At 58.4% G+C, this 138,576-nt stretch overlaps 5 protein-coding genes across 12 annotated transcripts in view; all 5 read right to left on the reverse strand.

Annotated features, from left to right (window-relative positions):
• Positions 1–1,539: 1,539 nt before the first annotated feature.
• On the reverse strand, positions 1,540–69,031 carry LOC138846779 (paired immunoglobulin-like receptor B). The gene is given in 17 exon segments (XM_089320117.1): positions 1,540–2,048; positions 2,157–2,207; positions 2,411–2,743; positions 2,843–3,151; positions 3,257–3,464; positions 7,826–7,876; positions 8,780–8,820; positions 19,653–19,931; positions 20,782–20,856; positions 22,666–22,732; positions 26,638–26,678; positions 49,027–49,246; positions 49,248–49,726; positions 67,199–67,477; positions 68,317–68,601; positions 68,752–68,787; positions 68,868–69,031. Coding segments are annotated over 17 exon segments (2,925 nt in total). The 5' UTR covers positions 68,902–69,031; the 3' UTR covers positions 1,540–1,911.
• An 8,805-nt stretch (positions 69,032–77,836) lies between these two features.
• Positions 77,837–96,516, reverse strand: LOC127486922 (leukocyte immunoglobulin-like receptor subfamily A member 6). Its single transcript, XM_089320118.1, has 8 exons — positions 96,258–96,516; positions 95,138–95,416; positions 86,924–86,964; positions 86,692–86,732; positions 79,558–79,646; positions 79,216–79,450; positions 78,711–79,009; positions 77,837–78,349 (listed from the first exon to the last, which is right to left on the reverse strand). Exons 1-8 carry the CDS (start codon positions 96,355–96,357, stop codon positions 78,171–78,173), a joined length of 1,263 nt encoding a protein of 420 aa, XP_089176244.1. The 5' UTR covers positions 96,358–96,516; the 3' UTR covers positions 77,837–78,170.
• A 7,492-nt stretch (positions 96,517–104,008) lies between these two features.
• Positions 104,009–106,100, reverse strand: LOC149120717 (leukocyte immunoglobulin-like receptor subfamily A member 5). The gene is made up of 4 exons (XM_089320120.1): positions 106,052–106,100; positions 105,398–105,685; positions 105,010–105,312; positions 104,009–104,639 (listed from the first exon to the last, which is right to left on the reverse strand). Exons 1-4 carry the CDS (start codon positions 106,098–106,100, stop codon positions 104,503–104,505), a joined length of 777 nt encoding a protein of 258 aa, XP_089176246.1. The 3' UTR covers positions 104,009–104,502.
• Positions 106,101–108,963: 2,863 nt separating this feature from the next.
• On the reverse strand, positions 108,964–128,043 carry LOC100345649 (leukocyte immunoglobulin-like receptor subfamily A member 5). Of its 8 annotated transcripts, XM_089319694.1 has the most exons (9): positions 127,723–128,037; positions 127,526–127,561; positions 127,071–127,358; positions 126,665–126,967; positions 125,868–126,167; positions 111,175–111,459; positions 110,730–111,032; positions 110,059–110,109; positions 108,968–109,951 (listed from the first exon to the last, which is right to left on the reverse strand). In XM_089319694.1, the coding sequence occupies exons 1-9, from the start codon at positions 127,769–127,771 to the stop codon at positions 109,815–109,817; spliced, it is 1,752 nt and encodes a 583-aa protein (XP_089175820.1). In that variant the 5' UTR covers positions 127,772–128,037; the 3' UTR covers positions 108,968–109,814. The 8 variants fall into 8 exon arrangements, with proteins under 8 accessions (XP_089175816.1, XP_089175820.1, XP_069918985.1 ...); XM_070062884.2 differs by lacking the exons at positions 108,968–109,951; positions 110,059–110,109; positions 110,730–111,032; positions 111,175–111,459 and adding exons at positions 123,926–124,012; positions 124,274–124,431; positions 124,529–124,579 and having other exon boundaries at positions 127,723–128,020; XM_089319692.1 differs by lacking the exons at positions 108,968–109,951; positions 110,059–110,109; positions 110,730–111,032; positions 111,175–111,459; positions 125,868–126,167 and adding exons at positions 123,926–124,012; positions 124,274–124,431; positions 124,529–124,579 and having other exon boundaries at positions 127,723–128,032.
• A 10,498-nt stretch (positions 128,044–138,541) lies between these two features.
• Positions 138,542–138,576, reverse strand: part of LOC149120718 (leukocyte-associated immunoglobulin-like receptor 2) — a 3,955-nt gene continuing 3,920 nt past the window's right edge. Inside the window, exon 4 of the mRNA XM_089320121.1 lies at positions 138,542–138,576. This exon is cut by the window's right edge and continues 657 nt beyond it. The gene's annotated coding sequence lies outside the window, so the exon portion shown is untranslated.

Below are 138,576 nucleotides of genomic sequence, written 5' to 3' on the forward strand. Positions count from 1 at the left end.
CTGTTCTCAGGAATGGGAGGGGCAGAAATAAATTAAGATGAGAGGCCTATTGTTATTTTATTTTAAAATACTTATAATTTTGTTTGAAAGAGGAAGAGAAAGAGGGAGAGATCTGTTGTTTGCTGGTTCACCACCCAAATGCTGGTGATAGCCAGAGCTGCTCTAGGTTGTCAGGAGCCTGGAGCTGCAGCCAGATCTCCCTCCTGGGGGCAGGAACCAAGCATTGAGCCACTGCCTGTCTCCTAGGTGTACAGTAATGGAAGCCACCTCAGAGGTAGATCTGGACCTAACCCAGGCACTCTGCTGCGGGATTCAGGCATCCCAAGCAGTGACTTAACTGCTGTCCCAACTCCCACCCTATAATTCTGTTGTAAAAATGTGTTAGGCCAGCGCTGCAGCTCACTAGGCTAATCCTCCACCTGCGGCACCAGAACCCCGAGTTCTAGTCCTGTTTGGGGTGCCAGATTCTGTCCTGGTTGCTCCTCTTCCAGTCCAGCTCTGTGCTGAGGTCCAGGAAGGCATTGGAGGATGGCCCAAGTCCTCAGGCCCTGCACCCACATGGGAGACCAGGAGGAAGACCAAGAGAGGAATTGTTGGATTGTAAGGTAGTTCCAAGAAACAAAGTATTCCTTCTTTATTGTGCTGAAATTCAAATAACATAAAACCAGCCCTTTAAAGTGTATAGTTTGCTGACTTTTAGTACATTCACAATATGTACAACTTTAGTTTTTTAAAAAATTTAATTTGTTTGAAAGGGTTACAGAACTAGATAGAGAGCAAGACAGAGAGAGAGAGAGAGAGAGAAAGTCTTCCATCTGCTGGTTCACGCACCAAATGGCCACAAAGGCCTGAGCCAGGGCTATGCCATGAGCCAGGATCGTCTTCCCCATCTCCCGTGTGGGTGCAGGGGACCAGGGACTTGGACCACCTTCTGCTGCTTCCCAGGTGCATTAGCAGGGAGCTAGAGAAGAAATGAAGCAGCTGGGCCTCAAAGCCACGCCCTTATGGGATGTTGGCCCTGCAGGCTGGGGATTTAATGTGGCGTGTACAGTGCTGGCCCCACATGAACTCTTCTAGCTCCATTGTCATCCCTCCAATCACATGCCCCACACTGACTAAGCTGCTCCAGTCCCCCTTTGCCCCTAAGTAACTGCTTGGCTTCCATGGAGTTTGGAGTTCTGCTTCCCTGCATATCGCTATGCAGCAGGAACCCGAGGTGCACAGTGGGGCCCTGAAGGAGGAGCTGCCGGCACCCAGAAGGCAGCTGGGGGCGTCTCTTCCCAGCTCGCATCACACACCTCACGGGGGCTCCTGGAGGGTGGCCGTATGACGGCTAGCGGCACCCCCACAGAAAGCATGCTTGTTTCAGAGCGGCCGCTAAGCAGTGCCCAGACACCCGCCCGTCAGACTCCCGGGCACCGGTTCCCGTGTGACCCTTCTGAGCCCCCACACGCAAGGCGTCCCAAGCCCAGGGAAGGACTTGGGGCCTGAGAGGCCGTGAGCGTCCCGTGTGGGATGGACCTCGCCCACCCTGAAATCCGATTTCGCTCGTTTATTCTGTTACTTGGCGCAAGCTTCGTGTTCTTGGCTGGAAACGCGGATTCTCACGCATGCGCACTGGGAACTGCATTCACCAGAAACAGAGCAAAAGGCTCCATGAGGGCGGGACAAAGCGGAGGCGGGTGCGGGTCTATATGCGGCTTGCAGGTGGCGCTGTCCCACCGGAGAGCCAGGCGGGATAGGGCAAGGCACAGGGCAGAAGTCCACAGCTGCATAAAGAGCCCCTGATGCCCCCAGACAGCTCCCAGCACCCACACCGGGGGGGACGGTTCCCCACTGTGCCCGCAGAATCTCCTCCTCCCTGCCCCTTAGGGCGTGGCTTCTCTGACCCAGCGCTGTCCTCTCTCCAGGTCACCGCCAGCATGCAGCCCGGATCCTCTTGTGGCTGTACCAAGCCTCTGCCAGCAGAAGTCCGAGGCCCAGCAGGACCAAGCCCGCCACGCCCATGTGGATGAGGTTCTCCAGGGTGTGATCCTCGGGCGCTGGGGCTGTGGGTGTGCACGGAGAGGGTCACCTAGGCTCGCCAGACCCAGTAACACAGGACCCCACCTCCCCGCAGCAGCCTGAGCCCTGGGTCCAGCCTGTAGCTCACTCACCAGTGGCGTAGCCTGGCTGGGGGTGCGAGGGGCTGCTGGGCTCCGGTCCCCCTGAGAACAGGGACGGGATGGTGAGGAGGAGGAGACCCCAGTCCTCCCCATGGACTCAGCACTGAGGACCCGGGCCCTCGGCCTGAAGTCCTCTGCTGTTCCAACTCCCTGGTGAACTACCCTAGGTCCCCTCCCCACCCAGCCTTCTCCTGTAGACAGCCCTGCACTTACAGGAGGCTAGGGGACAGGGCTGGGGCCCTTACCTGAGACCTCGAGCTGCAGGGGGTAGCTGGGCTGGGACAACAGGTAGGGGTCGGTGCTGTGGGTGCTGTAGCACCTGTAGGTGCCCCCGTGGGCCCAGGTCACAGGCCCCAGCGTGAAGGTGGCCTGAGCAGCCATGGCCGAGCCCGGGACATGCAGGCGCTGGGGAGGGGCACCTGAGCCCACTTTGTGCAGGAGAAAGGTGTCCATCACCTCCTGGGAGCCACAGCGCAGGGCCACCGTCACTCCCCAGGGCACCGAGGGCCCCGGCTGGGCCTGTAGGGAGGGTTTCCTGTACATTCCTGGGAGAGAGGACGGCATGTGGAGGGAGCATCCTGCAGCCGGCAGGGTGTGCAGGTGTTCACCGCTCCCGCGGGGTCAGCGTTCCTGCAACTCCCGCCCCACCCAGGCTCCATGGACACCGGGCCCCTCACCTGTGACCTGGAGCTCCAGGGGCTCACTGGGCAGTGACCACACATGGGGCTGGCTGCTGTGAGCGCGGTAGCACCTGTAGATGCCTGCATGGGTGCTGCCCAAGGGGCCCAGGAGGAAGGTGGCCTGCCACACCCCAGCCCCATGGGAGAACCAGGCTTCCAGGCTGTGCAGGGTGCCGGCTCCGCCCTCCTTCAGCAGATGGACAGTGCGGGCATCATCATACTCTGAGCAACAGGAGAGGGACACGTTCCCTCCTGATGCAACCATGAGGCTTGGCTGGGCTGACAGGGAGGGTGCCGGGAACATCCCTGCAGGGGAGGGCAGAGGCATGTCAGGGGGGGGTGCCGCCCCGTGCACCCCACTTGGCTTCTTTCTGTGACCTGGAGCCTCTCTGGGCAGGGACACTCCCTTACCTGTCAGCACCAGGGTCAGGGGATCACTGGGCTGGGAGGGGCCGAGCAGGGTCCAATACACACACCAGTACTGCCCTGTGTGGTAGGAGCTCATGGACATGGTGATGGGGAAGTCAGCCTTGTGTCTGGAGTCCTGCTGGGCCTGCACTACCCAGGGCTGAGGGCTGCCCTCTTTATACATACGATAGACCTCAGCCTGCAGAGACCCCTGGCAACAGAGGGTCACAGGGTTCCCCACGGCGACCAGGGGGCCTGGGTCGGCCCAGATGGAGGGCTTGGGGAGGGTCCCTGGAAGGGAATCAGAGCTGCAGACCCCGAGTGATGCCCCTCCCCACCCCATTCCCCAGCTCCACTCCCAGCCCCTCCCAGGCATCACCATCAACACAGCCCCACTGGGCTCCTTAACCCTGAGCTGCCTGGGACCCGGGCTGAGCCAGGTCAGGGGAGGACTCACTTGCCTGTGCCTTATCCCATGGTGCCCAGCACAGCCCTGGAAGAGAGGTCCCCATGAGAGCTGCTCCCCACTCCCCACCCCTGCAGAGACGCCCAGGCCTGCCCTGGTCCTCTGAGCCCTGGGGTCCCAGCTGGGGCAGGGCACTCTCCCCTCCACACCTCTGAGGGGTCCCATTGTCCCCGTGTCCCCGGCTCACCCAGGCAGAGGAGGGCAGTGAGGGCTGGGGTCTGGGCCCCGCCACCCATGGTCCCGTGGAGCAGAGCAGCTGTGAGGGCCACAGGCCCAGAGCCCGGCTGGAGATGAGCGGGGAGACGTCACGGGTTCCTCATCTGCGGCCTCACAGGAAGGGAGCAGCCCCTCCCCGACCTCCCCCGCTGTCCCTGAGGACGGGCTCAGGACACAGCGGGCTCTGGGGACAGCTAGGGCCAGGCCTCCGCCTCCGCTGCCCCCTGTACTGTGCCTGCCCGGCCTCCCTCCCCTGCTCCAAGCCCACCCAGGCGGTGCCCCTCATGGGCCGTGCCCAGGAGCTGCCCGGCTTGGGTTCTGGTTCTCCCTGCACAGGCCGGGTGGCCGAGGCAGGCACTTCCCCTTCCTGACTGCTGAGTGCAGGTGTGGGGGCTGGATCCTGTGAGGTGGGTGACAGCAACAGGAGCAGATGAAGAAGGCAGACGCTGCTGAGGTGTGGCTGAGCTGCAGCCCAGCTGTGCCTGTGGCAGGTGCAGGAGGGCCCACAAAAGGGGACAGGGGCCCTGGGGTTAGGTCCTGCCTTATGCCGCCTGGCCTGGGTCCCAGTGAGGGGCTTGAGGAGGGGAGGGCACCTTGTGGGGCAGAGAACCCGAGCTCCCTCGGAAACTGAGAGCATGGGGGTGCCATAGCCCCAGGCCCGCCGGGGTCCCATGCCTCACACTCTATGCTGGGATATTCTGATGGAAGGGGACTGGGAGCAGGGGACTGGGCCCATGTGCAGACCCACACTCTGTGTGAGGCTCAGGGTCCCCAGCACCTGTGTCCTAAGCCCCCCACCTGATCTGAGCACCTGGGCTCCATGCTCCTGGATGACATGGGGGTGACGCTTCCTGAACGACCTGAAGAGGTGACGTCGTCCCCCAGCGTCTCTGTGGTGGGCGGATGCCGAGACCTTCCCTCTCTGGGTGGCCCTGGCCACAGCACTCCGGTCTCAGGGTCCTGCAGTGTCCCTTCCAGATTCAGACGTGGGGACAGCACCGTTCTGGTAGGGACCCCTCCTCAGAAGTCCTTAGGAGTGCCCGCCGACCCAGAGGTGAATCAGAAGGGGTCCCGGGTCCCAGACAGAACGGAAGACCCCATCCTCAGCCATGTTTGGGGGTGGAGGGCAGAGGGCAGGCTCTCAGCTGCCTGCACTGGGGTGGGGGGCCCATGAGAGAATGCACGGTGGCTCGTCACAGCCTCGGGTGTAAAGGCACGGACAGGCATCTGTCCTCTCCTTAGCCCTGCGTCTGGTTGGAGGAAGTCCCCCTCCCAGAAACAGGAGCTGGCAAAGAGTGCACTCAGTGGCATTCACAGTAAAGCTGCAGAAATGGAACGACCCGCACAGCTTCACCTCAGGAGGTAGCTGGCACCCTGCAGCCTCCAGCCCCGCCAGCCCCAGGGCTCTGTGGGCTCCCAGCCCTGGGTGTTTCTGGGAACGGTGCTATGGGGGGCCCTTTGTGTGTGGCTGCACCTCCTGCCGCACGCATTCTCACTTCACAGCTTCCTGGGGCTCTGCAGTGTTCCCACGGAGCCAGGGACCCACCTCCCTGAGCTCCCATCCCCGGTGCACATCCGGCTCCTGTCCCTGGCTGGCTGTGCTTGGATGGATGCCTGTGTGCACAGTCCCTGGGTGGTTGTCAGGGCTTCCCCCTGGGCCCTCGGCTGTGAGAACGCTCCACGGAGCCTGCACTCAGCACACTGGCGAGCACTGCCCCTGACCCTGACCCTTGCCAGCATGTGGGTCAATGGGAGCGCCTGACTCCGTGCAGGGGGTGGGCTGCTCTGTGCTGTGCCTACGCTGGGTCAGGTGCTTTGAGGAACTATGAGCCTCTTGCCGCAGTGACTGAACCCTGCACATTCCAGCTGCGTCTCAGGGCTACAAATTTCCCCACACCCTGACCACACTCTGCCTGCTTTGTCTTCGAGAAGTGACCAGTGTGGTGGGTGTGGGGGGTGCCTCTCTGTGGCATTATTTTCAGTTCCCTGCCCTTGTGCTGAGTGAGCTGCACCCTTGCTTTTCCTGTTGTGGCTTCCAGATCTTTACACCATGTGTTCGTTGTCTTTCTGTTCCTTGATAGCTGTCCATGGTGCACAGACTTCTGAAGTTTTGGGGACGATCAATTCAGCCACTTTCTTGTTTGTTCCTCGTACTTTTGCCAACAGCTAAGATGCTGTGATGAAGTCTGAGGTCATATTTACCCAGGTATTTCCTTCTAGGAATGTTTAAAAAATTTTTTTCAGAGACTGATTTATTTGAGAGGGAGAGACATAGAGAGGAGAGACAGCGACAGATTTCCCACCTGCTGGCTCACTCTCAGGCTGAAGCCAGTAGCTGGGAGCTTCTTCTGGGTCTCCCACGTGGGTGCAGGGACCCAAGCATTTGGGTCATATTCTACTGCTTTCCCAGGCACATTAGCAGGGAGCTGGATCAGAAGTGGAGCAGCCGAGATTCAAACTGGAGGCCATAGAGATGCCGGTGCTGCAGGTGTTGGCTTTACTCCCTAAGCTATGCTGTGGTGGGGTGGAGTCCCCAGCCCCTTAACTGGAAACTCCGGAGAAACATCCAGACACACCCTTAACCCTGCCTCACTGAACTGTGTGGGAAATGCAGACTTGCAGAGTAACCAGCCATCAGAGGAAGTCGGGCAGGCGCCCACACTCTTCCAGGACACCGGGTGCTGCTGTCCGCCAGAGCCAACCGTGTTGTGGGCTTTATGTTAGGTGAGCACTGAGAAATCCAGATGACCTTGAACTTTCTGTGCCTGAAGAAACCCTGCACACACTTTCAGTCTTTCACTTCTGTGTGGTCCTCTCAGAGGGCGGAGTCCCACGCTCATGTGGGATTTTACCTTAGAGTTTGATGAGCCACAAGCTTTTTAAAATATTTATTTGAAAGTCAGAGTTACAGAGAGAAGGAGCAAGAGAGGTATCCATCTGCTGGTTCAGTCCCAATGGGCCCTCACAGCCGGAGCTCGGCTGATCCCCAGCCAGGAGCCAGGTGCTTCTTCTGAGTCCCCCAGAGGGGTGCAGGGGCCTAAGCACTTGATCCATGTTCGGCTGCTTTCCCAGGCCATGGCAGAGAGCTGGATCAGAAGTGGAGCAGCCAGGACTCGAAATGGTACCCACAGGGGATGCCGGCACCTCAATCGGCAGCTTTTATGCATAACGCCACAGTGCTGGCCCGGATCCATTAACTGTGACCTCCCACATCTGAGCCCACGTGTCATCGCTTCCTCTGGTGAGTGCAATTTTGAATCCATCTTGAGTGACTGTAGTCCCGCCCATGTCCTGGCAGAATTGCTAAAGGTCAAGGGGAGCGAATCCTGGCATCACCGCCCTCTAGGTGGGCTCCTGTGGACACTCAGGGCCACTGAGCTGTGTGTGGTCCCTGGAGAGGAACAGCACAGAACCACACGGGAGCCTGCAGGGCGGTGGGCAGGGCTGGGGGATGCTGGGGCCGCTTCCCAGAATGCTTGTGGGAGCCCGGGGAAGCAGCACCGCCAGCAGCCCACCTGGGTCCCTGCCCCTGAGCAGGAATCCTGCAACCCCAGGTGAGCTCTGCCCGCTTCCCGAGGCTTCTCACCTTGCATGCCCGGCCTCCCCCCTCCCCCGGGGCACAGCCTCACTGACCCAGCGCTGTCCTCTCTCCAGGTCATCGCTGGCCTGCGGCTCGGGTCCTTCTCTGGCTGTACCAAGCCTCCGCCAGCAGAAGCCCGAGGCCCAGCAGGACGCCACGCCCATGTGGATGAGGTTCTCCAGGGTGTGGTCCTGGGTGCTGGGGCTGGGGCGTGCATGGAGGGGTGTCCGAGGCCGGCCAGCCTCAGTCACCCGGGACCCCACCTCCCCGCAGCTGCCTGAGCCCTGGGTCAGGCCTTTAGCTCACTCACCAGCGGGGGAGCCTGGCTGGGGGTGCGAGGGGCTGCTGGTATCCGGTCCTCCTGAGAACAGGGACAGGACGTGAGGATGAAGAGACCCCAGCCCTGCCCCGGACTCTGTACTTCCAGGCCCCCATGTCTCACGACGCAGCTCAGCGTGGCCCTCTGATGAGCCGCCTCCACATCACCCTGTCGGGCTGCCCTGTGCTGCTGGGTCACCAGGGGAGCCCCATAGGGGCCAGGCCACGCAGCACCCACAGCCTGGCGAGCTTCTCCCTACAGCAGCCGGTCCAGGGCCCATACTGCGCCATGGCCTGTGCCGCTGCGTCCCAGCAGTCTCTGACCTGGTCTAGAGACCCACTGAGCCTCAGGGGTGTGAGTGAGGCCCGTCCTGGGTGGGGCCTGTCCAGTGCTGCATCTACTCCGGCCTCTGTGGGAGCCTGGCCCAGGGCTGCCGGGAAGGGTGCTGGGCAGACCCCGAGATCCTGTGTGACCCTTTCAGGCCCTCTGCAGGGACCACCGAGGGCCCTGCTGGGTCAGAAGGGAAGAGGGGCTGGGCTGCACGCTGGTTCCGCCCACACCCTTCTCCCTCTTGCCCTGCAGTCCCACCGCCCTCACTCTGGGTGTCTGGCCCAGGAGCCCAGGCCCCACACCCAATTCCCATCTATGCCTCCTCTCAGCGTCCCCGTGACCTACCCAGCTCCTGCTCAGGTGTGGCTTCCTCACTGTCACCCCAGCTCCAGGGCGGCACTGGGCTCTGAGCAGCCAGCAGCGCTGAGGCAGACACAGAGGTAACGCCCCGCGTACACCTCGGCCATGAGCGGGTGGGGAACTTGGCCTTGTTTCCGGGCTCCAGGGGCATCACTCTGTCCCAGGGCTCTGGGATTCCCTCCCTATACAGATGGCACTCCTGGGCCTCCAGGGTCCCCAACACCACAGGGCCCCAGGCCTGCCCAGGGCGATCACAGAGCCTGGCTCAGCCCAGAGGCTGGGTCTGGGGAGGGTCCCTGGAAGGAAACCAGAGGCTGGGTCCCAGGACCACGTCCCCTCTCAGGCCAGGACCCTCTCAGACGCCCTCCTCACCAGACAGGGCTGCTGTCCCCACCCCAGCTGCCCGGGGTGGCCCTTGTCCCATGGGGTGGGAGGGGACCGGCACAGTGGGGGCACGCTCACCTGCCTGCACTCAGGTCCTTGGGCCCGCACAGCCCTGGAGGAGAGCTCCCCGTGAGAGGTTTCCCCTGCCCCTGTGCCCGTCCTCTCCTCCCCGGGGCTCCTGAGCCTGGGGTCTCCAGGGAGCAGGGCCTGGCTGTGGGCGGGGGCGGGGGCGAGGTCCCTCCCAGAGCAGTGTCTCCCCTCCCCGTCTTTCAGACTCCCCCAGGCAGAGCAGGACCACGAGGGCGGGGTCATGGCGTCCTCTCCGCCGGTGGACGCCGCTCCCACGCCCCTCAGCCACAGCTTCCCCTGACCCGACCACCCCGCTGCGGGGCCCTGAGGCCTCCCAGGACCTGTGCCGCCCCCTCCCTGCCGCCAGCCCTGACTCCCGGGGGAGGCGCCCTCACTGTGTCCCCTCACACACCACTCTGCCCTGAACCTCAGCTTCCCCGTGTGGGCGGACACGGACTCACCTGAGGCGGCCTCGCGCAGACGCACACCGACTCTGGACTGCGCATGCGCACGTCGACAAGGGATTGCGCAGGCGCACACCGCCACTGGCCTTGTGGACACAGCCCAACACGTGACTGTACATGCCCACAAGACAGGACTGCGCATGCATATGATGACACGCTACTGCACAGACACACACCGACCCGTGACTGCGCAGGCGCACGCCGACATGCTGCGCTCACACGTCACTGAGGGGAGTGCGCGCTGCTTTGCCGCTGTCTCCGTAGAGGAAGAGTGCGGGTCCTTGTAGGAAACGTGAACCCTGACTGCTGCTCTGCGCGGCCCTGCAAGTCCTCGCCAGAGCAGGTGGGCGAGAAGAAGCCACAGAAGCGTCCGAATTGGGAAGGAAGAAGCCATGTCGGTTCTCTTGGCTGATGACGCCATCTTACCTAAGATAACCTCTCTTTGCTGATGACGTCATCTTACCTAAAGACAACCCAACGTCTCAACCAGAAACTGCCCTCACTGGTCACCGTCAGGTCACAGGACAGCGGTCCACACACGAACTCCCGTCAGCGCTCCATGGGAGATCCACACAGCTCCACTTAGCAGAGCCCAGACCTCCAGCAGCCTGGAGTAAAACAAAACTCATGATTTACATGGAACCACAAAAGCCCCAAATATTAAAACCACCCTGAGACTAAAGCCCCAAGCCGAGGTGTCTCACAGTCTGATTCAAGACACACGACACAGCTGCGGTGTCCACACAGCATGGCAGCAAATATGAACACACGGGACACTGGGACAGCAGAGTGAACCCAGACGGACGGTCACTGTTACAGTCTACTGATTTCTACAAGGGCATCGAGAACGCACACTGGGGAAGGAGAGGACCTGCCGTGTGCTTTGAAAACTGTTTCCATCTGCAGAAGGCGGAATGAGAGCCCTGTCCATCGTGTGTTCAAAAGTCATGGCATTTTTATTGTTAGCCACCAAGGATGAATACATGATTGAGGACTTAGATACGCTCCCTCTGGTCAGCATACAGACGTGGGTCAAAACATGACAGGACTCCCCATACGTATAAGTAATATTTGTGTCACTTAAATATCTTTAGGTCTTACCACAATCATTTTAAATTATGTGAAAGAGAACTACGTGAAACCTGAGATAATGAAACTCCTTTTAGAAAACAGAGGGGAACCCCGTGACGGCGTCTGGGCAGTGATTGGTTGGCTGTGGCCACAGAAGCACAGACAACAGAAGCAAAATCCCACGGGTGGAGGAGGTCAATGCGGGGCAGCTGCTGGCGATGCTGGCATCCCAGTCAGAGGGCTGGCTTCCGGCCTGGCTGCCTCGCTTCAGACCCAGCGTCCCGCTGATGGGCCTGGGAAGGGAGCAGGAGACAGCATAGACTCGGGCCCTGGCACCCGCGAGGAAGCAGGATGGAGCTCCAGGCCCCTGGCTGAGCATGTGCTGTTGCAGCCTTTTGGGGGGCTGAGTCACAGAAGTAGGATTCCTTCCCCCCTCTCTCTCTGCCTTCATATAAATAAATGATAGATTTAAAAATTGGAATAATTTCAATTAAAACCTGCTTCACAGCAAAGGAACAGTCAGGAGAAGAAGAGGGAGACCCAGAGTGTGGAGAATATATTCACAGGTCATGCAGCTGTTAAGGGGTTCACCTCAAAATACAGAAGGAATTCAGCAACTCATGCCAAGAAACAGGCTGCGCATGGGGGCAGTGGACAAAGGACTTGAACTGACGTTCTGGAGAGAAGATGTGGTGACTGACAGGTGGATGCAGAATCTCTCAGACAAAACAGCTTTGTCTGTGTCTGATGAGCTGTGACTTCTGGTAATGTATTGAACGCCATCGATTCTTTAGTATCAAGCGACCGGTGCCTGCCTTCACCACCAACAACCAACCGGTGTGGTCATGTCCCCTTTATTCCTCTCTTCTTATAGGAACGAGTATTCTTTGTGAGCGTTTTCTTGGGAGTCTAAGTTTATGGGAGCATCCGTCCCAGGATTTTGCCATCTAACAGTTTCTGTCTCTGGTTTTGATAGCACTTTCTCCGTGTCTGATAAAACGTTCCTTTTTCCTGTCCTGGGAACAGGGTATGTAAATTTGGGCGTGTGTGGGCATGCATGTGTATGTGTGTTTCCTACCTGCGTAAATGTGTGGGAGGAATTCCCATGAAGCTTTGCAGCCTGGCGTTTAGACTGAGGGAGAATGTTGGATTCCCGAGTCATGGCGTCGTCAGGTGTCTAAGGCACATTTTGGTCAGCTATAGACCACCTGAATGCTGGTGCCCCCAACATTCTAATGAAGCTGACAGCTGCCAACCTCATCGTACTCTTGCTACACGGCTTCTGCGGGAAGAGTCCTAGATACGTAGGTCTGCACCACTGCAGGAGGACGCCCAGTCCCCGGTGGATATTCTCATAGGAATACAGCAGCCAGCTCTGCCGTTCCCAGCCCAGGAGTGAACGGCGGAGTTCAGAGCCCAGAGTGAAGTAGGTGCCATCATGCAGGTGTGTGCCGGGACTCCTTGATGTCCCATGACCAGACTCACCCGGCACAGGGTTCCTAGAGCCGATCCCCACCAGTACAGGACATGTGGGTGGATTTACTACAACTCTTTGTTCCCATAGTTCGGTTCCTTTTATTTATGTATTAAAGATTTATTTATCTATATTTTTGAAAGGCAGAGTTACCGGGGAAGAAGGGGGGGGGGATGTGGTCTTCCATCCACTGGTTCACTTCCCAGATGGCTGCAGTGGTTATGGTAGCCCAAGCTGAAGTCAGGGGCTTGGAACTCCATCCAGGTTTCCACATGGGTGCAGGTGCCCAAGCACGTGGACTTCTCCTGCTGCTTTCTCAAGTGCAGCAGCCGGGAACTGGATTCTGTGGAGCAGCTGGGACTCGAACCCGTGCTCCCTTGTGGGATGCTGGCGTCTCAGGCAGCACCTTCACTCACTGAGTCACAACGCCAGCCCAGGTTCAATTATTATTTTTCTCCCAAAGAAACCTTTCCTTTAATGAATACAAATTTCATAAGTAAAACTTTAGGAATAGAGAGATTCTTCCCACACTCCCACTCCTCCTCCTCTACCCTCTCCCACTCCCAGTCCCATTCTCCACTAAGATTCATTTTCTATCAAATGTATCATTTTTTTAAAGATTTATGTATTTAGTTGAAAGTCAGAGTTACACAGAGAGAGAAGGAGAAGCAGAGAGAGACAGAGCGAGAGGTCTTCCATCCACTGGTTCACTTCCCAATTGGCCACAAGAGCTGGAGCTGCACCGATCTGAAGCAAGGAGCCAGGAGCTTCCCCTAGGTCTCCCAAATGAGTTCAGGGACACAGGAGTTGGGTCATCTTCCACTGCTTTCCCAGGCCAATGCAGAGAGCTGGATTGGAAATGGAGCAGCCGGTACTCGAACCGGAGCCCATATAGGATGCCGGCGCTTCAGGCCAGGGTGTTAAACCACTGTGCCACAGTGCCATCCTCTTCAATCAATTTTATACTAAGACCAACTCTATACTAAGTAAATATTTCAAGAATTTGCACACACACACGCGCACACACAGTGTGGAGAACTAGTTTTACAGTTAATTCTTATAATACAACTCATGAAGATCAGAGGTCCTGCATGGGGAGTTAGTGCATAGTGATTCCTGTTGTTGATTTAACAATTAACACTCTTATGTATGACGTCAGTGAACATCCGGGGCTGTTGACATGCGCTGCTTGGCTATGAGATCCTTTTGGAGGCCAGAGCTGTGGCATAGTGGGTTAGGCTGCTGCCTGCAGTGCCGGCATTCCATATAGGCGTCAGTTCGAGTCCCGGCTACTCCACTTCTGATCCGGCTCTCTATCAGGGCCTGGGAAAGCAGTAGAAGATGGCCCAAGTCCTTGGGCCCTGCACCTGCATGGGAGACCCAGAAGAAGCTCCTGGCTCTTGATTTCAGATCAGTGCAGCTCCAGCCATTGCGGCCAATTGGGAAGTGAACCAGTGGATGGAAGACCTCTCTCTCTCTGCCTCTCCTTCAATATCCATGTAACTCTGAATTTCAAATAAATAAATAATCTTTCTTTTTTTGATTTAAAGAAAGCCTTTTGAGTCCGCAAAAACGGTCTGTATTTAGACAGGGCCATGAGCAAAGTGGGAGTTCTCTCCTCCCTTCAGAGAAAGGTGCATCCTTCTTTCATGGCCCCTTCTTTCCACCAGGATCTCACCCACAGAGATCCTTCATGTAGGTCATTTTTGGTTTCATTTTCAGTTCTCTGAATCCTGAGGTGTTCGCTCTTCCTGTGACGACCTGCGTCCTTGAGGTCACCCTGTGTCTACACAGGCAGGCTTTCGTCTGCTGCATGCAGAGAACAGACCCTGCTACAGAGGGGAGCGGGACTGGACGGGCATCTCTCACGCAGAATCAAGCGGCCGCAGGGAGGGAGAGGATGCCAGCACCAGGGGAGCCACTGAATCCCACCCCGCAGGAAGGCTGCCACGGGCAAGGCCACAGGTGCCAGCGTAGGTGTGGTGGAGAAGGAAGCCTCGGGCGCTGCTGAGGGGACATGGGATGGCGCAGTTGCTAAGGAAAAGAGTTTGCAGCTTCCTGCAAGAATTTAAGTGGGACCACGCTCGGACTCCCCAATCCCATTCTGGGCGCTGAGATCAAGGGGCTGGTGCTGGATGCAGCAGGTGAAGCCGCCGCCCACAACACCAGCATCCTGTACCAGAGCTCAGGTAGGGGTCCCGGCTGCTCCACTTCAGATCCAACTGACTGGAAACCAGGAGCCAGGAGCTTCTTCCGGGTCTCCTTCGTGGGTGCAGGAGCCCCAGCACTTGGGCCATCCTCTGCTGCTTCCCCCAGCTGCATAGCAGGGAGCTGGACTGCAGGCAGAGAGGCTGAGACTCCTACTGGTGCTGCACTATGGGGTGCTGGAATCACAGCTGGCGGCTTTAACCTGGGCCACGACCCCGTGTCCAGGCCCCACATTCTTTAACCACTCAAGGCTCATAAAGCTACCGCCCAGGAACACTCCCCAGGAGGGTGCAGGCTAACCCCAAACAAGCAAGGCCTAGACAGCACGCCCCACGGTGGCTCCACACTGGCCATTCACTCCCCAGGGGCTGCCTGTGTCTCCGCCCTCATCCCAACATGCAGGTCACAGGTGCAAAGTGACCCGGATCCTGTGAGCAGGAGGAGGGAGTGCCGGTGCCCTTGGCCAGGGCAGCCTGCTCCTCCTCACTCTGTGTAGATGAGAGAGGCTCAGAGCAGATGGCTCTGAGGACACGACCACGAACCTGAGATGCAGCTCTCCTGCTGCGCCCTGAGCTGGGAGAAGCACGCAGCCTCCAGGGAGTGGGTGAGGCCCAGCCCCGCGCGGCCACCAGCCTGAGAGGAGGGCAATACAGGTGCAAATGGGGAGGGAGCCTTGCGGGAGGGCCAATGGGGGTCACTGTGGACCGGGATGCGGGCATAGTTCCTGGCTTCCTGCTTGCCCATCGGGAGGGTCCTGAGCTTGGGGGGCTTCTGGGGTGGTGCTGCCCTCCAGCACCCACATGCGGGCCTGTCCACGGCCTGGAGTGCCCCCAAACCCTGGGCTGGGTTTCCCAGGCGCTTCCTCCCGTGGGCGCGTTGTGACCACCCCAGCCTCTGTCCCCTCTCGGAGGTCGGGGCTGGAAGGTCCACGCGCGAGCAAGGAGGGCCCAGCGTGACGTGGCTCCTCAGGCTTTGCAGACCCCGCCGTCAACCTCTCCCGCATGGGAGACGAGGAGACGGCCTCTCCCCCGCCGGCTCTGGAGCTGTCCCACAACAGGAGAGCAGACACCACCAGTGAGCGAAAGGTTCCTCCCAGCGCCTCAGAAACCACAGGGTGCGGGAGACAGAGTCACTGAGAGCCGAGCGCCCATTGGCTACCTCTCACCATGGCCGCATATACCCACAATACCCCGGGCGGCCTGGGGGGTAGGGTTGTACCTCAGCCCCACCCCCGAACTAGGAAGGCTTTGTCTGAGGCAGGCCAGGTGCTGTCAGCAGGTCTCATAGCAACGGCTGAGCCCACCTCCTGTTAAAGATGGGACGAGCTCATTCGGCCCCTGAGCAGGAAGCCCTGCCCCCTCCTGCGTCCTGCGAGCCAATCACAGAGCTCGGGGGAAGTCCACTTCCTTTGGCCCAACCATGCACAGGCCGGAAGTCAATCCTAACCCGAAGGAAGTTTGTCTTCTAAGTTGAGCGTGGTTGGTGTTGGGCGTTTCTGGGCGTCCATGTTCACTCTGGGGTTTCTGGAAGGATTTTCTGGGTCTTGGAGCAGAACTGCCCTTGTAAGCGCCGGTTTGGAGAGGAGGCTGCCAGCGGCTCTATGCAATGTTCTTTCCCTTCTAATATTTTCTAAGGCGCTTCATTAAATGTAACTTATATCCCATAGAACCTACCCTGCACAGTGCTGACCCACAGAGCAGGTCTGCCACCTGTCAGCATCCCTTGGGCCCCCCGTGGAGACCTGCCCACCCCCACCCCAGTGATTTGGGAGGAGGGGCTGCCCTCGCTCAGCCTTGCGCTGCCAGAGGCACTCAGGTGCCAGTCATGGAGGCTAAGGCTGGGCCGCACGGCTCACAGTTTATCGTCTGGTGTCCAGCCCCACCCACGTGCCTGCAGACACAGCCTGGGGCCACTGCAGAACCACCTGCTGCTGCCGCTCCGTGTGGCAGGGCCAGAACCCGCCGCCTCCAGCTGGGCCTTTGCCCTTCATTCTGGGTGGGATCAGCCTCATGGTCGTGCTCAGAGAGAATGGCCTTGGCCAGAGGGAGGGTCCTCTCAGGGAGGACCCTGTGTGCTCCCTGCTGCCATGGCTCCCTGCACGCAAAGGCCTGGCAGTGGGAACCGGAAGCATCTGACCCTGTGAGAACCAGAGGTTAATTAAAATCCCCCACCAGCGATCATATCCGGGTGACGGGGAGGCACAGGGAGGGAGGACTCAGTGGCTGTCCACAGGGCGGCTCTGGGGCAGACCAGGAAACCAGTGCTCCCCAGATCCTGTGCCCCCGGCTTGTCTTTGCAAGACCGAAAGAAGCCTTTGGAATCTGGAGCAAAACAGCATACGGGCCGGGACGCTTCGGGTCCGTGGGCTCAGCAGGGGTGGTCTTTGCCACCTGTGGGACACCGGGTGGTGCTTGGGGATGCTCGTGGGCTGCTGCTACCCACGCCTCAGTGCACAGAAGGCCCTGGCCAAAACCACACCACACGGAAGGTTCCAGAAACCCTGTTACAGAATGTGACAGTGGTCCTCAACCAGGGACACTTCTGCTCCCTAGGGGGTCACTGTTGGAGACAGGTTTTGTGGCAAAACAGAACAGGAGATTCGCCACACTCAGGGCTTCAAGGTGGACAGTGGGATATTAGGCTTTCACAGCACAGCTCCACCGCCCCCGCCCACTCTGAGAGCTTCTGCATCCAGCACAGGAGCCCCCCTCCCCAAGCGGCCCATCTGCCCCCACCCTCACCCCTGCCTCCTGAGTCTGCCAGTCTCTCTGTCACTAGGGATTCAACCAGTGAGATCGCACCTGGGGCAGTGAGACCCCACCCACATCGGTGAGACCTCTCCCACACAGGTCGGTGACACCCCAACCATATCAGGGAGACCCCACCAAGATAGTGAGACCCCACCCGGGATGGTGAAACCCCACCCACTATGGTGAGACCTTCCCACCCACGTCAGTGAACCCCACCTAGGGTAGGTAGACCCCACCCAGGTCAGTGGGACCCCACGCACTATGGTGAGACACCTCCCACCAGGTCAGTGACACCAAAGCTATAACAGTAGGACCCCAGCCAGGACGGTGAGGCCCCACTCACGTTGGTGGGACCATACCACTGTCGGTGAGACCCAGCCGGGGTGGGAGAAGCTCCGGCACTTGGGCTGTGCCAGGGCTGCAGACTCCAGGGCCACCAGGTAACTCCGTTCCCCACCTCATTGGGCATAAAGGGCCCTGGAGGACGGGTTTGGGGTCCCGAGCTGTGGTCTCAGCATGAGGGCAGGAGGGAGGCCCCGGATTCAGGGAGTCCCAGGGTCCATCCCTCATCCTGGGTGATCATCATTTGACTTCCAGGGTAGCAGCTAAACGAGCCTCTGTCCATCACCCAGCCTGTGGCACTCGGGTACAGCGGCAGGAAAGAGACTGGGGGGGGCACCCCGCAGGCCAAGGGAGGGAGAGATCAGGACATAGCGCATGACGGGAAGCAGCACTGAAGCGACCTCAAATAGTTCACAGAAACCCAAACTGCGTTCTGAGTGTGCGTGAAGTTTCAGCCGCAGCCTTGCTATGGAGGACAGGGCTGTTTGCTTTGTCAGGGGAGACCAGAGTGGGGCAGCGGTGGCTGAGCAGGTGCACACGCCAAGGAGCGGATCTGCCTCAGCAGGCCGTCACCTCCACCCCCGCCCCCCACTCCGTGCAGGTGACCCCCGCTCTGCAGCACAGCCCAGACATCTCAGTCCATGCTGGCCTGGGCACAGCCAGCTCCCTCCCGGGTCCTCCACCTGCAGAGCCAGTCTTCAGCCAGGAGGCACGTCAGAGCCACCAGGACCAGGACAGCCAGGCCGATCCGCAGGAGGTTCTGGGCGGTGTGATCCCAGGCGGCTGGGGCTGGGGCAGAGGGGCCGCTGATGGCATGCAGCACTGCACCCACCCGCTCCTCTCCCCTCACCTCCCAGACCTTCCTCCTGCCCCCACCCCGCGGGAGCCCCGCTACTCACCATCCTGGACTCTGGACACTGTGGTTCCGAGACGGGGTTCCCGAGAGCCTGCTGTGGGAAGGGAGGGTTGGCTTTGGCTTCCGCCCACCCAGCCTCTCCATCCCACACCTCACAGGGGTCTCAGTGTCCTCACCCCACGGGCAGGGCCCCCAGGCCCCAGGCAGAAGCCGGAGCTGCACTATTGCGTGTGCTTCTCCGTGCCTCGCACTCCGACGGGGGCTCTGCGCCCTCCTCACGCGGGCCTTTCTCCACACACGGCGTCAAATCCAAAGCCTGGCGGTCCCCTGGGTGTCCTGAGCCACCCCCTCCAACCAGCCTCCTGTCCAGTCCCTTGTCACCGGGTCCCCTTCCTGGCTTCTGGTACTTCTGGGTCGCCCCCTCTCTTTCTGGAAATCTCTTCATTCTGAGAAACATGCGGCTAATGGGCTCAATCGGCCAGTGTTCACCCAGATGTCTCCTGCGTGTGACCAGCCAGGCGGCCCTGCTTAGCCCTCCAGGGTCCCCCTTCCAGGTCACCAGCGCTCCTTGTGTGCGATGCCAGGGGGCTTCTAAAACTTCACGGGACACGGAGTTAAAAGAGAAGTCTATGGGGCCAGCGCTGTGGTGTAATGGGCTAAAGCCTCCGCCTATAGCACCAGCACCCCTTATGGGCACCGGTTCGAGTCCCCACTGCTCCACTTCTCTCCAGCTCCCTGCTAATGTGCCTGGGAAAGCAGCAGAAGATGGCCCAGTCCTTTTACCCCTGCACTTTCCATGAGCTCTCTGAACTGCCCTCATATAACACATTTCTCTCTCCCGACTTCCACCCACGGATGCTCCATCCACTCTGGCCGGAACGCTCATGCCCCAGATGTTTTTCTGGGTGACGGGCACAGCTGTATGGGTTGCCCGTCCCTTATCCAAAATGCTAGGGACAGTAAGTGCTCCAGATGGGCTTGTCCTGGGATTTGGAATATTCCCATACACAGAGTGAGGTCTCCTGGAGACTGCGCCCATGTCTTAAACACAAGATTCCCTGCGTGTCACAGGCCCAGGGACACAGCCTCTGGGTAACTTCTCATCATGTCCCTAGTGCACCTGCATTCTGCATATGGACCAGCATGAGAGGGAGGGTGCGGGTTTCACTGCCGGTGGCTTGTGGGCACTGAACACCACCACACCTGGGGCACCTGCACTGCACTGTGCAGGCGGGGAAGACCATGGCGCCCACAGGCACGCACAGGAAGGCTCCAGCTCTCCCAAGTGTGAGGGAGCAAGCTAATCAAGAGGAGCAAGGGCGGGGTCTCTGGGTTCCAGGCTGGGGTCTCCCACATCTGGAGACAGAGATGAAGAGGACAGGTTGGGGCTGGGGGCTTCCTCTGCTCCCTCCATTCTCCTTCCCTGGCACCCTGGGGTGGACATCCCTTCGACATGACCCTGGGTTTTCTTTAGGAGCCCAGGGAGGACCTGGGTTGGGGGCTTCCTCACCTGTGACCAGGAGCTTCACGGGCTCACTGGGGAAGGACCACACATGGTCACTATAGGCGCCAAAACACCTGTACGTGCCTGTGTGTGCCGAGGTCACAGGGCCCATGGGGAACACTGCTGGCACCGCCCCGTGGCTGCCCTGTGCGTGGCTGGGCCCGCCTTCCCGGAGCAGGAAGAAGGTGTTGGTCACCATCTCTAGCCGGCAGTAGAAGGTCACATTCTCTCCCGAGGTCACCGTGGGCCCTGGTTGAACCCATAGGGTGGGCGTGTCGTACATTCCTGCATGAGAAGGTGGCCAGTGTCTTCCTGCCTCCCAGGCTCCCCCCCTGCAACCTCAGACCCTCCTCCTCCCCCCACACCTCCCCAGCCACAGACGTGCCCTCCCCAGCTGTGCTCCCAGGTGGAGCCGCTCAGTGCCAGGAGTGAGGGTTGGACTCTCTGGGAGCCGCTGTCCACGGGGGGTTCCCAGAGATTGGCAGCTAGGACCACAACGCCAGCACGGCCTGGGGCAGCCGATGGCCAGGGGCCACCTCAGAGCCACCAGTCAGAGACTCAGGTGGGGCGGCCATTTGCTTAGGTTTTGGGGGAGAAACATACATAATATAGGATTTAGCATCTTAACAGCTTTAAGCGTCGCCCCGTGTCTCAACTTCTTTTGCAAGCTCAGCCCGTTCCCTCGCATGCGGTGCAGCCCACGTTTGCCACGCATTCCCCAGGGGACACTCGGCTGCTTGCAGCTCTCGGCCCTTCTGATCCAGGCTGCAGTGACTCGGGGCCAAAGCTCTCTGTGTTTGTCACGAGCCCTCCTGCAGATCCTACCAAGTGCTTCAGTCTGAGACACAGGTCCCAAGCTGTAGGGAGCGCCGTGGCCCGGACACCTTCCCTCCATGGGAGCGGCCCTCCCACAGGACAAGCCTCTCTCTCTGCCTGGCCTGCTTCTCTCCCCTGTCCCAGGGACCCGGGTGCCGTCCTCGGTAGGAGCCCTGCACCTATGCCCTGCTGGGTTTCCCTCTCCTACAGGCTCCTCCCAGAGGAAGCAGCCCCCATTCTGACACCCGCAGAGCTTGGCTGGGTTGGGCCGCCCCCAACCCCCCGCCCCCCACCACAGCATGGCAGCGGGCAGTCTCACAAGTGACCACCAGATTCAGGGGCTCGCTGGGCTCTGACCAGAGCTCCCCCCTGCAGCAGAAGCAGCGGTAGCGCCCTGTAGTGCGCGAGGTCAGGGACATCCGTAAGGACAGATGGGCACCTCTCCAGACAGAGCCTGAGAGTGCCTGAGAGTACTCAGACTGGCAGGGGGTAGTGACATCACATGGTTGAGTGGAGAGAGTACACCTGGGCGGGCAGGCCGGTGGCTCAGCGGAGAGCCAGAGGGCTGAGCGCACCGTCCAGTTGAGGCCGGGTGTTTTTAAGGAGATGAGTCTTTGTCATCAGACATCTCCTCCTGAAACAAAGGATTTTATGGCTGTAAATATTAAGAAGCTCCTATCTGAGTTTTCCCCTGAAGGTATCAGACAGGAGGAAGCCTAGCTGGCGCCATCCTGGGTTCAGAGGAAGGGTGAGCAGGACCCCCTAGAGAATGGGGATCCGGAGCAGGGTGTTTGAAATGCAGGTACTGGGCTGCATCTGGGAGATTGTGGAAGATTTGTCAGGCAGAAGGGGCGGGGACCTCCACCTGGCAGGTTATCAGGTAGGAGGGGGCAGGCAGGATGCGAAGGCCGGGCTGCCCTGAAACATTATCGGGATGACTTTGAGATGCAGCATATGCTGGACATAGACGTCTTCTCTTTAGGCCTGTCATACACACATAAGCTCCCACGGAACACTTCCTACCTAATACAACCTCAGTGTCTGTCAGCTTCAACACCACGCTGCTCCCTCCCCAGAGCTCCTGTCCATTGCTGGCCTGGGTAGCTCCTGTCATCTCTGGATGCCACAGGGCCGGGTCTGGGTGGGTTCACAGTGCATCTGCAGCTGCTGAACAGGGGGCTCAGACCGAGTGGCGCAGTCACGGGGCAGCCCTGGGAGATCACCGTGCCATCCACATGCAGGGGAGGTGAGGGAGAGAATGGGGGTTCTGTGACCCCTGCTTTAATGCCTTCCAGCCATGGAGAGACGTGGGACTCTGCACAGCACCGCCCCCCGTCTGGAAAAGGGAGCACGGGCTCCATCTCCTTTCTGAGCTACAGAACCTCGAGGACCACAGCCCTCTCCCTGCAGGTGCAGGAGCAAGGGTGGGGACAGGAAGGCGGGTTTTCTGTGCTCCCTAGAAGTGATGGGAAACAAAGCCCAGCCTGTCTGCCCTTTCTTGTGCCTCCGGGGCCTGAGTACTCGCCTTGGGGGAGATGAAAGGGCTGGATTTCAGAGACAGCATGAGTACTGAGGCAGGGCCACTCTGGCTCCAGGGGTCGACCCCTGGGGCTGGGTTTCCTCTCCTGTCCTGTGGCACAGGGACCAGCTCTTCCCCAAGCTGCCCCAACACAAACTCTCTCCAAACACCGACCACAGAACTCAAGTCAACCCCTGGCGCCGTGAGGACGAGGCCAAAATCACCACAGTGTCTCCCGGGGTGGGGTCACCTCTGGCTTTTGCGCAAGTTTCTGATTTTTTATTTTTAAATTCTGAAATTGTGAGAGGCAGAGAGAGAGCGAGCAAGCCAGATCCATCCATTGGGTCACTCCCCGAATGCTCTGATGGCTGGGGTGAACCAGGTCCAATGCCAGGGGCCATGAGCTCTATCCATGACCCCACCCGGGAGGCAGGAACCCAGCTGCCCAGCCGGAGACCATGGCCCCAGGACCTGCCTGAGCAAGGAGCTGGAGCCCAGTCACAGCAACAGACGTGAGCTGAGTTTGTGAGGGGGCAAGAAGCCATTTTCGTTGCATCCTTGCCCGAGTCCAGGTGCCCTCTGCTTCATTCCTACGCTGCTCTGCACACCCCTGCTGTGGACAGGGTTCTGCACAGCCAGCTGAGAGCCTCTGCCAAGGACACAGCGGGGCTGAGAGGCACCTACCTGTGACCATGAGCTCCAGGGCACCACTGGGGGCCGCCACACCTGGGGGCTGCCACGGTGGCTGTTGCTGTGGATTTGTTCTGAGAGGAGGAGCATGGTGGGAGCAAGAGGCACAGAGTCACCACACAGACCCCGGGAGTCGGATGAAAACAGACCAGAGGCGAGCAGCCTGCAGACTCCTTTATTTCAGTTGGTACAGTAGCTTATATAGCCAAGGCAGCCAATCCAGTCAATGGGCAGTTTATGCCCTAACCAATCACATCCTGTTGCCAGGCTTACTCCATTTCCAGGTGGCTTCCAAGGGGGCTTCCGAAGCCATTCCTGAGTAACTGAGGCTCACTTGCGTGTGGCCATCTTGGTATGGCCTTCTCATTCCACTACAGGTGGTGACCGCAGAGATGCGGGGGTTTCCCAGACCAGAGCCAAGGTTCCCTGGAACCCCTTGCATCAGCGCTGTGGCAGGAAGCCATTTCACCCCGGGCTCACTGGATCTTTATCAAGAGGATGCTGGAGGAGGAACAACATGGCAGGGAAATGTTCTGTCCTGACTAACCCCAGACCCTGATCCACAACAGGCAGGGCTTGTCACAGGAGCCTGAAAGAGAAGAGGAGAGGTCGACAAACTTTCTCCTTTTAAAGAAATCATCGCTTTGATATTCAAAAGTTGTATTTCTGTATAATTGTCATGTAAACATCAAACACACAAGCACACAACACAGACACGCACACAAACGTGGAAGAGCTAACCCAAGCTAGATAACGTGTGCATTACCTCACAGACGTATTGTGTGCTGGGAGCATCTGACACAGTTTTAAGCAATTTCAGCTGCCCATGCCGTGAGTGTTATTAACTACAGTCGCCATGACACACACTACACCTCTAGACCTCTTCTCCCACGTGATTCTGTAGCTCTGCACTCTGACCTGCGGATCCCAGCACCCACACCTTCCCCTGGTGACCACCATGCTGCTCCCCGAGTCCCTCACAGCCCACCTCTGAGTGACTTCCCGTGTGGGTTCTCCTCTGTGCCTGGCTTGTTTCACTTCCACAGTGTCCGCAGTGCCTCGGTTTTTTGAAAACACCCGGGTTTCACTCGTTTCATGGCTGAGTCTTATTCCACTGTGGGATGCCTTGCTTCTGGCCCCATTCACCTCGGTTGATGATGACAGTGATGTGGCAAGGCACTGACAGGCATCTGTCCTTTCCTTAGCCCTGCATCTGGTTGAGTGGAAGTCCCCCTCCCAGAAACAGGAGCTGGCAAAGCGTGCATGCAGTGGGGTTCACAGCAGAGCCGAAGAAATGCAACGACCCCCTCTGGCCTCCACAGCCCTGCACAGCCCCAGGGCTCTGTGGGCTTCCAGCCCTGGGTGTTTCTGGGAAGGGTGCTATGCAAGGCCCATTGTGTGTGGCTGTGCCCCTAAGCCCCACACATCCTCACTTCACGGCTTCCTGGGTCTCATCAGAGTTCCTACAGAGACAAAGACCCACCTCCCTGAGCCCCGCATCACCGGTGCACATCTTGCTCCTGTCCCTGGCCGGCCGTGCTTGGACGGATGCCTGTGTACACAGTCCCTGGGTGGTTGTCAGGGCCTCCGCCTGGCCCTCGGTGGTGAGAACACTCCATGGAGCCTGCACTCAGCACACTGGTGAGTGCTGCACCTGACCCTGACCCTTGCCAGGATGTGGGTCAACGGGAGCGCCTGCCTCCGTGCAGGGGGTGGGTTGCTCTGTGCTGTGCCGAGGCTGGGTCTGGTGCTTTGAGGAACTACAAGTCTCTTGCCGCAGTGACTGAACCCTGCACATTCCAGCCGCGTCTCAGGGCTGCGATTTCCCCACACCCTGACCACACTCTGCCTACTGTGTCCTCGAGAAGTGACCAGTGAGGTGGCATGGGAGTGCCTCTCTCTGGCATTATTTGCACTTCCCTTCCCTTGTGCTGAGTGAGTTGCACCCTTGCTTTTCCTACTGTGTTTTCCAGATCTGCATGCAATGTGTTCGTTGTCTTCCTGTTCCCTTCATAGCTGTCCACGGTGCACAGAGTTCTGAAGTTTTGAGGATGATCAATGCAGCCATTTTCCTGTTTGTTCCTCATACTTTCAGAATCACAGCTAAGACGCTGTGATGTAGTCTGAGGTCATATTTACCCAGGTATTTCCTTCTAGGAGTGTTTAAAATTTTTTTGTAAACTCTGATTTATTTATTCGAGAGGTAGGGACAGAGAGGAGAGACAGCAACAGAGATTTGCCACCTTCTGGCTCACTCCCCAGATGGCTGGGCCAGGCTGAAGCCAGGAGCTTCTTTTGGGTCTCCCACGTGGGTGCAGGGCCCCAAGCATTTGGGCCATCCTCTGCTGCTTTCCCAGGGGCATTAGCAGGGAGCTGGATCAGAAGTGGGGCAACCGAGATTGGAACTGGTGGTCATATGGGATGCCGGCGCTGCAGGTGTTGGCTTTACTCCCTCAGTTACGCAGTGGTGGGGTGGGGTCCCAGCCCATAACTGGAAACACTGGTGCAGAATCCACAGTGCTCTCTCAATCCCACCTCCCTGAACTCTGTGGGAAACGCAGACTTGCACCACATGGACAAGCAGAGTAATCAGCCACCAGAGGAAGCCGGGCAGGCATCCGCACTCTTCCAGAACACCGGGTGCTGCCATCCGCCAGAACTGCCGTGTTGTGGGGTTTACGTTAGTTGTGCATTGAGAAATCCAGATGACCTTGAACTTCCCGTGCCTGAAGAAACCCTGCACACACTTTCTTTCACTTCTGTGTGGTCCTCTCAGAGGGTGGATTCCCACGGTCATCTGGGATTTTACCTTGGAGTTTGATAAGCCACACGTTTTTAAAAATATTTATTTAAAAATCAGAGTTACAGAGAGAAGGAGAGAGAGAGGTATCCATCTGCTGGTTTCATCCCAATGGGTCGAACAGCTGGAGCTTGTCTGATCTCCAGCCAGGAGCCAGGAGCCAGGAGCCAGGAGCCAAGAGCCAGGGGCCAGGAGCTTCTTCTGGGTCTCCCAGATGGATGCAGGGGCCCAAACACTTGGGCCATCTTCTACTGATTTCCTAGGCCATAGCAGAGAGCTGGATTGGACGTGGGGCAGCCAGGACTTGAACCGGTGCCCACAGAGGATGCTTCCGGGTCCCCACATCATGCAACATAGCTCAGCCTGGCCCTCGGATGAGCCACCTCCACGTTACTCTGTAGGGCTCCCTGTGCTCTGGGGCCGCCAGGGGAGCTGCGCAGGGGACAGGCCACGTGGCACCCACAGCATGGAGAGCTTCTCCCTGCAGGAACAGATCTGGGGCCCACCCTGGGCCAAGGCCAGGGCAAACTGTGCCCACGCAGTCTCTGTCCTGGTCTAGAGGCCCACAGCATCCGGGGTGTGAGGACAGTCATGCGCAGGGCCTGTCCAGTGCTTCATCTGCTCCGGCCCTGTGGGAGCCTGGCTTGGGGCTGCCGGCCAGGGCGCTGGGCCGACCCCAAGTCCCTGTGTGACTCCATCAGACCCTCTGCAGGGACCACCAAGAGCCCTGCTGGGTCAGGAGGGAAGAGGGGGCGGGGCTGCACACTGGCTCTGCCCACACCCTTCTCCCTCCTGCCCTGCAGTCCCACCGCCCTCACTCTGGGTGTCTGGCTCAGGAGCCCAGGCCCCGCACCCAATTCACATCTACACCTCCTCTCAGAGTCTCCGTGACCTACCCAGCTCCTGCTCAGGTGTGGCTTCCTCACTGTCACCCCAGCTCCAGGGCGGCACTGGGCTCTGAGCAGCCAGCAGCGCTGAGGCAGACACAGTGGTAGCGCCCCGGGTACACCTCAGCCAGGAGAGGGTGGGGAACTTGGCCTTGTTTCCGGGCTCGAGGGGCATCGCTCTGTCCCAGGGCTCTGGGATTCCCTCTCTATGCAGACGGCACTCCTGGGCCTCCAGGGTCCCCAACACCACAGGGCCCCAGGCCTGCCCAGGGTGATCACAGAGCCTGGCTCAGCCCGGAGGCTGGGTCTGGGGAGGGTCCCTGGAAGGAAACCAGAGGCTGGGTCCCAGGACCACATCCCCTCTCAGGCCAGGACCCTCCCAGACGCCCTCCTCACCAGACAGGGCTACTGTCCCCACCCCAGCTGCCCGGGGTGGCCCTTGTCCCATGGGGGGGGACCGGCACAGTGGGGGCACGCTCACCTGCCTGCACTCGGGTCCTGGGGCCCGCACAGCCCTGGAGGAGAGCTCCCCGTGAGAGGTTGCCCCTGCCCCTGTGCAGGTCCTCTCCTCCCCGGGGCTCCTGAGCCTGGGGTCTCCAGGGAGCAGGGCCTGGCTGTGGGCGGGGCGGGGTCCCTCCCAGAGCAGGGTCTCCCCTCCCCGTCTACCCATCTCCCCGGGCTGAGCAGGACCACGAGGGCGGGGTCATGGCGTCCTCTCCGCCAGCCCCGGCACAGCACCCGCGGCAGGGACACACACCGGGTGTGACGCTCGGAGGCCGGGTCCTCCCAGCATCGCAGGGCTGTTCTGCCCGCAGCCCACAGGAAGGGGCACCGCCCCCACCCCAGCCAGGCCCTCAGTCCCCAGGATGGGGGCACAGGCGCCCTGCAGGGATGGGCCCCGCCCTGCCCTGTCAGCCGGCTCCGCCCTCCTCTCCCAGGGCCAGGACCCAGCACCAAGGACACGGGCCTCCCGGAGCCGCCCCTCAGGTGGGCTGATGCGCCCCGGGGTCGTCCCCGCCCTCAGCCCCTCCTGTGGGGTCGCAGCCCGGCCACTTCCGGAGGACGCAGGTGGGCACAGACCCGCTCCCGCCCGGCCCGGAGGTCCCGGGGCCCGACCCAGGGCGGGGGAGGCCCGGACGCCCCCTCCGCCGCGGACGCCGCTCCCACGCCCCTCAGCCACAGCTTCCCCTGACCCGACCACCCGCTGCGGGGCCCTGAGGCCTCCCAGGACCTGCGCCGCCCCCTCCCTGCCGCCTGCCCTGACTCCCGGGGGAGGCGCCCTCACTGCGTCCCCTCACACACCCCTCTGCCCTGAGCCTCAGCTTCCCCGTGTGGGCGGACACGGACTCACCTGAGGCGGCCTCGCGCACACGCACACCGACTCTGGACTGCGCATGCGCACATCGACAGGGAACTGCGCAGGTGCACACTTGCACGTGACTGCGCAGGCGCACACCGACATGGCCAACACCAGGGGCCAGTAGCTCCATCCACGCCCCGACACGGGAGGCAGGAACCCAGCTACCCAACCGAAGACCACGGCTCCAGAACCTGCATGAGCAGGGAGCCGGAGCCCGGACCTGCAACGGGGAATCGAACACGGGCCTCCCTTTGCAGCGTGGGATTTGCTTCCTCAGGAGGCCGGTTGTTCTCGCTAAGGGTTCAGCTGCAGTGGGATCTACTCCCCGTGGAGGGCCCCAGCGTCCTTTCTGTGGTCTCCCCCAGTTCCCCCGGGGCTGGGTGCCCAGCAGGCGGCAGCTCTCTGGTGGACTCTGTGGGTTTGCAGGTTCCCGCCCTACTCAGTCAGTCTCGGCCTCGTGTTCTTGTGAAGGCCGCGGGTGTTGGGTTTTCAGGACTTTGCTTCCAGATCTGCAGGTGCAGGCTCCCCGCGTGTGGCCGGCTGGGGTGGTGACCAGAGCTTTTCCCTGAGGGCCGAGGGTCCTGACCGCTTTCTCTCCACAGCACCCACTCTCTTTAGTTCTGTGGAGACCTTTGGGGCGGGGTCTCTGTTCCCTGGGAGGTGCTAAACCCCATCAGGGCCCACCTCCTGGGAAGTGTCTGCCGAGCACCCCCGCTCCTGCTCCCACTCGAGCCAGAAGGCTCTCAACTAAGCTTTCGTCTCCACCACTGGCTCTTTATTTCTGTGCCCTTGACACCAGATACTTATGGAATTGTTTCTAATGTGTCCTGTTGATGTGTGTGCACGTGTGTGTGCACATTTGTATGTCTGTGTGCACGTGAGTAGGTGCATCTGTGCGTGTGCATGTGTATGTCTCTGCATGTATTTCTGCATGTGTTTGCACATATGTATCTATGTGTGGGTCTGCAGGTGTATGCATGTTTGTGTCTCTGGGCATGCGCATCTGTGCTTATGTGTGCATGTGTGTGTGCATCTGTGTGCACACATGTATTTGTGCGTTTCTCTGTGTGTTCCTGCATGTGTGTGCATGCGCGCATGTTTGTGTACATGTGTTTATGTGTCTGCATTTGTGTGTATGTTTGCATGTGTGTCTGCGTGTGTGTGCATGCGTGTGTGAGTGTGCTGATGGGACAGCATCCTGTGTGCAGCCTGACCTGCACCTCCACTTGCGTACTCAGTGCCCAGCAGAGGTCAGCACATCCTGCCCCAAGGACCAGAGCCAGCCTCCAGCCTCTCTGTGGATGGCCCGTGGGCTACGTGTGTTTTCACCTTTTCATGTGTCTGAGACAAATCTAAAGAAGGCTGCCCCAGGCCATGTGGACACGCTGTGACACACAAACATCAGCTCTAACCTGGCTCACTGGGACTTGACCATGATCCAGAGTGTGTATCTCTCGTGGCTGCTGTGCTGTGCCCACGCCCACCTGGCTCAGCTGACCTCCTGTCCCCAGGGATACTGCCTGGGAGACGGCAGAGGATGTGAGCTGAATGGGAGGGGGAGCCATTCTCGTTGCATCCTTGCCCGAGTCGTGGTGCCCTGTACTGCTTTCCCACACTCCTCTGCACACCCCTGCTATGGACAGGGCCCTGGACAGCCAGCCGTGAGCCTCTGCCAAGGACACAGCGGGAATGAGAGACACCTACCTGTGACCACGAGCTCCAGGGCACCACTGGGGGCTGCCACACCTGAGGGCTGCCATGGTGGTAACCACAGAGATACGGGGGTTCAAGGTTGCCCAGCACCCCTGGCGTCAGCGCTGTGGCAGGGAGCCATTTCCCTCCGGGCTCACTGGAATTTATCCAAGAGGACGCTGGAGAGGAAATCACAGGAAAATGTTCTGTCCTGGCCTCACCCCAGACCCTGTTCCACGGCCAGGCAGGGCTTGTCACAGGAGCCTGAGAGAGAAGGTGTGAGGTCAGCACACTTTCTCCTTTTGAAGAAGTTACTTTGAAGCCAAAGGTTGTATTTGTGTCTATTTGTCACATAAACATGAAGCACGCGCGGACACACACACGTGGAAGAGCTAACCCAAGCTAGATAACGTGTGCATTACCTCACAGACTTATTGTGTGCTGGGAGCATCTGACACAGTTTTAAGCAATTTCAGCTGCCCATGCAGTGAGCGTTATTAACTACAGTCGCCATGACGCACACTACACCTCTAGACCTCTTCTCCCACGTGATTCTGTAGCTCTGCTCTCTGACCTGCGGATCCCACGCCCTTCCCTGGTGACCACCACTCTGCTCCCCAAGTCCCTCACAGCCCACACCTGAGTGACTTCCCGCGTGGGTTCTCCTCTGTGCCTGGCTTGTTTCACTTCCACAGTGTCCGCAGTGCCTCGGTTTGCTGCAAACGTCCGGATTTCACTCGATCCACGGCGGAGTCTTATTCCACTGTGAGACGCCTTGCTTCGGGCCCCATTCGACTCGGTTGATCCATGACAGCGATGCGAGCTGCGCCGCAGGAACGCGGGCGCGCAGGTGTCTAAGGGTCTCCTCTCCGTTAGCTCCTCCCCTGTGCCCGACCTGCGCTAGGAGAAGGGAGCAGTGGGGGTCTGGACCTGGAGGGGTGGTGCAGCCCAGGATCCCCTCTCTGTCCCACACTGTTGTGGACAGGTGAGTCAAGGAGCCGCCCACGCACTCAGGGAGTTGGCACCGTCGAGAAGTAAACCAGGAATCGGGCGTGGTACCAAGGGTTCCAGGGGCCAGGTGGGGCTGAAGGGGAGCTGCCATGTAAAGAGAATGTTCATGGACCGGAAATGCCAGACGCGCTCTTCCGGAAACCCGGGATCCTCGGGCGTGCATATAAAGACCCCAGTCCCCTCTTCCGGATAGCTGCAGTATCAGACGCGCTCTTCCGGAGACCCCCCTACACACTATCTTTAGGAACCACAGAAGTTCTCTTCCGGAAACCCGGGAATCTCGGGTGCTCTCTGGAGACCCCACACACCAACTTCATGAAATTAAGAGACCCTGCACTTCTCTTCCGGAAACCCCAGACGTGCTCCTCTGGAAAGCAGGGGGCCTAGACGCCCCCTCCAGATACAGCAGGTTGGGCCGCCCTGGTGGTAGAGCTAGAGTGAAGGCTGGGCCGGAGCAGGTGCATTGCGCTCCACTTCTCAGGTGTGGGTTGACGTAGACTTCCTTCCACACAGAATGTGCCGGGAGGAAGGGTGACGCTCCCTTGGGAACCAAGTGTCCCAGATCCGCAGCAGCAGCCAGGCTCCTGGATCCTCTGGGTCCCTGCTGGGCTGTGCTAGGGACAGCTCTTTTCTGGCATCTTCTGCGTAGTGACCCATCACCCAGTCCTGTCACACAGCTTCCCAGGGCAGGGCGTCCTTGAGGTCTTGCACATGTTCTTGAAAATTGTCATCAAGGTCAACACCAACAAGGGAATTGAAGGGCCTAAAGAGACAGAGAGAACCAGAGGCAGTGTGAGATCCTGGAGAAGATAAAGGATTAGCTTCCAACACAGGAAATCTAAATAAACCATGGACTAGTTGAGCTAAGGGTGCTGGGAAGAAATGTCCCATATTAACCTACAATGCTAACAGGGAGCTGGGTGAAGGGTCTATAGCAACTCCATGTGGTAACTTCTTATTTGTTCCCTAAAACCATTCTCGAAGTCTATTAAAAATCAGGTAAAATTCCCACATGAGGGCTGAAGACCCTGGCTGTCTCCTTACCCAGCACCACCAACTCTAGGGCAACACTGGGGGCTGCCCAGGTGACGCTCCCTCTGTCGATACTGGTACACCCTGCAGTGTTGTATCCGTGGGAGTCCTCCCTCTGTCGTGCTGGTAACACCCTGCAGTGTGGCATCCTGTGAATCCTACTCTGTCGGCACTGATAACACCATGTAGTGTTGTAATTGTGCGAGTCCTCCCTATGTCACACTGGGAACACCCTGCAGTGTTGTATTCATGGGAATCCTCCATCTGTCCGTACTGGGAACACCCTGCATGGTTGTATCTGTGGGAATCCTTTCTATGTCCCATGGTAACACCCTGCAGTGCTGTATCCGAGGGAGTCCTGATGAATCAGCCTCCTTCTGCAACCCCAGTTCCTTCTCCACCACCTCATGTGTGGCTTCCCAGGATCTCCAGTTGGTACAAGGAAGATACAGGGGTTTCCTGGCACAAGATCTTCACACACCCACTCAAGGGAATTGGTGAACCTAGTATGGCAGTTATGATAGGACTGGCAATATGCCTTAGAAAAAATGCAGCCTAGACTTCGGTGGACTGTCAGAGAGACACCATTTTTCCCTGTTCTTGGGGTGGGGGTGGGGCAGAAATAAATTAAGATGAAAGGCCTATCATTTTCTTTTGAAATACTTATACTTTGATAGGGGAAGAGAGAGGGAGAGATGTTTTGTTTGCTGGTTCACCCCCCAAATGCTGGCAATAGCCAGGGCTGTGCTACGCAGTCAGGAGCCTGGAGCTGCAGCCAATCTCCCTCCTGGGGTAGGAACCAAGCACTGAGCCACTGCCTGTCTCCTAGGTGTGCAGTAATGGAAGCCACCTTAGAGGCAGATCTGGACCTAACCCAGGCACTCTGCTGTGGGATTCAGGCATCCAATCAGGGACTTAACTGCTGTACCAACTCCCACCCTATAATTCTGTTCTCAAAAAGTGTTAATGAAACCCAGTCATTTGTGGAGAAATGGTTGGGACTGGAGAACATTAAGTGAAATACGCCTTCCCAGGAATCCAGTGTAAGTTCTCCCTTCTACGCGGAAGTTGGAAAAGTTGGTCTCATAGTAGCAGAGTAGGATGGTGACCACTATCGCTGAAAAGGGTCTGGGGGGAGAGATGAGGGAGGTTTGGTCCCCGGGTCCCAAGGTGGAGTCAGATAGAGGAACGGCTCTGTCTGCACAGCACAGGAGGCACCCATGGCTCACATAACCTGTTGAGTGTTTCTACAAAGAACTCGAGGAGAGGAGCTGGGGCCCAAACACAAGACATGACGAGATGGGAACGCCCTGGTGTGATCAGCACACCCTCAAATACTACACTGCACCTCCCAAATTATTATGTGTTCATTTAAAGGGAAAAATAGGTGGCAAAAATGTTTTTTGCTAATTGTGTCTTCCTCCTTTGTCGAGCTGAAATTCACAGAGCACAGATTACAGACCTGACCGAAATTTAATTCATGCTGTAGCTACCTCTCACGTTCACTGTGTCGTGTACCCACCAGCACCTGTTCACAAACATCTTCATTAGCGGAGACAGAAACCCCAGACCCACTAGCAGGAGCCTGCACGCTGCCTTCCCACACCTGAGTCCACGTTCTGCCCTCTGAATCTGCACCCCCGGGCACCTCTCAGAGCAGAATCAGAGCATGGTGTCTGTGACACCGGCTGATTTCTGTATTGTCATATCTTCAGGGTTTCTCCACGATTATCCAGACCCTCCTTCTTTTCTAACAGGAGAGTGTCAGCCGTGTCTACAAACACCGCCTGTTGTGGACGCACTCACCTGTTGTGCTTATTCTGGTTGCTGGCATCTTTGCGCTCATGTGAATGAGGCTGCTCTGAACCCGTGGATGCAAACACCTGCTTGGGTTCCTGCTTCAATCCCTGTGGTTATATGTGCAGGAGAGGAATTGTTGGATTGGATGGTAATTTCGAGGATCCAGGTTTCCTTCTTTATTGAGCTCAAATTCACATGACATAAAACCAGCTCTTGAAAGTGTATAGATTGCTGACTTTTAGTACATTACCAATGCTGTACACCATTAACTTTTTAAAAACATATATTTTATTTATTTGAAAGAGTTTCAGAGCTAGATACAGAGAGAGAGAGAGAGAGAGAGAGAGAGAAATCTTCCATATTCTGGGTCACTCCCAAATGCATGGACCCCTCCCACCCTGAAATCCGATTTCGCTCGTTTATTCTGCTACTTGGCACAAGCTCCGTGTTCTTGGGTGGAAACGCGGATTCCCACGCATGCGCACTGGGAACTGCATTCATCAGAAACAGAGAAAAGGCTCCATGAAGAAAGAGCAAAGCGCGAGGCGCACATGGGTGCGGATCCACATTTGGTCTGCAGGGGGGACTCTCCCACCGGAGAGCAAGGCGGACTGGGCACAGCTATAGGGCAGGAGACGTCCACAGCTGAATAGAGGAAGAGCCGCTGCCCAGACAGGGCGCTGTACTCTCCCGGACCTGTAGGGGTCCCATTCTCCCCGTGTCCCCGGCTCACCCAGACAGAGGAGGGGAGTGAGGGCTGGGGTCTGGGCCCCGCCACCCATGGTCCCGTGGAGCAGAACAGCTGTGCTGTGAGGGGCGCAGGCCCAGAGCCGGCTGGAGATGAGTGGGGAGGCGTCACGGGTTCCTCTTTTGTGGCCTCACAGGAAGGGAGCAGCCCCTCCCCGACCTCCCCTGCTGTCCCTGAGGACGGGGCCCAGGACACAGCGGGCACTAGGGACAGCTAGGACCAGGCCTCCGCCTCCTCTGCCCCCTGTACTGTGACTGCCCGGCCCCCCTCCCCCACTCCAGCAAACCCCCCCCCCCCCCGGAGTCCACTTTCTGTCCAGTTAGGGTTTGGTTCTCCCTGCACAGGCCGGGTGGCCGAGACACGCACTTCACTTTCCTGAGCTGTTGAGTACAGTTGTGGGGGCTGGGGCGGGGGGAGGGGAGTGGGGAGGGCTGGATCCTGTGGGGAGGGTGACGGAATCTTCCAGGCCTCTCAGAGCTGATGAGAGCAGATGAAGACGGCAGACACTGCAGAGGTGTGGCTGAGCTGCAGCCCAGCTATGTCTGTGGCAGGTGCAGGAGGGCCCACAACAGGGGACAGGGGCCTGGGTTGGGGTCCTGCTGGGAGCTGGCGGACTTGGGTCCCTGCTAGGGGCTTGAGGAGGGGAGGGTGTCTTGGAGCACAGGCCCCGAGCTCCTCTGGGAACTGAGAGCACGGGATACCCTGGCCCCGGGCCAGCTGGTGACCCATGCCCCACACCCTGTGCTGGGTTTCTCTGATTGAGGGGGGCTTGGAGCAGGGGACTGGGCTCGTGTGGAACCATACTCCACGTGGGGCTGGGGATCCCCAGCACCTCTGTCCTGAGCCCCCCACGGCCTCTCCTCCCCTGATCTGAGCACCTGAGCTCAGCCATCCTGTCTGTTTACCTGCAGGCTGTGTAGAGCAGCCTGATTACACTGGATATTGGTAGAGACTCACAGCAGCCTATAGTAGAGGGAAATCAACCCGAAAAATCACCCAGATGGAATGCCAAAAAACAAAACCAAAAACCAAAAAATATAGAAGATCATATAAATTTGCCAATGGAGCAGGCTAAACCAACCATAACAGAGGCAGAAGAAGAAGAAGTTGAAAACATGCCAGAAAAAGAATTCAGAAAATTAATAATCAGAATACTTAGAAATAATGAGAAACAGTGTCAAGAGCTGAATGAAAAACAAGCCCAAGGATTAGAGATCTTAAAGAGAAGCCAGAATGAGATACTAGAACTGAAAAACTCAATTGACCATATAAAAAACACCGTGGAATCCCTCGGAAATCGAACAGATGAAATAGAAGACTGAATATCAGAATTCGAAGACAAACTTCCAGAAATAATACAGTCAGTTCAATCGCAGGAAGAAGAAATTAAAAAATTAAAAAATACGGTCGGAGACCTACAAGATTCAATCAAACGGTGTAATGTTCGGATAATAAGAGTCCCTGAGGGGGTGGAAAGAGAGAATGGATTAGAAGGTGTCTTCAACGAAATAATATCAGAAAACTTTAAACAAAGGCAGCTGGATAACAACACACAAATACAACAGATAGCCAGGACTCTGAACAGAGTAGACCAGAAGAGAAATTCACCACGACACATTGCGGCAACACTCAGTTCAGTGACACACAAAGAACAAATCCTAAAATGTGCCAGAGAAAAGCGACAAATCACATTCAGGGCTAAGTCAATCAGACTCACCCCAGACTTCTCATCGCAAACACTACAGGCAAGGAGACAATGGCATGATATATTTCAAGTTTTAAAAGACAAACAATGCCAACCTAGAATACTATATCCTGCAAAGCTATCATTTATGAATGAAGGGGAAATAAAGATCTTCCATGACAAACAGAAACTGAAAGAATTTGTATCCACGCGTCCAACCCTACAACACTTGCTCAAAGACGTGCTGCACACAGAAATACAAAAACAAGAACTTCACTGCAAAAAAAAGCGAATGTAGAGTAACCCACAAACAAAGTTCAAAATACATAAACAGCTCATTTCAGGAAACATGAAGGGGAAAAGACAGTACTTAACAGTAATCACATTGAATGTGAATGGTCTTAATTCCATGACAAAGAGACATAGACTAGCTGATTGGATCAAAAAAGAGAATCCAACTACATGCTGCCTTCAGGAGACACACCTCATCAGCAAAGATGCACGCAGACTGAAAGTGAAAGGATGGAAAAAGATACTCCAAGCTAATGGAAATCAAAAAAGAGCTGGTGTGGCCATCCTAATATCAGACAAAATAGACTTTAACATAAAAACTATTAAAAGAGACAGAGAAGGGCACTATATAATGATTAAAGGATCTATCCAACAGGAAGACATTACTATTATAAATGTATACACACATAATTACAGGGTGCCTGGCTACCTGAAAGAATTACTAAAGGATTTAAAGAGAGATATAGACTCAAATACAATAGTAACAGGGGACTTCAACACCCCACTCTCACCAATGGACAGATCAACCAGACAGAAATTCAACAAGGAAACAACTGAGCTAATTGACACCATAGACCAAATAGACCTAATAGATATCTTCAGAACCCTCCACCCCACAGACACAGAGTTCACGTATTTCTCCCCAGTACATGGAACATTCTCTAGGATTGACCATATACTAGGCCATAAAGGGAGCCTCAACAAATTCAAAAAAATTGAAACTATACCATGCAGCTTCTCAGACCATAGAGCAGTGAAACTTGAAATCAACAACCCAAGAATCTCTACACCATATGCAAATATATGGAGAATGGACAACATGATCCTAAATGAACAGTGGGTCATCGAAGAAATTAAAAGAGAAATCAAAAGATTTCTAGAAACAAATGAAAATGATAACACAACCTATCAAAACCTGTGGGACACAGCAAAAGCAGTGCTAAGAGGAAAGTTTATAGCAATTAGTGCCTACATCAAGAAGCTGGAAAGGAACCAAACAAATGAACTCTCCATGCACCTCAAGGATCTAGAAAATCAGCAGCAAATCAAACCCAAATCCAAAAGGAGGAAAGAAATACTAAAGATCAGAGAAGAAATAAACAGAATTGAAACCAAAAAAACAATACAAAAGATCAACAAAACCAGGAGCTGGTTCTTTGAAAAAATAAACAAAATCGACACACCATTGGCCCAACTAACCAAAAAAAGGAGAGAGAAGACCCAAATCTGTAAAATCAAAGATAGTAATGGAAATGTAACAACTGACACAATAGAAATAAAAAGAATCATCAGAAACTACTACAAAGAGATGTATGCTAACAAATTGGGGAACCTGGAAGAAATGGATAGATTCCTGGACACATACAACCTTCCTAAACTGAGCCGTGAAGATATAGAAAATCTAAACAGACCCATAACCATGGAAGAAATTGAATCAGTAATAAACGCACTACCGAAAAAGAAGAGCCCAGGACCGGATGGCTTCACCGCCAAATTTTACCAGGCATTTAGAGAACAACTAACCCCAGTTCTTCTCAAATTATTCCAAACGATTGAAAGAGAGGGAATCCTCCCAAATTCCTTCTACGAAGCCAATATCACCTTAATTCCTAAGCCCGGAAAAGACACAGCAGAGAAAGAAAACTACAGACCTATCTCCCTGATGAACATAGATGCAAAAATACTCAATAAAATTCTGGCAAACTGAATCCAACTACACATCAGAAAGATCATTCACCCGGACCAAGTGGGATTTATCCCTGGTATGCAGGGATGGTTCAATATTCGAAAGTCAATCAACATAATCCATCACATTAACAAATTGAGAAACAAATCATATGGTTATCTCAATAGATGCAGAGAAAGCATTTGACAAAATACAACACCCTTTCATGATGAAAACCCTAAGCAAATTGGGGTTAGAAGGAACATTCCTCAACACAATTAAGGCAGTCTATGATAAACCAAAGGCCAGCATCATATTGAATGGGGAAAAGTTGGAGGCATTTCCATTGAAAACTGGCACCAGACAGGGATGCCCACTCTCACCATTGCTATTCAATATAGTCCTAGAAGTGTTAGCCAGAGCCATCAGGCAAGAAAAAGAAATTAAAGGGATACAAATGGGAAAGGAGGAAGTTAAACTGTCCCTGTTTGCAGATGACATGATACTATATATAGAGGACCCAATAAACTCCTATAAGAGACTACTGGAACTCATAGAAGAGTTTGGTAAAGTAGCAGGATACAAAGTCAACGCTCAGAAATCAACAGCCTTTGTATACACAGACAATGCCAGGGCCAAGGAAGAACTACTAAGATCAATCCCATTCACGATAGCCACAAAAACTATAAAGTACCTTGGAATAAATTTAACCAAGGAGGTCAAAGACCTCTATGATGAAAATTACAAAACACTAAAGAAAGAAATAGAAGACGACACAAAAAAATGGAAAAACCTGCCATGCTCATGGATTGGAAGAATCAATATCATCAAAATGTCCATTCTCCCAAAAGCAATTTACAAGTTCAATGCAATACCAATCAAAATACCAAAGTCATTCTTCAAAGACCTAGAAAAAATGATGCTGAAATTCATATGGAGAAACAGGAGACCCAGAATAGCTAAAGCAATCCTTTACAATAAAAACAAGGCCGGAGGCATCACAATTCCAGACTTCAAGGCATACTACAGGGCAGTTATAATCAAAACAGCCTGGTACTGGTACAAAAACGGATGGATAGACCAATGGAACAGAATAGAAACACCGGAGATCAATCCAAACATCTATAACCAACTCATATTTGACAAAGGACCTAAAACCAACCCCTGGAACAAGGACAGCCTCTTCAACAAATGGTGCTGGGAAAACTGGATGTCCACATGCCACAGTATGAAGCAAGACCCCTACCTTACACCTTATACAAAAATCCACTCAACATGGATCAAAGAACTAGAGATGCGCCATGACACCATGAAACTAATTGAGAGCATAGGGGAAACCCTTCAAGATATCGGAATAGGCGAAGAATTCCTGGAGAAGACCCCACAGGCATGGGTAATCAAAGATAAAATAAACAAATGGGATTACCTAAAATTGAAGAGTTTCTTAACAGCAAAGGAAACAGTCAGGAAAGCGAAGAGGCAACCAACAGAATGGGAGACGTTATTCGCAAACCACACAACAGATAAAGGATTAACAACTAGAATCTACACAATGATCAAAAAACACCACAAAATCAAAACAAACAACCCAATAAAAAAATGGGCCAAGGACCTTAACAGACATTTTTCAAAAGAGGAAATCCAAATGGCCAACAGGCACATGAAAAAATGCTCAGGATCCCTAGCCATCAGGGAAATGCAGATCAAAACCACAATGAGATACCACCTCACTCCGGTTAGATTGGCTTACATACAGAAATCAACCAACAACAGATGCTGACGAGGATGTGGGGATAAAGGAACACTAACCCACTGTTGGTGGGAATGCAAACTGGTAAAGCCACTATGGAAGACAGTCTGGAGAGTCCTCAGAAACCTGAATATAGCACTACCACTGGACCCAGCCATCCCACTCCTTGGATTATACCCAAATGGAATTAAAGGGGTGAAAAAAGCCATTTGCACCTCAATATTTGTTGCAGCTCAATTCACAATAGCTAAGACATGGAATCAACCTAAATGTCCATCAACGGATGACTGGATAAAGAAACTATGGGATATGTACTCTATGGAACACTATACAGCAGTAAAAAAACAATGAAATCCGGGCATTTACAACAAAATGGAGGAAGCTGGAAAACATCATGCTGAGTGAAATAAGCCAGTCCAAAAGGGATAAATATCACATGTTCTCCCTGATCGATGGCAATTAAACGAGCACCTAAAATGATACCCATTGAAGTGAAATGGACACTATGAGAGACAATGACATGAGCAGCCCTTGTCTAGACTGTTGAGGAAAAACTTACTATTTTGTTCCTTTAGTATTTTTGTTGTTGTTGTTGTTGTTGTTGCTCGGTTTGCTCTACACAAGACCACTGGTTGAACTCTGCAATCAATGCACAACCATTCTTAAGCGTTTAAAAATTAACAGGAAATTTATCTCTGTGGAACATGGGAGTGGGAATAAGAGAGGGAGGAGATATATAGGACGGCACATACTCACTCAGACCTACCTCCAATGGTGGAACTGGAAATGTGCCAGGGGATTTCAACTCAATCTTACCAAGGAGGCAGGTACCAATGCCAGCACACTTGGTAAAGTGACAAATATAAATACACAACTGATCAAAAAGACAGGGTAAGTGTCGAAGAGATTACACAAATAAGACCAGTGTAAGCAAATAATGAAAGATAGAATCAAAAGGGTTGAGAATGACCCTGCGGGGGAAGCAGGACACACAGCAGACTCATAGAATGGCAAATGCCCAAAACAGCACTCCTGCCTCAGAATCAACCCTTGGGACATTCGGATCTGACTAAAAGGTCCATGAGAGTCTCGCAGGCATGGAAAGCCATGACACGGTGGCAAAAAACAATCTAAATGAAGGATCCTGGTGAACAACTGTCGCTCCCCCTCTTCATGGAGGAATGACACTAAACCCTGCCTAAGCTTCATATCTGAGTCACGGCACCATTATGTCACTCCCCGTCTTCGCGGAGGAATGACACAAGACCCTGCGCTGTTCTTTTGTCTGCTCGGCCCTCCCCGGGTTTGCTGCTGGCTCTTCCCGGGTTGGCTACCGTCCCTTCCACCTCCGTGGAAGGGCAGTTCCCCCTGCCACTTTCCCCACTTCCGCGGGGGAGCGGCACACCGCTGGCTGGCTCTCTCGGGGGCTGCTCAGGTGTTCCTTCAGATAGATGTTCCTGGTGCATGTTGTCTCTCTCCTCCTTTATAGTCCTCTTCCACCAATCCCAACTCTGCTACCCACACGCCGAGTACGCTGCTCTCCTCCAATCAGGAGCAGGTCCTGCTGTTTATTGGTTGAACTGGAGGCAGCTGTGTAGAAGCTGTTTCCTCCTCTCCCAGCGCCATATTTTGGGAGAGCAGATGCATAGAATAAGTCTTAATTCGAATAGCAGTCTAGTCCCAGTTGCTCCCCACAAACAACACCCCAGCAGAAGGATCAGGCCATCAAGGAGAGAGGCGCCTTTCTCTGAAGGGAGGAAGGAACCTCCACTGTGATATGGCCTTGACTAAACAAATTCAGAGTTGGTGAACTCAAGGGGCTTCCATAGCCTAGACAGCTCATAGCAAGAGTCTTGGGTGATTGCTGACGTCATAAATAAGAGTGCCAATTGTTAAATCAACAACGGGAGTCACTGGGTTCATGCTCCCCACGCAGGATCTCTGTCCTTAATATGTTTATCTATGAAACTCAAAAACAACACTACTAGTCGAACAATACCCTATACCTGGTTCGGTTGTGTGAGTGCAACCTGTTGAAATCCCTGCTTAGTATATACTAAATTGATCTTCGGTATATGAAGGTAATTGAAAATGAAACATGATGAAGAGCGGGATGGGAGAGGAAGTGGGTGAGGGGAGGGCCATGGGAGGGAGGGAGGTCGGGGGGAAGCATTTTATATTCTACTTAAAACTATTGGTTGAGCTTTGTAATTAATACACAATTACTCTTAGGTGTTTAATCAATGCTATAACTAGTACTCAAATAATATTTTACACTTTGTGTTTCTGTGTGGGAGCAAAATGTGGAAATCTTTACTTAACATACGCTAAATTGATCTTCTGTATATATAGATAATTGAAAATTAATCGTGATGTGAATGGGAAGGGGAGAGGGAGTGGGAGAGGGGAGCATTGTGGATGGGAGGGAAGACATGGTGGGGGGGGGGGAGGAGGCTATTGTGGTCCATAAGCTGTACTTTGAAAATTTATGCTCATTAAATAAAAAAAAGAGGAAAACTAAAAAAAAAAAAAGAAAGAAAGAAAGAAGAGTTACTTTGAAGCCAAAGGTTGTATTTCTGTCTATTTGTCACGTAAACATGAAACACGAGTGCACACACACACACACAGAGTGGAAGCGCTAACCCAAGCTAGATAACATGTGCATTGCCTCACAGACCTATTGTGTGCTGGGAGCATCTGACACAGTTTTAAGCAATTTCAGCTGCCCATGCCGTGAGTGTTATTAACTAAGTTGCCATGACGCACACTACACCTCTAGACCTCTTCTCCCACGTGATTCTGTAGCTCTGCACTCTGACCTGCGGATCCCATGCCCTCCCCTGGTGACCACCATGCTGCTCCCCGAGTCCCTCACAGCCCACACCTGCGTGACTTCCCGCGTGGGTTCTCCTCTGTGCCTGGCTTGTCTCACTCCCACAGTGTCCGCAGTGCCTTGGTTTGCTGCAAACGTCCGAATTTCACTCGTTCCATGGCCGAGTCTTATTCCACTGTGCGGACGCCTTGCTTCAGGCCCCATTCGCCTCGGTTCATCGATGACAGCGATGTGAGCTGCGCCGCAGGCACGCAGGTGTGCAGGTGTCTAAGGGTCTCCTCCCCGTTAGCTCCTCCCCTGTGCCCGACCTGCGCTAGGAGAAGGGAGCGGTGGGGGTCTGGGCCCGGAGGGGTGGTGCAGCCCCAGGATCCCCTCTTGTCCCACACTGTTGTGGACAGGTGAGCCAAGGAGCCGCCCACGCGCTCAGGGAGTTGGCACCGTCGAGAAGTAAACCAGGAAGCGGGCATGGTACTAAGGGTGCAAGGGGCAGGTGTGGCTGAAGGAGGAGCTGCCGGGTAGAGAGAAGGTTAATGGTGGACTGACCGGAATTGCCAGACACCCTCTACCGGAAACCGGGGAGCCTCGGGCATGCATCCGGAGACCCCAGTCCCCTCCTCCGGAGACCTGCAGAGTTCAAACGAGCTCTTCTGGAAACCCGGGAATCTCGGGTGCTCTCTGGAGACCCCACACACCAACTTCCGGAAACTGAGAGACCCCGCGCTTCTCTTCCGGAAACCCGGGGAGTTAGAAGCACTCTTCCAGAAACCCCGCACACCCCCCTTCCGGAAACTCAGAGACCCTGCACTCTTCTTCTGGAAACCGCAGACGCGCTCTTCCGGAAAGCAGGGGTCCCAGACACCCCCTCAAGATACGTAGGTTGGGTCGCCCTGGGGGTAGAGCTGCAGTGGAGGCTGGGCCGGAGCTGGTGTGTGGCTCTCCACTTCTCAGGCGTGAGTTGTGTTATGCCCAGATAAGTAGCTCCCCAGGAAGCCATCAGCGACCAGATCACACCGAAATGCAAAGGCAAGGTTTATTTTAAAAGTACATGACATGGCAGGAATTCATCTGACCAGGCGACACAACAGAGGTCAGAGGAAGGCCCTGGCCTTTGTTTAGGAGCACTTTTAAAGGAAAAAAACCACAGGGTTACATCAGCCGGGGCTTACAGCACGGGGCTTTTGGTGATTGGACGGGGCTGTTCTGAGTTTTTCTTATTCGAGGGGGGGGGTCTCCGTTTGGCTTGGATTCAGGGAGTTACCTCATTTGGTAATCTCTACTGAGCTGCCTTTGGTCTGCTGAGCGGTCCTTGGTAAGCTTTGATATCCCCAGAATGCCTGAATGCCTGCTTTTACAAGGACTCGGGTCTGCTATGGGAAACGGAGGCTGCTTTTTATTTAATTTTCTGTAAATGGAGTCACTTTGGCTCTTCAGGTTGCACGTAGACTTCCTTCCACGCGGAAAGTAATGGGGAGGAAGGGTGAGGCTCCCTTGGGAACCAGGTGCCCCAGATCCGCAGCAGCAGCCACGCTCGTAGATCCTCTGGGTCCCTGCTGTGCTGTGCTGGGGACAGCTCTTTTCTCTCATCTTCTATGTAGTGACCCATCACCCAGTCCTGTCACACAGCTTCCCAGGGCGGGGCGTCCTTGAAAGTCTTTGTCCATGTTCCTCAAAACTGTCATCAAGGTCATCACCAACAAGGGAATTACAGGGCCTAAAGAGACAGAGAGAACCAGAGGCAGTGTGAGATCCTGGAGAAGATAAAGGATTAGCTTCCAACACAGGAAATCTAAATAAACCATGGACTAGTTGAGCTAAGGGAGCTGGGAAGAAATGTGCCATATTAACCTACAATGCTAACAGGGAGCTGGGTGAAGGGTCTATAGCAACTCCATGTGGTAACTTCTCATTTGTTCCCTAAAACCATTCTCGAAGTCTATTAAAAATCAGGTAAAATTCCCACATGAGGGCTGAAGACCCTGGATGTCTCCTCACCCAGCACCACCAACTCTAGGGCAATACTGGGGACTTCCCAGGCTGACGCTCCTTCTGTGGGCACCAGTAACAACCTGGGGTGTTGTATCCATGGGAGTCCTCCATATGTCTCACTAGTAACACCCTGCAGTGTTGTATCCGTGGGAGTCCTTGCTATGTCTCACTGCAGTGTTGTATCCTGTGAATCCTCCCTCTGTCGGCACTGGTAACACTCTACAGTGTTACATCCGTGGGAGTCCTCCCTATGTCGGCACTGGTAACACCCTGCAGTGTTGTATCCATGGTAGTCCTGATGAATCAGCCTCCTTTTGCAACCCCAGTTCCTTCTCCACCACCTCGTGTGTGGCTTCCCAAGATCTCCGGTTGGTACAAGGAAGATACAGGGGTTTCCTGGCACGGGATCTTCACACTCCCACTCCAGGCAATCACAGAACCTAGTACAGCAGATATGATAGGAATAGGAAAACCCCTTGGAAGAAAATACAGCCTAGAGTTTGGTGGACTAGCAGAGAGAAACCATTTGTTCCCATTTCAGGGAATGGGAGGGGCAGAAATAAATTGAGAGGCCAATCATTATTCTCTCTTAAAATACTTATAATTTTGTTTGAAAGAAGAAGAGAAAGAGGGAGAGATCTGTTGTTTGCTGGTTCACCACCCAAATGCTGGTAATAGCCAGAGCTGCTCTAGGTTGTCAGGAGCCTGGAGCTGCAGCCAATCTCCCTCCTGGAGGCAGGAACCAAGCATTGAGCCACTTCCTGTCTCCTAGGTGTGCAGTAATGGAAGCCACCTCAGAGGTAGATCTGGACCTAACCCAGGCACTCTGCTGTGGGATTCAGGCATCCCAAGCAGTGACTTAACTGTTGTCCCAACTCCCACCCTATAATTCTATTGGAAAACAGTGTTAGGTCAGGGCCGCTGCTCACTAGGCTAATCCTCCACCTGTGGCACCAGAACCCCGAGTTCTAGTCCTGTTTGGGGCGCCAGATTCTGTCCTGGTTGCTCTTCTTCCAGTCCAGCTCTCTGTTGAGGTCTGGGAAGGCATTGGAGGATGGCCCAAGTCCTCAGGCCCTGCACCCACATGGGAGACCAGGAGGAAGCACCTGGCTTCTGGCTTCAGATCGGCGCAGCCCGCCGGCTGTAGCAACCATTAATGAAGTGAACCAACAGAAGGAAGACCTTTCTTTCTGTCTCTCTCTCTCTCTCTCTATCTAACTCTGCCTGTCAAAAAAATGTGTTAATGAAACCCAGTCATTTGTGGAGAAATGGGTGGGACCGGAGAACATGAAGTGAAATATGCCTTCCCAGGAATCCAGTGTAAGTTCTTTCTTCTATGCGGAAGTTGGAAAAGTTGATCTCGTAGCAGCACAGTAGGATGGTGATCAATAATGCATCAAAGGGTCTTGTGGGAGAGATGGAGGGAGGTTTGGTCCACAGGTCCCAAAGTGTAATCACATAGAAGGAATGGCTCTAGTCTGCACAGCACAAGGAGGCAACTGTCGCTCACATAACCTGTTGTGTGTGTGTGTGTGTTTTGACAGGTAGAGTTATAGACAGTGAGAGAGAGACAGAGAGAAAGGTTTTCCTTCCTTTGGTTCACTCCTCTAATGGCCGCTACAGCCAGTGCTGAGCTGATTCAAAGTGAGGAGCTGGGTACTTCTTACCAGTCTCCCATGTGGGTGCCGGGACCCAAGCACTTGGGTCAAAAACTGTTGCCACCCAGGCCACAGCAGAGAGTGGACTGGAAGAAGAACAACCGGGACTACTACCCGGCGCCCCAATCGGGACTAGAATCCGGGGTGCTGGTGCCACTGGCGGAGGATTAGCCAAGTGAGCCACAGCACCAGCCCTGTTGAGTGTTTTAATAAACAACTCGACAAGAGGAGCTGGGGGCCTCAAACACAAGACATGACGAGATGGGAACACCCTGGTGAGATGAGCACACCTTCGAATTCCACGCTGCGCCTCCTAAATTATTATGTGTGCATTTAAAGGGAAAAATAGGTGGCAAAAATGTTTTTGGTAATTGTGTCTTCCTTCTTAATTGAGCTGAAATTCACAGAGCACAGATTACAGACCTAACAGAAATTTAACTCACGGCTGTAGCTACCTCTCACATTCACTGTGTCATGTACCCACCAGCACCTGTTCACAAACATCTTCATTAGTGGAGACAGAAACCCCAGACCCACTCAGCAGGAGCCTGCACGCTCCCTCATACGCCTGAGTCCACATTCTGCCCTCTGAATCTGCACCCCCGGGCACCTCTCAGAGCAGAATCAGACCATGGTGTCTGTGACACCGGCTGATTTCTGTATTGTCATACCTTCAGGGTTTCTCCACGATTATCCAGACCCTCCTTCTTTTCTAACAGGAGAGTGTCAGCCGTGTCTACAAACACCGCCTGTTGTGGACGCACTCACCTGTTGTGCTTATTCTGGTTGCTGGCATCTTTGGGCTCATGTGAATGAGGCTGCTATGAACCCGTGGATGCAAACACCTGCTTGGGTTCCTGCTTCAATCCCTGTGGTTATATGTGCAGGAGAGGAATTGTTGGATTGTAAGGTAGTTCCAAGAAACAAAGTTTTCCTTCTTTATTGTGCTGAAATTCAAATAACATAAAACCAGCCCTTTAAAGTGTATAGTTTGCTGACTTTTAGTACATTCACAATACGTACAACTTTAACTTTAAAAAAAAAATCATTTATTTGAATGAGTTACAGAGCTAGATAGAGACCAAGACAGAGAGAGAGAGAGAGATAGAGAGAGAGAGAGAGAAAGTCTTCCATGTGCTGGTTCACTCCCCAAATGGCCACAAAGGCCTGAGCCAGGGCTATGCCATGAGCCAGGATCGTCTTCCCCATCTCCCGTGTGGCTGCAGGGGACCAGGGACTTGGACCACCTTCTGCTGCTTTCCCAGGTGCATTAGCAGGGAGCTAGAGCAGAAGTGAAGCAGCTGGGACTCAAAGCCACGCCCTTATGGGGTGTTGGCCCTGCAGGCTGGGGATTTAATGTGGCGTGTACAGTGCTGGCCCCACATGAACTCTTCTAGCTCCATTGTCATCCCTCCAATCACATGCCCCACACTGACTAAGCTGCTCCAGTCCCCCTTTGCCCTAAGTAACTGCTTGGCTCCATGGAGTTTGGAGTTCTGCTTCCCTGGATATCAGTAAGCAGCAGGAACCCGAGGTGCACAGCGGGGTCCTGACGGAGGAGCCCCCGGCACCCGGCAGGCAGCTGGGGGCGTCTCTTCCCAGCCCGCATCACAGACCTCACAGGGGCTCCTGGAGGGTGGCCGTATGACGGCTAGCGGCACCCCCACAGAAAGCATGCTTGTTTCAGAGCGGCCGCTAAGCAGTGCCCAGACACCCGCCCGTCAGACTCCCGGGCACCGGTTCCCGTGTGACCCTTCTGAGCCCCCACACGCAAGGCGTCCCAAGCCCAGGGAAGGACTCGGGGCCTGAGAGGCCGTGAGCGTCCCGTGTGGGATGGACCTCGCCCACCCTGAAATCCGATTTCGCTCGTTTCTTCTGTTACTTGGCGCAAGCTTCGTGTTCTTGGCTGGAAACGGATTCTCACGCATGCGCACTGGGAACTGCATTCACCAGAAACAGAGGAAAAGGCTCCCTGAGGGCAGAGCAAAGCAGGAGGCGGGTGCGGGTCCACATGCGGCCTGAAGGTGGCGCTGTCCCTCGGGATAGCCAGGCGGGACAGGGCAAGGCACAGGGCAGAAGTCCACAGCTGAATAAAGAGCCCCTGATGCCCCCAGACAGCTCCCAGCACCCACACCGTGGGGGACGGTTCCCCACTGTGCCTGCAGAATCCCCCCATCCCTGCCTCTTAGGGCGTGGCTTCTCTGACCCAGCGCTGTCCTCTCTCCAGGTGACCACCGGCCTGCAGCCCGGGTCCTCTTGTGGCTGTAACAAGCCTCCGCCAGCAGAATTCCGAGGCCCAGCAAGACCAAGCCCGCCACGCCCATGCGGATGAGGTCCTCCAGAGAGTGGTCCTCGGACACTGAGGCTGGGGGAGTACACGGAGAGGGTCACCTAGGCTGGCCAGACCCAGTCACACAGGACCCCACCTCCCCGCAGCTGCCTGAGCCCTGGGTCAGGCCTGTAGCTCACTCACCAGTGGGGGAGCCTGGCTGGGGGTGCGAGGGGCTGCTGGGCTCCGGTCCCCCTGAGAACAGGGACGTGATGGTGAGGAGGAGGAGACACCGCCCTCCCCATGCACTCAGCACTGAGTACCGGGCCCTCGGGCTGAAGTCTTCTGCTGTTCCAACTCCCTGGTGAACTACCCTAGGTCCCCTCCCCACCCAGCCCTCTCCTGGGGACAGCCCTGCACTGACAGGAGGCTAGGGGACAGGGCTGGGGCCCTCACCTGACACCTTGACCTGCAGGGGGTCACTGAGCCATGACCACAGGTAGGGGTCGGTGCTGGGGGTGCCATAGCACCTGTAGGTGCCCCCGTGGGCCGAGGTCACAGGACCCAGCGTGAAGGTGGCCTGAGCAGCCATGGCCGAGCCTGGGACACGCAGGTGCTGGGGAGGGGCGTCTGAGCCCACTTTGTGCAGGAGAAAGGTGTCCATTGGCTCCCCAGAGCCACAGCGCAGGGCCACCGTCACTCCCCAGGACACCTTGGTCCCCGGCTGGGCCTGCAGGGAGGGTTTCCTGTACATTCCTGGGAGAGAGGATGGCGTGTGGAGGGAGCATCTCGCAGCCGGCAGGGTGTGCAGGTGTTCACCGCTCCTGCGGGGTCAGCGTTCCTGCAACTCCCGCCCCACCCAGGCTCCATGGACACCGGGCCCCTCACCTGTGACCTGGAGCTCCAGGGGCTCACTGGGCAGTGACCACACATGGGGCTGGCTGGTGTGAGTGTAGTAGCACCTGTAGATGCCCCCCTGGGTGCTGTCCACAGGGCCCAGGAGGAAGGTGGCCTGCCACACCCCAGCCACATGGGAGAACCTGGCTTCCAGGCTGTGTAGGGGGCCAGCTCCACCCTCCTTCAGCAGATGGGCAGTGCGGGCACCATCATACTCTGAGCGACAGGAGAGGGACACGTTCCCTCCTGATGCCACCACGAGGCTTGGCTGGGCTGACAGGGAGGGCGCCGGGAACATCCCTGCAGGGGAGGGCAGAGCCGTGTTGGGGGGCTGCTGCCCCGTGCACCCCACTTGGCTTCCTTCTGTGACCTGGAGCCACTCTAGGCAGGGGACACCCCTTACCTGTCAGCACCATGGTCAGGGGGTCACTGGATTGGTAGGGGCTGAGCAGGGTCCGATACACACACCAGTACTGCCCTGTGTGGTAGGAGCTCATGGACATGGTGATGGGGAAGTCAGCCTTGTGTCTGGAGTCCTGCTGAGCCCGCACTTCCCAGGGCAGAGGCCTGCCCTCTTTATACACACGATACACCTCAGCCTGCGGAGAACCCTGGCACCAGAGGGTCACAGGGCTCACCATGGCGACCAGGGGGCCTGGGTCGGCCCAGATGGAGGGCTTAGGGAGGGTCCCTGGAAGGGAATCAGAGCTGCAGACCCCAGGGTGCCGCCCCTCCCCACCCCATTCCCCAGCTCCACTCCCAGCCCCTCCCAGCCATCACCATCAGCCCAGCCCCACTGGGCTCCTTAACCCTGAGCTGCCTGGGCCCTGGGTGCTGAGCCAGATCAGGGGAGGACTCACCCACCTGTGCCTTATCCCATGGTGCCCAGCACAGCCCTGGAAGAGAGGTCCCCGTGAGAGCTGTTCCCCACTCCCCACCCCTGCAGAGACACCCAGGCCTGCCCTGGTCCTCTGAGCCCTGGGGTCCCAGCTGGGGCAGGGCACTCTCCCCTCCACACCTGTGAGGGGTCCCATTGTCCCCGTGCCCCCAGCTCACCCAGGCAGAGGAGGGCAGTGAGGGCCGGGGTCTGAGCCCTGCCACCCATCGTCTCGTGGAGCAGAGCAGCTGTGAGGGCAACAGGCCGAGAGCCCAGCTGGAGATGAGCGGAGAGACGTCACGGGTTCCTCATCTGTGGCCTCACAGGAAGGGAGCAGCCCCTCCCCGACCTCCCCCGCTGTGCCTGAGGACTGGCCCAGGACACAGCGGGCTCTGGGGACAGCTAGGGCCAGGCCTCCGCCTCCGCTGCCCCCTGTGCTGTGCCTGCCCTGCTTCCCTCCGCTGCTCCAACCCCACCCAGGGTGTGCCCCTCGTGGGCCGTGCCCAGGAGCTGCCCGGTTAGGGTTCTGGTTCTCCCTGCACAGGCCGGGTGGACGAGGCAGGGACTTCCCCTTCCTGACTGCTGAGTGCAGGTGTTGGGGCTGCATCCCGTGAGGTGGGTGACAGCAACAGGAGCAGATGAAGAAGGCAGACGCTGCCGAGGTGTGGCTGAGCTCAGCCCAGCGGTGCCTGTGGCAGGTGCAGGAGGTCCCACAAAAGGGGACGGGGCCTGGGGGTGAGGTCCTGCCTTATGCCGCCTGGCCTGGTCCCAGTGAGGGGCTTGAGGAGGGGAGGGCACCTTGTGGGGCAGAGAACCCGAGCTCCCTCGGGAACTGAGAGCATGGGGGTGCCATAGCCCCAGGCCCGCCGGGGTCCCATGCCTCACACCCTGTGCTGGGATATTCTGATGGAAGGGGACTGGAGCAGGGGACTGGGCCCGTGTGCAGATCCACACTCTGTGTGAGGCTCAGGGTCCCCAGCATCTGTGTCCTGAGCCCCTCACCTGATCTGAGCACCTGGGCTCCCTGCTCCTGGATGACATGGGGGTGACGCTTCCTGTGCGACCTGAACAGGTGACGTCACCCCAGCGTCTCTGTGGTGGAAAGATGCCCGAGACCTCCCCTCTCTGGGTGACCGTGGCCACAGCACTCCGGTCTCAGGGTCCTGCAGTGTCCCTTCCAGATTCAGACGTGGGGACAGCACCGTTCTGGTAGGGACCGCTCCTCAGAAGTCTTTAGGAGCATCCGCTGACCCCACAGGTGAATCAGAAGCGGTTCCTGGTCCCAGACAGAATGGAAGACCCCATCCTCAGCCGTGTTTGGGGGTGGAGCTCTCAGCTGCCTGCTCTGGGGTGGGGGCCCCACGAGAGAATGCACGGTGGCTCGTCATAGCCTCGGGTGTAAAGGCACTGACAGGCATCTGTCCTTTCCTGAGCCCTGCGTCTGGTTGAGAGGAAGTCCCCCTCCCAGAAACAGGAGCTGGCAAAGCGTGCACTCAGTGGCATTTACAATAAAGCTGCAGAAATAGAATGACCCGCACAGCTTCGGCTCAGGAGGAAGCTGGCACCATGCAGCCTCCAGCCCCGCCAGCCCCAGGGCTCTGTGGGCTCCCAGCCCTGGGTGTTTCTGGGAACGGTGCTATGCTGGGCACTTTGTGTGTGGCTGCACCTCCTGCTGCATGCATCCTCACTTCACAGCTTCCTGGGGCTCTGCAGAGTTCCCACGGAGCCAGGGACACACCTCCCTGAGCCCCGCATCCCCGGTGCACATCTGGCTCATGTTCCTTCTTGGCCGTGCTTGGACAGATGCCTGTGAGCACCATCCCTGGATGGGTTTTCAGAGCTTCCCCCTGGGCCCTTGGCGGTGAGAATGCTCCACGGAGCCTGCACTCAGCACACTGGTGAGCACTACCCCTAACCCAGACCTTGCCAGGATGTGGGGTCCATGGCAGCGCCTGACTCCATGCAGGGGGTGGGCTGTTCTGTACTGTGTCTACGCTGGGTCAGGTGCTTTGAGGAACTACGATCCTCTTGCCCCAGTGCTGAACCCTGCACATCCAGCTGCATCTCAGGGCTGCGATTTCCCCACACCCTCACCACACTGCCTACTGTGTCTTCGAGAAGTGACCTGTGTGGTGGGTGTGGGGGGTGCTTCTCTGTGGCATTATTTTCACTTCCCTGCCCTTGTGCTGAGTGAGCTGCACCCTTGCTTTTTTTGTTGTGTTTTCCAGATCTTTACACCATGTGTTCGTTGTCTTTCTGTTCCCTTGATAGCTGTCCATGGTGCACAGAGTTCTGAAGTTTTGGGGACGATCAATTCAGCTACTTTCTTGTTTGTTCCTCGTACTTTTGCCAACAGCTAAGACACTGTGATGAAATCTGAGGTCATATTTACCCAGGTATTTCCTTCTAGGAATGTTTAAAAAATTTTTTTCAGAGACTGATTTATTTGAGAGGGAGAGACATAGAGAGGAGAGACAGCGACAGATTTCCCACCTGCTGGCTCACTCTCAGGCTGAAGCTAGAAGCCGGGAGCTTCTTCTGGGTCTCCCACGTGGGTGCAGGGTCCAAGCATTGGGTCATATTCTACTGCTTTCCCAGGCACATTAGCAGGGAGCTGGATCAGAAGTGGGGCAGCCGAGATTCAAACTGGAGGCCTTAAAGATGCCAGTGCTGCAGGTGTTGGCTTTACTCCCTAAGCTACGCGGTGGTGGGGTGGAGACCCCAGCCCTTTAACTGGAAACTCCGGAGAAACATCCAGACACACCCTTAACCCCGCCTCACTGAACTGTGTGGGAAATGCAGACTTGCAGAGTAATCAGCCATCAGAGGAAGCTGGGAAGGCATCTGCACTCTTCCAGTAACCAGGTGCCGCCTGTGTTGTGGGGTTTATGTTAGTTGTGCACTGAGAAATCCAGATGACCTTGAACTTTCTGTGCCTGAAGAAACCCTGCACACACTTTCAGTCTTTCACTTCTGTGTGGTCCTCTCAGAGGGCGGAGTCCCACGTTCATCTCGGATTTTACCTTAGAGTTTGATGAGCCACAAGTTTTTTAAAATATTTATTTGAAAGTCAATGTTACAGAGAGAAGGAGCGAGAAAGGAGTCCATCTGCTGGTTCAGTCCCAATGGGCCCTCACAGCTGAGCTCGGCTGATCCCCAGCCAGGAGCCAGGTGCTTCTTCTGAGTCCCGCAGATGGATGCAGGGGCCTAAGCACTTGGGCCATCTTCTGCTGCTTTCCCAGGCCATAGCAGAGAGCTTGATTGGAAGTGGAGCAGCCAGGACTTGAACTGGTACCCACAGGGGATGCCGGCACCTCAGGCGGCCGCTTTATGCATAACGCCACAGTGCTGGTCCGGATCCATTAACTGTGACCTCCCACATCTGAGCCCATGTGTCATCACCTCCTCTGGTGAGTGCAATTTTGAATCCATCTTGAGTGACTGTAGTCCCGCCCATGTCCTGGCACAATTGCTAAAGGTCAAGGGGAGTGAATCCTGGAGTCACCGCCCTCTAGGTGGGCTCCTGTGGACACTCAAGGCCACTGAGCTGTGTGTGGTCCCTGGAGAGGAACAGCACAGAACCGCACGGGAGCCTGCAGGGTGGTGGGCAGGGCTGCGGGAGGCCGGGACCCCTTCCCAGAATGCGCGTGGGAGCCCGGGGAAGCAGCACCGCCAGCCGCCCACCCAGGTACTTGCCCCTGAGCAGGATTTCTGCAACCCCAGGTGAGCTCCGCCCGCTTCTGGCGGCTTCTCAAAGCGCATGCCCAGCCTCCCCCATCCCCCTGCCCCCAGGGAGCAGCCTCTCTGACCTGTGTTGTTCTGCGGCTCAGGTCCTTCTCTGGCTGTACCAAGCCTCCGCCAGCAGAAGCCCGAGGCCCAGCAGGACCAAGCCCGCCACGCCCATGCGGGTGAGGTTCTCCAGGATGTGGTCCTGGGTGCTGGGGCTGGGGGCGTGCACAGAGGGGTCACCTAGGCCACGCCAGCCCAAGTCACCCAGGACCCCACCTCCCCGCAGCTGCCTGAGCCCTGGGTCAGGCCTGTAGCTGACTCACTAGCTGGGGAGCCTAGCTGGGTGTGCGAGAGGCTGCTGGTTTCCAGTCCTCCTGAGAACATGGAGGGGACGGTGAGAAAGAGGAGACCCCGGCCCTGCCCCGGACTCCGTACTTCCAGGCCCCCATATCTCACGACGCAACTCAGCGTGGCCCTCTGATGACCCGCCTCCACGTCACCCTGTCGGGCTGCCCTGTGCTGCTGGGTCACCAGGGGAGCCAGACATGGGCCGGGCCACCCAGCACCCACAGCCTGGCGAGCTTCTCCCTACAGCAGCAGGTCCGGGGCCCATACTGCACCATGGCCTGTGCCGCTGCGCCCGAGCAGTCTCTGTCCTGGTCTAGAGGTCCACGGAACCCCTGCGGTGTGGGTGAGGTCCATCCTGGGTGGGGCCTGTCCAGTGCTGCATCTACTCTGGCTCCTGTGAGAGCCTGGCCCGGGCTGTAGGCCAGGGTGCTGGGCCGACCCCGAGTCCCTGTGTGACCCCGTCAGACCCTCTGCAGAGACCACCGAGGGCCCTGCTGGGTCAGGAGGGAAGAGGAGCTGGGCTGTACGCTGGCTCCGTCCACACCCTTCTCCCTCCTGCCCTGCAGTCCCACCGCCCTCACTCTGGGTGTCTGGCCCAGGAGCCCAGGCCCCACACCCAATTCCCATCTACACCTCCTCTCAGCGTTCCCTGACCTACCCAGCTCCTGCTCAGGTGTGGCTTCCTCACTGTCACCCCAGCTCCAGGGCGGCACTGGGCTCTGAGCAGCCAGCAGCACTGAGGCAGACACAGCGGTAGCGCCCCGCGTACACCTCGGCCATGAGAGGGTGGGGAACTTGGCCTTGTTTCTGGGCTCCAGTGGTATCTGTCTGTCCCAGGGCTCTGGGATTCCCTCTCTATACAGATGGCACTCCTGGGCCTCCAGGGTCCCCAACACCACAGGGCCCCAGGCCTTCCCAGGGCGATCACAGAGCCTGGCTCAGCCCGGAGGCTGGGTCTGGGGAGGGTCCCAGGAAAGAAACCAGAGGCTGGGTCCCAGGACCCTCCCAGACGCCCTCCTCACCAGACAGGGCTGCTGTCCCCACTCCAACTGCCCGGGGTGGCCCTTGTCCCATGGTTGGGGGGACCCGGCACAGTGGGGGCACGCTCACCTGCCTGCACTCGGGTCCTGGGGCCCGCACAGCCCTGGAGGAGAGCTCCCCGTGAGAGGGTTGCCCCTGCCCCTGCGCCCGTCCTCTCCTCCCCGGGGTTCCTGAGCCTGGGGTCTCCAGGGAGCAGGGCCTGGCTGTGGGCGGGGCGGGGTCCCTCCCAGAGCAGGGTCTCCCCTCCCAGTCTTCCAGTCTCCCCAGGCAGAGCAGGACCACGAGGGCGGGGTCATGGCGTCCTCTCCGCCGGCCCCGGCACAGCGACCGCAGCACGGACACACACCGGGTGTGGACGCTCAGAGGCCGGGTCCTCCCAGCATCGCAGGGCTGTTCCGACCACAGCCCACAGGAAGGGGCACCGCCCCCACCCCAGCCAGGCCCTCAGTCCCCAGGATGGGGAGGGCACAGGCGCCCTGCAGGGATGGGGCCCCGCCCCGCCCTGTCAGCCGGCTCCGCCCTCCTCTCCCAGGGCCAGGACCCAGCACCAAGGACACGGGCCTCCCGGAGCCGCCCCTCAGGTGGGCTGATGCGCCCCGGGGTGGGGTCGTCCCCGCCCTCAGCCCCTCCTGTGGGGTCGCAGCCCGGCCACTTCCGGAGGACGCAGGTGGGCACAGCCCCGCTCCCGCCCGGCCCGGAGGTCCCGGGCCCGACCCAGGGCGGGGGAGGCCCGGACGCCCCCTCCGCCGCGGACGCCGCTCCCACGCCCCTCAGCCACAGCTTCCCCTGACCCGACCACCCCGCTGCGGGGCCCTGAGGCCTCCCAGGACCTGCGCCGCCCCCTCCCTGCCGCCTGCCCTGACTCCCGGGGGAGGCGCCCTCACTGCGTCCCCTCACACACCCCTCTGCCCTGAGCCTCAGCTTCCCCGTGTGGGCGGACACGGACTCACCTGAGGCGGCCTCGCGCACACGCACACCGACTCTGGACTGCGCATGCGCACGTCGACAGGGGATTGCGCAGGCGCACACCGCCACTGGCCTCAGGGACAGCCTGACACGTGACTGTACATGTGCACAAGACAGGACTGCGCATGCGTATGATGACACGCTACCGCGAAGACCTACGCCAACATGCTGCGCTCGCACGTCACTGAGGGGAGTGCGCGCTGCTTTCCGCTGTCTCCGTAATCAGGAGTGCGGGTCCTTGTAGGAAACGTGAACCCTGACTGCTGCTCTGCGCGGCCCTGCAAGTCCTCGCCAGAGCAGGTGGGCGAGAAGAAGCCACAGAAGCGTCCGAATTGGGAAGGAAGAAGCCATGTCAGTTCTCTTGGCTGATGACGCCATCTTACCTAAGACTACCTCTTTTTGTTGATGACGTCATTTTACCTAAAGACGACCCAACGTCTCAACCAGAAACTGCCCTCACTGTCACCGGCAGGTCGCAGGATCGCGGTCCACACACGAACTCCCGTCAGCGCTCCGAGGGAAATCCACACAGCTCCACTTAGCAGAGCCCAGACCTCCAGCAGCCTGGAGTAAAACAAAACTCATGATTTACATGGAAACACAAAAGCCGCAAGTATTAAAACCACCCTGAGACTAAAGCCCCAAGCCGAGGTATCTCACAGTCTGATTCAAGACACACGACACAGCTGCGGTGTCCACACAGCATGGCAGCAAATACGAACACACGGGGACACTGGGACAGCAGAGAGAACCCAGACGGACGGTCACGTGTTACAGTCTACTGATTTCTACAAGGGCATCGAGAACGCACACTGGGGAAGGAGTGGACCTGCGGTGTGCTTTGAAAACTGTTTCCATCTGCAGAAGACAGAATGACAGCCCTGTCTCATCGTGTGTGCAAAAGTCATGGCATTTTTATTGTTAGCCACCAAGGATGAATACATGTTTGAGGACTTAGATACGCTCCCTCTGGTCCGCATACAGACGTGGGTCAAAACATGACACGTATAAGTAATATTGGGTCACTTAAATATCTTTAGGTCTTACCACAATCATTTTAAATTATGTGAAAGGGAACTACGTGAAACCTGAGATAATGAAACTCCTTTTAGAAAACAGAGGGGAACCCCGTGGCGACGTCTTGGCAGTGATTGGTTGGCTGTAGCTACAGAAGCACAGACAACAGAAGCAAAATCCCACGGGTGGAGGAGGTCAATGCGGGGCAGCTGCTGGTGATGCTGGCATCCCAGTCAGAGTGCTGGCTTCCGGCCTGGCTGCCTCGCTTCAGACCCAGCGTCCCGCTGATGGGCCTGGGAAGGGAGCAGGAGACAGCATAGACTCGGGCCCTGGCACCTGCGAGGGAAGCAGGATGGAGCTCCAGGCCCCTGGCTGAGCATGCGCTGTTGCAGCCATTTGGGGGACTAAGTCACAGAAGGAGGATTCCTTCCCCTTTCTCTCTGCCTTCATATAAATAAATGATAGATTTAAAAATTGGAATAATTTCAATTAAAACCTGCTTCACAGCAAAGGAACAGTCAGGAGAAGCAGAGGGAGACCCAGAGTGTGGAGAAAATATTCGCAGGTCACACACTGTTAAGGGGTCACCTCAAAATACAGAAGGAATTCAGCAACTCATGCCAAGAAACAGGCTGCGCATGGGGGCAGTGGACAAAGGACTTGCATTGACGTTCCGTAGAGAAGATGTGATGACTGACAGGTGGATGCAGAATCTCTCAGACAAAAACAGCTTTGTCTGTGTCTGATGAGCTGTTTCTTCTGATAATGTATTGAACGCCATCGATTCTTTAGTGTCAAGCGACCGGTGCCTGCCTTCACCACCAACAACCAACCAGTGTGGTCATGTCCCCTTCATTCCTCTCTTCTTATAGGAACGAGTATTCTTTGTGAGCGTTTTCGTGGGAGTCTAAGTTTATGGCAGCATCCGTCCTAGGATTTCCCCATATGATGTTTCTATCTCCGGTTTTGATAGCACTTTCTCCTTGCCTGATAAAACGTTCCTTTTTGCTATCCTTGGGAATAGTGTATGTAAATTTTGGAGTGTGTGGGCATGCATGTGTATGTGTGTTTCCTACCTGCGTAAATGTGTGGGAGGAATTCCCATGAAGCTTTGCAGCCTGGTGTTTAGACTGAGGGAGAATGTTGGATTCCCGAGTCATGGCGTCGTCAGGTGTCAGGGCACATTTTGTTCAGCCACAGTCGCCTGTACGCCGGCGCCCCCAACATTCTAATGAAGCTGACAGCTGCCGACCTCATCGTACTGTTGCTGCACAGCTTCTGCGGGCAGAGTCCTAGATATGCAGGTCTGCACCACTGCAGGAGGACGCCCGGCCCCTGGTGGACATTCTCATAGGAATACAGCAGCGAGCTCTGCCGTTCCCAGCCCAGGAGTGAATGGCAGAGTTCAGAGCCCAGAGTGAAGTAGCTGCCATCATGCAGGTGTGTGCCGTGATTCCTTGATGTTTCCATGACCAGACTCACCTGGCACAGGGTTCGTAGAGCCTATCCCCACCATTACAGGACACATGGATGGATTTAATGCACACAAGATGACTGCCACACACTGTAAGGCTTCAGAGTTCTCAACATATGGGCCTGAAATCACTGTGCTGTTTTGTGCTGTGTTATTTGTTCTGAAAGCGTGTGCAGGATCTGTAGTGCTGCCTCCTGCTTCCCTCACCATGGAAGTGGGTTCAACTGGGTTTCTTTGCTGGTCCTGGTGGTGGGGGCTAGCGATTGCCGTTTGTGCTGCCCAGAGTTAACCTCCTCTGTCGTGTTCTGCTTATCCTCACAGGTAGCTGCCACTATCATATTTCCTTCTGTGTACTCTCATGGGGAATAACTTAGTATTCTTTCTAAGAATTCTTGTTCTGACCCTATGTTCATTGAATTTTTTGGTCTTTTTTCTTTTCTAATGTATCCATTGGTAATTCTTGAATACCCAGCTTCACAGTTTCACATGTAATGCTAACATCCTCACTCACCTGAAAACATGGTCTGGGGCTGGTGCTGCGGCGTAGCAGGGAAGCCACTGCCTGAAGTGCCGGCATCCCATATGGGCACCAGTTTGAGTCCTGGCTGGTCCACTTCCAATCCAGTTCTCTGCTGTGGCCTGGAAAAGCAGTAGAGGGTGGCCCAAGTCCTTGGGTTCCTGCATGGGAGACCTGAAAGAAGCTCCTGGCTCCTGTCTTTAGATCAGATCAGCACTGGCCATTGCAGCCTATTGTGGAGTGAACCAATAGGTGGAAGACCATTCCCTCTCTCTCTCTCTCTCTCTCTCTCTCCTTTTCTCTCTGTGTAACACTGATTTTCAAATAAATAATCTCATAGTACTCTTGCTGCACGGCTTCTGCGTGCAGAGTCCTAGATACGCAGGTCTGCACCACTGCAGGAGGACGCCCGGCCCCCGGTGGATATTCTCATAGGAATACAGCAGCGAGCTCTGCCGTTCCCAGCCCAGGAGTGAACGGCGGAGTTCAGAGCCCAGAGTGAAGTAGTCGCCATTATGCAGGTGTGTGCCGGGACTCCTTGATGTCCCATGACCAGACTCACCTGGCACAGGGTTCCTAGAGCCGATCCCCACCAGTACAGGACATGTGGATGGATTTGCTACAACTCTTTGTTCCCATAGTTCGGTTCCTTTTATTTATTTATTAAAGATTTATTTATCTACATTTTAGAAAGGCAGAGTTACCGGGTAAGGGGGGGGGATGTGGTCTTCCATCCACTGGTCCACTCCCCACGTGGCTGCAGTGGTTATGGTAGACCAAGCTGAAGTCAGGGGCTTGGAACTCCATCCAGGTTTCCACATGGGTGCAGGTGCCCAAGCACGTGGACTTCTCCTGCTGCTTTCTCAAGTGCATCAGCCGGGACTGGATTCTGTGGAGCAGCTGGGACTCGAACCCGTGCTCCCATGTGGGATGCTGGCGTCTCAGGCAGCACCTTCACTCACTGAGTCACAACACCAGCCCAGGTTCAATTATTATTTTTCTCCCAAAGAAACCTTTCCTTTAATGAATACAAATTTCATAAGTACAACTTTAGGAATAGAGAGATTCTTCCCACACTCTCACTCCTCGTCCTCCACCCTCTCCTACTGCCAGTCCCATTCTCCACTAAGATTCATTTTCTATCAAATGTAATTTTTTAAAGATTTATGTATTTAGTTGAAAGTCAGAGTTACACAGAGAGAAGGAGAAGCAGAGAGAGAGAGAGAGGTCTTCCATCCACTGGTTCACTCCCCAATTGGCCACAAGAGCTGGAGCTGCACCGATCTGAAGCAAGGAGCCAGGAGCTTCCCCTAGGTCTCCCAAATGAGTTCAGGAGGCCCAGGACGTGGGTCATCTTCTACTGCTTTCCCAGGCCAATGCAGAGAGCTGGATCAAAAGTGGAGCAGCCAGGACTTGAACCAGAGCCCATAAGAGATGCCGGCGCTTCTGGCCAGGGCGTTAAACTGCTGTGCCACAGCGCCAGTCTCTTCAATCAATTTTATACTAAGACCAACTCTATACTAAGTAAATATTTCAACAATTTGCACACACACACACGCGCACACACAGTGTGGAGAACTAGTTTTACAGTTAATTCTTATAATACAACTCATGAAGATCAGAGGTCCTGCATGGGGAGTTAGTGCACAGTGATTCCTGTTGTTGATTTAACAATTAACACTCTTATGTATGATGTCAGTGATCATCCGGGGCTGTTCACATGAGCTGCCTTGGCTATGAGAGCCTTTTGGAGGCCAGCGCTGTGGCATAGTGGGTTAGGCCACTGCCTGCAGTGCCGGCATTCCATATAGGTATCAGTTCGAATTCTGGCTACTCCACTTCCGATCCAGCTCTCTGCCATGGCCTGGGAAAGCAGTAGAAGATGGCCCAAGTCCTTGGGCCCTGCACCTGCATGGGAGACCCAGAAGAAGCTCCTGGCTCTTGATTTCAGATCAGTGCAGCTCCAGCCATTGCAGCCAGTTGGGAACCAGTGGATGGAAGACCTCTCTCTCTCTGCCTCTCCTTCAATATCCATGTAACTCTGACTTTCAAATAAATAAATAATCTTTCTTTTTTTATTTAAAGAAAGCCTTTTGAGTCCACAAAAACTGTCTGAATTTAAACAGGGCCATCAGCAAAATGGGAGTTCTCTCCTCCCTTCAGAGAAAGGCGCATCCTTCTTAGATGGCCCCTTCTTTCCACCAGGATCTCACCCACAAAGTTCCTTCATGTAGGTAGTTTTTTGTTTCATTTTCAGTTCTCTGAATCCTGAGGTGTTCACTCTTCCTGTGACGACCCCCGTCCCTGAGGTCACGTGTGTCTGCACAGGCAGGGTTTCGTCTGCTGCACGCAGAGAACAGACCATGCTACAGAGGGGAGAGGGACTGGACGGGCATCTCTCACACAGAATCAAGCGCCCACAAGGAGGGAGAGAATGCCAGTGCCAGGGGAGCCACTGAATCCCACCCCGCAGGAGGGCTGCCACGGGCGAGGCCACGGGTGCCAGCATGGGTACAGAGGAGAGGGAAGCCTCGGGCGCTGCTGAGGGGACCTGGGATGGCGCAGCTGCTTTGGGAAAGAGCTTGCAGCTTCCTGCAAGAATTTAAGTGGGACCACGCTCGGACTCCCCAGTCCCATTCTGGGCGCTGAGATCAAGGGGCTGGTGCTGGATGCAGCTGGTGAAGCCGCCGCCTACAACACCAGCATCCTGTACCAGAGCTCGGGGAGGGGTCCCGAATGCTCCTCTTCTGATCTAACTGACCTGAAGCCAGGAGCCAGGAGCTTCTTCCGGGTCTCCTGTGTGGGTGCAGGAGCCCCAGCACTTGGGCCATCCTCTGCTGCTTCCCCCAGCTGCATAGCAGGGAGCTGGACTGCAGGCAGAGAGGCTGAGACTCCTACTGGTGCTGCACTATGGGGCGCTGGAATCGCAGGTGGCAGCTTTAACCTGGGCCACGACCCCGTCTCCAGGCCCCACATTCTTTAACCACTCAAGGCTCATAAAGCTACCACCCAGGAACACTCCCCAGGAGGGTGCAGGCTAACCCCAAACAAGCAAGGCCCAGATGGCATGCCCCACAGTGGCTCCACGCTGGCCATTCACTCCCCAGGGGCTGCCTCTGTGTCTCTGCCCTCCTCCCAACATGCAGGTCACAGGTGCAAAGTGACCGGATCCTGTGAGCAGGAGGAGGGAGTGCCGGTGGCCTTGGCCAGGGCAGCCTGCTCCTTCTCACTCTGTGTAGATGAGAGAGGCTCAGAGCAGACGGTTCTGAGGACACGGCCACGAACCTGAGATGCAGCTCTCCTGTTGCGCCCTGAGCTCGGAGAAGCACGCAGCCTCCAGGGAGTGGGTGAGGCCCAGCCCTGCGTGGCCACCAGCCTGAGAGGAGGGCGATACAGGTGCAAATCGGCGGTGAGCTCGGCGGGCAGGCCAATGGGGGTCACTGTGGACCGGGATGCGGGCCTAGTTCCTGGCTTCCTGCTTGCCCATCGGGAGGGTCCTGAGCTTGGGGGGCTTCTGGGGCGGTGCTGCCCTCCAGCACCCACGTGCGCGCCTGTCCACGGCCTGGAGTGCCCCCGAGCCCTGGGCTGGGTTTCCCAGGCGCTTCCTGCGGTGGGCGCGTTGTGACCACCCCAGCCTCTGTCCCCTCTCGGAGGTCGGGGCTGGAGGTCCACGCGCGAGCAAGGAGGGCCCAGCGTGCCGTGGCTCCTCAGGCTTTGCAGACCCCGCCGTCAACCTCTCCCGCGTGGGAGACGAGGAGACGGCCTCTCCCCCGCCGGCTCTGGAGCTGTCCCAGACCCGAGAGCAGACGCCACCCGGTGAACGGATTCCTCCCAGCGCCTCAGAAACCACAGGGTGCGGGAGACAGAGTCACTGAGAGCCGAGCGCCCATTGGCTACCTCTCACCATGGCCGCATATACCCACAATACCCCGGGCGGCCTGGGGGTGGGGTTGTACCTCAGCCCCACCCCCACTAGGAAGGCAGTGTCTGAGGGCAGGGCCAGGTGCTGTCAGCAGGTCTCATAGCAACGGCTGAGCCCACCTCCTGTTAAAGATGGGACCAGCTCATTTGGCCCCTGAGCAGGAAGTCCTGCCCCCTGCTGCATCCTGGAAGCCAATCACAGAGCTCGGGGGAAGTCCACTTCCTTTGGCCCAACCATGCACAGGCCGGAAGTCAATCCTAACCCGAAGGAAGTTTGTCTTCTAAGTTGAGCGTGGTTGGTGTTGGGTGTTTCTGGGCGTCCATGTTCGCTCGGGGGCTTCTAAGAGGGTTTTCTGGATCTTGGAACAGAACTGCCTTTGTAAGCGCCGGTTTGGAGAGGAGGCTGCCAGCGACTCTATGCAATGTTCTTTCCCTTCTAATATTTTCTAAGGAACTTCATTAAATATAACTTATATCCCATAGAACCTACCCTGCACAGTGCTGACCCACAGAGCATGTCCGCCACCTGTCAGCATCCCTTGGGCCCCCCGTGGAGACCTGCCCCACCCCACCCCAGTGATTTGGGAGGAGGGGCTGCCCTCGCTCAGCCTCGCGCTTCCGGAGGCACTCAGGTGCCTGTCATGGAGGCTAAGGCTGAGCCACACGGCTCACAGTTTCTCGTCTGGTGTCCAGCACCACCCATGTACCTGCAGATACAGCCTGGGGCCACTGCAGAGCCACCTGCTGCTGCCGCTCCGTGTGGCAGGGCCAGAAGCCGCCGCCTCCAGCTGGGCCTTTGCCCTTCACTCTGGGTGGGATCAGCCCCGTGGTCGTGCTCAGAGAGAATGGCCTTGGCCAGAGGGAGGGTCCTCTCAGGGAGGACCCTGTGTGCTCCCTGCTGCCATGGCTCCCTGCACGCAAAGGCCTGGCAGTGGGAACCGGAAGCATCTGACCCTGTGAGCACCGGAGGTTAATTAAAATCCCCCACCAGCGATCATATCCGGGTGACGGGGAGGCACAGGGAGGGAGGACTCAGTGGCTGTCCACGGGGCGGCTCTGGGGGAGACCAGGAAACCAGTGCTCCCCAGATCCTGTGCCCATGGCTTGTCTTTGCAAGACCGAAAGAAGCCTTTGGAATCTGGAGCAAAACAGCATATGGGCCGGGACGCTTCGGGTCCGTGGGCTCAGCAGGGGTGGTCTTTGCCACCTGTGGGACACCGGGTGGTGCTTGGGGATGCTCGTGGGCTGCTGCTACCCACGCCTCAGTGCACAGAAGGCCCTGGCCAAAACCACACCACACGGACGGTTCCAGAAACCTTGTTACAGAATGTGACAGTGGTCCTCAACCAGGGACACTTCTGCTCCCTAGGGGGTCACTGTTGGAGACAGGTTTTGTGGCAAAACAGAACAGGAGATTCGCCACACTCAGGGCTTCAAGGTGAACAGTGGGACATTAGGCGTTCACAGCACAGCTCCACTGCCCCCGCCCACTCTGAGAGCATCTGCATCCAGCACAGGAGCCCCCTCCCCAAGTGGCCCATCTGCCCCCACCCTCACCCCCGCCCCCTGAGTCTGCCAGTCTCTCTGTCACCAGGGATTCAACCAGTGAGATCACACCTGGGGCACTGAGACCCCACCCACATCAGTGAGACCTCTCCCACACAGGTTGGTGACACCCCAACCACATCGGGGAGACCCCACCAAGATAGTGAGACCCCACCCGGGATGGTGAAACCAAACCCACTATGGTGAGACCCTTCCCACCCACATCAGTGACACCCCACCTGGGGTAGTTAGACCCCACCCAGGTCAGTTGGACCCCACCCACTATGGTGAGACCCCTCCCACCAGGTCAGTGACATCAAACCTACAACAGTAGGACCCCAGCCAGGACGCTGAGACCACACTCACGTTGGTGGGACCATACCATTGTCGGTGAGACCCAGCCGGGGTGGGAGAAGCTCTGGCACTTGGGCTGTGCCAGGGCTGCAGACTCCAGGGCCACCAGGTAACTCTGTTCCCCACCTCATTGGGCACAAAGGGTCCCTGGAGGATGGGTTTGGGGTCCCGAGCTGTGGTCTCAGCACCAGGGGAGGAGGGAGGCCCCAGTCTCAGGGAGTCCCAGGGTCCATCCCTCGCCCTGGGTGATCATCACTGGACTTCCAGGGTAGCAGCTAAACGAGCCTCTGTCTGTCACCCAGCCTGTGGCACTCGGGTACAGCGGCGGGAAAGAGACTGGGTGGGGGCACCCCGCAGGCCAAGGGAGGGAGAGATCAGGACAAAGCCCATGATGGGAAGCAGCCCTGAAGTGACCTCAAATAATTCACGGAAACCCAAGCTGCGCTGCGAGTGTGTGTGAAGTTTAAGCCGCAGCCTTGCTATGGAGGACAGGGCTGTTTGCTTTGTCAGGGGAGACCAGAGTGGGGCAGCGGTGGCCGAGCAGGTGCACACGCCAAGGAGCGGATCTGCCTCAGCAGACTGTCACCTCCACCCCACCCTCCACTCCGCGCAGGTGACCCCCGCTCTGCAGCACAGCCCAGACATCGCAATCCATGTTGGCCTGGGCACGGCCGGCTCCCTCCCGGGTCCTCCACCTGCAGAGCCAGTCTTCAGCCAGGAGGCACGTCAGAGCCACCAGGACCAGGACAGCCAGGCCGATCCGCAGGAGGTTCTGGGCGGTGTGATCCCAGGCGGCTGGGGCTGGGGCAGAGGGACCGCTGATGGGGTGCAGCACTGCACCCACCCGCTCCTCTCCCCTCACCTCCCAGACCTTCCTCCTGCCCCCACCCCGCGGGAGCCCATCTACTCACCGTCCTGGACTCTGGACACTGTGGTTCCAAGACGGGGTTCCCGAGAGCCTGCTGTGGGAAGGGAGGGTTGGCTTTGGCTTCTGCCCACCCAGCCTCTCCACCCCACACCTCACAGGGGTCCCAGCATCCTCACCCCGCGGGCAGGAGCCCCAGGCCCCAGGCAGAAGCTGGCGTTGCACTATTGCGCATGCGTCTCCATGCCTTGCACCCCGACGGGGGCTCTGCTCCCCCCTCATGCGGGTCTTTCTCCACACAGGACTCAAATCCAAAGCCTGGCGCTCCCCTGGGTGTCCTGAGCCAGCCCCCTCCCACCAGCCTCCTGCCCAGTCCCTTGTCACCTCCCCTTCCTGACTTCCGGCACTGCTGGGTCGCCCCCTGTCTTTCTGGAAATCTCTTCGTTCTGAGAACCAATCGACTAACGGGCTCCGTCGGCCAGTGTTCACCCAGATGTCTCCTGCGTGTGCCCAGCCAGGCGGCCCTGCTTAGCCCTCCAAGGTCCCCCTTCCAGGTCACTACTGCTCCTTGTGTGCGATGCCAGGGGGCTTCTAAAACTTCACAGGACACGGAGTTAAAAGAGAAGTGTATGGGGCCAGCACTGTGGTGTAATGGGTTAACGCCTCCGCCTATAGCACCAGCACCCCATATGGGCACTGGTTCAAGTCCCCGCTGCTCCACTTCTCTCCAGCTCCCTGCTAATGTGCCTGGGAAAGCAGCAGAAGATGGCCCAGATCTTTTACCCCTGCACTTTCCATGAGCTCTCTGAACTGCCCTCATATAACACATTTCTCTCTCCCGACTTCCACCCACGGATGCTCCATCCACTCTGGCTGGAACGCTCATGCCCCAGATGTTTTTCTGGTTGACGGGCACAGCTGTACGGGTTGCCCATCCCTTATCCAAAATGTTAGGGACAGTAAGTACTCCAGATGGGCTTGTCAGCGGATTTAGAATATTCCCATACACACAGTGAGGTCTCCTGGAGACTGCGCCCATGTCTTAAACACAAGATTCTCTGCGTGTCACAGGCCCCGGGACATAAGCTCTGGGTAACTTATCATGTCCCTAGTGCACCTGGGTTCTGCATATGGACCAGCATGAGAGGGAGGGTGTGGGTTTCACTGCTGGCGGCTTGTGGGCACTGAACACCACCACACCTGGGGCACCTGCACTGCACTGTGCAGGCGGGGAAGCCCACGGCACCCTCGGGCACGCACAGGAAGGCTCCAGCTGTCCCGAGTGTGGAGGAGGAATCTACTCACCAGGAGCAGGGGCGGGGTCTGTGGGTTCCAGGCTGGGGTCTCCCACATCTGCAGACGGAGATGAAGAGGACAGGTCAGGGCTGGGGGTTTCCTCTGCTCCCTCCATTCTCCTTCCTTGGCACCCTGTGGTGGACGTCCCTTCGACATGACCCTGGGGTTTCTTTAGGAGCCCAGGGAGGACCTGGGAACTGGGGGCTTCCTCACCTGTGACCAGGAGCTTCACGGGCTCACTGGGGAAGGACCACACATGGCCGCTATAGGCGCCAAAACACCTGTATGTGCCCGTGTGTGCCGAGGTCACAGGGCCCATGGGGAACTCCGCTGGCACCGCCCCGTGGCTGCCCTGTGGGTGGCTGGGCCCGCCTTCCCAGAGCAGGAAGAAGGTGTTGGTCACAGTCTCTAGGCGGCAGTAGAAGGTCACATTCTCTCCCGAGGTAACCCTGGGCCCTGGTTGAACCCATAGGGTGGGCGTGTCGTACATTCCTGCACGAGAAGGTGGCCAGTGTCTTCCTGCCTCCCAGGATCCCCCCTGCAACCTCAGACCCTCCTCCTCCCCCCACACTTATCCCAGTCACAGACGCGCCCTCCCCAGCCGTGCTCCCAGGTGGAGGCGCTCAGTGCCAGGAGTGAGGATCAGACTCTCTGGGAGCCGCTGTCCACCGGGGGTTCCCAGAGATTGGCCGCTAGGACCACAACGCCAGCACGGCCTGGGGCAGCCGATGGCCGGGGCCACCTCAGAGTCACCAGTCAGAGACTCGGGTGGGGCTGCCGTTTGCTTATGTCTTTGGGGGAAACATACATAATATAGAATTCAGCATCTTAACAGCTTTAATCTTCGCCCCGTGTCCCAACTTCTTTTGCAAGTTCAGCCCGTTCCCTCGCATGCGGTGTAGCCCACGTTGGCCACGCCTTCCCCAGGGGACACTCGGCTGCTTGCAGCTCTCGGCCCTTCTGATCCAGGCTGCGGTGACTCGGGGCCAAAGCTCTCTGTGTTTGTCACGAGCCCTCCTGCAGATCCTACCAAGTGCTTCAGTCTGAGACACAGGTCCCCGGCTGTAGGGAGCGCCGTGGCCCGGACACCTTCCCTCCGTGGGAGCGGCCCTCCCACAGGACAAGCCTCTCTCTCTGCCCGGCCTGCTTCTCTCGCCTGTCCCAGGGACCCGGGTGCTGTCCTCGGTAGGAGTCCTGCACCTATGCCCTGCTGGGCTTCCCCCTCTGCAGGCTCCTCCCAGAGGAAGCAGCCCCCGTTCTGACACCTGCAGAGCATGGCCGGGTGGGGCTGCCCCCTGCCGCCACCACAGCATGGCAGCGGGCAGACTCACTGGTGACCACCAGATCCAGGGGCTCGCTGGGCTCCGACCAGAGCTCCCCGCTGCGGCAGAAGCAGCGGTAGCGCCCTGCAGTGCGCAAGGTCATGGCTGCGATGGGGAACCGGACTGCGCCCCTCGCTCTGGATCGCTGGGGTCTCCCCCAGGCAGAGAGGCCCCCCTCAGAAAGCAGCTGGTACTCCTCGGCCCTGGGGGGCCCCTGGCACCAGATGGCTGCTGGCTTCCCCTCTGGAATCCTGGAGTCGGGCTCAGCCCAGATGCTGGGCCTGGTCAGTGCCTCTGGAAGGGAATCAGAACCTGAGTTTCCAGAAGGAACCCTCCCCAGCCCCCTCCCACCAGCAACAGCCCCGCCCACTCCCAGTTTTCCCAGTGGTGGTGACTTCCTGGGGACCTCGAGGGTGACCCTGGGGCAGTGAAGGGAGGACTCACGCTTCTGGGTGCTGATTCTCCAGCTCAGACACAGCCCTGGGAGGCAGGAACCATGGGTCGTGTTGCCCCCCCACCCGTACCCCCGGCCTCCATTGCCCTCCCGTACCAGGACTCACCGAGGCAGAGCAGGGCTATGAGTGGGGAGGGCATGGCACAGATTCAGGCGGGAGGTGTGTGTGGCCGGCCGGCGAGGGGCACAGGATGTGGTGGGTGAGGCCCCACGCCGCTCACCCTGGGGATTTCACACTGACTTTCTTACAGGCGGGGTCACAGCCCTCCCTCTGCCACCTGATCACAGCCCCACAGACATCCAACCACACCTGCGCCCTCAGTGTTCCTGTCAGCTTCAACACCACACCACTCCCTCCCCAGAGCTCCTGTCCATTGCTGGCCTGGGTGGCTCCTGTCGTCTCTGGGTGCCCCAGGGCCGGGTCTGGGTGGGTTCACAGCGCATCTGCAGCTCTGGCACAGAGGGGAAGGCAGATGGAGGAGCCCAGTCCTGGGGCGGCCCTGGGAGGTCACCGTGCTGTCCACATGCAGGGGAGACGATGGAGGGCACAGGGTTTCGTGTCCCCCACTTAAACTCCTCAGGGCCGTGGAGACACGTGGGACTCCCCCCGTCTGGAAAAGGGAGCGTGGGCTCTGTCTCCTTTCTGAGCAACAGAACCGGGAGGACCGTGGTCATCTCCCTGCAGGTGCAGGAGCGAGGGTGGGGATGAGAAGGCGGGTTTTCTGTGCTCCCAGGAAGTGACAGTGAACAAGGCCCCGCCTGTGTGACCTGGCTGGTGCCCCCAGGGCCCTGATCACATCCGTGCCTGTGAGTACTCGCCTTGGGGGAGATGGCAGTGGCTGGATTTCAGGGACAGCATCGGGACCGAGGCAGGGCCGCTCTGGCTCCAGGGGTCGACACCTGGGGTGGGTTTCTTCTCCTGTCCTGGGTTACTGGGACCGGCTCACCCCGAGCTCCTCCAACACAGCTTTCTCCAAACACCGACCACGGAACTCGAGTCAACCCTGGTGTCGTGAGGATGAAGCCAAAGTCCCCACGGGGTCTCCCGGGCTGGGGGTCCAACTCTGGCTTTCACCTGAGTTTCTGATCTTCTATTTTTAAATTCAGAAAGTTTGGGAGGGAGGGAGGCAGAGAGAGAAGAGAGAGAGAGAGAGAGCGAGGGAGTGCTCCATCTGCTGGGTCACTCCCCAAATGCCTGTGATGGCTGGGGTGAACAGGGCCAATGCCAGGGGCTAGGAGCTCCATCCACATCCCCACACGGGAGGCAGGAGCCCAGCTACCCAACCCGGGACCACGGCTCCAGGACCTGCATGAGCAGGCAGCTGGACCCAGACCTGCAGCCGGGAATCGAACCCGGGCCTCCCGTTGCATCATGGGAGGGGTGTGTGTGTGTGTAAGTGTCATGTTTACATGACAAATAGACACAAATACAGCCTTTGGCTTCAAAGTAACTATTCTTTCAAAGGAGAAAGTGTGCTGCCCTCACCCCTTCTCTCAGGCTCCTGTGACAAGCCCTGCCTGACCGTGGAACAGGGTCTGGGGTGAGGCCAGGACAGAACATTTCCTTGCCATGTTGTAACTACTCCAGCGTCCTCTTGGATAAAGTTCCAGTGAGCCCCCGCCCCGAGGGGGGAGGGCTCTTTGTTTCCTCCTGAGGCTGGTTGTTCTCTCTGAGGGTTTAGCTGCAGTGGGTTCTACTCCCGTGGAGGGCCCCAGCTCCCTTTCTGTGGTCTCCCCCAGTTCCCCCGGGGGCTGGGTGCCCAGAAGGCGGCAGCTCTCTGGTGGACGCTGTGGGTGTGCAGGTTCCCACCCAACTCAGTCAGACTCAGCCTTGTGTTCTTGTGAAGGCCGCGGGTGTTGGGTTTCACAACTTTGCTTCCAGATCTGCAGGTGCAGGCTCCCTGCATGTGGCCAGCTGGGGTGGTGACCGGAGCTTTTCCCTGAGGGCCGAGTGTCCTGACTGCTTTCTGTCCACAGCACCCGCTCTCTGGAGCTCTGTGGAGACCTTGGTTCAAAGCCCCCTCCTCAGGGACTTGGGGCGGGGTCTCTGTTCCCTGGGAGGTGCTAAAGCCCATCAGGGCCCACCTCCTGGGTAGTGTCTGCCGAGTACCCGCACTTCCGCTCCCACTCGAGCCAGAAGGCTCTCAACTAAGCCTTCGTCTCCACCACTGGCTCTTTATTTCTGTGCCCTTGAAGCCAGATACCTATGGGATTGTTTCTAATGTGTCCTGTTGATGTGTGTACATATGTGTATGCATGTGTCTCTGTGTGGAGGTGTGTGCACCCATGTATGTGTGCATGTGTGTATGTGTGTCTTCGGGTGTAGGCATCTGTGCATGTCTGTGTGCATCTGTGTGTCTGCGTGTGAGTGTCTGCGTGTGTGTGCCTGTGTGTGTGAGTGTGCTGATGGGTGCAGTTCTGTGCACGGCCTGACCAGCACTTCCTCTCGTGCAGCTGTGTGCCCAGCAGAGCTCAGCACATCCTGCCCCAAGGACCAGAGCCAGCCCATGGCCTCTCTGTGGATGGCCCGTGGGCTTAGCGTGTTTTCACATTTTCGCATGTCTGAGAGGAATCGAAAGAAGGCTGCTCCGGGTCGAGTGGACATGCTGTGACACGCAAACATCAGCTCTCACCTGGCTCACTGGGACTCGACCATGCTCCAGCGTGTGCACCGCTCTTGGCTGCTCGGCTGTCCCCATGCCCACCTGGCTCAGCTGACCTCCTGTCCCCAGGGATACTGCCTGGGGGGCGGCAGAGGATGTGAACTGAATGTGGGGGGTGGCGAGAAGCCACTCATGTCTCATCCTTGCCAAAGTCGTGGTGCCCTCTGCTGTGTTCCCATGCTCCTCTGCACACCCGTGCTGTGGACAGGGCCCTGGACAGCCAGCCAGGAGCCTCTGCTGAGGACACACTGGGGCTGAGAGACACCTACCTGTGACCATGAGCTCCAGGGCACCACTGGGGGCTGCCACACCTGGGGGCTGCCACGGTGGCAACCACAGAGACGCGGGGATTCCCAGGACCAGAGCCAAGGTTCCCTGGCCACCCTGGTGTTAGCACTGTGGTAGGGAGTCATTCCCCCCACCCTGGGAGCTCACTGGAACTTATCCAAGAGGATGCTGGAGGAGTTACAACATGGCAAGGAAATGTTCTGTGCTGGCCTCACCCCAGATCCTGATCCACCACCAGGCAGGGCTTGTCACAGGAGCCTGAGAGAAGGGGTGAGGGCAGCACACTTTCTCCTTTTGAAGAATAGTTACTTTGAAGCCAAAGGCTGTATTTGTGTCTATTTGTCATGTAAACATGAAACACGCACACACACACACACACACACACAGAGTGGAAGAGCTAACCCAAGCTAGATAACGTGTGCATTACCTCACAGACTTATTGTGTGCTGGGAGCATCTGACACAGTTTTAAGCAATTTCAGCTGCCCATGCCGTGAGCGTTATTAACTACAGTCGCCATGACGCACACTACACCTCTTGACTTCTCCCACGTGATTCTGTAGCTCTGCTCTCTGACCTGCGGATCCCACGCCCTCCCCTGGTGACCACCATGCTGCTCCCCGAGTCCCTCACAGCCCACACCTGAGTGACTTCCCGCTTGGGTTCTCCTCTGTGCCTGGCTTGTCTCACTTCCACAGTGTCCGCAGTGCCTCGGTTTGCTGCAAACGTCCGGATTTCACTCGTTCCATGGCCGAGTCTTATTCCACTGTGGGACGCCTTGATTCGGGCCCCCTTCGCCTCGGTTGATCGATGACAGCGATGTGAGCTGCACCGCAGGAACGAGGGCGCGCAGGTGTCTAAGGGTCTCCTCCCCGTTAGCTCCTCCCCTGTGCCCGACCTGCGCTAGGAGAAGGGAGCGGTGGGGGTCTGGGCCCGGAGGGGTGGTGCAGCCCAGGATCCCTTCTTGTCCCACACTGTTGCGGACAGGTGAGCCAAGGAGCCGCCCACGCACTCAGGGAGTTGCCACCCTCGAGATGTAAACCAGGAAGCGGGCGTGGTACCAGGGTTCGAGGGGCAGGTGTGGCTGAAGGGGAGCTTCCGGGTAGAGAGAAGGTTAATGGTGGACTGACCGGAATTGCCAGACGCCCTCTACCGGAAACCGGGGAGCCTCGGGAATGGGCCCGGAGACCCCAGTCCCCTCCTCCGGAGACCTGCAGAGTTCAAACGCGCTCTTCCGGAGACCTGGGAATCTCGGGCGCTCTCTGGAGACCCCACACACCAACTTCCGGAAACTGAGAGACCCCGCACTTCTCTTCTGGAAACCCGGGGAGTTGGAAGCACTCTTCCAGAAACCCCGCACACCCCCCTTCCGGAAACTCAGAGACCCTGCACTTTTCTTCTGGAAACCGCAGACGCACTCTTCCGGAAAGCAGGGGTCCCAGACACCCCCTCAAGATACGTAGGCGGGGCCACCCTGGGGGTAGAGCTGCAGTGGAGCCTGGGCCTCCCTGGGGTAGAGCTGCAGAGGAGGCTGGGCCGGAGCAGGTGTGTGGCGCTCCACTTCTCAGGCGTGAGTTGTGTTATGCCCAGATAAGTAGCTCCCCAGGAAGCCATCAGCGACCAGATCACACCGAAATGCAAAGGCAAGGTTTATTTTAAAAGTACAAGACATGGCAGGAATTCATCTGACCAGGCGACACAACAGAGGTCAGAGGAAGGCCCTGGCCTTTGTTTAGGAGCACTTTTAAAGGAAAAAACCACAGGGTTACATCAGCCGGGGCTTACAGCACGGGGCTTTTGGTGATTGGACGGGGCTGTTCTGAGTTTTTCTTATTCGAGGGGGGGGGTCTCCGTTTGGCTTGGATTCAGGGAGTTACCTCATTTGGTAATCTCTACTGAGCTGCCTTTGGTCTGCTGAGCTGTCCTTGGTAAGCTTTGATATCCCCAGAATGCCTGAATGCCTGCTTTTACAAGGACTCGGGTCTGCTATGGGAAACGGAGGCTGCTTTTTAATTTTCTGTAAATGGAGTCACTTTGGCTCTTCAGGTTGCACGTAGACTTCCTTCCATGTGGAAAGTGCTGGGGAGGAAGGGTGAGGCTCCCTTGGGAACCAGGTGCCCCAGATCCGCAGCAGCAGCCACGCTTGTAGATCCTCTGGGTCCCTGCTGTGCTGTGCTGGGGACAGCTCTTTTCTCCCATCTTCTATGTAGTGACCCATCACCCAGTCCTGTCACACAACTTCCCAGGGCGGGGCGTCCTTGAATGTCTTTGTCCATGTTCCTCAAAACTGTCATCAAGGTCATCACCAATAGGGAATCACAGGGCCTAAAGAGACAGAGAGAACCAGAGGCAGTGTGAGATCCTGGAGAAGATAAAGGATTAGCTTCCAACACAGGAAATCTAAATAAACCATGGACTAGTTGAGCTAAGGGAGCTGGGAAGAAATGTCCCATATTAACCTACAATGCTAATGGGGAGCTGGGTGAAGGGTCTATAGCAACCCCATGTGGTAACTTCACATTTGTTCCCTAAAACCATTCTAGAAGTCTATTAAAAATCAGGTAAAATTCCCACATGAGGGCTGAAGACCCTGGCTGTCTCCTCACCCAGCACCACCAACTCTAGGGCAATACTGGGGACTGCCCAGGCTGACGCTCCTTCTGTGGGCACCAGTAACAACCTGGGGTGTTGTATCCATGGGAGTCCTCCATATGTCTCACTGGTAGCACCCTGCAGTGTTGTATCCTGTGAATCCTCCCTATGTCTTACTGGTAACACTCTACAGTGTTACATCCGTGGGAGTCCTCCCTATGTCGACACTGGTAACACCCTGCAGTGTTGTATTCATGGGAGTCCTCACCCTGTCGGCACTGGTAACACCCTGCAGTGTTGTATCCATGGTAGTCCTGATGAATCAGCCTCCTTTTGCAACCCCAGTTCCTTCTCCACCACCTCGTGTGTGGCTTCCCAAGATCTCCAGTTTGTACAAGGAAGATACAGGGGTTTCCTCCCACGGGATCTTCCCACTGCCACTCCATGCAATCACAGAACCTAGTACGGCAGATATGATAGGAATAGGAAAACCCCTTGGAAGAAAATACAGCCTAGTTTGGTGGACTAGCAGAGAGAAACCATTTGTTCCCATTTTGGGGAATGGGAGGGGCAGAAATAAATTGAGAGGCCAATCGTTATTCTCTCTTAAAATACTTATAATTTTATTTGAAAGAGGAAGAGAAAGAGGGAGAGATCTGTTGTTTGCTGGTTCACCACCCAAATGCTGGTAATAGCCAGAGCTGCTCTAGGTTGTCAGGAGCCTGGAGCTGCAGCCAATCTCCCTCCTGGAGGCAGGAACCAAGCATTGAGCCACTGCCTGTCTCCTAGGTGTGCAGTAATGGAAGCCACCTCAGAGGTAGATCTGGACCTAACCCAGGCACTCTGCTGTGGGATTCAGGCATCCCAAGCAGTGACTTAACTGCTGTCCCAACTCCCACCCTATAATTCTGTTGGAAAACAGTGTTAGGCCAGGGCCACAGCTCACTAGGCTAATCCTCCACCTGCGGCACCAGAACCCCGAGTTCTAGTCCTGTTTGGGGCGCCAGATTCTGTCCTGGTTGCTCCTCTTCCAGTCCAGCTCTCTGTTGAGGTCTGGGAAGGCATTGGAGGATGGCCCAAGTCCTCAGGCCCTGCACCCACATGGGAGACCAGGAGGAAGCACCTGGCTTCTGGCTTCAGATCGGCGCAGCCCGCCGGCTGTAGCAACCATTAATGAAGTGAACCAACGGAAGGAAGACCTTTCTTTCTGTCTCTCTCTCTCTCTCACTATCTAACTCTGCCTGTCAAAAAAATGTGTTAAAGAAACCCAGTCATTTGTGGAGAAATGGGTGGGACCAGAGAACATGAAGTGAAAGACGCCTTCCCAGGAATCCAATGTAAGTTCTCTCTTCTATGCGGAAGTTGGAAAAGTTGATCTTGTAGCAGCACAGTAGGATGGTGATCAATAATGCATCAAAGGGTCTTGTGGGAGAGATGGAGGGAGGTTTGGTCCACAGGTCCCAAAGTGTAATCATATAGAAGGAATGGCTCTAGTCTGCACAGCACAAGGAGGCAACTGTCATTCACATAACCTGTTGTGTTTGTGTTTTTGTGTGTGTGTGTGTGTTTGACAGGCAGAGTTATAGACAGTGAGAGAGAGACAGAGAGAAAGGTTTTCCTTCCTTTGGTTCACTCCTCTAATGGCCGCTACAGCCAGTGCTGAGATGATTCAAAGTGAGGAGCTGGGTACTTCTTACCGGTCTCCCATGTGGGTGCCGGGACCCAAGCACTTGGGTCAAAAACTGCTGCCACCCAGGCCACAGCAGAGAGTGGACTGGAAGAGGAACAACCGGGACTACTACCTGGCACCCCAACCGGGACTAGAATCCGGGGTGCCGGTGCCACTGGGGGAGGATTAGCCAAGTGAGCCACAGCGCCAGCCCTGTTGAGTGTTTTAATAAACAACTCGACAAGAGGAGCTGGGGGCCTCAAACACAAGACATGACGAGATGGGAACACCCTGGTGAGATCAGCACACTTTGGAATTCCACGCTGCGCCTCCTAAATTATTATGTGTTCATTTAATGGGAAAAATAGGTGGCAAAAATGTTTTTGGTAATTGTGTCTTCCTTCTTAATCGAGCTGAAATTCACAGAGCACAGATTACAGACCTGACAGAAATTTAACTCACGGCTGTAGCTACCTCTCACATTCACTGTGTCGTGTACCCACCAGCACCTGTTCACAAACATCTTCATTAGCAGAGACAGAAACCCCAGACCCACTCAGCAGGAGCCTGCACGCTCCCTCCCCACGCCCGAGTCCACGTTCTGCCCTCTGAATCTGCCCCCCCCCCGGCACCTCTCAGAGCAGAATCAGACCATGGTGTCTGTGACACCGGCTGATTTCTGTATTGTCATATCTTCAGGGTTTCTCCACGATTATCCAGACCCTCCTTCTTTTCTAACAGGAGAGTATCAGCCATGTCTACAAATACCGCCTGTTGTGAACGCACTCATCTGTTGGGCTTATTCTGGTTGCTGGCATCTTTGGGCTCATGTGAATGAGGCTGCTATGAACCCGTGGATGCAAACACCTGCTTGGGTTCCTGCTTCAGTCCCTGTGGTTATATGTGCAGGAGAGGAATTGTTGGATTGTTATGCAATTCTGAGTAACAAAGTTTTCCTTCTTTATTGTGCTGAAATTCAAATAACATAAAATCAGCCCTTTAAAATGTATAGTTTGCTGACTTTTAGTACATTCACAATACGTACAACTTTAACTTTTTAAAAAAAAATCATTTATTTGAGTTACAGAGCTAGATAGAGACCAAGAGAGAGAGAGAGAGAGAGAGAGAGAGAAAGTCTTCCATCTGCTGGTTCACGCCCCAAATGGCCACAAAGGCCTGAGCCAGGGCTATGCCATGAGCAGGATCGTCTTCCCCATCTCCCGTGTGGCTGCAGGGGACCAGGGACTTGGACCACCTTCTGCTGCTTTCCCAGGTGCATTAGCAGGGAGCTAGAGCAGAAGTGAAGCAGCTGGGACTCAAAGCCACGCCCTTATGGGGTGTTGGCCCTGCAGGCTGGGGATTTAATGTGGTGTGTACAGTGCCGGCCCCACATGAACTCTTCTAGCTCCATTGTCATCCCTCCAATCACATGCCCCACACTGACTAAGCTGCTCCAGTCCCCCTTTGCCCTAAGTAACTGCTTGGCTTCCATGGAGTTTGGAGTTCTGCTTCCCTGCATATCACTACGCAGCAGGAACCCGAGGTGCACAGCGGGGCCCTGACGGAGGAGCCCCCGGCACCTGGAAGGCAGCTGGGGGTGTCTATTCCCAGCTCGCATCACAGACCTCACAGGGGCTCCTGGAGGGTGGCCGTATGACGGCTAGCGGCACCCCCACAGAAAGCATGCTTGTTTCAGAGCGGCCGCTAAGCAGTGCCCAGACACCCGCCCGTCAGTCTCCCGGGCACCGGTTCCCGTGTGACCCTTCTGAGCCCCCACACGCAAGGTGTCCCAAGCCCAGGGAAGGACTCGGGGCCTGAGAGGCCGTGAGCGTCCCGTGTGGGATGGACCTCGCCCACCCTGAAATCCGATTTCGCTCGTTTATTGTTTCTTGGCGCAAGCTCCGTGTTCTTGGCTGGAACGCGGATTCTCACGCATGCGCACTGGGAACTGCATTCATCAGAAACAGAGCAAAAGGCTCCCTGAGGGCGGGGCAAGGCGGGAGGCGGGTGCGGGTCCACATGCGGCCTGAAGGTGGCGCTGTCCCACCGGAGAGCCAGGCAGGACAGGGCACAGCCACAGGGCAGAAGTCCACAGCTGAATGGAGGAAGAGCCCCTGATGCCCCCAGACAGCTCCCAGCACCCACACCTTGGGGGACGGTTCCCCACTGTGCCCGCAGAATCCCCCCGTCCCTGCCCCTTAGGGCGTGGCTTCTCTGACCCAGCGCTGTCCTCTCTCCAGGGCACCGCCGGCCTGAGCCCGGGTCCTCTTGTGGCTGTACCAGGCCTCCACCAGCAGAACCCCGAGGCCCAGCAGGACCAAGCCCACCACGCCCATGCGGATGAGGTTCTCCATGGTGTGGTCCTCGGGCGCTGGGGCTGGGGGTGTGCACGTAGAGGGTCACCTAGGCTGGCCAGACCCAGTAACACAGGACCCCACCTCCCCGCAGCTGCCTGAACCCTGGGTCCGGCCTGTAGCTCACTCACCAGCGGGGGAGCCTTGCTGGGGGTGGGAGGGGCTGCTGGGCTCCGGTCCCCTGAGAACAGGGATGGGATGGTGAGGAGGAGGAGACCCCAGTCCTCCCCATGCACTCAGCACTGAGGACCCGGACGCTCAAGCTGAAGTCCTCTGCTATTCCAACTCCCTGGTGAAGTACCCAAGGTCCCCTCCCCACCCAGCCTTCTCCTGTAGACAGCGCTGCACTGACAGGAGGCTAGGGGACAGGGCTGGGGCCCTTACCTGACACCTCGAGCTGCAGGGGGCCCCTGGGCCATGACCACAGGTAGGGGTCGGTGCTGTGGGCGCTGTAGCACCTGTAGGTGCCCCAGTGGGCCGAGGTCACAGAACCCAGCATGAAGGTGGCCTGAGCAGCCATGGCCGAGCCCGGGACATGCAGGCGCTGGGGAGGGGCGCCTGAGCCCACTTTGTGCAGGAGAAAGGTGTCCATCGCCTCCTCAGAGCCACAGCGCAGGGCCACCATTGCTCCCAAGGCCACCGAGGGCCCCGCTGGGCCTGCAGGGAGGGTTTCCTGTACATTCCTGGGAGAGAGGACGGCGTGTGGAGGGAGCATCCCGCAGCCGGCAGGGTGTGCAGGTGTTCACCGCTCCCGCGGGGTCAGCGTTCCTGCAACTCCCGCCCCACCCAGGCTCCATGGGCTCTGGGCCCCTCACCTGTGACCTGGAGCTCCAGGGGCTCACTGGGCAGTGACCACACATGAGGATATCTGCTGTGAGCGCAGTAGCACCTGTAGATGCCCCCCTGGGTGCCGTCCACAGGGCCCAGGAGGAAGGTGGCCTGCCACACCCCAGCCACATGGGAGAACCTGGCTTCCAGGCTGTGCAGGGGGCCGGCTCCACCCTCCTTCAGCAGATGGGCAGGGCGGGCATCGTCATACTCTGAGCGACAGGAGAGGGACACGTTCCCTCCTGATGCCACCACGAGGCTTGGCTGGGCTGACAGGAAGGGTGCTGGGAACATTTCTGCAGGGGAGGGCAGAGGCATGTCGGGGGGGGGGGTGCCGCCTCGTGCACCCCACTTGGCTTCTTTCTGTGAGCTGGAGCCTCTCTGGGCAGGGACACCCCCTTACCTGTCACCACCAGGGTCAGGGGCTCACTGGGCTGGGAGAAGCCGAGCGGGGTCCCATACACACACCAGTACTGCCCTGTGTGGTAGGAGCTAAGACATGGTGATGGGGAAGTCAGCCTTGTGTCTTGAGTCCTGCTGGGCCCGCACTTCCCAGGGCAGATGTCTGCCCTCTTTATACACACGATACACCTCAGCCTGCAGAGACCCCTGGCACCAGAGGGTCACAGGGCTCCCCACGGCGACCAGGGGGCCTGGGTCGGCCCAGATGGAGGGCTTGGGGAGGGTCCCTGGAAGGGAATCAGAGCTGCAGACCCCAGGTGCCGCCCCTCCCCCACCCCATTCCCCAGCTCCACTCCCAGCCCCTCCCAGCCATCACCATCAGCCCAGCCCACTGGGCTCCTTAACCCCTAGCTGCCTGAGCCCCGGGGGCTGAGCCAGGTCAGGGGTGTACTCACCCGCCTGTGCCCCATCCCCTGGCGCCCAGCACAGCCCTGGAAGAGAGGTCCCCGTGAGAGCTGCTCCCCACTCCCCACCCCTGCAGAGACGCCCAGGCCTGCCCTGGTCCTCTGAGCCCTGGTGTCCCAGCTAGGCCAGGGTGCTGTCCCTTCCCATACCTGTGAGGGTTCCCATTGTTCCCGTGTCCCCGGCTCACCCAGGCAGAGGAGGGCAGTGAGGGCTGGAGTCAGGGCCCCGCCACCCATGGTCCCTGTGGAGCAGAGCAGCTGTGAGGGCCACAGGCCCAGAGTCCGGCTGGAGATGAGCGGGGAGACGTCACGGGTTCCTCATCTGCGGCCTCACAGGAAGGGAGCAGCCCCTCCCCGACCTCCTCCGCTGTCCCTCAGGACGGGGCCCAGGACACAGCGGGCTCTGGGGACAGCTAGGGCCAGGCCCCCGCCTCCGCTGCCCCCTGTGCTGTGCCTGCCCTGCCTCCCTCCCCCGCTCCAGCCCCACCCAGGGGGTGCCCCTCGTGGGCCGTGCCCAGGAGCTGCCTGGTTAGGGTTCTGGTTCTCCCTGCACAGGCCGGGTGGCCGAGGCAGGCACTTCCCCTTCCTGACTGCTGAGTGCAGGTGTGGGGGCTGCATCCCGTGAGGTGGGTGACAGCAACAGGAGCAGATGAAGAAGGCAGACGCTGCCGAGGTGTGGCTGAGCTGCAGCCCAGCTGTGCCTGTGGCAGGTGCAGGAGTGCCCACAAAAGGGGACCTAGGCCAGGGGTGGGGTCCTGCCTTATGCCGCCTGGCCTGGGTCCCAGTGAGGGGCTTGAGGAGGGGAGGGCACCTTGTGGGGCAGAGAACCCGAGCTCCCTCGGAAACTGAGAGCATGGGGGTGCCATAGCCCCAGGCCCTCCGGGGTCCCATGCCTCACACCCTGTGCTGGGATATTCTGATGGAAGGGGACTGGGAGCAGGGGACTGCGCCCGTGTGCAGATCCACACTCTGTGTGAGGCTCAGGGTCCCCAGCACCTGTGTCCTGAGCCCCCCACCTGATCTGAGCACCTGGGCTCCCTGCTCCTGGATGACATGGGGGTGACGCTTCCTGAGCGACCTGAACAGGTGATGTCACCCCCAGCGTCTCTGTGGTGGAGGGATGCCCGAGACCTCCGGTCTCTGGGTGGCTGTGGCTGCAGCTCTCCGGTCTCAGGGTCCTGCAGTGTCCCTTCCAGATTCACACGTGGGGACAGCACCGTTCTGGTAGGGACCCCTCCTCAGAAGTCCCTAGGAGCGCCCGCTGTCCCCAGAGGTGAATCAGAAGCGGTCCTGGTCCCAGACAGAATGGAAGACCCCATCTTCAGCCGTGTTTGGGGGTGGAGGGCAGAGGGCAGGCTCTCAGCTGCCTGCACTGGGTGGGGGCCCCACGAGAGAATGCACGGTGGCTCGTCACAGCCTCGGGTGCAAAGGCACTGACAGGCATCTGTCCTTTCCTTAGCCCTGCGTCTGGTTGGAGGAAGTCCCCCTCCCAGAAACAGGAGCTGGCAAAGCGTGCACTCAGTGGCGTTCACGGTAAAGCTGCAGAAATGGAACGACCCACACAGCTTCGCCTCAGGAGGAAGCTGGCACCATGCAGCCTCCAGCCCCGCCAGCCCCAGGGCTCTGTGGGCTCCCAGCCCTGGGTGTTTCTGGGAACGATGCTATGCGGGGCCCTTTGTGAGTGGCTGCACCTCCTGCCGCACGCATCCTCACTTCACAGCTTCCTGGGGCTCTGCAGAGTTCCCACAGAACCAGGGACCCACCTCCCTGAGCCCCCATCCCCGGTGCACATCTGGCTCCTGTCCCTGGCTGGCCGTGCTTGGACGGATGCCTGTGTGCACAGTCCCTGGGTGGTTGTCAGAGCCTCCCCCTGGCCCTCGGCGGTAAGAACACTCCACGGAGCCTGCACTCAGCACACTGGCGAGCACTGCCCCTGACCCTGAACCTTGCCAGCATGTGGGTTGATGGGAGCACCTGACTCCATGCAGGAGGTGGGCTGCTCCGTGCTGTGCCTACGCTGGGTCAGGTGCTTTGAGGAACTAGGAGCCTCTTGCCGCAGCGACTGAACCCTGCACATTCCAGCCGCGTCTCAGGGCTGCGATTTCCCCACACCCTGACCACACTCTGCCTGCTTTGTCTTCCAGAAGTGCCCAGAGTGTTGGGTGTGGGGGGCGCCTCTCTTTGGCATTATTTTCACTTCCCTGCCCTTGTGCTGAGTGAGCTGCACCCTTGCTTTTCCTGTTGTGGCTTCCAGATCTTTACACCATGTGTTCGTTGTCTTTCTGCTCCCTTGATAGCTGTCCATGGTGCACAGAGTTCTGAAGTTTTGGGGACGATCAATTCAGCCACTTTCTTGTTTGTTCCTCATACTTTTGCCAACAGCTAAGATGCTGTGATGAAGTCTGAGGTCATATTTACCCAGGTATTTCCTTCTAGGAATGTTTAAAAAAACTTTTCAGAGACTGATTTATTTGAGAGGCAGAGACATAGAGAGGAGAGACAGCGACAGATTTCCCACCTGCTGGCTCACTCTCAGGCTGAAGCCAGAAGCCGGGAGCTTCTTCTGGGTCTCCCACGTGGGTGCAGGGCCCAAGCATTTGGGTCATATTCTACTGCTTTCCCAGGCACATTAGCAGGGAGCTGGATCAGAAGTGGAGCAGCCGAGATTCAAACTGGAGGCCATAATGATGCCAGTGCTGCAGGTGTTGGCTTTGTCGCTCCCCCTCTTCGTGGAGGAACGACACAGGACCCTGCGCTGTTCTTTCGTCTGCTCGGCCTTCCCCGAGTTTGCTGCTGGTTCTTCCCGGGTTGGCTACTATCCCTTCCACCTCCGTGGAAGGGCAGTTCCCCCTAGCCACATTCCCCACTTCCGCAGGGGAGCGGCACACCGCCGGCCGGCTTTCTCGGGGGCTGCACGGGTTCCCTTAGATGTTCCCCATAGATGTTCCTGGTGCATGCCGTCTCTCTCCTCCTTTATAGTCCTCCTCCGCCAATCCCAACTCGGCTGCCCACACGCCGAGTACGCTGCTCTCCAATCAGGAGCAAGTCCTACAGTTTATTAGTTGAACTGGAGGCAGCTGTGCGGAAGCTGTTTACTTCTCTCCCAGCGCCATATTGTGGGAGAGCAGATGCATAGAATAAGTCTTAATTCCAGTAACTCAGTCTAGTCCGGGTTGCTCCCCACAGATCCCCCTTTCTTTTTATTTTTGGCGTTGATACGCGCCTGTCTTCGGTGTCCCGCGGCACACACTCTGCTCTACTTGCTAGAGTTGCCACAGGTTCTTACAAGTCCTATCAGGCAAACCGAATCCGAGCCTTCTCATTGCCGTATTGTGGGGGAGGCCTTACTGATGTTAATTCGTGCCTGTCTTCGGTGACCTGCGGCGCATAAGCTGCTAGCTGCCCGCAGGTGCTCATCGCCTCACTTAATCAGGCAGACCGAATCCAAGCTCTCTCATTGCCATGTTGAGGGGAGGCCTTTCTATTTCTCTATTTCTCTATCTCCGGGCATTCCTATTTCTCCCATTTTCCTTCTATCTTCCAGCATTCCTATTTCTCTCACTTTACTTCTAAACTTCTGTTTCTCTTATCCCTGCGGCCTCCCGGTGCCTCGCCCTGCCGGCAGGCTCCGCCCCGAGGCTATTTCTCAGCGGCTTTCCGGCTGAGCCGCTTCAGCCCGCGTCTCTCTCATCTGCGCAGCTTCCCGGCTTTGCGCGGCTTGGCTTCGCGCGCTCCGCGGTCTCCACGCCCTTCACGTCTGCACCACGGCCTCGCGCCAGCCCCGTTCCCTATCTATTCACGCCCCGTGCTCTCTCTGCACGCGGCGGCTTCCGCGAGTAACAAAGCGTAGCTTACGTGTCCGCCACTAGCATTCAATCTAAGTTCCCCGGGCTAGCCTGGCGAATTCAACCCAGCATACGTCTCCGCCCCACGGTTTGGCTTCCCGTCCTTTGCTCCCCGGGCTAATCAGACGGATCCCAATCTGGCTTACGTTTCAGCTTCTGGTTTCAACTTTTCGCCCCCCATTCCCGGGCTAACTTGAGAATCCCAAAGTGGCTTTCGTTTCAGCCTCGGCCTGCCCCCCGCGGCTTCAATTTCCCTAACACTTTTCTCTACCCGGTATGTTTCCCTAAGTTTTCTTCCAACAATATTCCTCCCTCATTTCTCCTGGCCTCTCCCCACAGTCCACATCCGAGTCTGTTTGTTCTAGCTTTCACTTTCGCTTTCGACCTTAGAGATTTCTCCCAGCTTCCCCCCGTAGTCCGTATCCGAGTCTATGCCTAGGCTTTCAATAGCTTCTTCCGGCTCCTTTTTCGTCCGGCTTTTCCCTAGGCTGTTTGCTAGTCTCTCCGATATTTTCCCTAGGCTGTTTGCTAGTTTCTCTCTCCGATATTTTCCCTAGTTCTTCCCGTTTCTTCCCTCCTAAGTTTCATATCCGTCCTAAGTTTCCTATCCAAGCTAGGTTTCCTATCCGAGTCACGGCACCATTATGTCGCTCCCCCTCTTCGTGGAGGAACGACACAGGACCCTGCGCTGTTCTTTCGTCTGCTCGGCCTTCCCCGGGTTTGCTGCTGGTTCTTCCCGGGTTGGCTACTATCCCTTCCACCTCCGTGGAAGGGCAGTTCCCCCTAGCCACATTCCCCACTTCCGCAGGGGAGCGGCACACCGCCGGCCGGCTTTCTCGGGGGCTGCACGGGTTCCCTTAGATGTTCCCCATAGATGTTCCTGGTGCATGCCGTCTCTCTCCTCCTTTATAGTCCTCCTCCGCCAATCCCAACTCGGCTGCCCACACGCCGAGTACGCTGCTCTCCAATCAGGAGCAAGTCCTACAGTTTATTAGTTGAACTGGAGGCAGCTGTGCGGAAGCTGTTTACTTCTCTCCCAGTGCCATATTGTGGGAGAGCAGATGCATAGAATAAGTCTTAATTCCAGTAACTCAGTCTAGTCCGGGTTGCTCCCCACAGGCTTTACTCCCTAAGCTATGCTGTGGTGGGGTGGAGTCCCTAGCCCCTTAACTGGAAACTTGGGAGAAGCATCCAGACACACCCTTAACCCCGCCTCACTGAACTGTGTGTGAAATGCAGACTTGCACCGCACAGACAAGCAGAGTAATCAGCCATCAGAGGAAGCCGGGCAGGTGTCCACACTCTTCCAGAACACCGGGTGCTGCCGTCCGCCAGAGCCAACCGTGTTGTGGGGTTGATGTTAGGCGAGCACTGAGAAATCCAGATGACCTTGAACTTTCTGTGCCTGAAGAAACCCTGCACACACTTTCAGTCTTTCACTTCTGTGTGGTCCTCTCAGAGGGCGGAGTCCCACGCTCATGTGGGATTTTACCTTAGAGTTTGATGAGCCACAAGTTTTTTAAAATATTTATTTGAAAGTCACAGTTACAGAGAGAAGGAGAGAGAGAGGAATCCATCTGCTGGTTCAGTCCCAATGGGCCCTCACAGCCGGAGCTCGGCTGATCCCCAGCCAGGAGCCAGGTGCTTCTTCTGAGTCCCCCAGATGGATGCAGGGACCTAAGCACTTGGGCCATCTTCTGCTGCTTTCCCAGACCATAGCACAGAGCTGGATCAGAAGTGGAGCAGCCAGGACTCGAACTAGTACCCACAGGGGATGCCGGCAATCAGGTGGCAGCTTTATGCATAACGCCGCAGCGCCAGCCCGGATCCATTAACTGTGACCTCCCACATCTGAGCCCACGTGTCATCGCCTCCTCTGGTGAGTGCAATTTTGAATCCATCTTGAGTGACTGTAGTCCCGCCCATGTCCTGGCACAATTGGTAAAGGTCAAGGGGAGTGAATCCTGGAGTCACCGCCCTCTAGGTGGGCTCCTGTGGACACTCAAGGCCACTGAGCTGTGTGTGGTCCCTGGAGAGGAACAGCACAGAACCGCACGGGAGCCTGCAGGGCGGTGGGCAGGGCTGCGGGAGGCCGGAGCCCCTTCCCAGAATGTGCGTGGGAGCCTGGAGAAGAGCACAGCCAGCGGCCCACCAGGGTCCCTGCCCCTGAGCAGGATTCCTGCAACCCCAGGTGAGCTCCGCCCACTTCCTGCCATACTTCCAGGTCCCCATGTCTCGCGATGCAACTCAGCGTGGCCCTCTGATGAGCCGCCTCCACGTCACCCTGTCGGGCTGCCCTGTGCTGCTGGGTCACCAGGGGAGCCCCACAGGGGCCGGGCCACGCAGCACCCACAGACTGGCGAGCTTCTCCCTACAGCAGCAGGTCCGTGGCCCACACTGCGCCATGGCCTGTGCCGCTGCACCCGAGCAGTCTCTGATCTGGTCTAGAGGTCCACTGAGCCTCAGGGGTGTGGGTGAGGCCCGTCCTGGGCAGGTCCTGTCCAGTGCTGCCTCTGCTCCGGCCCCTGTGGGAGCCCGGCCTGGGGCAGCCGGCCAGGACAGTGGGTAGACCCCGGGTCCTGTGTGACCCCGTCAGGCCCTCTGCAGGGACCACCGAGGGCCCTGCTGGGTCAGGAGGGAAGAGGGGCGGGGCTGCACGCTGGCTCCACCCACACCCTTCTCCCTCCTGCCCTGCAGTCCCACGGCCCTCACTCTGGGTGTCTGGCCCAGGAGCCCAGGCCCCGCACCCGATTCCCATCTACGCCTCCTCTCAGCGTCCCCGTGACCTACCCAGCTCCTGCTCAGGTGTGGCTTCCTCACTCTCACCCCAGCTCCAGGGTGGCTCTGGGCTTGAGCAGCCAGCAGCGCTGAGGCAGACACAGCGGTAGCGCCCGAGTACACCTCAGCCATGAGAGGGTGGAGAACTTGACCTTGTTTCCGGGCTCCAGGGGAATTGCTCTGTCCCAGGGCTCTGGGATTCCCTCTCTATGCAGACAGCACTCCTGGGCCTCCAGGGTCCCCAACACCACAGGGCCCCAGGCCTGCCCAGGGCGATCACAGAGCCTGGCTCAGCCCGGACGCTGGGTCTGGGGAGGGTCCCTGGAAGGAAACCAGAGGCTGGGTCCCAGGACCACGTCCCCTTGCAGGCCAGGACCCTCCCAGATGCCCTCCTCACCAGACAGGGCTGCTGTCCCCACCCCAGCTGCCCGGGGTGGCATGTCCCATGGCGGGGGAGGGGGGGACCGGCACAGTGGGGGCACTCTCACCTGCCTGCACTCGGGTCCTGGGCCCGCACAGCCCTGGAGGAGAGCTCCCCGTGAGAGGTTTGCCCTGCCCCTGCGCAGGTCCTCTCCTCCCCGGGGCTCCTGAGCCTGGGGTCTCCAGGGAGCAGGGCCTGGCTGTGGGTGGGGGCGGGGTCCCTGTCAGAGCAGGGGCTCCACTCCCAGTCTTCCCATCTCCCCCAGGCAGAGCAGGACCACGAGGGCAGGATCATGGTGTCCTCTGCACCTGCTCCGGCAGAGCGCCCGCGGCATGGACACACACCGGGTGTGGACGCTCTGAGGCCAGGTCCTCCCAGTATCGCAGGGCTGTTTAGCCCGCAGCCCCACAGGAAGGGGCACCGCCCCCACCCCAGCCAGGCCCTCAGTCCCCAGGATGGGGGCACAGGCTCCCTGCAGGGATGGGGCCCCGCCCCGCCCTGTCAGCCGGCTCCGCCCTCCTCTCCCAGGGCCAGGACCCAGCACCAAGGACAGGGGCCTCCCGGAGCCGCCCCTCAGGTGGGCTGATGCGCCCCGGGGTGGTCCCCGCCCTCAGCCCCTCCTGTGGGGTCGCAGCCCGGCCACTTCCGGAGGACGCAGGTGGGCACAGCCCCGCTCCCGCCCGGCCCGGAGGTCCCGGGGCCCGACCCAGTGAGGGGGAGGCCCGGACGCCCCCTCCGCCGCGGACGCCGCTCCCACGCCCCTCAGCCACAGCTTCCCCTGACCCGACCACCCCGCTGCGGGGCCCTGAGGCCTCCCAGGACCTGCGCCGCCCCCTCCCTGCCGCCTGCCCTGACTCCCGGGGGAGGCGCCCTCACTGCGTCCCCTCACACACCCCTCTGCCCTGAGCCTCAGCTTCCCCGTGTGGGCGGACACGGACTCACCTGAGGCGGCCTCGCGCACACGCACACCGACTCTGGACTGCGCAGGCGCATGTCAATAAGGGATTACGCAGCCGCACACCTCCACTGGCCTCGGGGACACAGCCCAACACGTGACTGCGCAGGCGCACGCCGACATGCTGCGCTCACACGTCACTGAGGGGAGTGCGCGCTGCTTTGCCGCTGTCTCCATAGAGGAAGAGTGCGGGTCCTTGTAGGAAACGTGAACCCTGACTGCTGCTCTGCGCGGCCCTGCAAGTCCTCGCCAGAGCAGGTGGGCGAGAAGAAGCCACAGAAGCGTCCGAATTGGGAAGGAAGAAGCCAGGTCGGCTCTCTTTTCCGATGACGTCATCTTACCTAAGACTACCTCTCTTTGCTGATGACGTCATCTTACCCAAAGACAACCCAACATCTCAACCAGAAGCTGCCCTCACTGGTCACCGTCAGGTCGCAGGATCGCGGTCCACACACGAACTCCCGTCAGCGCTCCAAGGGAAATCCACACAGCTCCACTTAGCAGAGCCCAGACCTCCAGCAGCCTGGAGTGAAACAAAACTCGTGATTTCCATGGAAACACAAAAGCCCCATTTGGGCAGTGGGCAAAGGACTTGAATTGACGTTCCGGAGAGGAGAGAAGATGTGATGACTGACAGGAGGATGCAAAATCTCTCAGACAAAACAGCTTTGTCTGTGTCTGATGAGCTGTGACTTCTGGTAATGTACTGAACGCCATCGATTCTTTAGTATCAAGCGGCCGGTGCCTGCCTTCACCACCAACAGCCAACCGGTGTGGTCATGACGCCTGCATTCTCTCTTCTTATAGGAACGAGTACACTTTGTGACCGTTTTGTTGGGAGTCTAAGTTTACGGGAGCATCCGTCCCAGGATTTCCCCATCTCACGGTTGCCGTCTCCGGTTTTGATTGCACTCTCTCCTTGCCTGATAGAACATTCCTTTTTCCTGTCCTCAGGAACAGTGTATGTAAATTTGGGAGTGTGTGGGCATGCATGCGTATGTGTGTTTGCTACCTGCGTAAATACGTGTGAGGAATTCCCATGAAGCTTTGCACCTGGTGTTTAGACTGAGGGAGAATGTTGGATTCCCGAGTCACGGCGTCGTCAGGTGTCAGGGCACATTTTGGTCAGCCACAGTCGCCTGTACGCCGGCGCCCCCAACATTCTAATGAAGCTGACAGCTGCCGACCTCATCGTACTCGTGCTGCACGGCTTCTGGGGGCAGAGTCCTAGATACGCAGGTCTGCACCACTGCAGGAGGACGCCCGGCCCCCGGTGGATATTCTCATAGGAATACAGCAACGAGCTCTGCTGTTCCCAGCCCAGGAATGAATGGCGGAGTTCAGAGCCCAGAGTGAAGTAGCTGCCATCATGCAGGTGTGTGCTGGGACTCCTTGATGTCCCATGACCAGACTCTCCCGGCACAGGGTTCCTAGAGCCGATCCTCACCATTACAGGACACGTGGATGGATTTACTACAACTCCCTGTTCCCATAGTTCGGTTCCTTTTATTTATTTGTTAAAGATTTATTTATCTACATTTTTGAAAGGCAGAGTTACCGGGGAAGCAGGGGGATGTGGTCTTCCGTCCACTGGTCCACTCCCCAGATGGCTGCAGTGGTTATGGTAGACCAAGCTGTAGTCAGGGGCTTGGAACTCCATCCAGGTTTCCACATGGGTGCAGGTGCCCAAGCACGTGGACTTCTCCTGCTGCTTTCTCAAGTGCATCAGCCGGGAACTGGATTCTGTGGAGCAGCTGGGACTCGAACCCGTGCTCCCGTGTGGGATGCTGGCGTCTCAGGCAGCACCTTCACTCGCTGAGTCGCAACGCCAGCCCAGGTTCAATTATTATTTTTCTCCCAAAGAAACCTTTCATTTAATGAATACAAATTTCATAAGTACAACTTTAGGAATAGAGAGATTCTTCCCACACTCTCACTCCTCCTCCTCCACCGTCTCCCACTCCCAGTCCCATTCTCCACTAAGATTCATTTTCTTTCAAATGTATTTTTTTAAAGATTTATGTATTTAGTTGAAAGAGTTACACAGAGAGAAGGAGAAGCAGAGAGAGAGAGAGAGAGAGAGAGAGGTCTTCCATCCACTGGTTCACTCCCCAATTGGCCACAAGAGCTGGAGCTGCACTGATCTGAAGCAAGAAGCCAGGAGCTTCCCCTAGGTCTCCCAAAGGAGTTCAGGAGGCCCAGGACATGGGTCATCTTCTACTGCTTTCCCAGGCCAATGCAGAGAGCTGGATCAGAAGTGGAGCAGCCAGGACTTGAACCAGAGCCCATATAGGATGCCGGCGCTTCTGGCCAGGGCGTTAAACTGCTGTGCCACAGCGCCAGTCTCTCCAATCAATTTTATACTAAGACCAACTCTATACTAAATAAATATTTCAACAATTTGCACACACACACACACACGCACACACAGTGTTGAGAACTAGTTTTACAGTTAATTCTTATAATACAACTCATGAAGATCAGAGGTCCTGCATGGGGAGTCAGTGCACAGAGATTCCTGTTGTTGATTTAACAATTAACACTCTTATGTATGATGTCAGTGATCATACGGGGCTGTTGACATGAGCTGCCTTGGCTATGAGAGCCTTTTGGAGGCCAGCGCTGTGGCATAGTGGGTTAGGCCACTGCCTGCAGTGCCGGCATTCCATATAGGCGTCAGTTCGAGTCCCGGCTACTCCACTTCTGATCTGGCTCTCTGCCATTTCCTTGGAAAGCAGTAGAAGATGGCCTTCCTTTGGCCCTGCACCTGCATGGGAGACCCGGAAGAAGCTCCTGGCTCTTGATTTCAGATCAGTGCAGCTCCAGCCGTTGCAGCCAGTTGGGAACCAGTGGATGGAAGACCCCTCTCTCTCTGCCTCTCCTTCAATATCCATGTAACTCTGACTTTCAAATAAATAAATAATCTTTCTTTTTTATTTAAATAAAGCCTTTTGAGTCTGCAAAAATGGTCTGAATTTAGACAGGGCCATCAGCAAAATGGGAGATCTCTCCTCCCTTCAGAGAAAGGCGCATCCTTCTTAGATGGCCCCTTCTTTCCACCAGGATCTCACCCACAAAGATCCTTCATGTAGGTAATTTTCTGTTTCATTTTCAGTTCTCTGAATCCTGAGGTGTTCGCTCTTCCTGTGACGACCCGCATCCCTGAGGTCACCCTGTGTCTGCAAAGGCAGGGTTTCGTCTGCTGCATGCAGAGAACAGAGCCTGCTACAGAGGGGAGCGGGACTGTACGGGCATCTCTCACACAGAATCAAGCGGCCACAAGGAGGGAGAGGATGCCAGTGCCAGGGGAGCCACTGAATCCCACCCCGCAGGAGGGCTGCCACAGGCGAGGCCATGGGTGCTGGCGAGGGTGCGGAGGAGAGGGAAGCCTCGGGCGCTGCTGAGGGGACCTGGGATGGCTCAGCTGCTTCGGGAAAGAGCTTGCAGCTTCCTGCAAGTATTTAAGTGGGACCACGCTCGGACTCCCCAGTCCCATTCTGGGCGCTGAGATCAGGGGCTGGCGCTGGATGCAGCAGGTGAAGCTGCCGCCCACAACACCAGCATCCTGTACCAGAGCTCGGGGAGGGGTCCCGAATGCTCCTCTTCTGATCTAACTGACCTGAAGGCAGGAGCCAGGAGCTTCTTCCAGGTCTCCTATGTGGGTGCAGGAGCCCCAGCACTTGGGCCATCCTCTGCTGCTTCCCCCAGCTGCATAGCAGGGAGCTGGACTGCAGGCAGAGAGGCTGAGACTCCTACTGGTGCTGCACTGTGGGGCACTGGTATCGCAGCTGGCGGCTTTAACCTGGGCCATGACCCCGTCTCCAGGCCCCACATTCTTTAACCTGGTCTGGAGCAGACCAGGAAACCAGTGCTCCCCAGATCCTGTGCCCACGGCTTGTCTTTGCAAGACTGAAAGAAGCCTTTGGAATCTGGAGCAAAACAGCATACGGGCCGGGATGCTTCGGGTCCGTGGGCTCAGCAGGGGTGGTCTTTGCCACCTGTGGGACACCGGGTGGTGCTTGGGGATGCTAGTGGGCTGCTGCTACCCACGCCTCAGTGCACAGAAGGCCCTGGCCAAAACCACACCACACGGAAGGTTCCAGAAACCCTGTTACAGAATGTGACAGTGGTCCTCAACCAGGGACACTTCTGCTCCCTAGGGGGTCACTGTTGGAGACAGGTTTTGTGGCAAAACAGAACAGGAGATTCGCCACACTCAGGGCTTCAAGGAGAACAGTGAGACATTAGGCGTTCACAGCACAGCTCCACCGCCCCCGCCCACTCTGAGAGCGTCTGCATCCAGCACAGGAGCCCCCCTCCCCAAGCGGCCCATCTGCCCCCACCCTCACCCCCACCCCCTGAGTCTGCCAGTCTCTCTGTCACTAGGGATTCAACCAGTGAGATCGCACCTGGGGCAGTGAGACCCCACCCACATCGGTGAGACCTCTCCCACACAGGTTGGTGACACCCCAACCATATCGGGGAGACCCCAACAAGATAGTGAGACCCCACCCGGGACAGTGAAACCAAACCCACTATGGTGAGACCTTCCCACCCACATCAGTGACACCCCACCTGGGGTAGTTAGACCCCACCCAAGTCAGTGGGACCTCACCCACTATGGTGAGACCCCTCCCACCAGGTCAGTGACACCAAACCTACAACAGTAGGACCCCAGCCAGGACGCTGAGACCCCACTCACGTTGGTGGGACCATACCACTGTCGGTGAGACCCCACCAGGGTGGGAGAAGCTCTGGCACTTGGCCTGTGCCAGGGCTACAGACTCCAGGGCCACCAGGCAACTCCGTTCCCCACCTCATTGGGCACAAAGGGTCCCTGGAGGACAGTTCTGGGGTCCCGAGCTCAGTCTCAGCACGAGGGGAGGAGGGAAGCCCCGGTCTCAGGGAGTTCCAGGGTCCATCCATCGCCCTGGGTGATCATCACTGGACTTCCAGGGTAGCAGCTAAACGAGCCTCTGTCTGTCACCCAGCCTGTGGCACTCGGGTACAGCGGCAGGAAAGAGACTGTGGGGGGCACCCCGCAGGCCAAGGGAGGGAGAGATCAGGACAAAGCCCACGACGGGAAGCAGCCCTGAAGTGACCTCAAATACTTCACGGAAACCCAAGCTGCGCTGCGAGTGTGCATGAAGTTTCAGCCGCAACCTTGCTATGGAGGACAGGGCTGTTTGCTTTATCAGGGGAGACCAGGGTGGGGCAGCGGTGGCTGAGCAGGTGCACACGCCAAAGAGCGGATCTGCCTCAGCAGGCTGTCACTCCACCCCCACCCCCCAATCCGTGCAGGTGATCCCGCTCTGCGGCACAGCACAGACGTCGCAGTCCATGCCAGCCTGGGCACGGCCGGCTCCCTCCCGGGTCCTCCACCTGCAGAGCCAGTCTTCAGCCAGGAGCCACGTCAGAGCCACCAGGACCAGGACAGCCAGGCCGATCAGCAGGAGGTTCTGGGCGGTGTGATCCCAGGCGGCTGGGGCTGGAGCAGAGAGGCCGCTGATGGGATGCAGCACTGCACCCACCCGCTCCTCTCCCCTCACCTCCCAGACCTTCCTCCTGCCCCCACCCCGCATGAGCCCCGCTACTCACCGTCCTGGACTCTGGACACTATGGGTCCGAGACGGGGTTCCCGAGAGCCTGCTGTGGGAAGGGAGGGTCGGCTTTGGCTTCCGCCTGCCCAGCCTCTCCTTCCTCAGTCCAGCCCCGCCACACCCCGCGGCTGTCCAAGTCTCCACCCCATGCCTCACAGGGGTCCCAGCGGCCTCACCCCGCGGGCAGGAGCCCCAGGCCCCAGGCAGAAGCTGGCGATGCACTATTGCGCATGCGTCTCCGTGCCTCCCACCCCGACGGGGGCTCTGCGCCCCCTCACGCGGGTCTTTCTCCACACGGCGTCAAATCCAAAGCCTGGCACTCCCCTGGGTGTCCTGAGCCAGCCCCCGCCCACCAGCCTCGTGGCCAGTCCCTCGTCACCGAGTCCCCTTCCTGACTTCCGGCACTGCTGGGTCGCCCCCTCTCTTTCTGGAAATCTCTTCGTTCTGAGAACCATGGGGCTAACAGGCTCAGTCGGCCAGTGTTCACCCAGATGTCTCCTGCATGTGCCCAGCCAGGCGGCCCTGCTTACCCTCCAGGGTCCCCCTTCCAGGTCACCAGCCCTCCTTGTGTGCGATACCAGGGGGCTTCTAAAACTTCATGGGACACAGAGTTAAAAGAGAAGTTTATGGGGCCAGCGCTGTGGTGTAATGGGCTAAAGCCTCCGCCTATAGCACCAGCACCCCATATGGGCACCGGTTCGAGTCCCCGCTGCTCCACTTCTCTCCAGCTCCCTGCTAATGTGCCTGGGAAAGCGGCAGAAGATGGCCCAGTCCTTTTACCCCTGCACTTTCCATGAGCTCTCTGAACTGCCCTCATATAACACATTTCTCTCTCCCAACACCCACCCATGGATGCTCCATCCACTCCAGCCAGGACGCTTGTGCCCCAGAGACCAGGAGGTTTTTCTGGTTGATGCACACTGCTGTATGGGTTGCCCGTCCCTTATCCAAAATGCTAGGGACCGGAAGTGCTCCAGATGGGCTTGTACTGGGATTTGGAATATTCCCATACACACAGTGAGGTCTCCTGGAGACTGCGCCCATGTCTTAAACACAAGATTCCCTGCGTGTCACAGACCCCAAGGACACAAGCTCTGGGTAACTTCTCATCATGTCCCTAGTGCACCTGCGTTCTGCATATGGACCAGCATGAGAGGGAGGGTGTGGGTTTCACTGCCAGCGGACTGTTGGCACTGAACACCACCACACTTGGGGCACCTGCACTGTACTGTGCAGGCGGGGAAGCCCACGGCTCCCACAGGCACGCACAGGAAGGCTCCAGCTCTCCCGAACGTGGAGGAGCAAGCTACTCACCGGGATCAGGGGCGGGGTCTGTGGGTTCCAGGCTGGGGTCTCCCACATCTGGAGACAGAGATGAAGAGGACAGGTCGGGGCTGGGGGCTTCCTCTGCTCCCTACATTCTCCTTCCCTGGCCCTCTGGGGTGGACTTCCCTTCAACAGGACCCTAGGGTTTCTTTAGGAGCCCAGGGAGGACCTGGGAACTGGGGGCTTCCTCACCTGTGACCAGGAGCTTCACGGGCTCACTGGGGAAGGACCACACATGGCCGCTATAGGCGCCAAAACACCTGTACGTGCCCGTGTGTGCCGAGGTCACAGGGCCCACGGGGAACTCCGCTGGCACCGCCCCGTGGCTGCCCTGTGCGTGGCTGGGCCCGCCTTCCCGGAGCAGGAAGAAGGTATTGGTCACCGTCTCTAGCCGGCAGTAGAAGGTCACATTCTCTCCCGAGGTCACCAAAGACCCTGGCAGAACCCATAGGGTGGGCTTGTCATGCATTCCTGCAGGAGAAGCTGGCCAGTGTCTTCCTGCCTCCCAGGCTCCACCCCTGCAACCTCAGACCCTCCTCCTGCCCCCACACCTGCCCCAGCACAGACGCGCCCTCCCCTGCCGTGCTCCCAGGTGGAGCCCTCAGTGCCAGGAGTGAGGATCGGACTCTCTGGGAGCCGCTGTCCACGGGGGGTTCCCAGAGATTGGCTGCTATGTCCACAACGCCAGCACGGCCTGGGGCAGCCGATGGCCAGGGGCCACCTCAGGGCCACCAGTCAGAGACTCGGGTGGGGCGGCCGTTTGCTTATGTTTTTTGGGGGAAACATACATAACATAGAATTCAGCATCTTAACAGCTTTAAGCGTCGCCCCGTGTCTCAACTTCTTTTGCAAGTTCAGCCCGTTCCCTCGCATGCGGTGCAGCCCACGTTTGCCACGCCTTCCCCAGGGGACACTCTGCTGCTTGCAGCTCTCGGCCCTTCTGATCCAGGCTGCGGTGACTCGGGGCCAAAGCTCTCTGTGTTTGTCACGAGCCCTCCTGCAGATCCTACCAAGTGCTTCAGTCTGAGACACAGGTCCCCGGCTGTAGGGAGCGCCCTGGCCCAGACACCTTCCCTCCGTGGGAGCCGCCCTCCCACAGGACAAGCCTCTCTGTCTGCCCGGCCTGCTTCTCTCGCCTGTCCCAGGGACCTGGGTGCCGTCCTCGGTAGGAGCCCTGCACCGATGCCCTGCTGGGCTTCCCTCTCCTGCAGGCTCTTCCCAGAGGAAGCAGCCCCCTTTCTTACACCTGCAGAGCATGGCTGGGTGGGGCCGCCACCTGCCCCCACCATTGCATGGCAGCGGGCAGACTCACCGGTGACCACCAGATCCAGGGGCTCGCTGGGCTCCGACCAGAGCTCCCCGTTGCGGCAGAAGCAGCGGTAGCGCCCTGCAGTGTGCGAGGTCATGGCCATGATGGGGAACCAGAGTCCGCCCCTCACTCAGGTCTCCCCCAGGCAGAGAGGCCCCCCTCCAGCGCAGCTGGTACTCCTCGGCCCCGGGGGGCCCCTGGCACCAGATGGCTGCTGGCTTCCCCTCTGGAATCCTGGAGTCGGGCTCGGCCCAGATGCTGGGTGTGGTCAGTGCCTCTGGAAGGGAATTGGAACCTGAGCTTCCGGAAGGACCCTGCCCCAGCACCCCCCTCCCACCAGCCACAGCCAAGCCCACTCCCAGTTTTCCCAGTGGTGTTGACTTCCTGGGGACCTGGAGGGCAACCCTGGGGTGGTGAAGGGAGGACTCACGCATCTGGGTGCTGATTCTCCAGCTCAGACACAGACCTGGGAGGCAGGATCCATGGGTCCTGTTGCCCCCCACCTGTACCCCCGGCCTCCATCGCCCTCCTGTGCCGGGACTCACCGAGGCAGAGCAGGTCCGTGTGCGGAGAGGGCCTGGTATAGATTTGGGCGGGAGGTGCGGCGTGGCCAGCTGGCGAGGAGCACAGGATGTGGCGGGCAAGGCCTTATGCCAGTCACCCCGGGGATTTCACACTGATGTTTTTACAGGCAGGGCCACAGCCCTCCCTCCGCCACCTGACCACGACCGCACGGCAAATCCAACCACACCTGTCTCTGTTACTGGAGAAAAGCAGGGTTCTTGTCTTGACACGAGAAAGGATTCAGGCGTGAGACAGAGAGTAGTGGGAAGTAAAATAGCAAGGTTTATTAGGGCAGGGAAATCCGTAAGGACAGATGGGCACCTCTCCAGACAGAGCCTGAGAGTGCCCAGTCACTCGGACTGGCGGGGGATAGTGAGGTTACATGGTTGAGTGGAGAGAGTACACCTGGGCAGGCAGTCAGGCGGCTCAGCGGAGATGCAGAGGGCTGAGCACACTGTCCAGTTGAGGCCGGGGGTTTTCAAGGAGATGGGTCTTCACACAGCTCCTCCTGAAACAAAGGATTTTATGGCTGTAAATATTAAGAAGCTCCTATCTGAGTTTTCCCCTGAAGGTATCAGACAGGAGGAAGCCTAGCTGGCGCCATCCTGGTTCAGAGGAAGGGTGAGCAGGACCCCCTAGAGAATGGGGATCCGGAGCAGGGGGTTTGAAATGCAGGTACTGGGCTGCATCTGGGAGATTGTGGAAGATTTGTCAGGCAGAAGGGGCGGGACCTCCACCTGGCAGGTTATCAGGTAGGAGGGGGCAGGCAGGATGCGAAGGCCGGGCTGCCCTGAAACATTATCGGGATGACTTTGAGATGCAGCATATGCTGGACATAGACGTCTTCTCTTTAGGCCTGTCATACACACATAAGCTCCTACCCAACTTCCTACCCAACACAACCACAGTGTCTGTCAGCTTCAACACCACGCTGCTCCCTCCCCAGAGCTCCCGTCCATTGCTGGCCTGGGTAGCCCCTGTTGTCTCTGTATGCCACAGGGCCGGGTCTGGTGGGTTCATAGTGCATCTGCAGCTGCGGAACAGGGGGATCAGACTGAGGGGCACAGTCATGGGGCAGCCCTGGGAGGTCACCGTGCCATCCACATGCAGGGGAGGCGAGGGAGAGAATGGGGGTTCTGTGACCCCTGCTTTAACGCCTCGCACCCGTGGAGAGATGTGGGACTCTGCACAGCACCGCCCCCCATCTGGAAATGGGAGCACGGGCTCCATCTCCTTTCTGAGCTACAGAACCTCGAGGACCACAGCCCTCTCCCTGCAGGTGCAGGAGGGAGGGTGGGGACAGGAGGGCGGGTTTTCTGTGCTCCCTGGAAGTGATGGGAAACAAAGCCCAGCCTGTCTGCCCTTACTCGTGCCTCCAGCGCCTGAGCACTCGCCTTGGGGGAGATGAAAGGGCTGGATTTCAGAGACAGCCTTGGGGACTGAGGCAGGGCCGCTCTGGCTCCAGGGGTCGACACCTGGGGTGGGTTTCTTCTCCTGTCCTGTGGCACAGGGACCGGCTCACCCCGAGCTCCCCCAACACAAACTCTCTCCAAACACCGACCACAGAACTCGAGTCAACCCCTGGCGCTGTGAGGATGAGGCCAAAGTCCCCACGGGGTCTCCCGGGGTGGGGTCCCCTCTGGCTTTTGCGCAAGTTTCTGATTTTTTATTTTTACTTATTTATTTGTTTGTTTGTTTGTTTGTTTGTTTTTGACAGGCAGAGTGGACAGTGAGAGAGAGACAGAGAGAAAGGTCTTCCTTTGCCGTTGGTTCACCCTCCAATGGCCGCCACAGCTAGTGCGCTGTGGCCAGCGAACCGCGCTGATCCGAATCTAGGAGCCAGGTACTCCTCCTGGTCTCCCATTAGGTGCAGGGCCCAAGCACTTGGGCCATCCTCCACTGCACTCCTGGGCCACAGCAGAGAGCTGGCCTGGAAGAGGGGCAACCGGGACAGGATCCAGCACCCCGACCAGGACTAGAAACCAGCATGCCAGCCCCGCAAGGTGGAGGATTAGCCTAGTTAGCCGCGGCGGGGTCCCTGATTTTTTATTTTTAAATTCTGAAAATGTGAGAGGCAGAGAGAGAATGAGTGAGCCAGCTCCATCCATTATGTCACTCCCAGAATGCTCTGATGGCTGGGGTGAACCAGGGCCAATGCCAGGGGCCATGAGCTTTATCCACACCCCCCCACATGGGAGGCAGGAACCCAGCTGCCCAGCCGGAGACCATGGCCCCAGGACCTGCATGAGCAAGGAGCTGGAGCCCAGACGTGCAGCTGAGAATTGAACCCGGGCCTTGCATCGTGGGGCCTTTGCTTCCTCCTGAGGCCGGTTGTTCTCACTGAGGGTTCAGCTGCAGTGGGTTCTGCTCCCCGTGGAGGGGCCCTGTGCCTTTCTGTGGTCTCTCCCAGTCCCCCAGGGGTTGGGTGCCCAGCAGGGGGCAGCTCTCTGGCAGACACTGTGGGTGTGCATGTTCCCACCCCACTAGGTCAGACTCAGCCTCGTGCTCTTGTGAAGGCCGTGGGTGTTGGGTTTTCAGTACTTTGCTTCCAGATCTGCAGGTGCAGGCTCCCTGCATGTGGCCGGCTGGGGTGGTGACCGGAGCTTTTCTCTGAGGGCCGAGGGTCCTGACTGCTTTCTCTCTACAGCACCCACTCTCTTTAGTTCTGTGGAGACCTTGGTTCAAAGCCCCCTCCTCAGGGACTTGGGGCGGGGTCTCTGTTTTCTGGGAGGTGGTAAACCCCATCAGGGCCCACCTCCTGGGCAGAGTCTGCTGAGTACCCGCGCTTCCACTCCCACTCGAGCCAGAAGGCTCTCAACTAAGCTTTCGTCTCCACCACTGGCTGCTTTATTTCTGTGCCCTTGAGACCAGATACTTATGGAATTGTTTCTAATGTGTCTTGTTGATGTGTGTGCACATGTGTGTGCACATTTGTATGTCTGTGTGCATTTATGTATATGTGTTTCCCAGTGTGCAGGTGTGTGTATGTGTCTGCATCTGTGTGCAAGTGTGTATTTCTCTGTATATTTGTGTATGTATCTGCATTTGTGTGTATACACATGTGCATGTGTGCATGTATGTCTGCATTTGTTTGCATGCATGTCTGTTTGCATGTGTGTATGAGTGGGTCTGGGTGTGCATGTGTGTATGCGTCTCTGTGTTCTGTGTGCGCAATCTGTGCTTGTGTGTGCATGTGTGTGCACGCAGGTATTTCTGTGTCCGTGTCTCTGTGCATGGATGTGTGTGTCTGCACATGTGTGCATGCTTGTGTACATGTGTTTATGTGTCTGCATGTGTGTATGTGTGCGTGTGTAAATGCATGTATGTGCATGTGTGTCTGTGTCTGCATGTGTGTGCATGCGTGTGTGAGTGTGTTGATGGGCACAGCAGTCCTGTGCACGGCCTGAGCCAGCACTTCCTCTCACGCAGCTCTGTGCCCAGCAGAGGTCAGCACATCATGGCCCAAGGACCACAGGCAGTCTACGGCCTCTCTGTGGATGGCCCATGGTCTGAGCGTGTTTTCATATTTCTGTGTGTCTGAGACGAAATGAAAGAAGGCTATCCCGGGCCGTGTGGACATGCTGTGACACACAAACATCAGCTCTCACCTTGCTTACTGGGAATCGACCCTGTTCCAGTGTGTGCACAGCTTGTGGTTGCTCTGCTGTTCCCAAGCCCAACTGGCTCAGCTGACCTCCTGGGGGATGGCAGAGGACATGTGCTGGAATGAGAAGGCCATGCCAAGATGGCCGCTGGTGAAAGAAACTGTCTGGCAACAGGCTGTGATTGGATGGCTTTGGAAACTGCCTGGCAACAGGCTGTGATTGGATGGCTTCAGAAACTGCCTGGCAACAGGCTGTGATTGGTTAGGGCATAGACCGCCCCTTGACTGGATTGGCTGCCTTGGCTATATAAGCTACTGTAGCCACTGAAATAAATGAGTCTGCAGGCTGCTTGCCTCTGGCCTGCTTTCACCCGACTCCCGGCGTCTGTGTGGTGACTCCGCGCCTCTTGCCCCCACCATGCTCCTCCTCCCAGAATCAAATCCACAGCAACAGACGTGAGCTGAGTTTGTGAGGGGGCAAGAAGCCATTCTTGCTGCATCCTTGCCCCAGACCAGGTGCACTCTGCTGCATTCCTACGCTGCTCTGCACACCCCTGCTGTGGACAGGGCCCTGCACAGCCAGCTGCGAGCCTCTGCCGAGGACACAGAGGGGCTGAGAGGCACCTACCTGTGACCATGAGCTCCAGGGCACCACTGGGGGCTGCCATGGTGGCTGTTGCTGTGGATTTGTTCTGAGAGGAGGAGCGTGGTGGGGGCAAGAGGCACAGAGTCACCACACAGACCCCGGGAGTCAGGTGAAAGCAGGCCAGAGGCGAGCAGCCCACAGACTCGTTTATTTCAGTTGGTACAGCAGCTTATATAGCTGAGGCAGCCAATCCAGTCAACGGGCAGTTTATGCCCTAACCAATCACATCCTGTTGCCAGGCTTACTCCATTTCCAGGTGGCTTCCAAGGGGGCTTCCGAAGCCATTCCTGAGTAACTGATGCCCAGTTGCATGTGGCCATCTTGGTATGGCCTTCTCATTCCACCACAGGTGGCGACCGCACAGATGCGGGGGTTCCCAGGACCAGAGCCAAGGTTCCTTGGGACCCCTTGCATCAGTGCTGTGGCAGGGAGCCATTTCCCCCCGGACGCACTGGAACTTTATCAAGAGGATGCTGGAGGAGGAACAACATGGCAGGGAAATGTTCTGTCCTGACTAACCCCAGACCCTGATCCACAACAGGCAGGGCTTGTCACAGGAGCCTGAAAGAGGAGAGGTCAACAAACTTTCTCCTTTTAAAGAAATTGTTGCTTTGATATTCAAAAGTTGTATTTCTGTATAATTGTCATCAAACACACAAACACACAACACACACGCACACAAACACACAACACACACGCACACAAACGTGGAAGAGCTAACCCAAGCTAGATAATGTGTGCATTACCTCACAGACTCATTGTGTGCTGGGAGCATCTGACACAGTTTTAAGCCATTTCAGCTGCCCGTGCCATGAGCGTTATTAACTACAGTCGCCATGACACACACTACACCTCTAGACCTTCTTCTCCCACGTGATTCTGTAGCTCTGCTCTCTGACCTGCGGATCCCACGCCCTCCCCTGGTGACCACCACTCTGCTCCCCAAGTCCCTCACAGCCCACACCTGAATGACTTCCCGCATGGGTTTTCCCTGTGCCTGGCTTGTTTCACTTCCACAGTGTCCGCAGTGCCTCGGTTTCCTGAAAACATCCGGGTTTCACTCTCCCATGGCCGAGTCTTATTGTACTGTGGGACACCTTGCTTCGGGCCCCATTCACCTCGGTTGATGATGACAGTGATGTGAGCTGTACCACAGGAACGCGGGCGCGCAGGTGTCTAAGGGTCTCCTCTCCCGTAGCTCCTCCCCTGTGCCCGACCTGGGCTAGGAGAAAGGAGCGGTGGGGGTCTGGGCCCCAGGATCCCCTCTCTGTCCCACACTGTTGCGGACAGGTGAGCCAAGGAGCCGCCCATGCGCTCAGAGAGTTGGCACCGTCGGGAACTAAAACCAGGAGGCGGCATGATACCAAGGGTTCGAGGGGCCAGGTGGGGCTGAAAGAGGAGCTGCCGGGTAGAAAGAAGGTTAATGGTGGACGAACCGGAAATACCAGACGGGCTCTTCCGGACACCTGGGAACCTCGGGCGGGGGTCCGGAGACCCCAGCCCCCTCTTAAGGAGTCCTACAGTGTTCAAATGTGCTCTTCCAGGAACCCGGGAATCTCGGGCTCGTGTCCGGAGACCCCAGGCCGCTCTTCCGTAGACCCAGGAATCCAGAGCGCTCTTCTGGAAGCCCTGCACACCCTCTTCCGGAAACTCAGAGACCCTGCACTTCTTTTCCAGAAACCACAGACGCGCTCCTCCAGAAAGCAGGGGTCCCAGATGCCCCCTTCGGATATGCAGGCAAGGCTGACCTTGGTTTAGAGCTACAGTGGAGGCACGGCCAGAGCAGGTGCGTTGCGCTCCACTTCTCAGGTGTCCGTTGCATGTAGACTTCCTTCCACGCAGAAAGTGCCAGGGAGGAAGGGGATGCTCCCTTGGGAACCAGGTGCCCCAGATCCGCAGCAGCCACGCTCATTTAGTGAAATACACCTTCCCAGGAATCCAGTGTAAGTTCTCTCTTCTACGCAGAAGTTGGAAAAGTTGGTCTTATAGTAGCAGAGTAGGATGGTGACCACTATCGCTGAAAAGGGTCTGGGGGAGAGATGAGGGAGGTTTGGTCCCCGGGTCCCAAGCTGGAGTCAGATAGAGGAACGGCTCTGTCTGCACAGCACAGGAGGCACCCATGGCTCACATAACCTGTTGAGTGTTTCTACAAAGAACTCGAGGAGAGGAGCTGGGGCCCAAACACAAGACATGACGAGATGGGAAGGCCCTGGTGTGATCAGCACACCCTCCAATACCATGCTGCACCTCCCAAATTATTATGTGTTCATTTAAAGGAAAAAATAGGTGGTAAAAATGATGTCTGTGTCTTTCTCTTTTGTCGAGCTGAAATTCACAGAGCACAGATTACAGAGCTGACAGAAATTTAATTCATGCTGTAGCTACCTCTCACGTTCACTGTGTCGTGTACCCACCAGCACCTGTTCAGAAACATCTTCATTAATGGAGACAGAAACCCTAGACCCACTCAGCAGGCACCTGCACTCTCCCTCCCACACCCAAGTCCACGTTCTGCCCTCTGAATCTGCACCCCCGGGCACCTCTCAGAGCAGAAGCAGAGCATGGTGTCTTTGTGACACTGGCTGATTTCTCCATGATTATCCAGACCCTCCTTCTTTTCTAACAGGAGAGTATCAGCCGTGTCTACAAACACCGCCTGTTGTGGACGCACTCATCTGTTCTGCTTATTCTGGTTGCTGGCATCTTTGGGCTCATGTGAATGAGGCTGCTATGAACCCATGGATGCAAACACCTTCTTGGGTTCCTGCATCAATCCCTGTGGTTATATGTGCAGGAGAGGAACTGTTGGATTGGATGGTAATTCCAAGGAACCATGTTTCCTTCTTTATTGTGCTGATATTCAAATAACATAAAACCAGCCCCTTTAAAGTGTATTATTTGCTGACTTGTAGTACATTACCAATGTTGTACACCATTAACTTTTTAAAAACATATATTTTATTTATTTGAAAGAGTTACAGAGCTAGATACAGACCGAGAGAGAGAGAGAGAGAGAGAGAGAAAGTCTTCCATCTGCTGGTTCACTCCCCAGATGGATTGACCCTGCCCACCCTGAAATCCGATTTCGCTCGTTTATTCTGTTACTTGGAGTAAGCTCCGTGTTGTTGGCTGAAACTCGGATTCCCACGCATGCGCACTGGGAACTGAATTCACCAGAAACAGAGCAAAAGGCTCCGTGAAGAAAGAGCAAAGCGCGAGGCGCACATGAGTGCGGATCCACATTTGGTCTGCAGGGGGCGCTCTCGCACCTCAGGGCAGGAGAAGTCCATAACTGAATAGAGGAAGAGCCCCTGCTGCCCCCAGACAGTTCCCCCAATGGAATGCCTGAAGACGGTTCCCCACTGTGCTCACGCTCCCCCCTGCCCCGCCCCCAGGGCTCGGCCTCTCTGACCCAGCGCTGTCCTCTCTCCAGGTCACCACCGGCCTGCAGCCCGGTTCCTTCTGTGGCTGTACCAAGCCTCTGCCAGCAGAAGCCCGAGGCCCAGCAGGACCAAGCCCGCCATGCCCATGCGGATGAGGTTCTCCAGGGTGTGGTCCTGGGGCGCTGGGGCTGGTGGTGTGCACGGAGGGGTCACCTAGGCTGGCCAGACCCTGTAACACAGGACCCCACCTCCCCGCAGCAGCCTGAGCCCAGACTGCACATCTTTGTGTCTAGGGAGTCCCCTCGCCCAGCGTGGGCTTTGTGAGAGGCCTGTGCACCCAGCCCAGTTCCCTTCCCAACTCCAGCACCCCTGTTCCATCCACTCCACTTCCCACACAAACCCTGTGCCACACAGGGTGACCCGGGCCCCAGGGCTGAGACCTCTGCTGTTTCTCACTCCCTGTGACCTCCCCCAGGTCCCCTCCCCCAGCCCAGTCCTCCTGTGGGGACAGCCCTGCACTGACCATGAGGACTGATGAGACAGGGCTGGGGCCCTCACCTGACACCTCCAGCTGCAGGGGGTCACTGGGCAGTGACCACACATGGGTCTTGTTGGTGTCAGCACGGTAGCACCTGTAGATGCCCCTTTGGGTGCTGTCCACGGGGCCCAGGAGGAAGGTGGCCTGCCACAGCCCAGCCCCATGGGAGTATCTGGCTTCCAGGCTGTGCAGGGAGCCGGCTCCACCCTCCTTCAGCAGATGGGCAGTGCCCGCCTCATCTGAGCCACAGGAGAGGGACACGTTCTCTCCTGACGCCACCACGGGGCTTGGCTGGGCCGACAGGGAGGGCGCCGGGAACATCCCTGCAGGGGAAGCAAACCAATGTCTGGGGGCTGCTGCTCCGTGAAGTCCATGTTTCTTCTTCTGTGGGCAGGGGAAAAACCTTACCCGTCACCACCAGGGTCAGGGGGTCACTGGGCTGGGAGTGGCCGAGCGAGGTCCAATACACACAACAGTACTGCCCTGTGTCATGGGAGCTCATGGATGTGATCACGGAGAAGCTGGCCTTGTGTCTGGAGTCCTGCTGGGGCCTCGTTTCCCAGGGATGATGGCCGCTCTCTGTATACATATGATAGACCTCAGCCTGCAGAGACCCCTGGCACCAGAGGGTCACAGGTCTCCCTACGGCGACCAGGGGGCCGGGGTCGGCCCAGATGAAGGGCTTGGGGAGGGTCCCTGGAAAGGAATCAAAGTTGCAGACCCCGGGTGCAGCCTCTCTCCCACCCCATTCCCCAGCTCCACTCCCAGCCCCTCCCAGCCATCACCATCAGCCCAGCCCCCCTGGGCTCCTTAACATGAGCTGTCTGGAGCCCCCGGATCTGAGCCAGGTCAGGGGAGGACTCACCCGCCTGTGCCCCATCCCCTGGCACCCGGCACAGCCCTGGAAGAGAGGTCCCCATGAGAGCTGTTCCCCACTCCCCACCCCTGCAGAGACGCCCAGGCCTGCCCTGGTCCTCTGAGCCCTGGGGTCCCAGCTGGGGCAGGGCGCTGTCCCCTCCCGCACCTGTAGGGGATCCCATTGTCCCCGTGTCCCCAGCTCACCCAGGCAGAGGAGGGCAGTGAGGGCTGAGGTCTGGGACCTGCCACCCATGGTCCCTGTGGAGCAGAGCAGCTGTGAGGGGCGCAGGCCCAGAGCCCGGCTGGAGATGAGCGGGGAGACGTCACGGGTTCCTCATCTGTGGCCTCACAGGAACAGGGGCAGCCCCTCCCCAACCTCCCCCGCTGTCCCTGAGGATGGGGCCCAGGAAGCAGCGGGCACTAGGGACAGCTAGGACCAGGCCTCCGCCTCCGCTGCCCCCTGTACTGTGCCTGCCCTGCCTCCCTCCCCCACTCCAGCCCCCCCCCCCCAGGAGTCCACTTTCTGTCCAGTTAGGGTTCTGGTTCTGCCTGCACAGGCCGGGTGGCCGAGACACGCACTTCCCTTTCCTGAGCTGCTGAGTGCAGTTGTGGGGGCTGGGGCAGGGGAGGGGAGGGGAGGGGAGTGGGGAGGGCTGGATCCTGTGGGGAGGGTGACAATCTTCAGGCCTCTCAGAGCTGATGAGAGCAGATGAAGATGGCAGACGCTGCAGAGGTGTGGCTGAGCTGCAGCCCATCTGTGTCTGTGGCAGGTGCAGGAGGGCCCACAACAGGGGACACAGGCCTGGGCTGGGGTCCTGCTGGGGGCTGGCTTGGGTCCCTGCTAGGGGCTTGAGGAGGGAGGGTGTCTTGGAGCACAGGCCCCGAGCTCCTCTGGGAACTGAGAGCATGGGATACCCTGGCCCCGGGCCAGCTGGTGACCCATGCCCCACACCCTGTGCTGGGTTTCTCTGATTGAGGGGGACTTGGAGCAGGGGACTAGGCTCGTGTGGAACCACACTCCACGTGGGGCTGGGGATCCCCGGCACCTGTGTCCTGAGCCCCCCACGGCCTCTCCTCCCCTGATCTGAGCACCTGGGCTCCGTGCTCCTGGATGACATGGGGGTGCCGCTTCCTGAGACCTGAACAGGTGATGTCGTCCCCCAGTGTCTCTGTGGTGGGGGGATGCCCGAGACCTCCCCTCCTTGGGTGGCCGTGGCTGCAGCACTCCGGTCTCAGGGTCCTGCAGTGTCCCTTCCAGATTCAGACGTGGGGACAGCACCGTTCTGGTAGGCACCGCTCCTCAGACGTCCCTAGGAGCGCCTGCTGACCCCAGAGGTGAATCAGAAGACAGAATGGAAGACCCCATCCTCAGCCGTGTTTGGGGGTGGAGCTCTCAGCTGCCTGCTCTGGGGTGGGGGCCCCATGAGAGAATGCACGGTGGCTCGTCACATCCTCGGGTGGCTCGGCACTGACAGGCATCTGTCCTCTCCTTAGCCCTGCATCTGGTTGAGAGGAAGTCCCCCTCCCAGAAACAGGAGCTGGCAAAGCGTGCATGCAGTGGGGTTCACAGCAGAGCCACAGAAATGCAGCGACCCCCTCTGGCCTCCACAGCCCTGCACAGCCCCAGGGCTCTGTGGGCTTCCAGCCCTGGGTGTTTCTGGGAAGGGTGCTATGCGAGGCCCATTGTGTGTGGCTGTGCCCCCAAGCCCCACGCATCCTCACTCTATGGCTTCCTGGGGCTCAGCAGAGTTCCCACGGAGCCAGGGACCCACCTCCCTGAGCCCCGCATCCCTGGTGCACATCCGGCTCCTGTCCCTGGCCGGCTGTGCTTGGATGGATGCCTGTGTGCACAGTCCCTGGGTGGTTGTCAGGGCCTCCCCCAGGCCCTCGGTGGTGAGAACGCTCCACGGAGCCTGCACTCAGCACACTGGTGAGCGCTGTGCCTGACCCTGACCCTTGCCAGGATGTGGGTCAACGGGAGTGCCTGACTCCGTGCAGGGGGTGGGTTGCTCTGTGCAGTGCTGAGGCTGGGTCTGGTGCTTTGAGGAACTATGAGCCTCTTGCCGCAGTGGCCAAACCCTGCACATTCCAGCCGCGTCTCAGGGCTGCGATTTCCCCACACCCTGACCACACACTGCCTACTGTGTCTTTGAGAAGTGACCAGTGAAGTGGCATGGGGGGTGCCTCTCTCTGGCATTATTTGCACTTCCCTTCCCTTGCGCTGAGTGAGTTGCACCCTTGCTTTTCCTACTGTGGCTTCCAGATCTTCATACAATGTGTGCGTTGTCTTTCTGCTCCCTTCATAGCTGTCCACGGTGCACAAGAGTTCTGAAGTTTTGAGGATGATCAATGCAGCCATTTTCCTGTTTGTTCCTCATACTTTCAGAATCACAGCTAAGACGCTGTGATGAGGTCATATTTACCCAGGTATTTCCTTCTAGGCGTGTTTAAAATTTTTTATAAACTCTGATTTATTTATTCGAGAGGTAGGGACATAGAGAGGAGAGACAGCAACAGAGATTTGCCACCTTCTGGCTCACTCCCCAGACGGCTGGGCCAGGCTGAAGCCAGGAGCTTCTTTTGGGTCTCCCACGTGGGTGCAGGGCCCCAAGCATTTGGGCCATCCTCTGCTGCTTTCCCAGGGGCATTAGCAGGGAGCTGGATCAGAAGTGGGGCAACTGAGATTCAAACTGGAGGTCATATGGGATGCGGGCGCTGCAGGTGTTGGCTTTACTCCCTAAGCTACGCTGTGGGGGGGTGGGGTCCCAGCCCATAACTGGAAACACTGGTGCAGAATCCACAGCACTCTCTCAAACCCCCTCCCTGAACTCTGTGGGAAACGCAGACTTGCACCACACGGACAAGCAGAGTAACCAGCCACCAGAGGAAGCCGGGCAGGCATCCGCACTCTTCCAGAACACCGGATGCTGCCGTCCGCCAGAACTGCCGTGTTGTGGGGTTTATGTTAGTTGTGCATTGAGAAATCCAGATGACCTTGAACTTCCCGTGCCTGAAGAAACCCTGCACACACTTTCTTTCACTTCTGTGTGGTCCTCTCAGAGGGTGGATTCCCACGGTCATCTGGGATTTTACCTTAGAGTTTGATAAGCCACACGTTTTTAAAAATATTTATTTAAAAATCAGAGTTACAGAGAGAAGGAGAGAGAGAGGTATCCATCTGCTGGTTTAATCCCAATGGGTCCTCAAAGCTGGAGCTTGTCTGATCTCCAGCCAGGAGCCAGGAGCCAGGAGCCAGGAGCCAGGAGCCAGGAGCCAGGAGCCAAGAGCCAGGGGCCAGGAGCTTCTTCTGGGTCTCCCAGATGGATACAGGGGCCCAAACACTTGGGCCATCTTCTACTGCTTTCCCAGGCCACAGCAGAGAGCTGGATTGGACGTGGGGCAGCCAGGACTTGAACCGGTGCCCACAGGGGATGCCGGAACCGCAGGCAGCAGCTTTTATCCATTAAGCCACAGCACCAGCCCAGATCTATTGATTCTGACCTCCCACATCTGGCCCCACCTGTCATGGCCTCCTTTTGGTGAGCAGAATTTTAAATCCATCCTGAGTGACAGGTGTCCCACCACATCCTGGCCCACTTGCTGAAGGTCAAGGGGAGCAAATCCTGGTGTTACCCTCTCCGTGGGCGGCAGAGCTCGGGCTCCTGTGGACACTCAGGGCCACTGAGCTGTGTGCGGTCCCTGGAGAGGAACAGCACAGAACCACACGGGAGCCTGCAGGGTGGTGGGCAGGGCTGCGGGAGGCCAGAGCCCCTTCCCAGAATGTGCGTGGGAGCCCGGGGAAGCAGCACCGCCAGCAGCCCACCAGGGTCCCTGCCCCTGAGGAGGATTCCCCCAACCCCAGGTTAGCTCCGCTCACTTCCCACAGCTTCTCAACATGCATGCCCGGATCCCCCCTCCCCCGCACCAGGGCTTGGCCTCTCTGACCCAGCTCTGTCCTCTCTCCAGGTCACCGCTGGCCTGCAGCCCGGGTCCTTCTCTGGCTGTACCAAGCCTCTGCCAGCAGAAGCCCGAGGCCCAGCAGGACCAAGCCCGCCACGCCCATGCGGATGAGGTTCTCCAGGGAGTGGTCCTGGGGCGCTGGGGCTGGGGGTGTGCACGGAGGGGTCATCAGGCCGGCCAGCCCCAGTGTCCCAGGACCCCCTACTCTCCGCAGTAGCCTGAGCCCTGGGTCAGGCCTGTGGCTCACTCACCAGCGGGGGAGCCTGGCTGGGGGTGCGAGGGGCTGCTGGGCTCTGGTCCTCCTGAGAACAGGTACAGAACAGTGAGGAGGAGGAGACCCCGGCCTACTCCGCACTCTCTGCTTCCCAGCCTCTCGTCTCGCGACGCAGTTCAGCGTGGTCCTCGTGTAAGTCGCCCACACATCACTCTGTCTGTGTTCTGGAGCCGCCAGGGAACTCCGCAGGGGAGAGACATGTGGCAGCCAAGCCTGGCGAGCTTCTCCCTACAGGAGCAGGTCCCGGGCCCACCCTGGGCCATGACCAGGCCCCACTGGGCTCGATAGTCTCTGTCCTACTCTAATAGACACCCCGGGGTGTGAGGCCCGTCCTGGGTGGGTCCTGTCCAGTTCTGCAATGCTCGCCCGCTGTGGGAGCCCGGCCTGGGGCTGCCGGCCAGGGCGCTGGGCAGAACCCATCAGGCCCTCTGCAGGGACCACTGAGGGTCCTGCTGGGTCAGGAGGGAAGAGGGGCGGGGCTGCACACTGGCTCCGCCCACACCCTATCCCTCCTGCCCTGCAGTCCCACCGCCCTCACTCTGGGTGTCTGGCCCAGGAGCCCCAGGCCCCTTGCCCAGTTCCCATCTACGCCTCCTCTCAGTGTCTCCATGACCTACCCAGCTCCTGCTCAGGCTGTGGCTTCCTCACCTGTCACCCCCAGCTCCAGGGCGTCACTGGGCTCTGACCACACAGAAGGATTCTCCCTGTAGGAGCCATAGCATTGGAACGCCCACCTGCGGCCAGGAGTCACAGGGCCCACAGGGAACAGGGCCTGGGACTGCGCACTAGGGTGTGGCTCTGAGCTCCGGGTCCTGGCAGCCCAGGGCGCCCCCTCTTCTGTCAGAATGAACCTGTGGAATCCCAGCTGGGAGCGGCACTGGAGGGTCACATTGGCCCCTGAGGTCACCACGGGGCTGGGCAGGGCCGAGAGGCTGGGCTTGCTGTAGGCTCCTGGGAGAGGAGGAGCAGTCATGTGAAGCAGGGCTCACCCCCCACGGTACCCCCAGGGCTGCGCGATGAGAGGGGGGCCCCTGGGAGCAGACCCCTCCCTGAGGGCACAGCCTGTGGGGCAGGGACCCTGCGTGACCCTCACCTGACACCCGCAGCTCCAGGGCATCACTGGGCTCTGACCAGCCAGCAGTGCTGAGGCAGACACAGCTGTAGCGCCCCGTGTACACCTCAGCCATGAGAGGGATGGAGAACTTGACCTTGTTTCTGCGCTCCAGGGGCATCACTCTGTCCCAGGGCTCTGGGATTCCCTCTTTATAGAGACGGCACTCCTGGGCCTCCAGGGTCCCCTGACACCACAGGGTCCCAGGCCTGCCCAGGGCGATCACAGAGCCTGGCTCAGCCCAGAGGATGGGTCTGGGGAGGGTCCCTGGAAGGAAACCAGAGGCTGGGTCCCAGGACCACGTCCCCTCGTAGGCCAGGACCCTCCCAGACGCCCTCCACACCAGACAGGGCTGCTGTCCCCACCCAGGCTGCCTGGGGTGGCCCTTGTCCCATGGGGGGGGAGGGGACCGGCACATTGGGGGCACGCTCACCTGCCTGCACTCGGGTCCTGGGCCCGCAGAGCCCTGGAGGAGAGCTCCCCGTGAGAGGTTTGCCCCTGCCCCTGCCCCCATCCTCTCCTCCCCGGGGCTCCTGAGCTTGGGGTCTCCAGGGAGCAGGGTCTGGCAGTGGGCAGGGGCGGGGTCCCTCCCAGAGCAGGGTCTCCTCACCCTGTCTTCCAGTCTCACCCAGGCAGAGCAGGACCATGAAGGACGGGTTCATGGCGTCTCCTGACCAGCCCCGGCACAGCGCCCACGGCACGGGCACACACCGGGTGTGGAAGCTCGGAGGCCGGGTCTTCCCAGCATCGCAGGGCTGTTCCACCCGCAGCCCACAGGAAGGGGAACCGCACCTCACCCCCAGCCATGCCCTCAGTCCCCAGGATGGGGAGGGCACAGGCTCCCTGCAGGGATGGGGGCCCCGCCCCCGCCCTGTCAGCCAGCTCCGCCCTCCTCTCCCAGGGCCAGGACCCAGCACCAGGGACACGGGGCCTCCCTAGTGGGCTGACTCCTGCCCCGGGGTGTCTTGTCTCCGCCTTCAGTTGCTGTGCACACAGCATGCAGGATCCCAGCCCCAGGCACATTTCCCGCCAGATGTTTCGCAAGGGCCAACTTCCTTCCTGTCCAGGCACGACATCCCCAGTGGGCACAGGGCGCCTCCATGTGTAGCCGTGTGCCAGGTGTGACATTTCATGGCTGAAACTGACAGGATCCTTCCTGGAATTCCCGGGCCCAAGACTCCTGCAGGGAGCTGTGACAAATACTCGGGTGGTGGGGGCTGGCGCTGTGGCGTAGTGCGCTGGCATCCCATATGGGCACAGCTTCCTGGTCCAGAGCTGCTCTTCCGACCCCGCCCCCTGCCATGGCCGGGGAAGCAGTGGAAGGTGACCCCAGTGCTTGGGCCCTGCCCCAAAAGCGGCTCCAGGCTCCTGGCTTTGGATTGGCCCAGCTCCGGCCGTTGCAGCCATTTAGGGGGTGAACCAGCGGATGGAAGACCTCCCTCTCTGCCTCTCTCTAACTCTGCCTTCCAAACTCATCTGTAACAAAAAAGATTCAGATGGTGGAGAACCCTCCTACGGTTTTGTAGGTTGCTGTGTCGGAGAAAGAGGGGCCTGGATCCACAAGAACAGGTGAGTGTGGGGGAGGGGCTTCCTGGGGGGGGGGGGCGGCCACAGGAGCCCGGCCGCATCCAGGGATGAGCTGCTCGGAGCCCCAGTGTCCCCGCCTGGCAGGCATCTCAGGCTCTCAGGGGCGCTGAGACAGGAGCAGGCAGTGGGCAGTGGGCAGCCTGGGACACAGTCAGCTTGAGGTGGGAGGAGGGTGGGCGGCTGGGGGAAGCAGCAGGGTCCCAGATCCCCAACCCAACTGCTGCTGGTCAGCTCCAAGCCATTGGCTGCCGCCTGGCCACTTCAGCTAAGCCTGCACAAACAGCTCCAGAGCCACCAGGCCCTGCCTTCCCATGAGGAAACCACAAATTCCACAACGTTGTACATGCATACCTGCGCCAGCTGGAAACACCCAAGAGGGCCGCCTAAAGACACTCCCGGGACGACCATGGGGTCATCCCACGAAATTTCCGTGAGGGGTCCTCCCACTCCCATCATGCACCTCCACTCCCTGACACTTCCCCTTTTTCCAAAACAGAGCCTGGAAATGAGTGGTGCTCAAGCCCCACCCAAACTCCACCCACTTTGAATATTCAATCAGGCCACACCCCAGAATGAGCACTTTGCCTCTGGCTGGCAGATGAGGCGTGGGGAGGAGGATGGGGCTGGGGACGTTGTTTCTCCCAAGGGCCGTTTGGATGTTGGCAGCATCATTCCGGGCCCGTCCTGATCATCAGCTTAAAGAATTCCCTGAGTTTGAGTCGCCTGTGGCTGCCGTGGCAGGGCCTGACCACGGGACTTCCTGGTCTCCCGTGGCCTGTAGGTTGCGTGCTCCCCTCCCCTGGATGACCTGGATGGCTGAGGCCCCCATGGAGGGTTTTCTCTATGGCGTGTGTGTTGTGCCCCTGTACTCACCTCTTTCTCTCGCTCCAGCTGGCCTGATCCTGGGGTGCACTCACGAACCCTGCGTTCCTGCACCCCTCGAGGCCTCCACGTGCATCCTTCTGTGCATAATGGAGGAAGAAGCCGTGAGTCCAGTCTGGTGACCCCGCTGCCCGCCCCGCACGGAGCCGCCCACGAGGGGGCCGCCAACACCCCCAGTGTTCACATGGGCCCTGGACGTGGCTGTGGTTGGGTTTGCTATGGGGGCAGGGACACGTGTGTGGGGGCTGCATCACCAGCAACGAGGGGCAGAGACACTGGTGTTTGGTTGGAGGAAGGTGCAGACCAGCGGTGAGATTCAGATCCGGGAAGGGGGGGGTGGATACGACGGGGGTGGGGTGTGATGAAATAAAGTATTCACAGGGAGTGAGCAGGTGCACGGGGACTGGGGTGGAGCTGTCTGGCGGGGTTCACGGGGTTCACAGGTGGTGAGTGAGGGGCCCCTGCCTGCCCTGCTTCCACGCAGGCATCACGGGACCCCGAGGAGGGGACCCTGGGCAGGGCTTCTGTGACAGCCACTGACTCAGAGGGAGTTCCCACAGTCTGGGCGTGTGGTTTTGTTTCTCCCAGCCTCCTCCCTCTGACCTCCTCAGCACCTCCTCCTCCCTCCATCGCCACCTCCCGGTCATTTCTGCCCCTCAGTGCTCAGTCCCCTCCCTGTCTCAGACCCTGCTCAGCGGGCTCTGGATGAACTGGCCTCTGGGTCACTGTCAGCCACCCTGTGCCCCGGGAACTCAGACCCGGGTCTGCCTCAGGACCAGAGTTGAGCTGGGACCCCGGGTCTCAGGCTGAGAGAGAAGATGGCCCAGGCCAGTGAGGGCGGAGCCGTGGGCACTGCCTGCTCAGCCTGGGACACAGCTCAGCCCCTGCCCTGCCGAGTCAGCCCTGACCAGGACTCAGCGCTGGGCTCCGGGCCCACGGCTGGGGGAAGGGTTGGCGTCGGGGCTCCCGAGTATCAGGAGCTAGAGGGGACACGTCGGGGCTGCCACCCTCCCTGCACCTCAGCCAGTGCACCTGCTGCTCCGCCTCCCTTTGTCTCTGGCTGGCGCACAGCTGTGTTAGAAACACAGGCAGCACACACAGGTGAGTCGCGCTCACGGTGCCCCTCAGCCGGCTGCTGCCCGTGATGCACAAAACTGTGTGTGTGGGGCCGGCGCTGTGGCGTAGCCGATTACGCTGCCGCCTGCAGCCCGGCATCCCATATGGGTGCCAGTTCATGTCCCGATTGCTCCACTTCCGTTCTAGCTCCCTACTGTTGCACCTGGGAAAGCAGTGAGGATGACCCAAGTGCTTGGGCCCTGCACCCATGTGGGAGACCTGGAAGAAGCTCCTGGCTCCAAACACGCCCAGACCTGGTCGTTGTGGCCATTTGGGAGGTGAAACAGCAAATGGAGGACCTCTCTCTGTGTCTCTCCTCTCTATCTGAAAGATTTATTTATCAGAGGCAGAGTGCGTGCACGCGCACACACGCACACACACACACACACCAGCCATCAGAGGGAGACCACATTAGAAACTCGGCACCAGGTTCGATCCTGACAGCCAGACCCACGCCCTCCTGGGAGCGGAGCTCTGACTTAGACACACAGGGACAGAGGACCAGGCCGGTCAGGTGTCGGGGCCATGACGATGCTGTGATGGGGGTGCACGACACACGTCACACACGCAAACACCAACACGCCCCCAGCTCGTGACAGCCTGGATCCCAAGCACACGGGACAGAAGACAGCACCAGGCTTCCTCTGTAGTCACGCATAAACTACACCCGCCCCAGATACGGGAGAGGATTTCCCACGCTGACGCACCCAGTGCCCCCGGTGACCTCTGCCCGTGAAACGACTGCTGGGAAAGTCAGGAGCAGGGCCCCCCACGCACAGGGGTGCAAGGAACACGCGGGCTGGAGAGAGTGGACCCACACCTGCAGGCAGAGGCCCGGCGACCCAGGCAAGCAGGTGCACGGCCCCTGCTGGGCTTCACATGTGCCCCCAGCATGGAGGCCGCCAGGGGAGCTCCGCAGGGGCGGGGCCACAGGGACCCACAGCCCGGCGAACTTCTCCCTACAGCAGCAGGTCTGGGACCCTCCCTGGGCAGGGCCAGGGTCCACTGAGCCCGAGCAGAATCTGTCCTGCTCTAGAAGCCCACCGAGCCCCCGGGGTGTGAGTGAGACCCGTCCTGGGTGGGGTCCTGTCTAGTGCTGCATCTGCTCCCCCGCTGTGGGAGCCCGGCCTGGAGCAGCTGGCCAGGGCGCTGGGCAGACCCCGAGTCCCTGTGTGACCCTGTCAGGGCCTCTGCAGGGATCAACCAGGGCACTGCTGGGTCAGGAGGGAAGAGGGGCGGGGCTGCACCCTGGCTCCGCCCACACCCTTCTCCCTCCTGCCCTGCAGTCCCACCACCCTCACTCTGGGTGTCTGGCCCAGGAGCCCAGGCCCCGCACCCAATTCCCATCTACCCTCCTCTCAGCGTCCCCGTGACCTACCCAGCTCCTGCTCAGGTGTGGCTTCCTCACTGTCACCCCAGCTCCAGGGCGGCACTGGGCTCTGAGCAGCCAGCAGCGCTGAGGCAGACACAGCGGTAGCGCCCCGCGTACACCTCGGCCATGAGAGGGTGGGGAACGTGGCCTTGTTTCCGGGCTCCAGTGGCATCTGTGTGTCCCAGGGCTCTGGGATTCCCTCTCTATACAGACGGCACTCCTGGGCCTCCAGGGTCCCCAACACCACAGGGCCCCAGGCCTGCCCAGGGCGATCACAGAGCCTGGCTCAGCCCGGACGCTGGGTCTGGGGAGGGTCCCTGGAAGGAAACCAGAGGCTGGGTCCCAGGACCACGTCCCCTCGCAGGCCAGGACCCGCCCAGACGCCCTCCTCACCAGACAGGGCTGCTGCCCCACTCCAGCTGCCCGGGGTGGCCCTTGTCCTATGGGGGGGTACCCTGCACAGTGGGGGCACGCTCACCTGCCTGCACTCGGGTCCTGGGCCCGCACAGCCCTGGAGGAGAGCTCCCCGTGAGAGGGTTTCCCCTGCCCCTGCGCAGGTCCTCTCCTCCCCGGGGCGCCTGAGCCTGGGGTCTCCAGGGAGCAGGGCCTGGCTGTGGGCGGGGGAGGGGTCCCTCCCAGAGCAGGGTCTCCCCTCCCCGTCTTCCCGTCTCCCCCAGGCAGAGCAGGACCATGAGTGCGGGGTCATGGCGTCCTCTCCGCCGGCCCCAGCACAGCGCCCGCGGCATGGACACACACCGGGTGTGGACGCTCTGAGGCCGGGTCCTCCCAGCATCGCAGGGCTGTTCCGCCCGCAGCCCACAGGAAGGGGCACCGCCCCCACCCCAGCCAGGCCCTCAGTCCCCAGGATGGGGGCACAGGCTCCCTGCAGGGATGGGGCCCCGCCCCGCCCTGTCAGCCGGCTCCGCCCTCCTCTCCCAGGGCCAGGACCCAGCACCAAGGACACGGGCCTCCCGGAGCAGCCCCTCAGGTGGGCTGATGCGCCCCGGGGTGGGGTCGTCCCCGCCCTCAGCCCCTCCTGTGGGGTCGCAGCCCGGCCACTTCCGGAGGACGCAGGTGGGCGCAGCCCCGCTCACGCCCGGCCCGGAGGTCCCGGGGCCCGACCCAGGGCGGGGGAGGCCCGGACGCCCCCTCCGCCGCGGACGCCGCTCCCACGCCCCTCAGCCACAGCTTCCCCTGACCCGACCACCCCGCTGCGGGGCCCTGAGGCCTCCCAGGACCTGCGCCGCCCCCTCCCTGCCGCCTGCCCTGACTCCCGGGGGAGGCGCCCTCACTGCGTCCCCTCACACACCCCTCTGCCCTGAGCCTCAGCTTCCCCGTGTGGGCGGACACGGACTCACCTGAGGCGGCCTCGCGCACACGCACACCGACTCTGGACTGCGCAGGTGCACGTCAACAAGGGATTGCGCAGGCGCACACCGCCACTGGCCTTGTGGACACAGCCCAACACGTGACTGTACATATGCACAGGACAGGACTGCGCATGCGCATGATGACACGCTACTGCGCATACGACGACAAGTGACTGCGCAGGCGCACGCCGACATGCTGCGCTCACACGTCACTGAGGGGAGTGCGCGGTGCTTTGCCACTGTCTCCTTAATCAAGAGTGCGGGAAACGTGAACCCTGACTGCTGCTCTGCGCGGCCCTGCAAGTCCTCGCCAGAGCAGGTGGGCGAGAAGAAGCCGCAGAAGCGTCCGAATTGGGAAGGAAGAAGCCATGTCGTTTCTCTTGGCTGATGACGCCATCTTACCTAAGACTACCTCTCTTTGCTGATGACGTCATCCTACCTAAAGACAACCCAACGTCTCAACCAGAAACTGCCCTCACTGGTCACCGTCAGGTCGCAGGATCGCGGTCCACACACGAACTCCCGTCAGCGCTCCAAGGGAGATCCACACAGCTCCACTTAGCAGAGCCCAGACCTCCAGCAGCCTGGAGTGAATTCCTCTGCTGCAGGAGGTGAATGCAGGGACCCCGTGTGGGTTCACAGCGCATCTGCGGCTCGGGAACAGGGGGATCAGTCCGAGGGGCGCACTCGGGGGGCGGCCCTGGGAGGTCACCGTGCTGTCCACATGCAGGGGATTAGAGGAAGGGAACTCAACCATGCTCCAGCGTGTGCACCGCTCGTGGCTGCTGTGCTGTGCCCAAGCCCACCTGGCTCAGCTGACCTCCTGTCCCCAGGGATACTGACTGGGGGAGGGCAGAGGATGTGAGCTGAATGTGGTGGGGGGGGGGGCGAGAAGCCATTCTCGTCGCATCCTTGCCCGAGTTGTGGTGCCCTGTACTGCTTTCCCACACTCCTCTTCACACCCCTGCTGTGGACAGGGCCCTGGACAGCCAGCCGCGAGCCTCTGCCAAGGACACAGCGGGTCTGAGAGACACCTACCTGTGACCACGCGCTCCAGGGCACCACTGGGGGCCGCCACACCTGGGGGCTGCCACGGTGGCAACTACAGAGATACGGGGGTTCTAGGACCAGAGCCAAGGTTCCCCGGCACCCTGGTGTCAGCGCTGTGGCAGGGAGCCATTTCCCTCTGGGCTCACTGGAACTTATCCAAGAGGACGCTGGAGAGGAAATCACAGGAAAATGTTCTGTCCTGGCCTCACCCCAGACCCTGTTCCACGGCCAGGCAGGGCTTGTCACAGGAGCCTGAGAGAAGGGGTGAGGGCAGCACACTTTCTCCTTTTGAAGAATAGTTACTTTGAAGCCAAAGGTTGTATTTGTGTCTATTTGTCAGGTAAACATAAAACACGCGCACACACACACACAGAGTGGAAGAGCTAACCCAAGCTAGATAACGTGTGCATTACCTCACAGACTTATTGTGTGGTGGGAGCATCTGACACAGTTTTAAGCAATTTCAGCTGCCCATGCAGTGAGTGTTATTAACTACAGTCGCCATGACGCACACTACACCTCTAGACCTCTTCTCCCACGTGATTCTGTAGCTCTGCTCTCTGACCTGCGGATCCCACGCCCTCCCCTGGTGACCACCATGGTGCTCCCCGAGTCCCTCACAGCCCACACCTGAGTGACTTCCCGCGTGGGTTTTCCTCTGTGCCTGGCTTGTCTCACTCCCACAGTGTCCGCAGTGCCTCGGTTTGCTGCAAACGTCCGGATTTCACTCGTTCCATGGCCGAGTCTAATTCCACTGCGTGGACGCCTTGCTTCGGGCCCCATTCGCCTCGGTTGATCGATGACAGCGATGTGAGCTGCGCCGCAGGAACGCGGGCGTGCAGGTGTCTAAGTGTCTCCTCCCCGTTAGCTCCTCCCCTGTGCCCGACCTGCGCTAGGAGAAGGGAGCGGTGGGGGTCTGGGCCCCAGGATCCCCTCTCTGTCCCACACTGTTGTGGACAGGTGAGCCAAGGAGCCGCCCACGCGCTCAGGGAGTTGGCACCGTCGAGAAGTAAACCAGGAAGCGGGCGTGGTACTAAGGGCTCCAGGGGCCAGGTGGGGCTGAAGGGGGAGGTGCTGTGTAGAGAGAATGTTCATGGACCGGAAATGCCAGACGCACACTTCCGGAAACCCGGGATCCTCGGGCGTGCATATAAAGACCCCAGTCCCCTCTGCCGGATAGCTGCAGTATCAGACACGCTCTTCCGGAGACCCCCCTGCACACTATCTTTAGGAACCACAAAAGTTCTCTTCCGGAAACCCGGGAATCTCGGGTGCTCTCTGGAGACCCCCACACACCAACTTCATGAAATTAAGAGACCCTGCACTTCTCTTCCGGAAACCACAGACGTGCTCCTCCGGAAAGCAGGGGCCTAGACGCCCCCTCCAGATACAGCAGGTTGGGCCGCCCTGGGGGTAGAGCTAGAGTGAAGGCTGGGCCGGAGCAGGTGCGTTGCGCTCCACTTCTCAGGCGTGGGTTGACGTAGACTTCCTTCCACACAGAATGTGCAGGGAGGAACGGTGACGCTCCCTTGGGAACCAAGTGCCCCAGATCCGCAGCAGCAGCCAGGCTCCTGGATCCTCTGGATCCCTGCTGGGCTGTGCTGGGGACAGCTCTTTTCTCCCATCTTCTGCGTAGTGACCCATCACCCAGTCCTGTCACACAGCTTCCCAGGGCAGGGCTTCCTTGAAGGTCTTGCACATGTTCTTGAAAATTGTCATCAAGGTCAACGCCAACAAGGGAATTGAATGGCCTAAAGAGACAGAGAGAACCAGAGGCAGTGTGAGATCCTGCAGAAGATAAAGGATTAGGTTCCAACACAGGAAATCTAAATAAACCATGGACTAGTTGAGCTAAGGGTGCTGGGAAGAAATGTGCCATATTAACCTACAATGCTAACAGGGAGCTGGGTGAAGGGTCTATAGCAACTCCATGTGGTAACTTCTCATTTGTTCCCTAAAACCATTCTCGAAGTCTATTAAAAATCAGGTAAAATTCCCACATGAGGGCTGAAGACCCTGGATGTCTCCTCACCCAGCACCACCAACTCTAGGGCAACACTGGGGGCTGCCCAGGTGACCCTCCCTCTGTCGATACTGGTAACACCCTGGGGTGTTGTATCCGTGGGAGTCCTCCCTCTGTCGCACTGGTAACACCCTGCAGTGCTGTATCCATGGTAGTCCTGATGAATCAGCCTCCTTCTGCAACCCCAGTTCCTTCTCCACCACCTCGTGTGTGGCTTCCCAGGATCTCCAGTTGGGACAAGGAAGATACAGGGGTTTCCTGGCATGGGATCTTCACAAACACACTCGAGGGAATCACAGAACCTAGTGTGGCAGATATGATAGGACTGGCAATATCCCTTGGAAAAAATGCAGACTAGATTTCGATGGACTGTCAGAGAGAAACCATTTTTTCCCTGTTCGTGGGGAGGTGGGGTAGGGCAGAAATAAATTAAGATGAAAGGCTTATCATTATTTTCTCTTAAAATACTTAAAATTTTGTTTGAAAGGGGAAGAGAGAGAGGGAGAGATCTCTTGTTTGCTGGTTCACCCCCCAAATGCTGGCAATAGCCAGGGCTGTGCTACGCAGTCAGGAGCCTGGAGCTGCAGCCAATCTCCCTCCTGGGGCAGGAACGAGCACTGAGCCACTGCCTGTCTCCTAGGTGTGCAGTAATGGAAGCCACCTCAGAGGCAGATCTGGACCTAACCCAGGCACTCAGCTGTGGGATTCAGGCATCCAATCAGGGACTTAACTGCTGTACCAACTCCCACCCTATAATTCTGTTCCCAAAAAGTGTTAATGAAACCCAGTCATTTGTGGAGAAATGGTTGGGACTGGAGAACATTAAGTGAAATACGCCTTCCCAGGAATCCAGTGTAAGTTCTCCCTTCTACGCGGAAGTTGGAAAAGTTGGTCTCATAGTAGCAGAGTAGGATGGTGACCACTATCGCTGAAAAGGGTCTGGGGGGAGAGATGAGGGAGGTTTGGTCCCCGGGTCCCAAGGTGGAGTCAGATAGAGGAACGGCTCTGTCTGCACAGCACAGGAGGCACCCATGGCTCACATAACCTGTTGAGTGTTTCTACAAAGAACTCGAGGAGAGGAGCTGGGGCCCAAACACAGGACATGACGAGATGGGAATGCCCTGGTGTGATCAGCACACCTTCAAATCCCACGCTGCACCTCCCAAATTATTATGTGTTCATTTAAAGGGAAAAATAGCTGGCAAATATGTTGTTGGTGTTTGTGTCTTCCTCCTTTGTCGAGCTGAAATTCACAGAGCACAGATTACAGACCTAACAGAAATTTAATTCATGCTGTAGCTACCTCTCACATTCACTGTGTCGTGTACCCACCAGCAACTGTCACAAACATCTTCATTAGCAGAGACAGAAACCCCAGACCCACTCAGCAGGCATCTGCATGCTCCCTCCCCACACCCGAGTCCACGTTCTGCCCTCTGAATCTGCACCCCCGGGCACCTCTCAGAGCAGAATCAGACCAGGTGTCTTTGTGACACCGGCTGATTTATGTATTGTCATATCTTCAGGGTTTCTCCACGATTATCCAGACCCTCCTTCTTTTCTAACAGGAGAGTGTCAGCCGTGTCTACAAACACCGCCTGTTGTGGACGCACTCACCTGTTGTGCTTCTTCTGGTTGCTGGCATCTTTGGGCTCATGTGAATGAGGCTGCTATGAACCCGTGGATGCAACACCTGCTTGGGTTCCTGCTTCAATCCCTGTGGTTATATGTGCAGGAGAGGAACTGTTGGACTGTCAGGCACTTATGAGAAACAATGTTTTCCTTCTTTAGTGTGCCGAAATTCAAATAACATTAAACCAGCCCTTTAAAGTATATACTGTGCTGACTAACTACATTAACAATGTTGTACACCATTAACTCTTTAAAAATATATTTTATTTATTGGAAAGAGTTACGGAGCTAGATAGAGAAAAGAGAGAGAGAGAGAGAGAGAGAGAGAGAGAGGTCTTCCATCTGCTGGTTCACTCCCCAAGTGGCCACAAAGTGCAGAGCCAGGGCTATCTGGGGCCAGGAACCAGGATCTTCTCCCCATCCCCCCTGCGGGTGCAGGGACCAGGGACTTGGACCACCTTCTGCTGCTTTCCCAGGTGCATTAGCAGGGAGCGGGAGCGGATGTGGAGCAGCTGGGACTCCAACCCTGGCCCCTATGGGATGGCAGCACTGCAGGCTGGGATTGAACCTGCACTGCCACAGTGCCGGCCCCACATGAACTCTTCTAGCTCCATTGTCACCCCCCCAAATGCCCCACACTCACTAAGCTGCTCCCAGTCCCTCCTCGTCCCTAAGGCACTGCTTGGCCTCCATGGAGTTTGGAGTTCTGCTTTCCCGGGAATCCCTCCCCATGCCCGACTCTGCTCTGCACTCTCAGAGGGCGGGGCTGGCGCTTGGAGAACCCACGCCACTCGCTCAGTACCACAGCTGAGACCACGCAAGCCCGGGCTGGAAGCTGGGGACATCTCAGTCCAGACTCTGAGCTTTCTACTCCGCAAGGGGGGCGCGCCCAGTCCTGGCACAGTCAGAACCACTAACACAGGGCCTGCACAAGTGTGATTCACGCTTTGGGACAGGACAGAGGGTGGGGCGTGGGGACGGCACAGTTCCAGGAGCAGGATTCAGCCCGGGCTGCGGGAGGCCAGGAGGCAAGCAAGCAGCCTGGATTGAGTCATTCAAGCCGCCAGCCCTGAACAGGGACTCCGCGTCTTGAAGCCCTCTGTTCTCAGCTGGACCCCGACCCAGGGGAGGCGCCCACCTCACGCTGCCTCCCCTTATCCACGTGCTTCTCTGTTAGCCCCTTAGCACCGAGCCCGACTGAGCTCTGTGCAGAGACCGAGGGCAGTGTGCCACGTGCCCCAGGACGGTTGGGAGGCAGACACACCTGGTGCAGGTGGGCCGACGGAGCCGACTTTATCCATCCAAGCAGGGGAGGACTCCTTGTACTTGGTGCCGTCACCCTGACTAGGAAGTAGCACTGCCTTCACGCGGCAGGAACCCGAGGTGCACAGCGGGACCCTGACGGAGGAGCCCCGGCACCCGGCAGGCAGCTGGGGGCGTCTCTTCCCAGCCCGCATCACAGACCTCACGGGGCTCCTGGAGGGTGGCCGTATGACGGCTAGCGGCACCCCACAGAAAGCATGCTTGTTTCAGAGCGGCCGCTAAGCAGTGCCCAGACACCCGCCCGTCAGTCTCCCGGGCACCGGTTCCCGTGTGACCCTTCTGAGCCCCCACACGCAAGGCGTCCCAAGCCCAGGGAAGGACTCGGGGCCTGAGAGGCCGTGAGCGTCCCGTGTGGGATGGACCTCGCCCACCCTGAAATCCGATTTCGCTCGTTTATTCTGTTACTTGGCGCAAGCTCCGTGTTCTTGGCTGGAAACGCGGATTCTCACGCATGCGCACTGGGAACTGCATTCACCAGAAACAGAGAAAAGGCTCCGTGAGAGTAGAGCAAGGCGGGAGGCGGGTGCGGGTCTACATGCGGCCTGCAGGTGGCGCTGTCCCACCGGAGAGCCAGGCGGGATAGGACACAGCCACAGGGCAGAAGTCCACAGCTGAATAGAGAGCCCCTGAGGCCCCCAGACAGCTCCCAGCACCCACACTAGGGGGGACAGTTCCCCACTGTGCACCCGACTCCCCCCTCCCCGCCCCCAGGGAGCGGCCTCTGACCCAGGCTGTCCTCTCTCCAGGTCACTGCTGGCCTGCAGCCCGGGTCCTCTTGTGGCTGTACCAAGCATCTGCCAGCAGAAGCCCAATGCCCAGCAGGACCAAGCCTGCTATACCCATGCGGATGAGGTTCTCCAGGGTGTGGTCCTCGGGCGCTGAGGCTGGGGGCGTACATGGAGGGGTCACCTAGGCTGGCTCACCGGAGTCCACCTCCCCACAAGCAGCCTGAGCTCTGGGTCCGGCCTGTAGCTCACTCACCAGTGGGGGAGTCTGGCTGCGGGCGCGAGGGGCTGCTGGGCTCCGGTCCTCCTGAGAACAGGGACGGGACGGTGAGGAGGAGGAGACCCCGCCCTCCCCATGCACTCAGCTCTGAGGACCCGGGCCCACGGCTGGCGGGGGCCATCAGGGGCTCCTGAGTGTCAGAGACACAGAGGGGCAACGTCCAGGGCAGCCTCCCCTCCCCCCCACCTCAGCCTGTGCACCTGCTGCTCTGTCCTCTTTATCTGTGGTCAACTAAGTCTTCATTATCTTGACACAGCCACCATGGGACACACACACACACACACACACACACACACACACGTGTTTCCTAAGCGGTGGTGCTCCACTGTGTTCCACAATCAGTATTCCTGAGTGAGAAGACCTGGAACAACCAGGTCACAGTGTAGACCTCGGTGACTATCGGTAGTTACAAGCTCAGGGACACAACTCATAGCGAACATGGACACAGACAGCACACATCGCAGTGGGCACTGTGCAGGGACGCAGCTACAGACGTGCGCATACTGAAACAGGCCAGGCTGCCCAGGGATCGGGAAGCCAGGAAGTGAGATTTCCCTTCCCTCTGGGCTGATGGGAACTTTGTCAGGAAATCAGAGCCCAACCAGGGTCGGGGGAAGGAGTCCCCACAGGAACAAACGCTCCACTGCTGCTCCTCCACTGAGCTGCTCTTCAGGAGAATAAAGGGGCCCAGACCTCCCTGAGGGTTGTCACAGGGGGCGGGGCTTGGGAGCCATTGCACCTGCAGGTCCCCACCCCTCCCCGGATGAGGGCGCAGTATGGGCAGGACTGGGCCTGGCTCTGCCAGTTCTGACCTGAGGCGCAGGGCAGGGAGGGCGCCCCCTGCGTCCAGGTGCCCTTGTGAGTGGGAAACAGCACCGTGCACTGAGCACTGCTGTGCCCCAGGCACACGCTGGGTCTCTGCATTCACCCCCTGAGCCGCCACCACCTCACAGCGCACACGGCCACCCCTCCCCTCTCCCCAGGGACCTGGACCCGGAGGAGTCCCCACCCGGGGCCGGGTGACCCAGGGCTGCACACCTTTGTGTCTAGGGAGTCCCCTCGCCCTTGTGGGCTCCATGAGAGGCCTGTGCACCCAGCCCAGTTCCCATCTCAACTCGAGGGCCCCTGATCCATCCACTCCACTGCCCACCCAAACCCCATACCACAGAGGGTGACCTGGGCCCCGGAGCTGGAGACCTCTGCTGCTCCCTGCTCCCTGGTGACCTCCCCTGGGGCTCCTCCCCAGCCCAGCCCTCTCCTGGGGACAGCCCTGCACTGACCAGGACCACCGTGGGGACAGGGCTGGGGCCCTCACCTGACACCTCGAGCTGCAGGGGGTCACTGGGCCATGACCACAGGTAGGGGTCAGTGCTGTGGGCGCTGTAGCACCTGTAGGTGCCCCCGTGGGCCGAGGTCACAGGCCCCAGCGTGAAGGTCGCCTGAGCAGCTGTGGCCGAGCCCAGGACACGCAGGCGCTGGGGAGGGGCGCCTGAGTCCACCTTGTGCAGGAGAAAGGTGTCCATCGCCTCCTCAGAGCCACAGCGCAGGGCCACCATTGCTCCCCTGCGCACCGAGGGCCCCGGCTGGGCCTGCAGGGAGGGTTTCCTGTACATCCCTGGGAGAGAGGACGGAGTGTGGAGGGAGCAGCCCCTCCCTCCCCTCAGGGCAGCTTGGGTCTCCTGGGGTCCCTGTCCCTGCTGGCTCCACTCCCCTCCCAGAGACACAGCCCCACTGGACCTCTGGCCCAGAAATCTCTGCACTCCACAGCCCCAGGGCACAACCCGGGCCTCGCCTGGGGCAGACAGGACAGGACGGGCAGGGGCTTCCCACATGCAAGAGCATGTCCAGGGGGGCCCTGGAGTCCACCGTAGCACCTGTACCCGCCCCCAAGGGAGCCGCTCACGGGGCCCAGGAGGAAGTCGGGGCTGGGGCCTGGTCAGCGCAGCAGGGCTGAGAGGGAGGGCTCCCTGTGCAGCCCTGAGAGGGGGATGGACCCACGCTCAGCCACACATCCCACAGCCAGCAGGGTCTGAGCTGATCACCACCCACACGGGGTCAGACTTCCCGAATCGCCCACCCCCACCCAGGCTCCCTGGGCACTGGGCCCCTCACCTGTGACCTGAAGCTCCAGGGGCTCACTGGGCAGGGACCACACATAGGGCTGGCTGCTGTAAGCGCGGTAGCACCTGTAGATGCCCCCGTAGGTGCTGTCCACGGAGCCCAGGAGGAAGGTGGCCTGCCACACCCCAGCCCCACGGGAGAACCTGGCTTCCGGGCTGTGCAGGGGGCCGGCTCCACCCTCCTTCAGCAGATGTGCAGTGCCCGCCTCATCTGAGCCACACGAGAGGGACACGTTCTCTCCTGACGCCACCACGAGGCTTGGCTGGGCTGACAGGGAGGGTGCCGGGAACATCCCTGCAGGGGAGGGCAGAGCCGTGTTGGGGGGCTGCTGCCTCGTGCACCCCACTTGGCTTCCTTCTGTGACCTGGAGCCACTCTAGGCAGGGGACACCCCTTACCTGTCACCACCAGGGTCAGGGGGTCACTGGGCTGGGAGGGGCCGAGCGGGGTCTGATACACACACCGGTACTGCCCTGTGTGGTAGGAGCTCATGGACATGGTGATGGGGAAGTCAGCCTTGTGTCTGGAGTCCTGCTGAGCCTGCACTACCCAGGACTGAGGGCGGCCCTCTTTATACACACAGTAGATCTCAGCCTGCAGAGACCCCTGGCACCAGAGGGTCACAGGACTCCCCACGGCGACCAGGGGGCCTGGGTCGGCCCAGATGGAGGGCTTGGGGAGGGCCCCTGGAAGGGAATCAGAGCTGCAGACCCCGGGTGCCGCCCCTCCCCCGCCCCCTTCCCCAGCTCCACTCCCAGCCCCTCCCAGCCATCACCATCAGCCCAGCCCACTGGGCTCCTCAACCCTGAGCTGCCTGGGCCCCTGGGGCTGAGCCAGGTCAGGGGAGACTCACCCGCCTGTGCCCCATCCCCTGGCACCCGGCACAGCCCTGGAAGAGAGGTCCCCGTGAGAGCTACTCCCCACTCCCCACCCCTGCAGAGACGACCAGGTCTGCCCTGGTCCTCTGAGCCCTGGGGTCCCAGCTGGCGCAGGGCGCTGTCCCCTCCCGCACCTGTAGGGGATCCCATTGTCCCCATGTCCCCAGCTCACCCAGGCAGAGGAGGGCAGTGAGGGCTGGGGTCTGGGCCCCGCCGCCCATGGTCCCTGTGGAGCAGAGCAACTGTGAGGTGCAGAGGCCCAGAGCCCGGCTGGAGATGAGCGGGGAGACGTCACGGGTTCCTCATCTGCGGCCTCACAGGGAGGGAGCAGCCCCTCCCTTGCTGTCCCTGAGGACGGGCCCAGGACAGAAAAGGCTTTGGGGACCATGGGACCAGGCCTCCGCCACCGCTACCCCTGTGCTGTGCCTGCCTGGTCTCCGCCCCCCCTGCCCACTCCAGCCCCACCAGGGGGTGCCCCTCATGGGCGGGGCCTAGGAGCTGCCCGGTTAGGGTTCTGGTTCTCCCTGCACAGGCACTTCCCCTTCCTGAGCTGTTGAGTGCAGGTGTGGGGGCTGGGGTGGGGGAGGGGAGGGGAGGGGGAGGGCTGGATCCCGTGGGGAGGGTGACGGAATCTTCCAGGCCTTTGGCGCTGACAGGGGGGATGAAGAAGGCAAAGACGCTGCAGAGGTGTGGCTGAGCTGCAGCCCAGCTGTGGCTGTGGCAGGTGCAGGAGGGCCCACAAAGAGGACCCGGCCTTGGGGTGGGGTCCTGCTGAGGGCTGGTGGGCCCAGGGCCTGGTGAGCAGCTGTGAGGAGGGGAGTGTGTCTGGGGGCAGAGGCCCCGAGCTACCCTAGGAACTGAGAATATGGTGGTGCCCTGACCAGCCCAGCCGGGGTCCAGTGCCGCACACCCTGTGCTGCCTGCCCTGTACCAGGTTTCTCATTAGGTAGAGGGGACTGGGAGCAGGGCACTGGGCCCGTGTGCAGATACACACTCACGTGGGGCTGGGGGTCCCCGGCACCTGCTTCCTGAGCCCCCCACAGCCTCTCCTCTCCTGATCTGAGCACCTGGGCCCCGTGCTCCTGGATGACATGGGGGTGACGCTTCCTGAGCGACCTGAACAGGTGACGTCGTCCCCCAGCGTCTCTGTGGTGGGGGGATGCCCGAGACCTCCCCTCTGGGTGGCCGTGGCTGCAGCACTCAGGTCTCAGGGTCCTGCAGTGTCCCTTCCAGATTCAGACGTGGGGACAGCACCGTTCTGGTAGGCACCCCACCTCAGAAGTCCCTAGGAGCGCCCGCTGACCCCAGAGGTGAATCAGAAGCGGTCCCGGGTACCAGCCAGAATGGAAGACCCCATCCTCAGCCGTGTTTGGGGTGGAGGTCAGAGGGCAGGCTCTCAGCTGCCTGCTCTGGGGTGGGGACCCAGGAGAGAACTATGGCGGCTCATCACAGCCTCGGGTTACAAAGGCACCCGCAGGCATCTGTCCTTTCCTTAGTCCTGCATCAGGTAGAGAGGAAGTCCCCCTCCCAGAAACAGGAGCTGGCAAAGTGTGCACTCAGTGGCGTTCACGGTAAAGTCCCAGAAATGCTAGGACCACCTCCGGCCTCACCCCAGAAGGAAGCTCCATACCATGCAGAGGCCAGCCCCACCAGCCCCGCCCAACCCCAGGGCTCTGTGGGCTCCCAGCCCTGGGTGTTTCTGGGAACAGTGCTATGTGGGGCCTTTGTGTGTGGCTGCACCCCTTGACGCCCACATCCTCACTCTATGGCTTCCTGGGGCTCAGCAGAGTTCCCACGGAGCCAGGGACCCACCACCCCGAGCCCCGCATCCCCGCTGCACATCCGGCTCCTGTCCCTGTCCGGCCGTGCTTGGATGGATGCCTGTGTGCACAGTCTCTGGGTGGTTGTCAGAGCCTCCCCCTGGCCCTCGGTGGTGAGAACACTCCACAGAGCCTGCACTCGGCACACTGGTGAGCACTGCGCCTGACCCTGACCCTTGCCAGGATGTGGGTCAACGGGAGCGCCTGACTCCGTGCAGGGGGTGGGCTGCTCTGTGCTGTGCTGACACTGGGTCAGGTGCTTTGAGGAACTACGAGCCTCTTGCCGCAGTGACTGAACCCTGCACATTCCAGCCGTGTCTCAGGGCTGAGATTGCCCCACACCCTGACCACACTCTGCCTGCTTTGTCTTTGAGAAGTGACCAGTGTGGTGGGCGTGGGGGTGCCTCTCTGTGGCATTATTTTCACTTCCCTTCTCTTGGGCTGAGTTGCACCCTTGCTTTTCCTGTTGTGGCTTCCAGATCTTTACACAATGTGTTCGTTGTCTTTCTGTTCCCTTGATAGCTGTCCATGGTGCACAGACTTCTGAAGTTTTGGGGATGATCAAATCAGCCATTTTCCCATTTGTTCCTTGTACTTTCGGCATCACAGCTTAGACGCTGTGATGAAGTCTGAGGTCATATTTAGCCAGGTATTTCCTTCTAGGAGTGCTTAAAATTTTTTTTAAAGACTGATTTATTTATTTCAGAGGGAGAGATGGAGAGAGGAGAATCAGAGGCAGAGGTTTCCCATCCAATGGCTCGCTCCCCATATGGCTGGGCGAGGCTGAAGCCAGGACCAGGCAGGAGCTTCTGGGTCTCCCACGTGGGTGCAGGGACCCAAGCACTTGGGTCGTTCTCTACTGCTTTCCCAGGCGCATTAGCAGGGAGCTGGATCAGAAGCGGAGCAGCCGGGACTCCAACTTGGCCATACCATATGTGATGCCGGCACTGCTGGTGTTGGCTTTACTCCCTAAGCTACGCTCTGGTGGGGTGGAGTCCCCAGCCCATAACTGGAAACATGGGAGAAGTATCCAGACGCACCCTCCACCCCGCCTCCCTGAACTCTGTGGGAAATGCAGACTTGCACTGCACAGACAAGCAGAGTAATCAGCCACCAGAGGAAGCCGGGCAGGCATCTGCACTCTTCCAGAACACCGGGTGCTGCCATCCGCCAGAGCCACCGTGTTATAGGGTTTACGTTAGGCAAGCACTGAGAAATCCAGATGACCTTGAACTTTTTGTGCCAGAAGAAACCCTGCACACACTTTCAGTCTTTCTCTTCTGAGTCGTCCTCTTGGAGGGCGCAGTCCCATGGTCATCTGGGATTTTACCTTAGAGTTTGATGAGTCACAAGTTTTTTAAAATATTTATTTGAAAGTCAGAGTTACATAGAGAAGGAGCGAGAGAGGTATCCATCTGCTGGTTCAGTCCCAATGGGCCCTCACAGCCGGAGCTCGGCTGATCCCCAGCCAGGAGCCCCGAGTTTCATCTGAGTGTCCCACATGGATGCAGGGGCTCAAGGACTTGGGCCATCTTCTGCTGCTTTCCCAGGCCATAGCAGAGAGCTGGATCAGAAGTGGAGCAGCTGAGTGTCGAACCGGTGCCCACAGGGGATGCCGGCACCGCAGGTGGCAGCTTTTACCCACTACACCACAGAGCCAGCCCAGATCCATTAATTGTGACCTCCCATATCTGACCCCACGTGTCATCGCCTCCTTTTGGTGAGTGGAATGGTAAATCCATCTTGAGTGACAGGTGTCCCTCCCACGTCCTGCCCACTTGCTGAAGGTCAAGGGGAGTGAATCCCGGCGTTACCCTATCGATGGGCCGTTCGACCCCGCTCCTGTGGACACTCAGGGCCACTGAGCTGTGTGCGGTCCCTGGAGAGGAACAGCACAGAACCGCACGGGAGCCTGCAGGGCGGTGGGCAGGGCTGCGGGAGGCCGGGGCCCCTTCCCAGAATGCGCGTGGGAGCCCGGGGAAGCAGCACCGCCAGCGGCCCACCTGGGTCCCTGCCCCTGAGCAGGATTCCCGAAACCCCATGTGAGCTCCGCCCACTTCCCACAGCTTCTCACCAAGCATGCCTGGCCTCCTGCCTCCCCCGCCCCCGGGGCACAGCCTCTCTGACCCAGCTCTGTCCTCTCTCCAGGTCATCGCTGGCCTGCAGCCCGGGTCCTTCTCTGGCTGTACCAAGCCTCCGCCAGCAGAAGCCCGAGGCCCAGCAGGACCAAGCCCGCCACGCCCCTGCTGATGAGGTTCTCCAGGGTGAGGTCCTGGGTGCTGGGGCTGGGGCTGTGCACGGAGGGGTCACCGAGGCCGGGACAACCCCAGTTACCCGAGTCCCACCTCCCTGCAGCTGCCTGAGCCCTGAGTCCAGCCTGTAGCTCACTCACCAGCGGGGGAGCCTGGCTGGGGGTGCGAGGGGCTGCTGGGCTCCTGTCCCCCTGAGAACAGGGACGGGATAGTGAGGAGAAGGAGACCGGCCTGGTCCATACTCAGTGCTTCCCGGCCACCATGTCTCGCGACGCAGCTCAGCATGGCTCTTGGGTGAGCTGCCTCCGGGTCTCTGTCGGGCTGCCCTGTGCTCCGGGGCCGCAACGGAGCTCTGCAGGGGCCGGGCCACGCAGCACCCACAGCCTGGCGAGCTTCTCCCTATAGGAGCAGGTCCGGGGACCACCCTGGGCCACGGCGAGGGCCCACTGCCCTGAGCAGTCTCTGTCCTGGTCTAGAGGCCTACAGAGCCCCCGGGGTGTGAGGCCCGTCCTGGGCGGGGCCTGTCTAGTGCTGCATCTACTCCGGCCCCTGTGGGAGCCTGGCCCGGGCTGCCGGCCAGGGCGCTGGGCAGACCCCGAGTCCCTGTGTGACCCCGTCAGGCCCTCTGCAGGGACCACCAAGGGCCCTGCTGGGTCAGGAGGGAAGAGGGGCGGGGTTGCACCCTGGCTCCGCCCACACCCTTCTCCTTCCTGCCCTGCAGTCCCACTGCCCTCACTCTGGGTGTCTGGCCCAGGAGCCCAGGCCCTGCACCCAATTCCCATCTACGCCTCCTCTCAGCGTCCCCGTGACCTACCCAGCTCCTGCTCAGGTGTGGCTTCCTCACTGTCACCCCAGCTCCAGGGCGGCACTGGGCTCTGAGCAGCCAGCAGCGCTGAGGCAGACACAGAGGTAGCGCCCCGCGTACACCTCAGCCATGAGAGGGTGGGGAACTTGGCCTTGTTTCCGGGCTCCAGGGGCATCTGTCTGTCCCAGGGCTCTGGGATTCCCTCTCTATACAGATGGCACTCCTGGGCCTCCAGGGTCCCCAACACCACAGGGTCCCAGGCCTGCCCAGGGCGATCACAGAGCCTGGCTCAGCCCGGAGGCTGGGTCTGGGGAGGGTCCCTGGAAGGAAACCAGAGGCTGGGTCCCAGGACCACGTCCCCTCGCAGGCCAGGACCCTCCCAGACGCCCTCCTCAGCAGACAGGGCTGCTGTCCCCACCCCAGCTGCCCGGGGTGGCCCTTGTCCCATGGCTGCGGGGGGGGGGACCCGGCACAGTGGGGGGCACGCTCACCTGCCTGCACTCGGGTCCTGGGGCCCGCACAGCCCAGGAGGAGAGCTCCCCGTGAGAGGGTTTCCCCTGCCCCTGCGCAGGTCCTCTCCTCCCCGGGGCTCCTGAGTCTGGGGTCTCCAGGAAGCAGGGCCTGGCTGTGGGCTGGGCGGGGCCCCTCCCAGAGCAGGGTCTCCCCTCCCCGTCTTCCAGTCTCCCCCAGGCAGAGCAGGACCACGAGGGCGGGGGTCATTGCGTCCTCTCCGCCGGCCCCGGCACAGCGCCCGCGGCATGGACACACACCGGGTGTGGACGCTCGGAGGCCGGGTCCTCCCAGCATCGCAGGGCTGTTCCACCCGCAGCCCCACAGGAAGGGGCACCGCCCCCACCCCAGCCATGCCCTCAGTCCCCAGGATGGGGGCACAGGCTCCCTGCAGGGATGGGGCCCGCCCCCGCCCTGTCTGCCGGCTCCGCCCTCCTCTCCCAGGGCCAGGACCCAGCACCAAGGACACGGGGCCTCCCTAGTGGCCCTCCTAGTGGGCTGACTCCTGCCCCGGGGTGTCTTGTCTCCGCCTTCAGTTGCTGTGCACACAGCATGCAGGATCCCAGCCCCAGGCACATTTCCCGCCAGATGTTTCGCGAAGGCCAACTTCCTTCCTGCCGTATCCGGGCACCACGTCCCCAGCGGGCACAGGGCGCCTGCACGTGTAGCCGTGTGCCAGGTGTGACATTTCATGGCTGAAACTGACAGGATCCTTCCTGGAATTCCCGGGCCCAAGACTCCTGCAGGGAGCTGTGACAAATACTCGGGTGGTGGGGGCTGGCGCTGTGGCGTAGTGCGCTGGCATCCCATATGGGCACAGCTTCCTGGTCCAGAGCTGCTCTTCCGATCCCGCCCCCTGCCATGGCCGGGGAAGCAGTGGAAGGTGACCCCAGTGCTTGGGCCCTGCCCCAGAAGCAGCTCCAGGCTCCTGGCTTTGAATCTGCCCAGCTCCGGCCATTGCAGCCATTTAGGGGGTGAAGCAGCGGATGGAAGACCTTCCTCTCTGCCTCTCTCTAACTCTGCCTTCCAAACACATCTTTAACAAAACAGATTCAGATGGTGGAGAACCCTCCTACGGTTTTGTAGGTTGCTGTGTCGGAGAAAGAGGGGCCTGGATCCACAAGAACAGGTGAGTTGGGGGAGGGGCATCCTGGGGCGGGGATCGGCCACACAAGCCCAGCCGCATCCAGGAATGAGCTGCTCGGAGCCCCAGTGTCCCCGCCCAGCAGGCCTCTCTGGGCTCTCAGGGGCGCTGAGACAGGAGCAGGCAGTGGGCAGTGGGCGGCCTGGGGCTGAAGCTGCCACAGTCAGCTATGGTGGGAGGTGGGTGGGCGGCTGGGGGAAGCAGCTGGGGTCCGAGGGCCCCAACCCAACCGCTGCTGGCCAGCTCCAAGCCACAGGCTGCCTGCCGCCTGGCCGCTCGGGCCAGGCCTGCACAAGCAGCTCCCGAGCCACCAGGCGCTGCCTTCCTACGGGGAAACCACAAGTTCCACGATGTTGCACAGGCAGAACTGGGCCAGCTGGAAACAGCCAGGAGGGCCGCCTGAGGGCACCCCCGGGACGACCATGGGGTCCTCCCACGAAATTCCTGTGTGTGGGGATCCTCTCACTCCCATCATGCACCTGGACTCCCTGACACTTCTGGCTTTTCCAAAAGAGGGCCTGGAAATGGGTGGTGCTCCAGCCCCGCCCCAAACTCCACCCCTCTTTGAATATTCAATCAAGCCACACCCCAGAATGAGCCCTATGCCTCTGGCTGGGGGATGGGCGTGGGTGAGGACGCTTTTTCTCCCAAGGGCCATCTGGATGTTGGCAGCATCATTCCGGGCCCTACCTGGTTATCAGCCTGCTGCAGACTCACTGGAATTTGAATCTTGACCGTGGAGGCCGTGGCAGGGCCCGACCACGGAATTCCTGGTCTCCTGCGGCCTGTAGGTTGCGTGCTCCCCTGCCCTGGATGACCTGGATCACTGAGGCCCCCATGGAGGGTTTTCTCTATGGCGTGTGTGTTGTGCCCCTGTACTCACCTCTTTCTCTCGCTCCAGCTGGCCTGATCCTGGGGTGCACTCACGAACCCTGCGTTCCTGCACCCCTCGAGGCCTCCACGTGCATCCTTCCGTGCATCAGGGGAGGAAGCAGCCGTGAGTCCAGTCCGGGGACCCTTCTGCCCCACCCCTGCACGGAGCCGCCCGTGAGGGGGCTGCCAGCACCCCCAGTGTTCACGTGGGCCCTGGGCGTGGCTGTGGTTGGGTTTGCTATGGGGGCGGGGACAGGCGTGTCGGGGCTCCATCACCAGCAACGAGGGGCAGAGACACTGGTGTCTCCGCTGGGGTGGAGCTGTCTGGCGGGGTTCACGGGTGAAGCAGGTGTGAGTGAGGGGCCCCTGCCTGCCTTGCTCCATGCAGGGGTCCACGGGGCCCCCGAGGAGGGGACCCTGGGCGGTGCTGCTATGACAGCCACGGACTCAGAGGGCGTGGCGTGTGGTTTGGTTTCTCCCAGCCCCCTCCCTCTGACCTCCTCAGCACCTCCTCCTCCTCCCTCCATCGCCACCTCCCAGTCTTTTCTGCCCCTCAGTGCCTCTCCTGCCCTGCCCACGGCTCTGCTCTGGCTCCCTGGGCTCCTTCTCCAGGTCTGGGTGATAACGTTCGAGGGGACACACAGGTTTGCAGTCGGCCGTGGGGGTGACGTTCCCAACTGCGAGCCTGAACAGGTGCAGGCCCTCCCCGGTGTCTTCAACACAAGGAGGCTGTGATTGTAGGACACAGAGCTCCCGGGGCTCAGCGAGTCACCAGCGCTTTGTTTTTTTTTAAGATTTATTTATTTACTTGAAAGTCAGAGCTACACAGAGAGAGGAGAGGTGGAGAGAGAGAGAGAGAGAGAGAGAGGGAGAGGGGTCTTCCATCTGCTGGTTCACTCCCCACATGGCTGCAATGGCTGGAGCTGTGCTGACCTGGAGCCAGGAGCCAGGAGCTTCCTCCAGGTCTCCCCTGCAGGTGCAGGGCCCAAGCACTTGGCCATCTTCCACTGCTCTCCCAGGCCACAGCAGAGAGCTGGATCGGAGGTAGAGCAGTTGGGTCTCCAGAGCCCACACGGGATGCCGGCACTGCGGGCGGCAGCTTTACCCACTAGCCACAGCGCCAGCCCCTGAAATTGAGATCTTTTAAGAAGAAGAATGGCGGAAACTTGATAAATCTGAAGAGCAAGGTGAATGTCCGGATCCACGAAGGAGCGGAACTAGGAGATGAAAGGCGGGGTCTCCGCTGGGTGTCCCCGTAAGCAGACTCTGCAGAGTGACAGACAAATGGAGATGCGAAAGCAGAGAGCAGCAACTGGCGGCCCCTCCCCCAGCGGAGCCCCTGCGAGACACAAACAAACTTCTTAGCAACAGGGGGGGGGGGCGGGGGGGGAGGAGAATTCTGTGCCCAGCAAGGTTGTCCATCAGGAATACACAAGCCATAAAGGTTTTCCCGGTGAAAGCGAGGGAGGGAGCACATCACACTAGACCCGGCCTGCGCGGGGAGTGAGCGGGAGTCCGGGCAGCAGGACCAGAGCGCTGGCTGGGGCTGGTGCACAGGTTAGGCTGCTGCTTCCACTGGCGGCGGCCCTCGTCACTTCCACTGGCGGCGGCCCATGTCACTTCCACTGGCGGAGGTCCACGTCACTTCCACGGGCGGGGGTCCACGTTACTTCCACGGGCGGCGGCCCTCGTCACTTCCACTGGCGGCGGCCCACGTCACTTCCACTGGCGGCGGCCCACGTCACTTCCACTGGCGGCGGCCCACGTCACTTCCACTGGCAGCGGCCCTCGTCACTTCCACTGGCGGCGGCCCACGTCACTTCCACTGGCGGCTGCCCGCGTCAGAGGGCCGGTTTGAGTCTCCGTGCAACGGGACCGAATACATCCATCTTTTCCTTGCCGCATCCTGAGCCTCGCTGATGCTGATGTGTATAAACAGAGAAGGCCTGCTTGGGACTCCAGGATCCGGCCTGCAGAGAGCCGGCTGCGGAAGCTGCGGGATCTGGCCGTAGCTCCCGGTCAGCGAGGCCGCGGTCCCAACGTGTCGGAACAAAACGCAAAGGGGTGAGCCAGGAAGGGCTCCAGGCTGGGAGGGCTTCGTCCCCACAGCCGGAACCTGGGATCTCCTCACTCGGTTCTTTGCGTCTCTCTGCTCTCAGTCAAGCCCACAAGCAAGATTCCTGGCAGCTGCGCTGGCGCCTGAGACGGCCCTGTGGTCAGCCCCAGCCCAGCCACGCAGGAAGGCATCAGTAAGACGTCAGTCTCCCGTCGCCCTCATCTGATGACAGATTAAACTCTTCTTCCTTTACCCTCAACTCTTGCTCATGATTTTGACTTAGCACAGCGGACAGGGACCAAGCCTTTGGGAACACCGGCTGCTCCATTTCCCACCCAGCTCCCTGCTAATGTGCCTGGGAAGGCGGCAGCAGACGGCCCAGTGCCTGGGTCCCTGTGCCCTCGTGGGGCCCTTGCATGGGGCTCCAGGCTCGGCCGTTGCAGCCTCTGGGGCGTGAACCAGCAGATGGAAGATCTTTCTGTCTCTTTCTCCCTCTCTCTGTCACTCTGAATTCAAATAAAAAGAAAGAAATAAATATTTTGTCATAAAAACAGAATACATGCAATATGAAAACTAGAAGGTATGGAGCGCACCGCAAAGGTGAAATGCAGTCAGCTTGGGAACAGCCTGACCGTGCATCACGGTGCCGGTACCGCTCTTACCTGGAACTACAAGTAAACAGACGAAAGTGCTGAAAAGTGACTGCAGCTGTTGTGTTTGTTAATGGGACACAATATTTTCTGTAAACATCACAGAAACTGCCCTTTTTTCTATTTACTTATTTATTTACTTGAAAGAGATACACACAGAGAGAAAGAGAGGCAGGAAGAGAGAGAGAGATAGAGAGAGAGAGAGAGAGAGGTCTTCTGTCTGATGGTTCACTCCCCAGTTGGCCGCAACAGCTGGAGCCGCACCAATCTGAAGCCAGGAGCCAGAGCTTCCTCCAGGTCTCCCACGTGGGTGCAGGGTCCCAAGCACTTGGGCCATCTTCCACTGCTTTCCCAGGCCACAGCAGAGAGCTGGATGGGAAGTGGAGCAGCCGAGACTCAAACCGGCGCCCACATGGGATGTCGGTGCTGCAGGCAGCGGCTTTACCTGCTGAGCCACAGCGCTGACCCCAACACAATACATTAAACATTCAAGTTGTGACAGCAGTAGCGTAAGATGTGGAAGGAGGGGAAGCTGAGGTGTAGAGTTCACGTGGTGGAAATGTACTTACGTTTATGAGATGTTTCATGGAAGCCTCACCATAACCACACACACACACCACCTTGCACTAAATACACAAAAGACAAAAAGAAAGAAATCAAAACTCACTATTACAAAAAAAATCACCAAATCACAATAAGGCAGCAAGAGAGGCAACATGGAACAAAGGTACCATGAAAATCTAACAGTTATGTTAAATACAAACGGATTAAACTCTCCATCAAAAGACGCACAGAACAGCTGACTGGGTTCAGACAAGAAGACACCGCTAGGCCGTCTACAAGACACTCAGTTTACCTTCAGGAACACACTTAGGCTCAAAGTGAGTGGGTGAACATTTTATTTCATGCAAACGGA

Source organism: Oryctolagus cuniculus, chromosome 18 (genome assembly GCF_051225735.1).
Source record: "Oryctolagus cuniculus isolate XC-2025 breed Fujian yellow rabbit chromosome 18, ASM5122573v1, whole genome shotgun sequence".
NCBI classification, from domain to species: domain Eukaryota; kingdom Metazoa; phylum Chordata; class Mammalia; order Lagomorpha; family Leporidae; genus Oryctolagus; species Oryctolagus cuniculus.

Coding starts and splice junctions, on each gene's coding strand:
- LOC149120717 (XM_089320120.1), bottom strand. CDS start 106,100: ATGGGTGGCAGGTCCCAGACCTCAGCCCTCACTGCCCTCCTCTGCCTG. Junction 105,686..106,051: donor CACTGCCCTCCTCTGCCTGG/GTGAGCTGGGGA, acceptor ATTCCTTTCCAG/GGACCCTCCCCAAGCCCTTC. Junction 105,313..105,397: donor CCTGACCCTGGTGGTGACGG/GTAAGGTTTTTC, acceptor CTTCCCCTGCAG/GGATGTTCCCGGCGCCCTCC.
- LOC127486922 (XM_089320118.1), bottom strand. CDS start 96,357: ATGGCCATGACCTCGCACACTGCAGGGCGCTACCGCTGCTTCTGCCGC. Junction 86,733..86,923: donor TCCGGGCTGAGCCAGGCTCT/GTGATCGCCCTG, acceptor TGTCTGCCTCAG/CGCTGCTGGCTGCTCAAGCC. Junction 79,451..79,557: donor CCTGACCCTGGTGGTGACAG/GTAAGGGGGTGT, acceptor CCTCCCCTGCAG/AAATGTTCCCAGCACCCTTC.
- LOC100345649 (XM_089319694.1), bottom strand. CDS start 127,771: ATGGGCGGCGGGGCCCAGACCCCAGCCCTCACTGCCCTCCTCTGCCTG. Junction 126,968..127,070: donor CCTGACCCTGGTGGTGACAG/GTAAGGGGTGTC, acceptor CCTCCCCTGCAG/GGATGTTCCCGGCACCCTCC. Junction 126,168..126,664: donor CCTGGAGCTTCAGGTCACAG/GTGAGGGGCCCA, acceptor CCTCTCTCCCAG/GGATGTACAGGAAACCCTCC.